The 144,179-nt window shown below is 33.0% G+C and overlaps 9 protein-coding genes, 3 long non-coding RNA genes and 2 pseudogenes across 46 annotated transcripts in view; 4 read left to right on the top strand and 10 right to left on the bottom strand.

The window, feature by feature from the left end:
• LOC142636559 (uncharacterized) overlaps nt 1-3,270 on the top strand; it is a 7,248-nt gene extending 3,978 nt beyond the window's left edge. For 4 of the 6 annotated variants that reach the window (XR_012844360.1, XR_012844358.1, XR_012844361.1 and 1 more), the window contains 3 exons: nt 72-135; nt 1,780-1,847; nt 2,028-3,270. This is a non-coding gene — a long non-coding RNA (uncharacterized LOC142636559). The remainder of the gene's footprint in view (nt 1-71; nt 136-1,779; nt 1,848-2,027) is intronic. The other 2 variants (XR_012844357.1, XR_012844359.1) reach the window with 2 other exon arrangements.
• Nucleotides 3,271-4,608: 1,338 nt separating this feature from the next.
• Nucleotides 4,609-8,041, bottom strand: LOC142633618 (GDSL esterase/lipase 1-like). Its single transcript, XM_075807860.1, has 5 exons — nt 7,687-8,041; nt 7,470-7,591; nt 5,494-5,724; nt 5,111-5,366; nt 4,609-5,003 (listed from the first exon to the last, which is right to left on the bottom strand). The coding sequence occupies exons 1-5, from the start codon at nt 7,946-7,948 to the stop codon at nt 4,765-4,767; spliced, it is 1,110 nt and encodes a 369-aa protein (XP_075663975.1). The 5' UTR covers nt 7,949-8,041; the 3' UTR covers nt 4,609-4,764.
• Nucleotides 8,042-11,887: 3,846 nt separating this feature from the next.
• On the bottom strand, nt 11,888-14,030 carry LOC142637478 (GDSL esterase/lipase 1-like; annotated as a pseudogene).
• Nucleotides 14,031-20,952: 6,922 nt separating this feature from the next.
• On the bottom strand, nt 20,953-23,132 carry LOC142634058 (GDSL esterase/lipase 2-like). Its single transcript, XM_075808327.1, has 5 exons — nt 22,829-23,132; nt 22,621-22,742; nt 21,933-22,163; nt 21,568-21,823; nt 20,953-21,457 (listed from the first exon to the last, which is right to left on the bottom strand). The coding sequence occupies exons 1-5, from the start codon at nt 23,088-23,090 to the stop codon at nt 21,213-21,215; spliced, it is 1,116 nt and encodes a 371-aa protein (XP_075664442.1). The 5' UTR covers nt 23,091-23,132; the 3' UTR covers nt 20,953-21,212.
• A 4,873-nt stretch (nt 23,133-28,005) lies between these two features.
• On the bottom strand, nt 28,006-34,316 carry LOC142637021 (uncharacterized). Of its 27 annotated transcripts, none has more exons than XR_012844479.1 (12): nt 34,147-34,316; nt 33,681-33,796; nt 33,466-33,552; nt 32,950-33,068; nt 32,545-32,718; nt 32,153-32,385; nt 31,818-31,961; nt 31,462-31,674; nt 31,163-31,276; nt 30,068-30,150; nt 29,837-29,934; nt 28,006-28,497 (listed from the first exon to the last, which is right to left on the bottom strand). It is a non-coding gene; the product is annotated as an uncharacterized LOC142637021 (long non-coding RNA). The 27 variants fall into 27 exon arrangements; XR_012844480.1 differs by having other exon boundaries at nt 32,153-32,247; XR_012844492.1 differs by lacking the exon at nt 31,163-31,276.
• A 14,797-nt stretch (nt 34,317-49,113) lies between these two features.
• On the top strand, nt 49,114-51,318 carry LOC142634306 (uncharacterized). Its single transcript, XR_012844108.1, has 2 exons — nt 49,114-49,340; nt 51,026-51,318. It is a non-coding gene; the product is annotated as an uncharacterized LOC142634306 (long non-coding RNA).
• Nucleotides 51,319-51,563: 245 nt separating this feature from the next.
• On the bottom strand, nt 51,564-55,447 carry LOC142634356 (putative wall-associated receptor kinase-like 16). Its single transcript, XM_075808652.1, has 3 exons — nt 54,467-55,447; nt 53,755-53,925; nt 51,564-52,930 (listed from the first exon to the last, which is right to left on the bottom strand). Exons 1-3 carry the CDS (start codon nt 55,350-55,352, stop codon nt 51,732-51,734), a joined length of 2,256 nt encoding a protein of 751 aa, XP_075664767.1. The 5' UTR covers nt 55,353-55,447; the 3' UTR covers nt 51,564-51,731.
• A 3,034-nt stretch (nt 55,448-58,481) lies between these two features.
• On the top strand, nt 58,482-59,012 carry LOC142637470 (uncharacterized). Its single transcript, XM_075811746.1, has one exon. It carries the CDS (start codon nt 58,482-58,484, stop codon nt 59,010-59,012), a length of 531 nt encoding a protein of 176 aa, XP_075667861.1.
• A 5,863-nt stretch (nt 59,013-64,875) lies between these two features.
• Nucleotides 64,876-68,036, bottom strand: LOC142634206 (GDSL esterase/lipase 5-like). Its single transcript, XM_075808499.1, has 5 exons — nt 67,633-68,036; nt 67,353-67,474; nt 66,327-66,557; nt 65,751-66,006; nt 64,876-65,314 (listed from the first exon to the last, which is right to left on the bottom strand). The coding sequence occupies exons 1-5, from the start codon at nt 67,916-67,918 to the stop codon at nt 65,070-65,072; spliced, it is 1,140 nt and encodes a 379-aa protein (XP_075664614.1). The 5' UTR covers nt 67,919-68,036; the 3' UTR covers nt 64,876-65,069.
• Nucleotides 68,037-78,740: 10,704 nt separating this feature from the next.
• LOC142636121 (uncharacterized) lies at nt 78,741-84,689 on the bottom strand. Of its 2 annotated transcripts, none has more exons than XM_075810209.1 (3): nt 80,252-81,231; nt 79,288-79,380; nt 78,741-79,150 (listed from the first exon to the last, which is right to left on the bottom strand). In XM_075810209.1, the coding sequence occupies exons 1-3, from the start codon at nt 80,804-80,806 to the stop codon at nt 79,088-79,090; spliced, it is 711 nt and encodes a 236-aa protein (XP_075666324.1). In that variant the 5' UTR covers nt 80,807-81,231; the 3' UTR covers nt 78,741-79,087. The 2 variants fall into 2 exon arrangements, 1 of the variants encoding a protein (XP_075666324.1); XR_012844258.1 differs by lacking the exon at nt 80,252-81,231 and adding an exon at nt 84,605-84,689 and having other exon boundaries at nt 79,011-79,150.
• A 639-nt stretch (nt 84,690-85,328) lies between these two features.
• On the bottom strand, nt 85,329-88,653 carry LOC142636120 (ethylene-responsive transcription factor RAP2-12-like). Of its 3 annotated transcripts, none has more exons than XR_012844257.1 (3): nt 88,168-88,653; nt 85,695-86,608; nt 85,329-85,573 (listed from the first exon to the last, which is right to left on the bottom strand). XR_012844257.1 is itself a non-coding variant. In XM_075810208.1 (3 exons), the coding sequence occupies exons 1-2, from the start codon at nt 88,418-88,420 to the stop codon at nt 85,746-85,748; spliced, it is 1,116 nt and encodes a 371-aa protein (XP_075666323.1). In that variant the 5' UTR covers nt 88,421-88,653; the 3' UTR covers nt 85,329-85,573; nt 85,698-85,745. The 3 variants fall into 3 exon arrangements, 2 of the variants coding, with proteins under 2 accessions (XP_075666323.1, XP_075666322.1); XM_075810208.1 differs by having other exon boundaries at nt 85,698-86,608; XM_075810207.1 differs by having other exon boundaries at nt 85,329-86,608.
• Nucleotides 88,654-120,372: 31,719 nt separating this feature from the next.
• LOC142636111 (subtilisin-like protease SBT1.5) lies at nt 120,373-123,142 on the bottom strand. Its single transcript, XM_075810190.1, has one exon. It carries the CDS (start codon nt 122,967-122,969, stop codon nt 120,642-120,644), a length of 2,328 nt encoding a protein of 775 aa, XP_075666305.1. The 5' UTR covers nt 122,970-123,142; the 3' UTR covers nt 120,373-120,641.
• An 8,555-nt stretch (nt 123,143-131,697) lies between these two features.
• On the bottom strand, nt 131,698-141,657 carry LOC142637439 (E3 ubiquitin-protein ligase RSL1-like). Its single transcript, XM_075811714.1, has 3 exons — nt 140,840-141,657; nt 140,772-140,793; nt 131,698-131,805 (listed from the first exon to the last, which is right to left on the bottom strand). Exons 1-3 carry the CDS (start codon nt 141,655-141,657, stop codon nt 131,698-131,700), a joined length of 948 nt encoding a protein of 315 aa, XP_075667829.1.
• A 952-nt stretch (nt 141,658-142,609) lies between these two features.
• Nucleotides 142,610-143,837, top strand: LOC142637434 (E3 ubiquitin-protein ligase RSL1-like; annotated as a pseudogene).
• Nucleotides 143,838-144,179: the final 342 nt, after the last annotated feature.

The following is a 144,179-nucleotide window of genomic DNA, read 5'->3' as shown; positions in this document are numbered from 1 at the left end:
TTTAACTTAATTAGTTTATTTAGTTCAACTCAAGTATGGAATAATTTATTATTTATTGTTATTGTTACCAGGATAGATTTTGTAGCTATCTGAATTCTGGGCTGTACATGAACCACTAACAAATGCAGAATCAAGGTTTGATTTGTTGTGGTCCAAACCTTCATTTTTCAGATTTAAATTTTCACTGAACTGCTGCATTACTTTTTACAATTCAACCCATATTTTCAATGTTTTCTTAGGCTTCATTTGCGGTATTTCTTCCATCTTTTTCTGCTGCAATTTAAAATTGCTATGCTTTTTTTTTTTTTTTTTGAGCAATCAGAAATAATGGCTGCAATTATATGGATTGTCCTCTTTGCAGTTTCACTAAGAATAGTTAGGTATACAAAAGTGCTCACCACAGCCAAGAAAGAAAACCAAAAATACATAAACTGATACCAAAGCAGTAGTATATTAAACTTGAAACTAAAATCTTATGAATAGTGGAGCTAAGGAAGATGTTTTGCACAGACCATGCACTTGTAGTTACACATCACACACATGATACAATGCACTTGAAATTCCACTAGACATGAATTGGATCTTACCTTCTGTTGTAGGACTTTAAAAGTAGGAAGTAAGGCTACAGTATTTGATGCAACAAGAAAAATAGTTTGCAATCTCTGCTCTAATGGTTAAGAGATGTCATTTTTTGGTTTCACATGATGTGCAAACCAAAAAACAGCTCATTTAGATGATTTCATTATTTGGTTTCAACTGAAATCTTTGAACAATGGAAGGACATTCTTAAGTACGTAAAAAAAAAAAAAAGTTGTTCCAATAAATCATTGAGGATGACTTTGAGATTAGAAAAGTTGCATAGATCATTATTATCCATAGAAACATCATGTGAAGTTAAATTAAATTAAAGGGAGTAGATATATCATAGTCTCTAAAGAGAATAATTGCACAGAACACTATTTCCCACAGAAATCCTTGGCATGTTAAATCAAATTAAAAGGACAAGAAATATCATAAAACCAAAAAAAAAAAAACCCCTTCCAACAAAAAGATGACTCAATTTTACATTTCTCTGGAGAATTTGAGAAGGGCTACAGTATTTCTAATTGTAACATCTTTAGCGGATGGACGATCCCCATCTCTTCTTCTGCCTAAAAGAAGAAAGAACTTACATAGATATACAAAATTGTCACTACTGTTTCATCTTAGAGGCACCATATCACAATTCATGTAAGCGAGAAGTGAGATCAATGAAGATGTCTTCACTGCAAGGAATTGTGAGACCACCCATTAGATGATCTTACCCTAATTCTTCCTCAGCCTTACTTAGCAATTCCTTCTAATTGCTTTCTGAATGAGTAGGAGTGTCGAAGAAAGTGCTTATTGCAACAGATTAGGCAAACTGATTAGAAAAGCATAGTTAAAAAGAACAAAAAGGAGAGAATCCTAACAGTATATATTATTACTGTAAACTAAGGTATTAAATTGCTTTAGAAAGTGCAGAAATTGACCAAAAACCAAAAGCAGAATCATTATATACAAAATAGAGCATAAAATATTACTTTATGTTGTTAAATTTGAGTTTGGTATTGATTCAAAATTGGTAATGTTTCATTTATATAAAACTGCCATGTTTTCTGAATTTTAGATAATTATAATTAATTATATGACACAATCTCATGTTTTATAGGATCTCAGTTTCTAGCACCTCATTTATATTGACTCTTATCAAGATCTCTGTATTTATATTGACATATTTTCCCTCACATGTTAATTCAGATCAGTCATCCCTGACATATAAGACTTTTGGCTACTATTCGAGAAGAACTACTGAATTAAATTGAAAGGTTAGGAAAGCCTCATTTTCCTTTGTAGCTATTATTTAGTTTATAACTCTTTGTCCTTTGTTAATGCCTGATTAAAAAAAAAAGTAAAACTAAAATAGTTTTAAAATTATCAAATATGGACTCTTTGATTCTAAAAATAAATGCTAAAACTTATTTCTTTCCTTTACCATGATATGATAGGAAAAAAAAGAAGAAAAAAGAAGAAGGGGAAAATGCAAGAGAAGCACACCTAAAAAGATGAATGCTAATGTTTGAGAAACGTTCCAAAAGAAAATGGCATGAAAGAGAAAATAGTTTACAAAATAAACTTACCCAGGCTAGGAAATTCAGGGGAATGGTCATTGCTGAAAAAGAAAAAAGAAAAAAAGGAGGGGGGATAGAATGGCATTAACTCATGACTGCTCTTTGTTGCATTCACCTGGTACAAGTATGAACTTTTATGCGTCAAGAGGTTCACTTCTCTTTTTGCCACTTTGTACTTATTAGTTCTTTAAACATTCTTTTTTAAAAATTTGAAAATATAACTTTCAATTCACATTTGATTATCAAATATCGATGTTGACATGGGCCATTCCTCTGGAGAAACTCGGTTGAATGTAAGTACAGATGATACTTTGGTAGAAGATGGGTCCAATTGTTGTGCTGCTCCTCAAGGAATCCATGGATCATAAAATTCTCTCTTTGTTGTATCTATTTAATTGTTCGTCTCTATCTTTCATACTATTGAATACTTTGTTTTGTAGAGTTATTTTGGAACTGCGTGCATCCATCTTAATTTCATTCATTTTTGAATATAGGCTTGAATATAGGCTCAGGTTGTTGTTTTTCCTATTAAATAAGATAGGTCAAGATCTTTTTTCCATATTTAGGTGTGGGTAGACATTACATGAATTTGAGTGTCTGTGCTGAATTAGCAACATGTGGAGAATTTTTTTTATATTATTTTTAAGATGTATTTGACAATGGTAATTTACCCAATCTGTTTAGTGCACATTTTTTTATAACCTGGATTTTTTTTTTCTTTTCTTACGTGCTTGCTTTTTGTTTCCTTTAAAAGGTTGGATGGAATGCCATGTTGTCTTTTTTTTTTCCCCCCTTTGATGGAATGCCATGTCTTTGGCAAGATGCTACATGGGATGGATGTCGTCTACAAGAGTTACGTAGAAGGATATATTTAGTTATTGTTTTGGGATGTTATTCTATCTGGTCAAAGAGAACTTTTAAATCCTCTATTATTGTTGGGATTTGCAGATTGTACATATTTGTTTTACTGTGGTTAAAAAAAAGGTTAATTGATGCATTTTCTTAGAGATTATTATTATTGTAGATGTTCAAATGAAGCAGAGCATGAACACTAACTGAACCCTATTGAATTGTTATAGAAATGTTAACTATAGTCTATCCAATTTTATACAGTCTCTAATTTCATTGTTTTCTCTATTGTACATTTTTCCTTATATGCGAATCAGATATGCCAATTGAAGAGTGGTTAATAGTATTGCTAACATATAATTTATAAGATTTCCAATCGGAAATCAACATTTAAAGCAAGTTCGACTATGATGAGAACTATTTTGGCACTTATTTTTTCTAGCTATGATCACACATGTTTGGATTGTGGGTCGTCTTTGTTTACAATAGGTTTTGTTCCTCCACAATGCATGTCAGTACCATGTAAAATATTTTTTTACATTATTTTACAGTTGCCAACGATATTGAAATTCTTAAGATATCCTATAATGCCAAAGTAGGTATTTTCATTCTTTAATTTTTAGGTGGTAGTTCTAAATAAGTTGACTTCTTGTCAAAATGATTGGATATGGAATTTTATGGTTTTGCTTTTTCTTTAATTCCTTCATCAAGATAATGTTCAGTTTTATTTTCACTGTCCAAGCATATATACTCTATTTTGTGACTTCATTATTCCACTCTAATATGAATGGGAATATTAAATTAAATAGTTAAAATTGAGTTTGGTGTTAAACAAAGTTCAAAATTGTTTTCACGGTTCATTTGTTTAAACACAAGAAGCTATTTTGGATTTTAGATAATTATAATTGTTAAGTTGGTATACATACAGTAAATGAAATTTAGTTTCTAGAGCCTCATCCATTTTAAATACCTTCTTTTCTTTTTTATTTTTTCACATGTTTTTGTAAAAGTAATAAAGGCAGAGAAGAAAGATTATGATTTCTACAAAACATATAAAAGGTCATTCATTGTAATAGTTATTTAAGCTATTGTGAAAATTTATGAAGGTAATATTTCACAAAAATAGAAGACTTGGAATGGAACTTAGAGACAAAGGTATCAATTGTACTTATACAACTTAAAAAATTTATAATAACCTTTACGTTTCTTTAAAAATTTTCTTTTATAAAACAACACATATTGATGACATGCAAAGTCAAGATTTTTAATGACAACAGCATAAATATAGAGTATTATATTGCATGTCTTATATGAAAGACAAATGCCAAACCTATCAAAGGATTTTTATGAGTGTTGTAAAGCTGACCTTAAATCAAAAAATGATCCCACGTCTTACGCGGGTTAAATGCTAGTATATATAATTGTTAGGATTTTAGACCCACGTTTTTGAATTAGCTAGAAGTGAATTAATCAAGTTGATTAATTAGGCCAATATCCAATTCAAGTGCAAATAATTAGACATTATATGACACGCATGTAAAACAATGTGTTACCAATTGCACAAGATCAATTACAATGGGAAAAATAAATTACAATGGAAACGGCGATATAGTGACAAAGATCCATGCTTAATTACCTTTTATTAATTTAAATTTTAATAATAACATTTATGACGAAAATCCATGCTTAATGATTTTTTTTTTTTTTTATATTTAAATTCTAATAATAACATTTATGAGTCACTCAATTCTTATGAAATCTACATTCATTTCTGTTCAAACAATGCTTTGAGATTATAAGGTCCTGCAACATTGGGAGTTCCACTCCACATTAGCTCTGCGAGTTGTTGGTAGGCCTTTTCTGTGGGGTGAGCAGTGTCAAAGAACACATATTCACTAGCATTCTCACATAATTCGTACTCTTTAACTGATCTCTTCCCTCCACAACTATTAATTCCTCTGTATGGTCCAATTCCACAGCATGCATTATACCCTTCCTTAAAACCTTCATCACAACATATTTACAACCAAAATGTTGGTATCAGTTTATGATAGAAATAAGAATAATTAAGTGAATTCTACACTATGAAAATATTCAGGACATTGACATACCATATTTCAAAGGATTATTTATTCTTTCACTCAGAATAGTGTAGGCATCGGCTATTGAATATCTGAATCCATTGAGCTCGTTCTCTAGATTTTGGAGAACTTCGGAAAGTGCTTTATTATGCAGTTTTGCTAGGGCTGTTAGTTCGTGCTTGCATTCATTTGTCTTTCCTGAATTTAGTGCTCTTCCCAATGGAAGACAACCCAATGGCGCCACGTTTGGAATCCCAAATTTTCTTCCTCCTTCCTTATATATTTCCTAGCAAATCAATATGTAGTTACGGGTATAAGCAACAGTCCGAAAAAGAAGGTAAGGAGATCGAGGGGGGATATATGATAAATATGTAGAATGATTTTGTAATAAATACATAGTTAATTTTTATTACCTTGATCACAAATGTCAAATTGCCGATCACCATGTCTACATATTCTTTTTGGGAATAGGATTGAAAGATGCTGGAATTCCTCGTGAAAGGGACTACATAATCATTAGCTCCAATGTTGATTAAGTATACAGCTCTGGACAATAATGACTTAGCTTCTGCATCATCAAGTTTTTTGCTCAATAACCTCTCGAAGTTCTTGAAATAACTTAATTGAGTTTTTAGGTCGATCACCTATAGATAATTAAAGAAAAATGTATTAAAATATTTGCTTCATGGAGGCATGCATATGCAGTAAAAACACTATCTATTTAAGGAGAAAGTATATCCTGTTAGGAGTATACCGATTTCATACACAAAAGGTGGGTTCCACTCATCAGTTGGATCCATTTGCTATAAGAGAGAAGATATATATACCCGAAAATGCTATACTTTTCCCATTTAAGACAATAAAAAATGCTAAAAATATTAAAAACTTTACAAAATAATTATTTATAAATTGATATGACAATGAATATAAGTTGTACATTTCTATTAGATAATATCAAGATTATAATCCTACTAGATTTTACCTTAACGCGCGCGCGCGCACGCGCGCGCACACACACACACACACACACACACACACACACATATATATATATATATATATATATATATATAAAGTATGCCTACTTAGAGTGAGTTTGTTTCAGCTTTTTGAAACTGAGCTTTTTAAAAAAAATGGAGTTTTCAAAAAGTGCATTATGAAAAAGTACTTTTTGAAAAAGCTGAGTGTTTGGCTAACACTTATAAAAGTGGCAGTTTGAGGGGTAAATTATTAAAAAGAACAATATCTATATAAAAAGAATTTTTTGTTTTTATTATCTCTTTTAATGCAAGTTATGGACATAATATTTTCATAAAAATTTCAAAATAAAGTTTATATAACAAGTTGTTAATGATAGGAAAAAAAAATGTCACTAGTAGGTCTAGATGAGAACTAATAACAACTTACTATATATGTAAACTTTATTATGAAATTGTTATAAAAATATTCTGTCAATAGTATTATTTTTAAAAAAAATAAAATAGTACTAACTTATGAAGTTTAGAGATATAATAAAATGTCACAATATTTTCACAATACTAATTTAAAATTAATCTTTGTAAAATAAAATTTTATTAACACTTATCTTTTAAATGAGTTGTTCTAATACCCACAATTTTTTCTCCACCTCATACTGTATAACATCACAATTATAAAAAAAAAAAAAAAAAAAAAAGTTGTAAAATAATTTGTGTTCTTACTCATTATATTTTCTTCCACGTTGCATAACCAAGCCCAAAAACTCTTTATTTTTTTTCTTTTTTTTTTCTTTCACTTTTTTCTCCTCCACATGTCAGTTCGTCCTTATCTTCTTATCTACCTTTCCTTTTACTTTCCTCCACACACACACACACACACACACACACACCCACCCACCCACACACAAAGAAGTCTAAGCTCTCTCTCAAGCTCCCTCTCTCTACTCCATGTCTCCAAAGGTTCCATTTATCAAAAACTCTACCAAATTCAAAAGTTTTTTTTTTTTTTTTTTTTTTTGAGATTTGATATGTATGTAAAAAGAAAAAAAAAATAGAGAAGAGAAGAGGAAGAAGCAGCACAAAAAAAGAAGAAGAGGAAGAAGAAGATGAGATGCCGCAGCATAGCAGCATAGGGGAGCAGGAAAAAAAACTATGGGCAATTTAAGGAAAAAAAAAAATCCACTAACGGTAATATTATTGTTCTGTAAACGTGTTTGTGCGCATTTTGCAACTGGAGCTCAGAGCTCCATTTTGCAAATGTACGTTTTCTTCACAAACCCAAAACGCAACTTTTAACAAAAAATTGCTTTTTAAACCTAACCAAACGGGCTTTTGGGCTGGACGTTTTAAAAACGCAATTTTTTGACTGGGAAAGTTGAAACAAACAGGCACTTAATATAAAGATTAAATACCATTCCTTGGCGAGTTTCAGCAAGAGCACCGGCTCCAGCGGATGCGAAGTTTGCCCCGTCAGTATATTGATCGTAACCAGGATGTAGATAAGGTGTAATGAATGGCAACTTTGCAAACTCAGCTGAAATAAAACAAACAATTAATATATATAATAAAAATAAAAAACGGAGATTTTTTTATAGAAAACAAGACAGTGCATGTGTAACAATATATTACCAATAAAATCTGGAATTATACGGCCATCGGAATATCTCCCAGTAGAGTACTTGAAAAAGTTCTCCCCATATGGCTCATAATTTGCTTGGTAATCAGTAATGGTGTTGATATAATTATTATTTCCAGCATCAAATACTGAATCTCCAAAGATGAATAAGGCAACATGTTCTTCTGGCAGGCAAAGGTGACCAAGGCCGAGGGTTGAGATAAAAAAGGTTGAAAACAAAGCCAAGAAACACAAGTAGAACCTTAAGCCCATCATGTTCAATCTTTACAACTTTTTTTTTTTTTAACTTCTATTTATTAGTTGCAATTTTCTTTTATAGGCTGCTTGATTTGTGCTTTACAAGAGGAAAAAGGAAGTTTTGCTTCAGTTGATCTTTCATAGAAGGTTGATTGGTTCATTGTCTTCATGTTGGCTACGTTCATGATTCGTGTACTCTGACCTTGTGCAGTTATCTTGGACTTTTTATATGCGACAAAGAATATTCTTTGAAAATCCAAATTCAAAGTCAAAATGCTCTAGTTTTAAATGATATAACTCAACCATTTTTTTCTCTCAATTTCAGATTGCGTTAACAAAGATTAACCCGTACTCCGGTCCATTTATCATTATCAAGAGTTTTGTTATATAGACTCAACTACTAAGAAAATTCAAAGATATTTAGTGGCAAGAGAGCCCCGTGATGAACAAGTCCTTTTAGAAATAGGGGAACATATGTTTATATTAAAAGTGTGCTTGGCAGCCAAGTATGAAGAATCGTATATCAACAAATAGGTGAAGGCTTGGGGGCTGTGGCTTATATATAAAGACAACTAGTCACTAAATCTGTGCAATGCATGGGAAAAACTATAAAATGAGTTTAGAAGAGAGTATCATTATATATAAGTTGAAATAGTTAGCATAATAATAACTAAAAAAAATAGAGTTTTATTTAGCATAAATGTATGAAATACTTTTAAATAGGAAATGACATTAATAATACAATGTAAGATGCCATTTGAAAATTATTGATATAAACTATCCAATAGACATTGCATTCATTCTAAAATAAGTTATAGTCATAAATAACATTTTTTTAGAAACAAATCATAATAACATTGTATAACTAAAAAAAGAAAGAAAAAGAAATTGACATAATAAAATGACTTACAAATTAAAACATATATTCATAGATAATTGCATTTTTTATAGTATATTTTCTTAAAAAGAAAACATAATACATAAACCTTTGAATTATTATTTTTAATTTTTTGAGAGTAATGATTTATTATCAAAATCTAGCAAAAATTTATATTTTCCTTAGCATTAATTTTTGTTCTTTATTATCCGTTCCATAGCAATTTTTGTTTTAGAAACAAATTCATACCAATTATTTTAATAAGACTAATGGCAGATTGTTAGAAACGAACAGAAAATACATGTGAAAGATGAAATAATAATAATATTAACACTAAATGTAACACATTTAGTATATATTTTTTCTTTTTAAATAAGTAAGTGATTTATATAACATGTACCTTTTAAAAAGGTTCATTTTAATGTTATGAATGCAGTTTTGATGCCCATTTCAATTTGTCTATTAGAATAGAATATGGGCAATGCTAAGGATACTAAAAATCCCACAACGCCACAACACAAAAGTTGTGTCCTTACCATTTTCTATAGAATATTTTAGCGCTGACTTATTTTGGGTTATTGCTAATATATATAAATTAGTTCTATAATAATAATAATAATAATAATAATAATAATACAGAGAAAGAAAACCTCTAACATATCCCACAGTTCCTTCTTTGAGTGGACAACGGCTTGGGGAAAAATTCTTACGCTTTGAGAACCTTTTCAAGAGGGGTTATTTTATTTTGAGTTGGTACTGTATGTGCCGAAATAGTGGGGAAACAATTAAAGAGTAAAAAAGTAAAAAACCTCAACTTGCAAGGCACAATTCTAAGATGTAATATGCAAGAAACAATGTGCAATCAACACAATAATTCCCATCAAAGGTAGAAAGAAAAGTGATATACACTAGTAATAAAGGTGAATATCAAAGAAACATCTGTACCTCCTATATATATATATATAAAAGAAAAAATTGATTAGTCTCAACCTTTGCCATACTGTTTTCCACAGTCTTATCAAATATGAGTTTATTAAGACAATCATCATTGAAGTTTCAATGAGATATTGGGTAAAGTACCATCACACATTCAATGCCAGACATGAGACACCTGATATGAACTGTTGGGGTACGAAATACTATGTAAATAAAATATTGATGTTTGACCTATAGCAACGTTTTAAAAACGCTGTTATAGACCCCTTAGTACCAAAAATAAGAGATGAAAAAAAAAAAAAAAGACAAAATTTAGTTACAAAATTCGTTAAAAACTAAGGCTATAACCTTACTCAATATCTTTTTATTGGAGATGAATTTTAATAGATCCACCGTCGAATTATATCTTCTTCTTATATTTTCCATACTTACAAAATTTCTAAAAAAAATTAAAGATCAATATTTATGTCATTAATAAATTGTTTAAATTGCAAGTTTTTGTAATTTAAAATTATGCATAAAATATAAGCTTATAAATCATATAATAAATAATATCTGATTGACACAAAATTTGACATGTATATTAAGAGCATACAGAACATGTGATTCAACATTTAGATTTTCAAATTATGTAGTAATATTTATTTTATTAAATGAATTTGTAGTTTAATGCTACAACCAATTTTGTACCTAAACTGTATCCCAAAAAAAAAAACACACATTCACACAATAGCAAAAATAACCAAGCCAAAATTTAAGAGTAAAAGCAGCAAAACCCAATTTAAAATCCAAACTTTAAGCATAACCACAGCAAAATAACACAATAGCTTTATTTTAAAAAAATATGACATTGAAACTATTAAACATAAAATAAAAAATAAAACAAACAAACTTAGCTAGTGAAAGAGAGAAATACCTTGAAGAGTGAGGCATCGGCTAGAGGACGGGCTTTGTTGACAACAACACGTTGAAGAGGATCGGCGGTGGCATGGTGAGGAGGATCAGCTAGAGAGAGAGAGTGTGAGTGAAAGAAGAACTTATAGAGGCTACAAAAAACTGAGGTGGCTGGAGGCCAGTTAGCTCAATGGCGGCACATTGAGGTGGTAAAGGGCAACACATTGAAGATGGATGAGAGAGAGAGAGAGAGAGAGAGAGAGAGAGAGAGAGAGAGAGAGAGAGAGAGAGAGAGAGAGAGAGATGTATGTGGAGAAGAAAATAGAGAGGAGAGAGAAAATTGTTGCCACCTTCGAAATAAATAATTAGTGTATGTGAGATTAAAAAAAGAAAAAGAAGATATTTTATAACCATGAGACATACACAAGAGGACTTATTATTGCATTTGGTAAATCTCAAGTTAGGCATAAACTTGAAAATTATTGTAATTAATTAAATAATAGTGAATTCATTCAAAGTTTATCTTGTGGTTTTTCTCTTTAATAAGAAATGGTTTTTTCATGTAAATATTTGTGTTATTGTGTGTGATTATTATTTTAAATTGATAATATTGATAATAATATTATTTAGGACCCAACAGTTTACCATTGGACCTTTTACATTTTACAATAATATTCTTTGAAAAATCCAACTTCAGTTGCCTTTAGTTTTGAACACATGCTGCTAATATGCCTCTCTTTGTGGTCATGATGCTCTGGTATCTAATGATAAAATTAAGGGTAGAATATTATTTGTCTCTAAACTTTCATCAAAGTTTGTTTTTCATCCCTAAGCATTCAAATGTTTGTCTTTAGTCCCTAAACTTTCTAAAATGTTATACTGTTCGTCCTTTTATTTAAATCTTTTAGTATTTGCCCTATGTGGTCTTATGAAGTGCTAACATGGTATATAACTTGGATTGAATCATTTTACTTTTTGAAAAAAATAAAAATAAACATATGACTCAATGATTTGCCCACACATGAAAATTATTTTTTAAATAGACCAAATTACCCCTCACTCCCTCTATTGACACACTTGATAGAAATTACATAGATGATTAGTAAAACTCTTTTAAGTGTTGAGAGTATGATCATACAACTTGAAATATTGAATATGTTTATTAATTCGGTATGAAAAATACAATTCTTATTTAGATTTTAATTATAACATAACCTGATTCACTTATTTTAAAAACGAATCTACATTTACTAGTTTTCAAACAATGCTATAAGATTGTAAGGTCCTGTGATATTACGAGTTCCACTCCACATTAGCTCAGCAATTTGTTGGTTGACCTTTTCGGTGGGATGAATACTGTCAAAGAACACATATTCACTAACATTCTCACATAATTCGTATTCTTTGACAGATCTCTTCCCTCAACAACTAAAAGTTCCTCTATATGGAACAGTTCCACAACATGCGATCTTGCTTTCCTTGAAACCTTCACAATAAAATAAAAACAGAGACACTTTCAGTTAGTGATCGAACTTAAATACATTATGCACTATGAAAATGATTGGCATACCATATTTTGAAGGGTTATTTATGGTTTCACCTAGAGAAATGTATTTATCGGTTATTGAATATTTGAATCCATCGAGTTGATTTTCTAGCTCCTGCAAGGATTTAGAAAGTGCTTCATTGTGCAATTTCGCTAGTGCTGAAAGTCCCTAAATGCATGCACCTGTGTTATTTGTATTTAGTGCTCTTGTAATTGGCAAACAGCCCAATGGTGCCAAGTTTGGCATCGCAACTTTCCTTCCACCTTTCTTTTATATTCCCTAGCACATCAAGATATGGTTATTTTAGTATAACAAATTTTTGCGAATGTAAAAAAACAAGAATTGAATAGAATGACAATTTATATTGAATATTGAATGTTATTACTTTTGTCACACTTGTTAAGTTGCCGATCACTATATCTACGTATTCTCCCGGAGAGTAGGTTTGAAGAGCACTGGAATTTGAGGTGAAAAGGGCAAAATAATCATTGCTGCCAATGCTAATTAAAGTAAACTGCTCTCGCCAATAATTTCTTGGCTTCTTCATGTCCTAGATTTTTCCTCAACTGATTTGCCAATTTCTCAAAATAATGTAGTTGAGTTTTTAGGTCTATCACCTGCCCCAAAAATTAAAGGAAAAGAAGATTAGAAAAATATGGTCTACTCAGGCATTTGAAATTTGGGTAATATATTATTGCAAGCACACTATTTTAACACGAGTTATTGCTAGATGGTGCAGTCTCTATCCAATATATAAGAGCATTGGAAAGGAGTCGACGTGTGACCATTTTAAGACACGTGTCATGTTAGTGTCATCTAATGTTTTGAATTCCATTTTAGAGTGTTCCGGATTTATTATTGGAATAGAATATATCCATTCCAATATGAACCGGTGTACCGTTCTGAAATTATGCATTAGATACATATATTTAATAATAAATATAAATAATACTATAAATAAATATATTTTATATAGTGTATTTTTAAAAAGTCCTAATAAAATGAATCAGATTGGCCACTTCTTATTTAGGCTCTGAACCCACTTTTTTCTTCTTCTTCTTCTTCTTCTTCTTCTTGATTTCACTGCGACTCTTTCTTGCTTCATTTTCTTCATCATTTTTTTTTTCACATCCATTTTTCGTATACCAGTCCAGAGATAAGTGGGTAGAACTTAAAGATTTCTAGAAGGAAGCCAAAAACCTCTAGTTCGCTACCTATGATTTGCATATATACCTCACCGTTAATCAATCAGATAATTTAGTTAAAGCTCTATTGGCAATGCAAATTTCAAGCCTATCTATCATTTATATATTTATTTTTTTTATTCAGCATGATATGATCAATTACACTGAGCATTTAATTAAGCTGCCAAATTTCTTCTTTATTAAAAAGCTGCCTAATTTCTTCTTTATAAAAAAGCTGCCTACTTAATACTGATAGTCATTGAACAAAAGGAGATCTCCTTGTCCTATCAATAAGGATTGGAGAGTGAAATTTCAATGTCAGTATTGTACATGTGTGTATATATATACACACACTTAATGTAAAAGATACATACCAATCCTTTGTTAGTTTCAACAAGAGCCCCAGCTCCGCCAGAAGCAAAGTTTGACCCAGTCAGTATATTGATGATAACCGGAATATAGAAGTGGCGTAATGAATGGCAACTTTGCAAACTCAGCTGTAATAAAATGTCAACAATCAATGTACTAACAATTCAAATTCTTAAAAAAAAAAAGAAAGACAGTAAGATCAATAGCATTTTACCAATAAAATCTGGGACTAGACGGCCATTAGAAAATCTTCCAGTGGGGTAGTTGAAGAAGGTCTCCCCATACGGTCCATAATTTGGTTAAAAAAAAGCAGAATGCTTTGTTTATCATACGGAAGAGATGACGCTTCCTTATTTCTTGGTAGCCGTCGGTGACAAATATTTTTTTTTATATGCTAGAATAGATGTAAGACAAAGATTATTAGTAGACTAGTAGTCGTCGTCTTTATCATATACATTAAACATTCAACAACTTTTAAAATTTTAATTTGTGAAGGTTTCTTTCATACTACTCTTTAGCGTTCACATTTGCAATTTCGACTTTTAATATAACTAGGGAAGGTCTCGTCAGATGCATGGATTTAGTCGTGAATTATATATATATATATATATATATATATATATATATATATATATATATATATCTTTGAGAAAATAATAACTAAATAAGTTATTATTACTTAAGGTCTGTTTGGATGGAGTTGAAAATTAAAAACTGAAACGGAAAACTGAAAAATACTATTCATGGCAAATGAACAGTGAACAGTGCATGTTCCAGCAAAAAAAAAAAAAACCTAAAACACAAACGTGTGCATTTCAATTGTGTCCAAACCCTGTCTTAATTTTAGAGAACTTTGCGTCTACGTTTGCTTTTTTTGTTATTTAGAAATTAGAATCAACTTTATGTGAGCCAAAAGAAACATCACATAGCTTTGTTTAACTTAAGGAGGAAATAGAGCTACCTCATTCCAAGGTCCAGAGCTTTAACGATTATTAACTGAATCAATAATTACGAGGAATGAACTAATTAAGAAGGCATACGAGGAATTTCTGAACTCAAATAAATGACAATTCTGATATATATTTATAGGCACTCTTCGTTCCTAGAGATAAGAACAACAATTTTTTTTTATGCTAGAATAGATATAAAACAAAGATTAGTATTAGTAGTCTTTATCCTCCACATTCAACATTCAACAACTTGTAAAATTTTAAACCATTTTTCGTAGTGATAGTCAACAGAAAAAAAAAAAAAAAAAAATCAAAACACTCACAAACTAAATACATAGAAAATAACCAAAACCTAAATCACACAAAATATTTCAAAAGTTGAGAATTTAAAATATAAAATAAAAAAGTTACCTATGAGAAACCAAAAACTTAAATGAATGTCCTTTGTTTTGCTTTTATATTAGACTTCCCTTGACATAATATCTATATATGAAAATTTAGAAAAAAAAAAAAAATATATATATATATATATATATAAAACAATAAGTAACATGAATTTATTTAAACAAAACTATCATATAGAAATACAAATGCGTAAGTTGCAACTAGAAAAAGAAAAAAAAAAAAAAAAAAAAAACAAAGCAAAACAAAACAAAACAAAACAAAAAAATAGACATTGATGAATATATATATAATTTTTGAAATTTGGATAATAGAATTTTAGTTGGAGTAGAATTTAAATTTCTAAAACTTAGATGATAAAATTTTAGCTAAATTAAATTATAATTAAATATTATCCTTTGAGTTGAGGAAATATATCATAACAATTAATAACATTTTTAAATAATTAATAAAAACTTAAGATGCAAATTGAGGGGAAACAAAGCGTGGGATACTGTGCGGGATTTTGGATTTCAATTTAGAATTTATTTATTTGTTATTATTTCTTTCTAGGGAAGGAAGATAAAAAGAATTAATAATAGACTTTTAGTTTGGATAAAATTTAAATTTGTTAAAATTTAAATGATAAATTTTATGTAAATTAAAATATCGTTATTTTAATAAAAATTAATTTAATAATTAATAAAAATATATATGCGTAAGCTGCAACTTGGAAAAAAAAATTGTGAGAAAGACAGTATCATATATATTTATCAACTCCTACAAATCTATACAACTTGTATATCCTTCCAATACAAATACATATGCATAAGCTGCAACTTGGAAAAAAAAAACGTGGGGTGCAAGAGAGATTTTATGAAAAGACCATATTAGTGAATAAATATCAATTTTAAAATTTTGATAATTGATTTTTAGTTGGAGGAGGATTTGAATTTCTGAAACTTAGATTCTTGTTGCATATTTAATTTTAAAAACTTATTGTTACTTTATCTAAAGAAATTTATAATAACAATAAATTGTTGTCTCTATCAACTAAAAGTTAGATGCATGTTAACGTTACATGGTTTGTTAAAACACTTATTGTTACTTTATTTAAAGGAATTGATAAGAACAAGTTGTTGTCTTTATCAATTGAAACATAAATGCATATTGCTTGTTTTGTTAAAAAAACTTATTATTATTTTATCTAAAATGCATGGTGCATGTTTTGTTAAAACACTTAATGTTACTTTATTTAAAGAAATTGATAAGAATAAATAAATGATTGTCTCCATCAACTGAAACTTAGATGCATGTTACATGCTTTATTAAAAAAAATTATTATTGTTTTTATCTAAAATGCATGTTGCATGCTTTATTAAAACACTTATTGTTACTTTATCTAAAGAAATTGATAAGAACAAATAAGTTGTTGTCTCTCTCAACTAAAATTTAGATGCATGCTGCATGTTTTGTAAAAAACACTTATTGTCATTTTATCTAAAGAAATTGATATGAAAAAATAAGTTATTGTCTCTATCTAAAAAAAATTGTATCTAAAATATTATTTTAATTTGGTGAAGTTATTTGGCACAACCACGACTTCTAATTAAGCTCAATGTTTATTATATAGTATATGTGATATAACTCAACCATATTTCAAATTGCGTTAACAAAGATTACCCCATACTCCGGTCCATTTCTCATTATCAAGAGTTTTGTTACACACACTCAACTACTAAGACAATTCAAAGATGTTTATACTATGGTCTAGTCCACTTTAGTGGCAATAGGAGAACACATGTTTATATTAGAAGTGTGCTCGGCAACCAAGTATGAAGAATCCTATTTCAACTTGAAAGAGGAGAAGGCTTGGGGATTGTGTCGTATATATAAAAAAAATTATTTGGTTCTAAAGATTTAAGATTAAATGTTTAGATCCCTATTTTGTGTATGTTGGCAAACCGAGAACAAAAACATGTATGTTGAAGAAAGGAGAGTTCAAGTTTGTGAAGCTTGACTGATTGAAAATTAGATCCAGCCGATCAAAAATAGCAAAAAATAAAATTCTATAGAATTTAAATTAGGCCCATGCTTGCAAAAACATTTAGGATTTTAGTCCAACACTACGTTTTAAAGATTCTTAGAAGACTTGTGAGTTACTCCTATGAGATCTGTGAGATTCTATAACCTTCTAACTCTACAAGTGTTTACCAGAACGAGTTCTATAATCAAGTGTTGATGGAATCTAGTTGCTGCTACAAGATCAACAATTGGTGATCTAAACCTTTGAGTGGGATCTCAAAGTCATAAGCGTGGGAGCTTGTGTTTAACAAATCTAAGAGAGAAGAGTCCATGGAATCAAAGCTACATATGGTCATTTTAGTAAGTTCTACTAGAGGTAGCATTAGATTTAGGATTAAATCTTTTGTAAACTTAAATTCTATCTAGTGGATATGTTTACCTTAAGGATAACTAGGTCAAATCTTCCTCAAGTTTTTATCTTGTAATGATTTGTTTCATTGGTTTTCCTAAGTAATCATATCGTTATGTCTCTTTCTTTTTCCGTATGCATGATATGATATTTTGTTGTTTAACCTAGATCTCATAATTAAATTAAGTAACTACTTGGCTAATTCACTAGTGCTGATATCGTCTTTTGTTCACCCTCGATATGCGTACCAGACCCGAAAAATCCAAAAATTTTATTTTCTTTCCATAGGGCCATGAGAACATCCAAAATGACGCGTAATCCTTTCGGACACTGGAGCACCCAGAGTGCCTTTTCCATCCAAAAAATTCCTTGGTGGCCCTAGAAACCCTAATTTCAATCTAGCCGTTAGAGTGAGTTGAAATCAACGCCACTGTGAAAATTATCAAATTCTCATTCCAACATTATTCACAAGTCGAAATCGAAGCTAGAAATGCCAAGATATCATGAAAACTGGGATAACGCATTGATCAATGCATCACTATCTTCCCAGAGCTATAACTTTTTATCCAACTGTTGGATATTCAAGTTCCATACATTTTCAAAATCAGGAAGTCAAGATTTTTCCAAGGGTGTCAAGATCAACTCAATCAAGGGAGCTTTCAAGGCGGCAGCCCTACAAGGGCCGTTTCCTCGAAAAGCGCACTTAGGGCTATAAATAGCCCCAAGCACCCCCCCAAACCAAAAAAAGAGAAGATTTTTTTAGTTTTCTCTCTGCTTGGACATTGTCTGCACATTTTTCCTCTCTTCCACACACAAAAACACATCAAAGTCTCTTAATTCTTTCATCTTCACAAAAAACACAAGGTATTGTTCTTAAACCCAATCTTCTTCTCCTTGGTTCTACACTTTGGATTTGGGGTTTAGGGGTGTGGATGTAGCTTTTTAGCTACTATCCATACCCCTAACCCTCTAAATTTTTTTTCTAGCATTTATCTTGCTTTTTTTTTAATAACATGATTTATTGCTTTTCTTAGCATGATTCTTGCTTTATCTTGCTTCTAGCATATTCTTATCTTAGATCCATGTTCTTTTAGGCTTGTTCGCATGTTATTTGTCTCGATCTACGTGCTTTATGTTTTATGCCATGTGTTTGTGCCTAGATCTATCTTTCTCATGTGTTGCTTAGCTAGATCCACATGTTTCTATGCATCTTTACACGCTTACTTACATGTCCATGCATGGGTCTTTCTTGCTAGTGTGTCGTCCATGCTTCAACACAATGAAGTTATGGACATTTAATCCAAACCTACATTTGTCTCTCACGGACACCACCTTTTGTTTGCTTTCTTGCATGTTTGCTTGTTTTCTTGTTTCTTTGCTTGCCATGTTTATTATGCTTATTTGCTTTATGCCCCTTTCATATATCTATGCATCTTTTCCTTCCATTGCTTGTCTATTGGTTTCTTGCCTTTGCCTTTGCCTTTGCATGTACACACATGGAGCGAGAACGCATGGAGCTAGGGTACGGTCTCTCAAGCGCAAGCAAAAAAAGCACAAATGCAAGCATGTAAATATGAGCTGAGTGGCTATATTTAGTAGGTTTAGGAGTCTAGCCTCTCCCATTTGGTTATGTACTCTTTTAAATCCCTTTCCTTCCTCCCTCCTTCCTCTCTTAGATGGGTTGTATTAGGTATATCATGTTGTGTACCATTCATCATCGTCTCTAGAGTATGGCAACCCTTGTTTACTTTCCTACACCTATATATCGGGTCGTGCTCTAGGGATGTAGGCATTTACTTTCCTGATCTATAGGCCAACATTATGCATGATGTATGTATATGTATTCCTGCTCCTCTCCTTCCAGTGTGATTGTCACAATCCATGTCACTTAAGGCAAAGCAATGTCTATTTTCTGCCACGGATTTTTGCCGTGGAAATTCGGTACTTTGCCCGAATGCCTTAAGAAAGCATAGATTGGGACCACACCCTTTCAAAAGCCAAACCTCAAAACCCCCATGCATGCAAAGCCCCAAAAGCCAATGCTAAAATCATGTTTTTACTACCAATCTCCGAAAATCTAGGTTTTATCAAAATAAAGGACTATCCTTGAACAGGCATTGTGGGGTGCCTAACACCTTCCCCACACGTAACCAAACTTCCGAACCCAAGAATCAATATTTTTTACCATCCATATTAGATTTGGAAAAATGCTCTTTTTCTTAGCCTAAGATTGGTAATAAAATTAACTAAAAACAAGTAGCCAAATCACACCTTAGAAAAACCCAATAATTGGTGGCGACTTCACTCACCTTTGGTAATCCCTTAAAATCTGGCCAAGATTCCCACCACACCACCAAAGGTAGACACCTACCCTCCTCCACCGAGAAAGAGAGAGCACCCGAAGCTCTGCGCAAACCACACACCATCATTTCGAGAGGGGCCTCCAACGGACCCCGCGCACAGGAGCGTTACCACAGCAGGTGGTCAAACAAAGGCCCGATGACAATTATCCGTCTCGAGGCCAAGCGCCGACAACTAGGTTTAAACAATCTGTTTTAAGGGATCTAAACAAACAAATAAGTGGTATTAGAGCATGTTCACTCTGATAGGATTAACGTCCTAAGTGAGATCCTTAATCCCTTCTGTCATGGATAATTTTAAGTGTCTTTCTTCTCATATTTGAGATAATTTGAATAAAGAAGATGCTAACGTTTTTGTTGATCTTATTGATGCATGTTGAACTCTCCATTGGTAATTAACTAAGTCTATGAAAATTGCTAGAGTGCATAAGAAATCTATTTTTATGCCAACCTGTCACCTTTGTGGTGTTGTTGGTCATATTAGACTAAATTGTTTTTTGCTGAGGCAAAGACCAAAATCTGAGACTAAATTTGCTATTAGGAATACTGATGTTCCTAAATTTGTTCATGTTTGTCACTTTTGTGGTGTTTCCAGTCACATTCATCTTAACTGTCATAAAATGAAATTTAAACATTCTGTGTTTTAGTCTTGGATATGTGATGATATTTGTCCTGCCATTAGTCCTGATAAATTTTTTCATTTGCTTTTGAAATGGGCATCAACAATATTCAAAGCACTTTGATGTATATGTTTCAAACTATTAGTCACTTTTCTCTCCCCTTCTAGAATACGATTAGAATTCCGTCTTTCTTATTCTCAAAACTAATAATAACTTATCAATCATAATATGACCATCACTTTCACTACATACCATGACTTCACATATTCTTGAACCTAAAATGTAACTTATAATAGAAAATACATGTAATTCAAACACCTGGGGTGGAAACACCATTTATTTATAGTTTATACTCACCCAAAAAAATCTCATTCCACTATTGTATTCATATTCATATGATAATGTGTTTACCTCCACTGATGTGGATGTTCTTAGATGCCTCTTGCATGCATGTCCTTAAAAGATTGAAATAAAATAATTGAATTATAAAATATTTATTATAAACCAAAAAATATTGTACATAATACTGCTACACTATAGTCATACTTCACGATGAACTAGCTAGATCACCCTTACAAAAAAAAAAAAAAAAAATTACATTGTCTACACAATATGACGATTTGAACTATTGAACCAATTTATTAAATTTAGTTTGAAAATAAGATCCATACTTACTTTTTTATTTAAATTTTAGTAGTAACATCTATGATTCACTTAAAGCTTATCAAATCTACACCCATTTGTCTTCAAACAATTCTTTAAGATTGTAAGGTCCTGTGACATTGAGAGTTCCACTCCACATTTGCTCTGCGAATTGCTGGTAGGCCTTTTCGGAAAGATGACCAGTGTCAAAGAACAAATATTCACTAGCATTCTCACATAATTCGTACTCTTTAACTGATCTCTTCCCTCCACAACTATTTATTCCTTTGTATGGACCAATTCCACAACATGCAATATTCCCTTCCTTGAAACCTTCACAACATGGTTATAATGCTATCAGTTAATGACATAATATAACTAAAACACAAACTTTAACAATATATAATTAAGTATTCTATACAATGAAAATGGTCATGACATACCATATTTCAAAGGGCTATTTATTCTTTCACTAAGAATAGTGTAGGTATCGGTTATTGAATATTTGAATCCATTGAGCTCATTCTCTAGCTTCTGGAGGACTTCAGAGAGTGCTTTATTGTGCAATATTGCTAGGGCTGTAAGTTCCTGCTTGCATGCACCTGTGTTTCCTGGAATTAGTGCTCTTGCCAATGGTAAACAACCCAATGGCGACAAGTTTGGAAACCCAAATTTCCTTCCTCCTTTCTTATATATTTCCTAGAAAATCAATATGTAGCTATGAGTATAAACAATCTATAAGGTAAAGGAAGACGATAAGTAAAATATACTTGCTTCAATTATTAAATAAACTGTTAATTTTTCTTACTTCGATCACAAATGTTAAATTGCTGATCACCATGTCTACGTATTCTTCTGGAGTGTAGGATTGAAAAATGCTAGAATTCCTAGTGAAAGGGACTGCATAATCATTACTCCCCACGCTAATGATGTATACAGCTCTGAACAATAATTTTTTTGCTTCTGCATCACCGAGTTCTTTGCTCAAAAGACTCTCCAAGTTCTTGAAATTATTCAGTTGAGATTTTAGATCTATCACCTGTTGAGAAATAAAAAGGTATTAAACTATTTCCTTCAAGAAAGCTTATGCCATAAAAACATTAGTAAATTTTAAGTACAATCATATACATTAGGTTCCTTAATTAAATTCAAATAAAAGGTTGTATTGACCAAAAAAAGCACAAACAATAATATATTCTCTAAGAAGAATTAAATTGTATACAACTATATATGTGTATTAAATTTAATTGAAGAACTTAATATAATACTACATTTGTCTTTTACCCAAAACATAATACTCTAATTTTTTTTTTTTTTTTTTTGAGAAACACATAATACTCTATTTAAGAGAATATGATGGAACATATTAGGATTTAGGACACACAATTGCCAATACCAGTAGTATTTGGACAAAAAAGAATTTTTGCAACCAGTAGTAGGAGTTAGAGAGTAAGATCAAGATGTCAATCCTATTAATGTATTTATTTAAATTATACCTTTCCTTGGTGAGTTTCAGCAAGAGCACCAGCTCCTGCAGATGCGAAGTTTACCCCATCAGTATATCGATGATAACCAGGATGTAGATACGGTGTAATGAACGGCAAATTTGCAAACTCAGCTGAAACAAATCAAAAATTGTTAATATATATAGCAAAAATTCAGATTCTATAGTAAAGAAGACACACACATAGCAGCATTTTTTACCAATAAAATCTGGAATTATACGGCCATCAGAAAATCTCCCAGTAGAGTACTTGAAAAAGTTCTCCCCATATGGCTCATAATTTGCTTGGTAATCAGTAATGGTGTTGATATAGTTGTTGTTTCCAGCATCGAATAATGAATCTCCAAAGATGAATAAAGCAACATGTTCCTCTGGCAGGCAAAGGGTACCAAGGCCGTGGGCTGAGATTGAAAGGGTTGAAAACAAAGCCAAGAAACATAAGTGAAGCCTTAAACCCATCATGTTAAATATTTAATACTTTTTTCTTTTTTTATGTGCATAACATTTTAGTTGCAATTTTCATTTATAGGCGGCTTGATGTGTGCTTTACGTGAGGAAAAAGGAACGGTTGCTTCATTTGAATTTTCATAGGATAGAAAGCCAATTGCTATTGGTTTATTTGAATTTTCATAGGATAGGAAGCCAATTGCTATTGGTATATCTGTTTCAAATTGACTACATTCACAATTTGATTAGTCTACCTGCAAGTACCTTGGACTTTTAAAGATGACAAATGATATTTTTTTTTTTAAGGGAAAAGTTAACGGATGCTCTATAGCATTGATTTAGGAAATATATTTTGTAAATTTTTTATGAAAAAAGAAAAAATATATTTTTTTCACAACTTTTTATATTTTCCATTAAAGTAGTATTATATAAAACATTTCTAAAATAATCAATTAATAAATATCCTAAAGACATCAGTTGACTGGATCTTTCTTTGAAAAGTCTAAGTTCAAAGTCTTAATGCTCTAAGTTCTATTTTCTAATGATACAATTCAACCATCTTTTTGTCTCAATTCCATATTCCGTTAATAAAGATTAGGATGACATTGTCTCAATTCAACCATCTTTTTGTCTCAGTCCACCCATCAAGAAATTTGTTTCACATGCTGTTCAACTAGTAAGAGTATAAGACAATTCAAAGATGTTACGTTTACCTTGGAAGTTTTATGTAGATATGGCAAAATGGGTCAGAATTTTCTAACCCGACCCGATCTGAGAATACCTAACCTAAACCTGATTTTTTGACCCAAAGCAAAAACGGGTTGAACCGTGTTTTTGTGGGTCAACCTGACCCTACCCGAACCATTTTTTAAAACTTTTTTTTTAGTAAAAAAAAAAAAGTAAGACAATATTGGTTTAATTGTTTGTTATGAGCTTTAAGGAAACAATTAAGACATTTACATAACTGTATGCAAATTAATTGAAAGATAAATGATTGAGCATTCTATAATGAGTAAAGATTTTTAGATATCAAATAACAATGTGCATGCCAAGATAATCTGGTTACAATATAGTTAAAAACATAGATTTAAAATTGTAGACATGTGTAAGAAACATTCACAAGTGTGAAAATAATAAAGCAAAAGTATTAAATTAACATAAATTATCGATGCTTAGACGTATTTTTTAACAATTTATGTCCAAAATAAACGGTTTTTCAAAATAAATTATGATATTTCCTAGAGTGTATGTTATTTAACAATGATATGATATTCATAAAAAAGACAATGTATAAATAAGTAAACAATCAAACTTTCATATATATCTCAAATTGAAATAAAGTGCCAACCACAGTTGACAATAAATTATAAAATTAATTTTCAAAATTGTAAATTTCTTATATGTTTTTATTATTTGTCAAATGAATTGTCCAATAAGTCATTTCCAATTTTTTTTTTTTTTTTTTTGTAGAGATTTATACTCCTTAACACAGTATGATTAACTTAATATTATCTCAAGTTGATTAACAAGTTTGTTAATTAACATTAGGTTCAATCACAATATGTAAAACAAATATAATACGAAAAAATAAAGAATACAAAGATCTGATGACCTAGGAAAACCAAACCGGTAAAAAACCTGGGGAGGATTTAACCTAGCTATCCTCAAGGTAAAACGAATCCACTATGAAAGAATTGAAGTTTATACAATTAGACTTAGACCACTAACATCCTATTGCTACCTCGAGTAGAAAACTTACTACCACGACCACGTGACAGCTTCGAGTCCACAGACTACTTTTTTCTTTAATTCATTGCAAACACAAGTTCTCCTACTTGTGAATCTTGATCTTCTTGACTGTTCTTTGTGAAACGATCACCAAGCTCTTGACATCAATCAGGATCTTGATAACCCTAAGTGTGTATGAAAGTAAACACCTCTAGATTTCACAAGAGATTCAAACATACAGCATATCAAAAGCCTTTAAAACATAGTTAGGGTTTTTCTTTTTATATGAGACATAAAACATAAAATCCTACACGTCAAACGAACTTGGGCTGAGTTGGAAATTCTGCAGAAAAAAAAAAACTGCACGAATCTCGATCGATCGAATATAATTTTTGATCGATCGAACCTTGCAGAATGTGATCAATAATTTCTGCAATCACTCGATTCCTACTTTACAACAAAACATACTTTGAGCAAGCCTAAACCTAGACTCTATATTTTGATCATGATTTGCTAACACAATACACATTGAAGTTCTAATACATTAGTCCCTAAGGTCTTAGAACCTAACAGTTTTATATTTTGGAATGTTGATATTGTGTAGAAATAAAACTTATGTATTTGTTTTACTTATCTAATTTGTGTTATTTTGTTTTAGATTGCAATATTTTTTTCCCTTCTTTCACTCTTCTTTCACTACAAGCATGGATTTATTGTTTTCTCTTTCTCTCCTATTTGATTTTATTTCCCCTATTTAATTTGTGGTGGTGTTAATGTTAGTGGGTTTTGGATTTGAAGATGGTGTTGTAACTAGTAAATTTTCTTCAAATTTGTAAATGGTCCTACTGTTATGGAATTTGTGATTAAAGAAAGAGTGTTATTGTGTTTGATGCCATTGGTTGTATAGTTTCAAGTAAGTTTTTTTTTTTTTTTAAATTAATGATTGTTTTGGTCTATTCCTTTTTTGATAATAGTTTTGGTCTATTCCTTTGTCTACTGTCAACTTTGCTTCATGGGTTTCTGAGATTTTTGATTAATTTTTGTGAATTCTTTGGCTTTTTATTATTGATAGGTTTAGAAATTTCAAGTGTGATAATATCTTTGGTAATAGAACCAAGAAAGTAGTGAAAAATTCAAAATCTATTTGATGATTTATTTTTGCAGGTTGATCTATGGCGGCTGAATGTGTTTGGGTGGAGTTGCTATTTTTTTTTTTTTAATATTTAGATGTGAGTATGTTTGATTTTGAATTTTTTTTTAGGTGGGTTTGTGTTTCATTTTGAATTTGTTGGGCTAGCTGTAGTATTGTTTGTATTTTGTTTTTTTTTTTATGTTTTTTTTATCTTTTGATTTAATTAAAATTGTAGTTTTAATTTAATTACAATTTTAATTCAATAAAAAAAACTTTTTCCATTTGATTACCAAAAATAAATTTTTTCGTAATTGAATTTTTTTTTTTTTTTTTTGGTTGGTTTTTGGGCTATAGTGGCATTTGCAGAACGCCATTAGAGGGTGAGTCTATATTGGCATTTAAAAAACACCACTATAGGTCTGCCCTATAATGGCATTCTCAAACACCATTATAGCATTTTTAAAAAATAAAAAAAATTGGTCTATAGTGGATCAAACGCCACTATAGCCTTTTTTAAAAATAAAAAAAATTGGTCTATAGTGGCGTTTCAAAATGCCACTATAGGGCAGACCTATAGTGGCGTTTCTCCATAAACACCATTATAGGTCTATAATTGAGGTACAAGAATGGCGTTTACAAACGTCACTATAGCAAACGCCACTATAGGCCCCGTTTTTTGTAGTGTTCGAACCTTTGGTGCACAAACATTGCAGTAAGTTCTCTTTACAAGGTGTTCTTTTTATGTTTATCATAACCTAATATGACTTTAAATACGCCTTGTAAGCCCTAAGCATGGATCGATCCCTAGTCCTCTAAATCATCATGATCCACAAACTGAGAAATCAATTTACTCAGGTTTCAACCAATCAGCTAGAGTCGTGCCAAGAGTCAAGAATTATTGAATCTCAATCATTCAACCTGTAGTTAATGTGTAACAGTCAAGGTAATAGAACATTTATCTTCTAAGCAATTTCTTGAGTAGTTTCTCGTGGTTTTAATGTAGATCTTCACCACTATTCTACAAGGTGTTGGAACGACTTTGCCAACACACTACAAAAAAATAAAATAAAAAACCCATTGCAACGAAAATGAATTTTAGTGGCAATAAAAACTAATTTATTTAGTAAATCTTAAATCCAAGAGGGGTTTCCCTGAAAGAGATAAACTGGAATCCACAAAATAAAATTTTTTGATAAAAGTCTATATTTTTATTGATAACTAGTGTTTAACCCGCGCAATACGCGGGATCGTTTGAAATCTCATAAAGTAGTGTCCAATATCCCCTAAAATTTTTATAAAGTAGTTTCTTCAAATTACTTCATGTGTGTACTTCCCTATTATGAGAGACTACAAAAAAAAAAAAAAAAAAAAAAAAAGAATCTAACTTTAAGCAACTTAAAATTACATGACAATTTCAAATAGCAAATCTACCATTCCTAAGAGCCACAATGAATCACACCGAAGTAAAACTTGCAAGACAATTTCAAATACCAAATCTACCATTCCTAGGTACCACAATGAATTAAACCATGAGATTAGAGAAAGTTTTACAACCAAAAAGTTTAAAAGAGAAAAATGGCTACAGGTTTATGAAATAGAAAGTCAGAAAAATATTAGTCAAATAATAATGCATAATTAATAGTATGGAATCTCAAATTCCAAAACCAAACCAATATATAACCCTTAAAAGGAACATTGAATCCAACCTTTTAATCACAAAAGAAAAAAGAAAAAGCTGTAATGAATAATCAAGCCACAACATATAAAGAAAACAAAATTCCACCTACAACAAATAAAATGCATACTCAATGGTAGATGGGAATCTCAAATTCTAAAACCAAACCAATTCATAAGTCATTACCCATAAAAACGACATTGAGTCTTAATCTTGGCCCTAAATTTCAATTGCAAAACAAAAAAGAAAAATAAAAAGCTCACAATCCCCAATAAGCTGCAATGATACAGAGAAAATCTATTAACAACCCATTATTATGTAATCATCTATTCATAAAATTAATAAATAAAAGTAAATCATCTATAAGTACTCAAATCCAAAAAACTAAGACACAATAAAAACAATCATACCTTATTCTTTTGAAGGTAATCGATTTTTCTCTTATATTTCTCTATTGTGTAATCATATATTTTTTTTTGTTTTATTTCAATAATCTATTGGAAGTGAATCATATGATTCACAGTATTCAGTATCGGGGAATTGACTAATTTGTGTCTTATTTACATTAAATGTATCACTTTTTGAAACCACTCAATCTAAAATTTTATGCTCAATGTTGCTCGATTTGCTTTGCTGGGTGGTTTTATTTCCTTCCTCTGCGTTTGTAAATACAGGACTTTGAGTCCATTTCCTTTTGTAACCTCTCTCAAGCCCATAGATATTACAACCAAGTAGCCTAAAGCCAGAACTGTTTTTGTCAGTCCTACTTAAACTGTGACGCTTTCCCTCCAAAAAGTAGCTAATGTGGAGATTTTGCATCTAGGAACTTGCAAGATGGAAAAGCACATGGAACCTGATTCCACATAACACAATCAATCAGCTTTGACCTGAGGAAGAAAAAACAAATGATAAGAGAAAGATTGGAGGGAGAAATAAAAAGTTATCACAATGAACCAATTGCAAATTATCTACCATCTCAAGCATCAGTGTTGCATAATGAAATATTGCAGATACTTGATTTTTTTTAGTATTCTCCCCAAAAAAAATTCCAAATTTTCATTAAAGCAGAAGAGTACCAATTTGTTGGCATGCCAAAAATAGTGTATACCACCGATACTCAAGACATTGTGAACGCCAATCTAAACCTTGTAAATGGTTTAAGAGGCAGAATCTTGGGAATGGAAAACAGGTGGTGGTTGGGGATGTTGGAGATGCAGAGGAAGGGTCTAAGGAGAGATTTATGAGATTTTGAAGGGTTTATTTAAGAGTTGGGCAATGAAGAAGAAATAGAAGACGGATTGGAGGGTTTTGGGCTACGTTGTTTTGGATAGAAGAAATAGAAGATGGGCACTAATGGTTTTGGGCTGCACTGTTTAAGATTTTGCGTTGTGATTGTTTTTAAATGGTTTTTTCCTACATGGCAGCATCTCCTAAATTGCAGGTATAGAACAATTAATATTTTGTATCTCAATTATAGTTATACTATCTAAAGAACAATAATTCCTACAACATTTATTTATTTATTTACAATATAACCAAGGACAGTATAACGGAAAAAACTTAGTTTAAAAGTAAATAAATTTTAAAATTAAAAAGAATCTTCTAAAACAACATAAACAATGTTCAGACATGTGGATAAGGGTTATTTAATCCAAACCTAATCCACAATGTATATTGTTTGTTCTTAGATAGGAAATATTGGCATGAAAATCTACAAAATCACCTCCGCAAAAACTGAAAATGAGAGTATTTAAAATGAATGGTTATGCAGTAATCATAATTATTCAGTTTAGATGGATGAGAACTTTAAATGCAGTCAGCCTCCTACTTTAAGTCTATAAAAATTACAAAATCATAAGACTCACCAAGAAGTGGAGAATAACAGTAAACCCAATGGAAACCACAACAATAACTACCATATACTATAACATCAGAATTTTCTTTTTCTCAAAATTTAAAGGGCTTGCTTGAGTTGATCATTTTGATTTACTGAGAAATTAATCAATCCCTTCAGACAACAAAAATTTGTCATAAGTAGCATAGTTGGTCTAGAATACTGCAAGATATATTGGTAAACAGCCTATTGGGAAGATTCTAGGGATAACCACTCAAATAACACCATAATTAATGACCCTATGGCACAAAAATAGAGAATTAGGAATCAATAATCATAGAAAGTCATTTTGCAAAAAATAAATTATTTTGCTTACTAAAGAAAAAACTTACTGTAACAACATCCTTTATTGCTTGGACAATTTCTAGAACCATGCATCTAACCTCCTCAATTGTTTTGCCTTGTAACAATGCATAGTTATAATCATTCCCTTCAATTTCTCCAACCATTAGCATAATGTTTTAAGCTTTTCAGCACAATTTATCAAACATTAAAAGAAACCCAAAAAAAAACATAGATACTAAATTTAACTTTGTATTATATGCTTAATTCAAATGACCCACCCCTGCAAAATTCTTCCTAAGTCCACCAAAAACCAGTGCGGCTTGATCCAAGTAGGGAGAGAAAAGGAACTCTTGTGTTAGAGCTGTGAAATTATAGAACGTAACAAACAACTTTCATTATAATATAACTATGTCAATAAAGTTGGTTAATAAGATGGGTCTGAGGATCTGAATTATAACGCATGAAATCAAGTCAAACAAAAAAATTAAATTAACTTGCATTGTGTACATAAAACAGAACAACAAATCATGCACAGTCCTAAAGCACAGAACAAAGGATAAGGATTTTTCTAGACTCAAACATGCATGTGGTATAAACTTATAGTAGGCAATCAGCAAAGAAGAAGCAGCACAATTTAGCCCCCCCCACCCCACTCATATTTTATATGATAATAATATAAATCATATAATAGGTACATTCAAAATAGGATTGACAGGGTAAAAATTCATCAGTTATAGATGTCTCATTCAAACATGGTTTCTTCATGTGGACTTGGCAGCAACAAAAGAAGGAAACCATTTAGGCAATAAACATAAAGATAAAAGAAGTAAAAAAAAAGTAGGGAAACTATGAACATTAATCTCACGATACCTAACATACACTATACAAATCACATGCATGAACTAATTAAAATATCCTTGTCAGTCCCTAGCAAAGATAGGAAAAACCATGGGACTGCAGCATCATTCTTAATGAACAAAACATGCAACCCACATGATTTTTTTAACACATGATTTTTTTTAAATTGTGATGAGTAAAGAATAAAACATGTTAGCTACGCGAGTTCTTCAACACCACATTATCTTAAAAGTTAAGTTTAAATTTGGGTCAATTGATGTTTTATAAAAACAAATAGCCTAGACAAAATTAAATCTAACACAAATACCCAAAATAAAATAAATCTCTTAAAGCAACTATTTGATTCTAACCAAAAGACTTTAGTTCAAATGGATTCTAACCCAAATTCTAGACTTTAAAGCCGAATTTGTTATTTTTTATTTAAAAGCTTTACCTGCCGATGGGTGGGAATACTATGTTTCTTCATATTCTAGACTTTAAAGCCGTATTTGTTATTTTTTATTTAAAAGCTTTACCTGCCAATGGGTGGGAATACTATGTTTCTTCTTTCTCGTTGTCCATCTCTTTTCTCTGTGCGTGACTTACAGTTACCGACTTTCTCTTAATGTTGATTCTAAATGTTGCGGTCTCTTTATATGTAAACAGCGAAAGGTTGTCAGTCATAAGGTTTAAGCAAAAACAATCAAACCAAAATAATCAAAATACCTTAATCTCAGCCAAATATGTATAGCAAAAACAATCTCAGGCCTAAATAATATTTAATGCCAATTTCTTTCTCAAAAAGTAAAAAATGTTTTACAAAATCAAAACTTACTAATAGCAAGTCAGCGAGAGACCAGACGATCGATGGGTTAAGCAATATGTTTTTTTTTTTTTTAAATCTTTTGACTATAGCAGCATTAAAGTATGCATTCCTCACTGTCTGCAGCATTGAACAATGTTTCAAAAAGAAACAATTTTGATCCACCTAGCTGCTCACCTTCTTGGCTTCCTACCAAGCCCACCTATAAGCATATGAACTCCCCATCTAATAAGAAGTGACATCATTCAACTTGTAAATCTAGGATTAAGCGGGATGCTCATTAATAGAAAGTGCAATGTAAGGTGAAAACATTAAACTTTTGGGCTCTATAGATTTAATCGAAAGAGCAAAATCATTTATTATCATACCTTGTATTCTTGTTTTTGTTAACATTGTAGATGTTTGGATGGGTTGTGGTTATGGCTCATGACCAGTTGTTCCTATTATGGCTCTCTCTGGTTCAAGGTTTTTGAGGGTTTGGTTTCGGGGGAAAATAGGCTAAAAGGAGTTTTCTGTTGCAGATCAAGCCAAATGTTACAAATTGAAAAGTCATTTCAGTTTTTGTTACAGAAGATAGTAATAATTTAACCCACATACAACTAAATTTGACACAGATATGAAAAACAGAAGCAACTCTTAACAAAATTAATTCCTATATCATATTTGTCACCTAACTTAAAATAAATAGATAGAACAAAATTACCGGTAATGGTTCTGAAAGTATGACAGTGGCAGAAGACCGAGAAGGCAGTGGCAGGGCCATCAAATTTCTCTCTCATTGCATTACAGGCTCTTTCTCTGTATATCAGTGAAATAGATTTTTGTTTTACTACAGTGAAATGGTGCAATAAACAACCCATGTCATGCCATAATGTTTGTTATCATCCGCAATTATGTATGCAAGCTCATCAACATTAGTCCAATTACAATTTCCACCTAAAAAATAAAATTAAAGGTAGAATGAAAATCAAAGTCAGCTATACCCAAAATTTAAAAAAAAAAAAAAAACTTTAATTTCCAAGCAACCATATTCATTCCAGTGTTGGTACATAGGAAAAGGAAAAACAAAAAGAAACTTTAACTTTTCAGACTTACCGTCTCTCTATCGTCCTCTCTCCTTCTGTATCGGCTTATTCCAAACGGTTAATTTAAAGAATCTTCAAATGATGTAATGATCATTCTCTTGTGACTCTAAACTGACTTGGTGGCAGAAATCTAAGTGGGCAAGTTTGCACTCTGATGCAGAGAAGAAACAGAACATAGTGCAAACTGCAAAGCAGATTGGCAAGTAAGGGTTTTTCTTTTGGCCATTTGTGTTTAACGAATGGAAACAGCGGATGCTTTTGTCTAACGCTTGGTTGAGTCTTTTAATTTTTTTTATTTATAGTAAGAGGCTTTCAAACGGTGTTGTGGAAGTAAAAGTAAAAATTTTAAGATTAATCAACGAATGAGAGTATGAAAAACTAAAAAAAGAGGGATAAAAAATTGAACGAATCACACCTAGATTCTTCAATTGGGATATGATTCCAATATCTTCAATCATCTATCCTAGTGATCGCTAACCCTTTTGAAGCAATGGACAAACAAACACCAGCCGTTATTTTATGCAGCCAAACTCTCTGCATAAAGCAAATTTTTCAACAAATCCATAAGAAACAAATCCATATCAAGTAAATCATATAATATGAATAATCCAAACAGCAAATAAGCCAGAGAACCATATCAGGGAGGAACCAAAACTTTATCATAACAAAACCAAATAATTTTATTCCCCTCTCAATTAATTAAAATAAAATCTAAGATTTCTATATTAAAATTTATTTTCTTTCCCTCATTTTCTCAAAACCCAATAAACGAAAACCCCATCACAGGGTCATATTTATTTCCTAATAAACAAAAACCCCATCACAACCAATGAAAAATCATATCTAAAAACTCGAAACTTTTAATTGTCACACACTGTCTCAGCATCCAAACAGAAAACAAACACACACACACAGATAGAGAGAGCAATACCTTAGTAGAATTATCGAACAGTTTCCGAAGAAGAACTTCATAATTTGAGGGCAACTTCAATTCCCAGAATCAGAGCCACGCAGTCCTCTGGTAAATCACCCAAATTGGAAGAAAATAGAAGAGAAACAGGTGTGAATTGTCAAAGAAGGATCTGCGAATAGTTTTATACAATTTGAAACGGAAATTGAATAATAATAAAAAAAAAGCATGCCTACCTTTTGAAATGTCTGTTGTTGTAGAGAAGGAATGGGATAGCGTCTGAATCGTCTGTTGCGCTTCCTTTTGGATTTTATTTTTTCCTTCGTTTGTTGGTTTGGAATGGAACATGCAACTATGCAAGCAATAAGACACAAAACAAAAAAATCTTTTGATGAGAGGAAGATTATGTTTGTTGGTTGGAAAACGCTGTTATGATCTAACTGTATATGGAGTTTTAAATTTAAATTGGGAGTAAGTAGTTTCCATTAGAATACAAAATCAAACCAAGTGCAATCCATATATAGAAAACATTTTAAAAAATGGCATGTGAAGTAAGCATGTAGTATAAACCCGAAATTATAATTTTTGCATAGAAAAAGGAACCAACCCATCTATTTTTCAAAAGGAGTCAAAGAAGAACCCTAAAAAATTCGAAAGGAATTTTTCATTGAAAACAGATATACAGAAAAGGAAGATGCTGACCTTCAGAAACGTTTTGTTGCAGAAAAGAGATGAAACAGAGCAGAAGATCAAATCGTGATGGCCGGCCGCACGAACGTCCACTGGATCCCAATTTCTTTTTCCCCTTCTTCCCTTTCTCTGTGTCGCAGTATCGGTAGGTCATTTATTTTAGAGAGAGAAGATATTAAACACAATCTGATGAAAACAGACGGGTAGGATTTTTTTAACTGAAATGGTTTTTTTTTTTTTTTTTAAAACAGACTTTATTTTTAACGTAACCCTTCTTTCTTTTTAATGGTCAGACGTGGCAGGGTTAAAAGTCCAACCATTACACCGTACGAATTTTTTTTTTAAAAGTGTACATGTGTCTGAATTTTAAATAGGTAGTTATCTTATTTGTCAGCACGCCCTTAAATGTAGGAACTAACTTTCTCTCAGCTTTGTCTATTATATATATATAGATATAGATAATCTCAAAACTAAATTGCTTTTGGAGGCTATAATGCATTTAAATAGTAAAAAGAAAACCTATGGAGATTAGAAACCCTAAGACAACTACGAAAGTATATAAAACTCTAATTTGATTAAACAAAATTAAAAAAACTAAAACAAGGTAATAAATAGCCTAAACATAAAATAACAAAAATTACATAAAAATACTAAAATTAAAATATTACAAAAATTAAATATTAAAACTTGTCACACACACACACACACACATATATATATAACTTTTTAAGAAAAATAATGTAAGGTCGCAATTCATGCCTAGGCTCAACAAGAAGGAGGGTATAGGCCCAAAGAGCCCAAAACAATAAATTTATAGAGTATGGGTTAGAAATCTTGATTCCAATGAGCCTCAACGGTAACAACAATGACCCAAGATTACAAAACAATGAAGATGAACAAATTTATGAGATGAAACTCATCCTCGGACTCAAGCCAAGAATCAAGTGCTTCTATTTATCTACCCTTAAAGATTAATTAATAATATTCAGTTTACAGTCCTTTTTCTCCTCACCCCCCCCCTTTCTCTAGGGCCTCTTTCCTTCTTATACTCCTCTCCATCTTCATTCTTGCTCTCCACGTGTAAATCCCTGATGCCCTTCTTGATACTTGTCCCATCAACCTCTTCTTGAAATTCTTAGGTAATAGCTGTAAGGTGGAAAATCACTGTTCAGGTATCACTTCCTCATAAATTCGGCCACTTAGGTATAGAGCATTCAATGTGGTGGTAACAACTTTCTCTAAGATATCTTCTTAACCACCCTTGCTCTCTATGCCTTTTATATTACATATCTTCATTCCCAAGACCTTCCAAAATATCATTCTAATTAACATGTCTTACCACTTAACCCCAATCTCTACTAGCCGAGGATGTATTCCTCCTCGAATAGCTTTCACTAGCCTTTTCTGCCACGATTAACTCTTAGGTCTCCAAATCTGACACCCTTATCGTTACTAATCCGTCCTCGGACGGATAATCATCCTTGGACAAAGCCCACGGGCCAAAAGTAGCTTTTGGGCCTTTTATCCTCACAAATAATGTTTTTTTTTTTTTAAATTATCTAACAAGAACATGATAGTAAATATATACAAAAAAATATTTATATAGTCTCATTTTTCTTCTTAACCAAATAAATGAGTTTTTAATCTCTCTACATTTTCATCCTTTCAACCAAACACATATGAGAGATGATGTGCATGAAATATATATAATAAAATACTCTCTTATTTGCTTTTTTTGCCATACTTTTAAGCTATCTTGCTCCTGATTATATATTATCTTTGTTTAATAGGTGATAAAGGCTTTACATGCTAAGTGAGGCTAAGTCAGTTGCTAACGCAACCTGAAGGACCTGGAGGGCATGAAGTAAAGAAAAGAAAAGCAACAAGAGCTAAGCAAGTAGAAATAAAATTAAAGAAAGGAGGTCCAGGCCTATTGATTCAAAGCCAACATGAAAAAGAAGGACCTGCAGATGCGTGAAGGAGCAAAGAAAAGAAATAATTGATAGGGAGCTTATTCACGTGGAAGAGATACATGGGCTTGAGGTTTAAATGAAAATTTGTTAACTTGTGGTGGGCCTCTCTATTTCTTTTTGAAACACAATCACTCTTAGGCTAGTCTTTGGTTTTAGCTGAGCACAAATTGAAGCGTAGCGTGTGGCTTACAATCCTAGTTTCACTTGTATTAGGAATTTTCATAGAGTCGGGCGGCTTCTCTTTGAAGTGCGTGCGTCTTTTTGTGATATAAATAGGAGCAAACAGAAAAGAAATGGGGACGGCTAGGACTGGAGCACAGGCAGCAGAACGTTTTTTTTTTTTTTTTATGGCTTTTCTCTAGCACTGTGACTATTTTTTTCTCTATTTTATTTTTTGCGTTTTTTTTCAATTACTATGAGTAACTAAATTTATAATTAAAGTTGAGGATGAAACCTTGTTAAGATTATCAGTATTGTTTATGTGATTTGATTTTTTCCACAATAGTTGTTCTTTACTGATTTAAATTGCTCTTGCTTTATATCAATTGACTAAGATGAGATTCTAGATATGAGTTTAATCATTTTTTCTCATGATTTAGCATTTATCTTAATTAATTGAATGTTTGGTTTATTATTTCTTGATTATGAAATTAGATATCTCTTGTGATTTGTTTGTCAACGGATACAATTGATTATTTGATTTTATATTTAAGAAGAGAAGAAGAAAATGCTTTAAATATTTAAAGTTTTAATGATAATATTTTCCATGGTTACAAGATTGATTTCTAGATTATCATAAAGTGGTTGGGTGTTGATAATGTATTTTATTCGCCCTCGATTTGTGTGCCAAACCCCTCGAAAATCCAAAAATATTATTTTCTCTCTATGGGGCCATGATAACATCTAGAACAATGTGACGCCACCCATTCAAGCAACGGAGCACCAAAAGTGCATTTTTTCGCTAAAATGACCAAAATGCCCCTAGTCAGCCCTAGGTATGACCAAAGGTCAAACATAGTCCAAACTCTCACAAAACATATTTTTTTTTCACAATTTTTCATCAAACATGAGCTTCTCGGAGATTTTTAACAACTTTGACCAAGTTTGACCCGAAGTCGACCCAAGGTGAGCCCAAAAACCCTAATTTTGATTTGACTATCAGAACAGAATGAAGCCAACGTCATTCTGAAGATTATCAAATTCTCATTCCAATGACTATTCAAGGGTAGAAATCGGAGTTAGAACAGACAAGATATCACGAAAACTGGAATGGTGCATCGATCAATGCACCACGAACTATCGAGAGCCATAACTTTTGATCCAACCATTGGATTTTTGACTTCCATACCTTTTTAGAAACTTAAAATCAAGATCTTTCCAAGGGTTTCAAGATCAACCCAATCGGAAACCTTTTAAGGCTGGCGGCCCTTTAAGGGCTGTCTCCTCGAAATTCGTACTTGAGGCTATAAATAGCCCCAAGCACCCATCAGACAAGAAGACATACATTTTTTTTTTTGATTTTCAACCTCTGCCTGGGTTCTTTACACATTTTGTCTCTCTTTTAAACACCACAAAAACACCACACACACACACACACACAAAAACACGTCAAAACTTCTTGATTCTTCATCTTTACCAACAACACAAGGTAGTGTTCTTGTATCCAATCTTTTTCTCCTTGGTTCTACATCTTGGATTTGGGGTTCACCGGTATGGATATAGCTTTTTAGCTATCATCCACACCCCTAACCTTATAAATCTTTTTCCTAGCATGTTCTTGTTTCCATACCTATTGTGTACCATTCGTCCTCATCTATAGAGCATGGCGACCCCTGTTTATTTTCCTGCACTTATATTTTGGGTCATGCTCTAGGGATGTAGGCATTTACTTTCTCGCTCTGTGTGCTTGCATTGTGCATGATGTATGTATATATATACCTGCTCACCCCCTTCCGATGTGATTGTCATAGTCCATGTCACCGAAGGCCAAGCGATGCCTAATTTCTCCCGTGAAAGTAAGGTGATGTGTCGCCAAATTTTTGCGGTGGAAACCTAGTACTTGGCTTGAATGGCATAGGAAAGCATAGGTTGGGACCACGCCCTTTCAAAAGCCAAATCTCAAAGCCCCTATGCATGCAAAGCCTCGAAAGCCAATGCTCAAATTGTGTTTTTATTGATAATCTCCAAAAATTAAGGTTTTATCAAAACAAAGGACTATCCTTAGATAGGCGTTGTGGGGTGCCTAACACCTTCCTTACAGTAACCAAACTTCCAGACCTAAGAATCAAGATTTTTTGCCATCCATATTAGATTAGGAAAAATGACATTTTTCTTAGCCTAGGATTAGTAATAAAATCAACTAGAAATAGGTGACCAATCACACCTTAGAAAAACCTAATGATTGGTGACGACTCCATTTACCTTTAGTCCCTTAAAATTTGGCCCAGATTCTTGCCATAAAAGCAAAGGTAGACCTACATTCTTCCATCGAGAGAGAGAACTTGAAGCTCCGCGTGAACAACACGCACATGCATCGAGAGGGGCCCTCTAACGGGGCCCCGTGCATGTGGGAGCTATCGCCACGACAGGTGGTCGAACAAGGGCCCGTGACGGTAGCGGCGATTTTTCTGCTGCCATTCCTGATCGAGGCCAGGCATCAGCAGACTGGCAACTCTGCTGGGGATCAATGAGAGTTTAGCCTTTAGAGCTTTTAATATAACCATAATCTTTGGAAATTATCTTTCAAAAACACAGAAATTAGCATTGGCCTCCGAGGATTTCCTTTTGAAAAAAGCTTCTACTATATCCTAGTTGACTGTTTTCAAAAGAGCAAATATCTTTTCCCAAAAATATTTTTTCAGAAGGGAGGCTTTCAGGTATTTTCACATGGGGCTTTACCACTTTCCTCACATGTTTTACCACTTTCCTCACATGTTTTACCACTTTCCTTCAAATGCAAACGTAGGGTAGCAAAATTTATTTCTGCTACACCTTTATCCGCTTTCCATATATATATATATATATAACTGTTGTGCTTTGAAAAAGTTTTTCCCCTTCGTTAAGGATTGCATGACATATACACCCTTTTTGAGCCAAACCCAGGCTCCGCATTGCTGGCATAGTCACATCTATTTGGGGATTTCATCACCCCATTTGCAGATGCCCAGACAAAAACTGAAGGAAAAAATTCTGGTTTTGCATCTCATACAAAACCCACAGCGGAAGCAAAGAACAAGGATCTATTTCATTCATGATTGATAACGTGCACAATATAAATTTCAGAATTTAAGAACAAGATAGCGTACCTTGGTATGGAGAAATTCAAAACAAAGATTAGAAGCACTTGGGAACACTTTTAATCTTCACTCCAATTCCACTTTACGCCCAAGATGTGTGGTCTCTCAATCAGTTTTTCAAAGGGAGAATGAAAGTGTGTCTCACACTCTCTCACACACCATTTCTTTTTCTTTTCTAATTTTTTTCTTATAAAAATTCTGTATGTTTCTCCCTTTATAACTAACTGATTATCTAATTGGGCTGGCCTATTGGGCATTTCCAATTGGGCTTTAGTGTGTGGCTTGGAGTGGGACCAAAAGGGACCAATAAGACACTAGCTCCAATGGGCCTTGGGCTTTTCCGTCAACTCTTGACAAGTCCAAAGTTACCATTAATTATATTTAATACCACTATATAAATATAATTGCACTCTAGGCCTTATTAATAAATTATATCCCAAGACTTTATTATACACGTAACCCCTTCATAAAATATTCGTAGTAACACAAAGTCATAAACGTAGACTGCCACTTTGTAAATTACTACATCTTATCCTTGAGTACCCGGTTTAATTCTTTAAAATTATTCATTATATATTTATGAAATCCAATTTCATAAATATATACTTTAGTAATTTCTTACTAAAGTGGTTAGGCCTAACTCTCTGAATAACTGAACCCATTAAACTTATCTCAAGGGAATATTTTATATCTCCATCAAGAGACTATGAATTCCATCTTGAGAATATATGTTCCATCAACACTAAATGTGGCTGCCCAACATACTGAGGTTTTGACCGTTATTTCAGATCTCACTCCTGATATATCAAAGCAACCTACACTTCATGATCAGGTCCATTATTCTCTCAAGATTAAGAGTTCATGCAAATAGAAGTCGTGAGATTTATTATTCATTCGACAGCTGTTAAGAGAATAATAAATCTCACAGTGACCTAGTTCAATATGTTTTAACTCTTAAAACATATCAACATATCAACTAGAAGCTTCCACTTCCATGATCAAGACAAATCATCTTAGTTGACACGTTATAGTCTTCGCAGATGAAATGCCCAATTTCATCACCGGCTACGAACTATTAATTCTGAGTTTACAAAGAACTTGTGATTTACATCTTCTGTGACTTTTCACATAAATCACATACAATGCATCTCATGGACTATATGATAATGTCTCATATTCACGTAACCACTATTTTAGATAATAATAAAATAACTTTATCAAACATAATATTAAGTCATACATCATGTCATACATAATTTCATACATAATATCATACATAGCATCATACAATAGGATTTAAGGGCACTAATCCTAACAAAAACATCAGCAGTGTTACCTATAGTTAGATTCGAGGCTGATGTTGTAGGCGCTTTTGGGTCCATGGGTGGATAGGAGTAGCTGAAAAGGCCCCCTCAATCCTTTTTTCCCATAACTTCCATGAAGGGAAGGGTATAGCAATTGAGTACCCTAGGATAGGAACCACCTACTAGCTAAGCCTTTACATACAGTTGGCCTAGTTATGTCAAACCCGTGAGGACTAGATCAAGCCCAGAGCCCATCAGGACTAGGTGAAACCCAAAAAGTAAACATCAAAGCTTAAGAAAGGATACCCTTCTAGGACTAGAGGTCAGGGGAAAGCGTCTTGTAACAAGTGCGCCCTTTTTGCTTGTGCCAAAGAAATTGTGCTCTACTTTAGGTTCGTTCTATCCTGCTTACACAGCATCCATGATTAAAACCCTAGGAAAAGCAACCCCATTGCTTGCACATGATAGACCATACCCTATCCCTAAGGATTACAACCCTACAAGGGCGCTCATGCAAACACTAATTAGTTTTGTCACCTAATTATGCAATGATAAAATTTGTGGCAAATAACCAAAACTCCGTTCAAAATAGGAAATGCAGTCGAAAAGCTGTCAAGAATCCCAAAGCATCAAGAGTTCAAGAGCTCTCCTAGAAAAGATCCAAAAAGATTACCTAGAAGCTTAAATCACCAAAGAGATCACAAGATGTCAAAGTAGCCAAGAAGGTCCAAAATCCAAATTACCAAGAGATCCATGCTGTCCAAATTGCCAAGAGATCCAAATTACTTAGACATCAAAATGGCCAGAAGGTCCTAGAGGTCAAGAATCCAAAGGCTCCCCCAAGAGATCCAAAGGTTTGAGAGACCCATGCTGTCTAAGTTACCAAGAAATCCAAGTGTCCAAGAGCTTTCCCAAAAATTCCACATTATCAGAAGCTGAGCTTTTCCTCGCAGTTGCATTTCTTTTATTGTAAAAGGCCCACTATTGGAGCCGATGAACTCGACATTGTAAAGGCAACTTTTGTACAAGCATGTAGTCAAAGGATGAGTCCTTCCCGCATCATTGAGCATATCATGAAATTTTCGATTACTTGCCAGTCTTGTGCATTAATCTTGCATCATAGTAGAAACTCACCATAATAAATACCCGATCTAGGGTGTAGAGCCAAATTATTATGAAAATGGTAGGTGCATGTTAAAGAGCAAAAACATAAACTAACTTGATTTTGGTGTTGTGTTTCCACTTTGCCAAACGCACCCCGTTTCTTTCACCTCCCACTATTTCTCATGATTAAAAAATTGCTAAAAAGAAATAGTTTAAGCTACCACCACGCCATGATCCCATTGTCACTAGGTCTTGCTCGGGAGAGATGTCTACTAGTGGTACTTTCCTCTTGAGAAAAATGTGTAGGAAGTTGCTCTTCTGAAGGAGCAAATGGCAGAAATGATGCGTATGATGCAACAACTAGTTATAGGAGGAGGACTAAACTCTTCTAGTCATAGTCAAGGGGGGCCCCAAACCGAGAATGAAAATCAGCCTCCGCCAGTACATGAACAGGGCCACCATGCACCACCCCAAGGCAATGACTAGGAAACGGATCCTTCTAAGGACAAGAACCCTGAATCTGGGTATGGCCAAATGTTGATACTGTATTTTGTCCACCCTTGATTTGCGTGCTAGACCTCGAAAATCCAAAACTATCATTTTCACTCTACAGGGCCATGAGAACATCTAGAATGACGTGGCGCAACCTATTCAAGCATCGAAGCACCCAAAGTGCCTTTTTCAGCCAAAATGACCAAAATGCCCATGGCCGGCCCTAGGGTTGACAAAAGATCAAACGAGGTCCAAACTCCCGTAAAACCACATTTTTTTTAAAAAAAATTACATCAAACTCGAGCTTCTTGGAGATTTTTAGCAATTTTTACTGAGTTTGACCAAGTTTGAACCAAAGTCAGTCTCAAGTGGGCCCAAAAACTCTAATTTTCATCCGGCTACCAGAACAGGTTGAAACCAATGCCATTGCAAATATTATCCAATCCTTATTCCAACAACTATTTATGGGTCGAAATCAGAGTTAGAACGGCCAAGATATCATAAAAACCGGGATGGCGCACCAATCGATGCACCACAAACTTCCGAGAGCCATAACTTTTTATCTAACCATTGGATTTTCAAGTTCGACACCTTTTCAAAATTAGGAAGTCAAAACCTTTCCAAAAAAGTTAAGTGCAACCCAATCAGAGGAAATTGAGGCTAGCAGCCCTTGAAGGGCCCCCACCTCGAAATTCATGCCTAGGACTATAAATAGCCTCAGGCACCCATCAGACAGGGAGGACACACATTTTTCTCTCTACTTTTTTCCTCTCTTCCAAACACCCAAAAACACTCAAAAAATACACATAAAAGTCTCTTGATTCTCCTCTCTTCACTGAGAACACAAGGTATTGCTTTTGAACCCAATCTCCCTTTCCTTGATTCTTCACTTTGGATTTGGGGTTTAGGGGTGTGGATGTAGCTTTTTTTAGCTATCATCCACACCCCTAACCTTCTAAATTTTTTTTCTTGCATTTATCTTGCTATTTTTGCTTGAATAGCATGATTTATTGCTTTCTTTAGTATGTTTCTTGCTTTATGTGTGTTTCTAGCTTACATTTCTTGGTTGCTATGTGTTTTTCCATGTTTCCTTTGTTTCATTCCTCTTTTTGCCTTATGTTGATGTTAGGGTTATGTGCTCACATGCTTGATATCATGTCTATGGTTATGCTTCGCTCGGATCTATGTGTTCGTATGCTTTTTGCCATGTTTTGTGCTTAGATCTACACCCGTACACACTTATATGCTTGGATCCATGTTCTACCATGTTCATGTGCTAGCTTTCACATGTTCACACACGTGTTGCCATGCCTATGCTTCGATCTATGTTTTCACATGCTTACATGTCTAGATCTAGGTTTTCACATGCTTGTTCGCTTGGATCTATAACTTACTCGCTTTATGCTATCTTCCATGTGCTTGTGCGGTCCATGCCATGTTTGTGTGCTTAGACCTAGGCTATGTTTGTCGCGCCATGTGCTATTGTAACCCTTTTGTCGCTTTGTCTTTCTTTCTTATGTTTTGGCCTATTGGTTCGGATTCAATCTAGACCCTATGGTCTTTGTCATCATCCATACACCTTGGCCCATATCAAAGGGTTTGGATCACCCATTTTGCATGTCTATGCTTTCTTGCTTCTATGCTTTATGCTTGTGCTGGCCTCTCTCGTTCTAGGCCTTGCCATGTTTGATGCCCTCTGTGGGCTTGATCTTGTTTGGTTACACCCGACACCCATGTGGCCTTGTTCAGATGTAACCACTTGGGATGCGTCTTTGGATGCCAGTTGCTTCGTGCAAACCCTTCCCTTTTTTCTGCTCCATGCGATAATATGCTTACCATGCTTGCTTGTGCCACCCATTGGCTTTATGTGCATCTTTACACGCTTGCTTACATGTCCATGCATGAGTCTTGTTTGCTAATGCGTCTTCCATGATTCAACACAATGAAGTTATGGACATTCGATCCAAACCTACATTGTCCTTCACGGACACCACCTTCTTCTTCTTTTTTCTTGCCTATTTATGCTTTTGCTGATTTGTTTGCTGTCTTGCTTTGTTTCCCTTCTTGCTTATTTTCTCGCATCCTGGTTCTTGTGCCTTCCATATCTATCTTGTTTGCTCGCTTTGCGTCCTCTTGTTATTATCAACGCATTTTCCTTCCATTGCTTGTCTGCTGGTTTTTTTTGTCTTTGCTTTTACATGTACACACATGGAGTGTGGACACATAGAGCTAGGGCGCTATCTCCTAGGCACAAGCAAAAAGGGCACAGATGCAAGCATGTTGTCGAGCCCGGCAACTGCAGTTAGTAGGTTTAGGGTTTAGATTTTTCCCTTTGGTTATGTACTCTTCTATACCCCCTCCATCCTCCTCCCTTTCTCTCTTAGATGGTCTGTATTAGGTATATCATGTCATATACCATTCGTCCTCATATCTAGAGTATGGCGACCCCTGTTTACTTTCCTGCACTTATATTTTGAGCCATGCTCTAGGGATGTAGGCATTTACTTTCCTGCTCTGTGTGCTTGCATTGTACATCATGTATGTATATATATACCTGCTCTCCTCCCTTTGGTGTGATTGTCACAGTCTGTGTTACCTAAGGCAAGTGATGCCTAATTTTCTCCGTGAAAGTAAGGTGACACGTCAACAGATTATCACCATAGAAATCTGGTACTCAGCTCAAATGTCATAGGAAAGCATAGATTGGGACCACACCCTTTCAAACCAAGCCTCAAAGCCCCCATGCATGCAAAACCCCAAAAGCCAATGCCAAAATCACATTTTTGCTACTAATCTCCAAAAATTAAGGTTTTATCAAAACGAAGGACTGTCCTTAGACAGGCGTTGTGGGGTGCCTAACACCTCCCCCACATATAACCAAACTTCCAGACCTAAGAATCAAAAAAAATTTCCATCCATATTAGATTAGGAAAATGTCATTTTTCTTAACCTACGATCGGTAATAAAATCAAAGAGAAATAGGTGACCAATCACACCTTAGAAAAATCCAGTGATTGGTGGCAACTTCACTTATCTTTGGTAATCCCTTAAAATGTGCCTCGGATTCCTGCCATAACACCAGAGGTAGACATACCTTCCTCCACCGAGAGAGAGAGAGAGAGAGAGAGAGAGAGAGAGAGAGAGCACCCAAAGCTCCATGCGAACAACACACACATCATTCAAAAGGGGGCCCTCTAACGAGGCCCCGTGCGCACTGGAGCTGTCACCACTGCGGGTGGTCGAACGAAGGCTCGCAACAGCGGCAGCAGTCTTTTCCGTTGCCATTCCTGATCAAGGCTGGGCGTCGACACCAAGTCAAGAGCCAAGTGGAAACTCTAACTGAGAAGCTTTGTATCATAGAGGGCTCTAGCGTCCATGGAAGTGTTGATTTAGGCAGCCTGACCAAATTCCCTCAAGTTATTATGCCTCCCAAGTTCAAGGCACCAAAGTTCATCAAGTACGACGATAAGGAAGACCCTTACGCACATTTGCGCGTGTTCTGTAGGAAGATGGCTCCTTATGGGGATAATCACCCTCTGCTTTGCCAAATTTTCCCTGATAGTCTGACCGATCTCACAGCCACATGGTATGTGAGATTGGAAAAGATATCTAGCTAGAGGGAAATGGCCAACTCTTTCTTAGAGTACTATAGGTTCAACATCGAGATAGCCCCTGCTCGCACAGTTCTTCAGAGGACAGAAAAGAAGAGTGGGGAATCCTTCCATGAGTATGCCTAGAGGTGGCATGAGCTAGCCACTCAAGTGCAACCCCCCATGATGGAAAATGAGATGATCAAGTGGTTCATTGACAACCTCAAGCCTTTTTACTATGAGAAGATGATCAGTACCCAAGTCACTCATTTCGCTAGCCTCATCCTTATTGGGGAGCGCATTAACGAGGGTATTAGGAGCAAGAAGATCATGGATGCCGAGTCTTTGAGTTCCATGGTTGAACAACAATTCAAGAGAATGACTGGTCACAAGATTAAGGAAGCCGATGTTCATATGGTTGATAATGCATCAAAAAGGCCTAGGGGTGTTGCTTTTACCTATGCTCCCCTGGCTGCTAGGCCTTATCAACAATAGAATCGGTCTACTCAAGCACCTAATCGAGCTTTTAATTAGAGAAGGAGGTTGGACCCACCTCATCCCATTAGGAGGGAAAATTGGAAGTACACTCCGTTGCCCATGCCCATGGCAAATCTCTATGCTTACCTATTGGAAAGGAAGTTAGTGACCCCATAGTTTCAAAGGCCCAGAAAAGGTCCTCCTCCACCAGGATTTGATCCGTCCAAGAAGTGCAAACACTATTTAAGGGCTGAAGGGCATACCTTGGAAGAATGTTTCCAGTTGAGAGACTGTGTTCAGGACCTCATTGATAATAAGCTGATACAGTTCGACAACACAGCCGCTCTAAATATTATCACCAAACCTTTGCCTCCCCATTAAAAGGGGAATGTGAATGCTATCATCATAGTAGATGAAAGGGTTCCAGATTTCTCCTCGTCGTCTTTCCCATGGAAGGCTATGCTTCAAGCCTTAGTCCAAGAGAGCCACCTTTATCTTAAAGGTATGGGAACCCCGGGATTTGATTAGGGAATCTACTCATTCTGCGACAGTGAAGATAGTCATGCCCTATTTGATTGCAAAGCACTCTGAGCACAAGTGCAAAGTCTAGCCGAACGCAGTATCATCTGGATTGAAAGGGAGATTATGCAAAGAGGTGATTGTATGGCAGCCAACTCATGTCCCCTAACTGCCTAGACAGAAGCTAGCTGTAATCTATATCAGTTGGGTCAAAGAAGGATTAGGATGAGTATTTTTGAAATGCCTTGGCAAGGTTGCTCTAGCACCATCCTCTTCAGTAGTCATTGAAGAGATCATGGAAATGCCCGCAAGTCTGGGATCGTCAGATTCAGGGAAAGGGCATGTCCTGCCAGCCATCGAGGGATTCACTCCTCTAGTTCTTGCATTGCATGTAGTCGCAGGACTAGCTTCACCATCAGTTCAAGAGGGAACCGCCATCGTTCCCACTGTCCAAGGTTTCAATCCTCTTATTTTGCCAAAACCTGCTTTAGGAATCTTAAAGGTATTCGGCTCGATGGCCCTTGAAGCTATTCTGCCAAGTTTGGTGGTCATTAATCCGAAGACATACTCTATAGCGCCCAATCTGCAAACTCAAGAGGGTGTCATCGTTCGCATGTCAAAGCCGATCCCTTATGAAGATAGTCATCGTGTCCCCTAGAAATACGATGTGTCTTTGATCTCCACTCAAAACGTAAAAGAGGAAGTTTGTTCCAACAGTTCTACCACTATTTGTAAAAAATTTAGCAACCTATCATTTTTTTTTAAACATGAGTTTGCCATGTAAATTGAGTTTCACAATATCGAGTTCCATAAAATAATGTGAAACTCGATTTCATTGAAATCAAGTTCCTTCTTAGGAATATAGCAATGTAGGCAACCTTTTGTATAAATAACTCTCAATCACAGTAGCCTCTCTCTCTCTCTCTCAGTTTTCTTTTTCATTTTGTTAGGCAACCTTTTGTATAAATTTCAAGTTCACTGATGATGAAATTTTTTGATTTTGGGACACCATTTTAAGTTTTTATTTTTGTCCATTTTTTGATCTGGATCAAAACAAAACAAGATGAAGCAATGGCAGTTTTACTTGTAAAAAAATAAAATAAATAAATAAATAAATAAAAGAGGAAAAAAAACCAGTGAGACCCACGCAGCTATTGCTGAGGAACTGAGGAAGAAAGACTCTAGAGCTAGAAGTAAAAGAAAGAGAATTGGTTAAAAGTAGTTGAGGATGTGACTTATGAGTGCTTTCACGTGGATACATACAGGAATTGTGGAAAACGTGATTAGATGTAACTTAAGAAATACCCAAAATGTTAGTGTTATTTACAAAAGAATTAAATGATTTTTTTTTTTAATAACATTCTTTTTAAAGAGCTCGAGCTTCAAGAGTTTGAGTTATGCGTGGGAACTTAAGTTTCAAAATAGTGGTACATTGTTAAAAATTTTGCAAACAGTGGTAGAACACTATACATTCTGGCCAATGATAGTATTCGGCCCTTTTGGCCAAAATTGGAGTCCACTCTACTTTAGCAGAGGTGACAGTAAAACTAACCTTAATACAAAGAGACTATATGCTTCAAATAATTTTTAATTTTTTTGTATCATACTGTTCTCCACAAGCTAAACAGGTGTTTATCCTAATGCTAGTATTTCAAGCCTGGTTTGGCTACAATTAAAAATTGCATGTTTTTACAAGTTGCTAAAAAAAGAAAATGGAATTTCAACTTTCAATCTCAACTACCATTCTCTTTTGTCTAGATACTTGATAGCGTAAAGCTTGTCTTCCATTTCCAAATATTCGACGTCATTAGGAATGACTTAATCAGTAGATACTTGATAGCGTAAAATTTCAAAGCATAAGTGATTCGTAATCCATGACGTTTATGTCCAACTACAGTCTACAGCATGCCCAACCAACAAGCTTTTAACTCCCACATATTACTTTCATAGCAATAAAGAGCTAAATAATACATATCCGATGTCTCTACTTCATGTCCAATTATGGTTTCTATTTCAGCATCTGTTCTAAAATGGTCAATCAAGCCTATAAATAGGCAACATTAAGAGAGTGAAATAATTATATTATGCCTTTAGAATATGCATTATCTCTCTTTCATAAGATTTCTCAAAATCAGGAGACCTATTGTAACGTCCCAGTCAGCCAAAAAAAAAAATATCAGATTTGTTTTGAGATACACCTGCCTCCCAAGTCCCAACTACCCCACCCATTCCCGCCACACATTTCACTCCACCTTATCTCCCCTCTTTGGCCAGGCTCACTCACTTCCCTTTTTTTCTTTTTTTCTTTTTCTCTCATACATTCCTCTCTACTCTTACATCCTCTCTCACCGGTACTTTCACACCACCACCATTTCCACCACCATTTTCCGGCAAGATCATCGGAAAACTCCATAGGAAAACGATAAGGCTCACTCACCTCTACTATTTGAAGTAAAAATTTCTAATCTTTTTGTGGGTTTATATGCTTTTGCTTGAGGTTATGTTTATCTAAGCTTTAATAATAATACCCATATGATTTATGGGCATTAGAAGTGATATTTATGTGTTTTTATGTATGGGTTTTGGTCTTGGTAGATGTATTTGATAAGTGAGTTTATGATTTTTGTAATGGTGGTTAGCTAAGTGGTGAGATTTGGGAGTTTTGGCTTTCTAATTTGGAATGGTTGATGAATCTAATTTTTATTGTGTATTTGGAGCTAGTGGAGGATTTACATTTGGGGTTTGTAATGGTGGGTATTGTTATATATGTTGTTGTTTTGTGGGTCTCTTGAAAATGACACATATTGAGGAAGAAATTCGTAAAATGTTGGGATCTCTTATAGTAAAGAAGAGGCTTTGAATGACATGATTATAAATTGGAGTCTAAGCCTTGAAAATGAAATTGTTGATAAACTTTGGACATGAAATACATTATTTGTGAGGTTAAGTACTTAGGCCTGCCCAATTAATTTCTTATCTAGCGATTTATAGTTCGTAGCTAGATAAAATGTCAAGCCTTATGCTTATCGTGATAGGTTTGTTTGGTATTGTTTAGGTTCTAGCTAATTTTATTTAGAGCTTGGAAAATTAGGTTTTTGCGGGTTGCAAGGTAAATAGTTTTTTAATGGGATATTTTTAGAAAATAACCATATTGCATAAAGCATTATTTTTGGGTTAAACACATTTTGGGAAATTGTTTATGGAAACTATATTCTCCTAGAAAGCTTTATGTTGTAACTTTAATATATGTGATTATTTGTGAAAATGGCATCATAATTTGGCAATGCATATGGGGAAATGTATGATTTATTAGCATGGAAAAGATTAGCATCTTTGACTAAATTCTTGAGAATGGATTTTATTTCTTATGGCATTATTTGCAAAATTAAAGATGCTTTGATATTTGGGAAAATTGATACAAAATCTTTTTGACAAGAAATGAGTTTGAAGGCTTTGAGAACTTTGTGAATATTTTGGATATTTCAAAGGTTTTTGTGAAACTACTTGAAATTGAACTATGTTTTAATTTCATGTAAACTGTGTGAGCTTTTCATATTTTTACCCTTGGGTTGTGACATGTGATTACCCGGTGATTACCTAGCTAGATGCTATGGTCTCTGTGACATTGGTATCTTAGCACCCGTCTTTGTAATGGTTATGAGTTTCGACTTTGTGTTGGCAAATGAGTTCTGGCTTTGTGTCGGCGATGAGTTCCAGTTTTGTGTTGGAAGATTAGTTCTGGCTTTATGTCGGCGATGAGTTCCGACTTTGTGCTAGCAGATTAGTTTCTGCTTTGTGTCGGCGATTGTCATGTGGCCTTGAGTTAAATTTTCTGGTTTGGAATGGTGTTGTTATTGCTCACAGTGTATAGTATGTAGTTTCATGTTGAGATATTTTGAGGAATATATAGTATGTAAGTTCAGGATAACATCTTGAGAAGTTTTGTGCTATGTCAATTTATTCATTCTTGTCAAATCATTTTTGGAAATGGTTTCATAGAATTTACCTGAAAATTCCCAAATTATAACATGCTTTGTAAACTGTTCATCATTATGAAAGTTGCATTTTCCCCACCCCCATTAATTATGCTACTTACTAGGCTCTATCTCATTCCATTATTTTACAAATTTTTTCAGAGTAGACAACTATCGTTTTGAGATAGCTTTTTGGTGGCTTGCAGGAGTTAGACTAACTGTTGATGGAGGCTAATTTTTGTGATGGAGATAATTGATGATGTATAACTTAGAGTAGGCTAGACTCAATTCTTTTGTATCTAATAGTGGTTATGACTTTATTTCCACTAATGAGACAAGTTATTGGTATGTAATTATATTTATTCAGACATTCTTTTGTGGCCAATGGTCATTGTAATTGTTACATAAAGCTCCGACTTACTTTGAGAGTATATCTAATAGAATTATTATGATAATCCTTGATGTTGGTACTTGATATGATTTATTTGGATTGAATTGCTCAAAAGGGAAAAATCTACAGGTAACTTTGAGATGTTTCTCATGCTATGGATCCTTTTAGGTTTGGGGTGTGACACCTATATATTGTGAGAGAGATGATACACACAACGGATGGACTAGATACATTCTACTTAGTACCTAATCTATATTTATTGGGAAGCAAAAAAAAACTATTAAAGTATAATATTAATAAAGGAAGAAATGAAAGAAAATCAATATGATATTCATTTGCAAGTTCATTATTCTTCTCACCAGTCTTAGTGTAGAATAAAGCCCCAAAGAAATAAAAGGAAAGGAAAATGTACATGATGTTTGTAAATACGGTAAACTAAAAAATTAGCACTATTAAAAGTATGCAATCAAGCTAAGATCATCTCCCATCATCAAAGTCCAATAATACATGGTCTCTCACGCTATCGTACACCTCAATACTTTTACTCCTAACATCATATTTGCTAGAATCTGACGTCTCGGCAATCAAGTGTTCAGTCTCTTCGAAGTTGGAGTTAATATTGACCCACGAATGTTTCTCCATCTTTCTTAAACCCTCCAATTCCATTGCTACATCCTTCATAGTAGGCCTATCCTCCCCTTTCAAACTTAAGCACTTCTTTGCAAGATTTGCCACTTCCTTCAACTGCTCAGCATTGCCTTCATTTGCTATATATTTCTCAAGAATTTCAAACAATCTATTTTCTTTAAAAGAAAGGAGAAAATATGTTACCAAACTTCTCTCCACCTCAGGTTTATCAAATGAAAGTGCCTTTCTCCCCGTCAATAGCTCAACAAGAACCACTCCAAAGCTATAAACATCACTTTTCTCAGTCAATTGACTTGTGTGCAAGTATTCAGGGTCTAAGTATCCAATAGTTCCTTGCACCATTGTCGCTACTTCTGCTTGATCTAGTGGAACCAATCTCGAGGCTCCAAAATCTGAGACCTTTGCTGTGTAACTGCTATCTAGCAATATGTTTGAAGACTTCACATCTCTATGGATTATAGGTGTAGAAGCTGCAGAATGCAAATATGAAAGTGCTTCTGCTGTTTCCGTAGCTATTCTAAGACAAATTTCCCATGATATAGTGGACACCTTGCTTTCACTATGTATGTACTCAAAAAGGGTACCATTAGGTATGAATTCATAAACTAGTAGAGGAACTGATGTCTCCAAACAACAACCCAATAGTTTAACCACATTCCTATGATTAATTTGGGAAAGTACAATTACCTCGTTGATGAACTGCTCCATTTGACTTTGATCCACTATTTTGGATTTCTTGATGGCCACCATCTTGTTATCCGGTAAAAATCCTTTATAAACAATACCAAACCCTCCTCGACCAATTATTAGAGTTTCATCGTAGTTGTTGGTAGCCTTCTTGAGCTCTTCTGTGGTGAAGATTTTGACAGTTTCAGTTGAATTTTCTTGTCTAGAGTGTTGCTGTTGTAAAATAAAACCACCATTTTGCTTAAAGAACTTTTCTTTAACTTTGGTCAGATTTCTTTGCTTGACTATCAAGTACAGCCAAGAGCAACAGACCAGCATGACTATCAAGCCTATGCCAGCACCTACAATCGAAAGAAATAGAATATTATTAATATTGGACTTAATACTATTTTCAAAGCTAAGAGATGGACTCAGAACTCTATCCCACAAGGACAATCACGTTGTTAAAGAGTTATTTTTTTTACATTTCATACCCTCAGAAAAACAAACAAGTTTCAGAAATTTTGTTGCTAGATTTAGTCAATGGATTTTTTGTAGCACTTGTTCAAAAGTCTCAACTATCCCTGGAAAAAGGTAACTAAAGAAAGAGCTTTAACAAATTCAAATTTCCTTTCTTTTCCGTAGGCGCCCAACCATGGCTTTTTTCTTCTTCTTCTTTTTTATACAGAAAAACAAACCCCCTTTTCTCTTTTAATCAACAGTTAAAATTCATTTTGTGATCCTACATCCAAAACTCAATCTTTAGTCTCAATGGAAAAGCAATATTATGAGATATGATAACTGTACTAATTTTCAAATATAAATTATTTTAAAGATATACAAATTTTACTATATAATCTTTATAAATTAATGTTACAGTAAATATAATTGACAATTACCAAAACATATATATATATATATATATATATATATATATATATATATATATATGACAAGTAGATATCAAAATTACTTATTTATGATTGTGACACTTGTGGATGGAATTTAAAAGTTTATAATATTCCTGCACCAGTCTTCAAACATCAATAATGATAGATATTTTTCCCTCAAAAAAAAAATAATGATAGATATTTTTTCTAAGGAAAAAAAAAGGGGGGGGGGGGGGGTTTAACAACAGATACTGACGCAACTTTATGATACAGACACAATCCTTAAATAAACATACCAAACCCGAGGTCAATTGCTCGTAAAGAGTGACCAGAAGTTTGATGGACACATTTCACTCCGTCCAAATGGTAACCCTCCTTGCACTCGCAGCGAAAACTTCCAGGTTGATTAACACAAAATTGTGTGTCGGTCGTGCAATTATGTTTCAGCTCTTCACATTCGTCCACGTCTGTAGTTATTAAGCTCATTTTTAAGTAACTGAGAAGAATTAAGTATAATCAAATGCAATTTCATACTATTGAAACGAAAATGAAAGGTATTGGCAGGCTATAGTAATTTTAGAGACAAAAAAAATTTAAAATAATTTTAAGACGAAAATGATAAGTTGTGATTACTATAACATTTTTACATAAATCCTATACTTTTATAATACACAACATGCAGCTCCATCATTGGAAAAAAATTTGTAAATTTCTTGTGTAACTGAAATTGGGCCACAATATTTTAGAAATTCTTCAAAAAAAATTTCTTTTTTTAAAATTATCATTCCATGCAAATTTTTGTGAATATTTATATATAGGAAAAAATTAACTAATGTAGAAACTATTTTAAAAACTTTTTATGAAATAATAAAAAGGTAATTGAGTTTTTTGACAGTTTTTTTTTTTTTCTTATTGAAAATTATATCAAAATTTTTGTAAAATAATCTATTAAAAAATGTCTTATGAGTACCCATTAACCAGAACCCTATAAAAATATAAATTGAATACCTTTGCAGCCGTCTTTGAGGTAAGGATTCCCACTGTAACCGTTTGTGCAATTGCAACGGTACCCAGACCCGTTGTTGGGGTCTTCACATCTGGTATTCCATCCACATACGTAATTCGCTTTGTTCTGAGCAACTTCACACGTCTCGTTACCAATTGCCCAATCAAGAACCATCGGAAAGGTTTCATTTCTTCGTAGACTGTAAAGATAATCTGAAGAGAAATTGAACTTTTTTCCTTGAATAACAAAGGCAAAGCTGCATGGATTGAAATCCCAGACTTCTGTATGGTTCTTAAAGCTATATGCTTCCAAAGTAATATTTTTCAATCCTTTGGGAATATCCATCTCGCAACACCCAATCCCAGAGCAAGACCCGCTGACTACGTTACTTTTGTCTTGACATACGGAAAGGCAGCCCATGGAGAACAGTTTATCGTTCTTGTAACCACGAAGGTATGCATAAGTGTCACAGCCAATGGCCACGAACTTGTTTTGGGTGTCAGAAATTGTGTAATTCCCTGACCTGAGACGTTTTTGCCATTCTAATTGCTCACGCGGCTGATCGTAACAGTCAACGGCGTTATACATCAAGATTTCCATCTCGCCATGGATGGAAATGTTTGTAACTTCAGCATTTCCGGAGAATGGTTTAAGTTGTCCGGACGTGCTGTTACAAGTGAGTAAAAATTTTCTACCACTAGTGTCTTTCAGGCGACACTCTTCAGTTAAGCCAAAGGGGTATGGAATTTTTACGTCTCCACATTTTTTGGGACAGCCAGGCAGGGCTAATGGATATTCTGTTGCTGCGGCCGCCATTGCTGATAATAATGATAATATGACCCCAACCCAGGTGACTTGGATAAGCATCCTTTGGTATTGAAAATCCATAGCCCCACTATTTTCCCACAAGGGTGTTTAAGTGTGTGGAGAACTTCATGCATGCTCCACTTTTTTTATAGGCCGGCGGAAAGAAGAATTGTTCAACATTTTCTTTTCTTTTTTAGCTGAGAGAAGAATTGTTCAACATTAGACTTTTCGTTTATGTACTTTTACATTAATTACACATCTATGAGTGGATGTTGCATAACGTAGACTTTGGTAAAATAACTGAAGTCTTAGTCTTTTTGTTTTTGTTTTAGTAATAATAAATAATACTCTAGATTGTTTATAGTTAAATCTGCAAATAACTCCAAATTCTCGAGTGAATTTTTTAGAGTTTTAATTTATAATATTCACTTATGATGGTAACTATTTATTATTAAACTATTTATTATCAGTTGAGATAATTAGAATTCACTTCTCAAATAAATTTTAAATTTCTCTAAAAGAAAAGGGGAAAAAAAAAATAACTGAAATGAAAGCCTAACAACACCTGCTGTGTGACATGAGGATCAAGGTTGTCCTTATTATTTTTTGTAACGCCAGCAACAGTACATTGGGTTGAACTATCCCAAAATTACGAAACTCAATAAAAAAAATACTTGCAATTTTGTATAATTCACAATCCCCAAAAAGCAAAATATATTCTCAGAATACTAAGTCAAATTGGAACTTTGCAACACGCTTTGGAGACTAATCTTAAGTGTTCATATGATGGTGGAGAAAAATTTTCCCTTCTGCAGGAAGAGTCCTCTCTCCACTTGCAATAAGTAGTGAGCCCAACCATGGGTCCCACATCTCTTATGAGAGTAGGGTCCTCCAAGTGGATAAATCATAAATTCTGGTGGTGGTGTTCAAACACCTGTTTCCCCCCTTATTTGATTTAAGAGTAATGCTGGACACTAATTTTGACATAATTTTGCACCAAAGTTCTGTGGCAATAGGTCATATGAGGACACACTCTTATCAATCACAACTTGTTATATAGTAAGTTATGGCACAAAGTTATGACAAAGTTAATGTCCCCATCATTACTCTTTGATTTATATATACAATTAGAAAGGAATAGTAGGACGGGTCACTTCAAAGTTGACCGAGCCATAACATCTTTTAGGAAAAGTTACACTCTACCCCTAAATTTATCTCATTTTACGCTTACTTTTTAAACTTTTTGAATGCTCACTTAATCCCCTTAAATAATTACTCATGTAACACTTGCCTCCTATAAATTATGAGAATGCACACTTACCTGCCTAAAGTATAATCCGTGTAACACTTTGCACCCCATCCCATGGGGTAATTACTTATGGAAGTGTATATTCTTATAGTTTAGGGAGGCAAATGTAAAAGATTTATAGTTTAGGAGGTAAGTGTAAAAAAGGGTATGGTTTAGAGGAGTAAGTGTAAAACATGGTATATAATAGTGAACCAAAAATTGGACTATCTCCAGTTCGTTCATCGTGTCATCCAAGCCCAGAAAGGTTATCCCACCATAAGGCAAGTCGTATGAGGGTAAGAAGGTCGTTCAAAATGAATTTATGTTCAAAATCTTATAATTCTGGCCATGTTCTACTATTTTGAAGTACAAGCAAAATCTTTGTTCATCGCTATAATTTCTCACTAAGTTCTTAACTTCTAATGGCAGTTGTAGAAGATAAGATTGAACTTTCTAACTTCTATAGCAGTTGTAGAAGTTAAGTCTGTACCTTCTAACTTCTATACACGTTGAAGAAGTTATTAAACATGTAACTACTCCAATTCTCACTATATAAGAACTCATCTACATCAAATGAAGGTAAGTTTCCACTACTCCTAAAGTTGGAATTCTTCAGTTCTAGAGAGAAAACTAACTTAAGCATCGGAGGGCTCTTGGCCGGTTCACCTCGGTCACCTTTGATCTTGTTTTTCTTTCTTTTCAGACCTTCCAAGCAACCACCAGCCCATTGAAGCTCGGAGCATTCAACCTACTGATTTTTTGTGCATTATCAGTTGGCGTCGTCTGTAGGGAAGATTAAATTTTTGTTTTGAAAGTTATCTTTCTTTTACAAAAGGCTGTATGGTCCGGACAAGGTCAATGGCCACTAGTCCAAGCCACTAGGAGAGTGCGAACGCTTCCAGCCACCCCAACCGTGCTCACAAGTCAACACCTGTTATGCAACCGCCTTCCGTCAAACAAATCCAGTCTATGGCAGCCGCCATGGCAGAGCTAACCCATTAGAATTAGGAGTTGACTCAAGAGATCAACCAAAGAAGGCAACGTCATGAAAGGTGTGTGGAAGGGCAGGCTCAAAGTCAAGAAGTTAGAGAAGGAGAAAATGTTGAACGCGAGAATCACTAAAGGGGGACAGCATTGAGTAGGGTGCCACACTTGGAAAGGGAAATGGATCAAATGAGAAGGGTTTTGGATGAGATGAGGGAGAATATAAGAAGGACGAATCACGTAGATGATTTAGTTCATCGAACCGATTCCCCTTTCATAACTTCCATCAATAGTTATCCTTTACCTTCCAAGTTTAAGATGCCTTCATTGGATTTGTATGATGAAACACGAGACCCATGTGACCACATTGCAACCTTCAAGACCACATGCACCTTCAAGGAATTCCAGATGAAATAATGTGTAGGGCCTTCCTAACCACCTTTAAGGGGCTAGCACGAGTGTGTTTTAGTAAAATACCTTTGAACACTGTTGATCTTTCAAGGCCTAAACGCTCCTCGTCCAGCTTACTGACTATAGAGCAAGGAGATAATGAGAGCTTGCAGTCCTTCATCACTCGCTTCAACAAGGAAGCCCTGACAGTAGACGAGATAAATGATAAGCTACTATTAGCAGCCTTCCACAATAGAGTTAGTTCAGATTTATTCATCCACAAGCTCTATGATCAAGAACCATAGACCATGGCCGAACTCGTCCATTCAACCTAAAGCTTCATGAATGCGGAAGATGCGATCATTGCCAAGAAGAGGAAAAGAGCAGAGCGAATGGAAGCAGACCTCCCACATCATCCTAAGTAAGGCCCTTGTCCAAAGAAGGCCTGAACAGGAGAGAAGAAGGATAGAGAGAATAGGAAGGCAAGTTTGTCTTTAGGAAGAGGTCAGCATTACACACCCTTGAACGTTCCACTCAATTAAGTGCTAATGCAGATTAAAGATGTCCCATCCTTGAAATGGCTAGAGAAGATGAAGGGAGATCCTAACAAGCGCAATAAGAATAAGTATTGCCGCTTCCATAAAGATCATGGGCATGACACTGACGAGTGTTATGACTTGAAGCAGCAGATAGAGAATCTCTTTAAACAGGAAAAGTTGAGAAATTTTCTTGGGCGAGATCATAAGGACGAGAAGTTAAAAGGAAAGATAGAAGAGTCATCACAGCCCCCACTTGGAGAAACAAGAGTTATTGTAGAAGGAACTTCAGCAGGACAATTTTCCAAGTCAATGAAGACCTATCTAAAGGTGGTGCAAAACATCCAACTCTCTGGACGACCACCAAGGATAAAAGGGGCAGATGAGCAGGCCATTACTTTCACAGACGAAGATGCTGGAAGGGTTTATCATCCACATGATGATGGGATCGTCATAACTTTGCTCATTGTAGACTACACAACTAGAAGGGTGTTTATAGATAATGGGAGTTCAGCAAACATCCTATATTACCCTACCTTCTAGCAAATGAGGCTCGGAGGAGATCAATTTCGTCCAGTGAACTCGCCCTTAGTAGGATTTGGAGGAATGAAGATACAACCGGTGGACACTATAGCTCTACCCGTCGTGGTAGGAGCGTATCCATAGCAAATAGCCAAAGAAGTAAATTTTCTCGTCGTAGATTGTTCATCTTCCTACAACGCTATCATTGGACGACCAACTTTGAATAATTGGAAGGCAATAACATCTACCTACTACCTATCTGTCAACTTTGAATAATTCTTACATAGTATTCTTTTCTAGGGGCAGAAAACTGAAAATATCATTTGAGTGAAAATAAAAGGGTAATGAGAATTAGTAACTAGGCATTGGCCTTTTAATTATAAACATAGTGGGGCAAACACAAAGTAAAGACTAAGAATTTTAAAAATCAACAATACGTAAATGGGTCCCAATTGCCAAAACTTGTAAAGAATTCCATTAACAAACCAATACAATTATCTTGTTTCTCTGCTCTGTTTCTTATCTTGAACAATTATCAAACAACTTGTAGGCAAAGGGTAGCACAAAAAAAAACACAACCTTTCTTGAACAATTATTAAAAAAATTTGTAGTAGTGAAATTGCAAAACAACAAAAAATCTAATATCAAGCATAGGTATGAAATAAAGAAACGGAAAAAAAAAAAAAAAAAAACGACAAAAACATGAAGAAGAAGAAGAAGAAGAAGAAGAAAAAAGGAAGAAACTAGTAGACAATAGACAAAGAACAAAGGCTAGAGAGAGAGTAAGATAGCTGATATACCTGGCCTCCATTGGGCTTTCAATGGTCATCCATGGACGATTTGAAGGGATTGAGCTGGATGGATCCATCAGTTGTGATTGAAAATATTGAAAATTTCAAGGATGGAGGGGAGTTGTAAAAGAAAGTCCAAATTTCTTCTTGAACTGTTTTGTTCAGGAGTGTGTTTTTGGATTCTGAGGGGAAAAATGGCGGGAGTAATTTGCGGGTTGAGGGTAGTTCTAGAAACTTACACCTTTTTATACAGGAAACAAGACAATAAATAATACTCTCTTAAAAAGTTTGATTTTTAAAACAGGACAAATAAATTAAGACAAGGGAGTATTAAAAAAATGTGACATTATATTATTATATTTCCAAATAAGATTCTTATCCAAGATATAACTTTAAATAATGATTGTTAATTACTAATTAGTCCCTATGATGAACTCATCCTTAAAGAAGATATATCATGACCCTTGGCCTTAAAGTCTTTGCTCATTTTCTAGTGCCTTTTGAGAAGCAAAAACACTAATGGCAAGTTTTAGTCATCTGAAAGCATCTCCAATAGGCTCTCTAAAGCCAATTATGGAGAGCAAACACACAAAAAAAAACCCCTCCAACCGCCTCTCCATCTCCTTTTTTTTTTTTTAGATTAGCTACAGTAGCTCTCTTAACATGGAGAGTACTGTAGCAAATATTGTAGCACATCTAAACAATATTCACGCTTAAAATAATACCCGGTTGAATAAAAAAATAATTCTTTCTCTCTCATCCCTTTTCTCTTTCGTTCTTCACTCTCTCGTGCTTCTCTATCTCAACGGTTACAATCTAAAACATACCACAATCAAAACAAAAACCCAATCGAAAGATTTGAAACACAAAACAATCTTTCTCATAAGCCTAATGAAATCTGAACAATAAAATAAAACTAATCATACCAGAACCAAAACAAAACAAAACAAAAAAAAAACATGTAGAGGGAGAGAAATTTGTGTATGTGTGTGTGTGTAAGAGAAAGAGAACGAAAGAGAGAGGGAGAAGTGGAGATATGTTCTTGAGATAACTAGAAAAACAAAAAGTTAAACACAGAGTGAAGATAGATTTAGGGTAGGTGTGTGTGTGTGTGTGTGTGTGTGTGTGTGGAGGAGCAAAAACAAGAAGAAAAAAAAACGTATGGATGAAAAAAAAAAAAAACTAAAGAAAGAAAGGAAAAATAATATAAGGAATAAGAAATCAAAATTGAGTAACATTACTACGATATTCTCACAATACTTTCACAATAAATTTTAAGTAACAGATTGTTATTAGTTGATATTGGTGAGTAAAAAAATAATTTAAATGGTGAGTTCAAATTAGAACTAGTTACACAACTTACCATATAAGATTTTGTTGTGAAAGTCTTGTGAAAAAATGTTATAGACGCAACATTTCTCATTAAAAGAAATATAATTGTTAATATTGTTTGGAATTTAAAAAATATAGATGAATGAAGAAATATTAAAAAAAGAATAAAGAAATAATATTTTAATAGAATAGAGAAAAAGATGAAGAGTCTGTTGAAAAGTATATTTGAAAAAGTGAATAAGTAAAAGAAAAAAAATCATTATTCATTCTCCAAACAATACAAAAATTTAGAAAGACTATTGGAGGTGCTCTAAAAAGGTATTCACCATTCATATATTTTCTTAAATACTATTTTTAAAATCAATTAATTTGGTATCGGTGGGAACAATAAGCAGTCTCATGGAACGGAGTATTCTTATTTTTTTTATACATTTCTTAGTAGTATTAAGATAAATGGTATATTTAACCCCCAAAAAAAAAGATAAATAGTATAAATTAGTGATATAAAGTATAAAGTAATAAAGTCATCTAATTTGTCGTTTAAAAAAATTCAGTTCTGGTTTTATTTTAAATAAACAAACATGTTAGGGTACTTTTAAAGTTTAAAATTGAAAATTCTGTAGTTCTATTAACTAAGTATCTTCTCAAAAAAAAAAAAAAAAACTAAAAAGGGACAAAAAAAACGCTGTTATACTATTTGAGAATTCTAAAACTATATATTAATCAATTATTTAGTTTTTGTCACCAAAACTTTTACAATAAAATTATGAAAAGGAGACAAAGATATGGCCTTGGTGGCATGCATTGTCGCATTATCTCCATCAATGGAAAAGGAACAGCGGTCTTCGAGGCTCTTGAGTCTTGGCTTTGGGAAAAGAGAAAATTTGGGCAAGCTAGACTTGACATTTTTGGTTTTTTTTTTTTTTTAGAAAGTTTCATTAAGTGGCATAATAACTTTTTATCATCAAAATAAGAATTCAATCAGTTTTTGGTATAGGCGGAGATTGAACCTCAAATTTCTTATACAACTATTAAAAAGTTTACCAGTTGAGTTAACTGATACTCACATTTGATTCTTACTTCTAAGAGAAATAAGAGAAAGGGAGAGAGAACTATATACATATATATATATATATAGAGAGAGAGAGAGAGAGAGAGAGAGAGAGAGAGAGAGAGTTAGATTTAAGTTACATCTCTAAACAATATTAAACCACCTAATAACTTGTTATTAAATTCATATTTTAAGAATCACACCATTGAATTACATGTTCTATATGTGCTTAACATACATGCTAATTTTCATGTCAATCGGATGTTATTTACCATGTGATCCATAAACTCATCTCTTATGAATCATTTTAAACTTCAATAACATAAATTTAAACAATTGATTGATCATATGACTATTAATCTTTGATCACTGTGAAATTTTGCAAGCATAGAGATTATATGAATATAATATTATCCAACGGTAGATTTGTCAAAATTCACAACTAATAATAAGCTATTCAGTGGTGTAATATCGTTTAAAGTTACACCATATTAGGCAAGTCCGATTAATAGTGAGATGCTTTTAATTGTGATTTTGTTGACATTATGCCTAAAACATAAATGAAAAGTCGGCAATTTTGCTAACCAGTAAATTGAGAGAGAAATAAAAAGTGCTTATTACTTATTATATCAATTATTTTAATTTATGTTAGTGTTCCTTCCTCATAAGCAAAAATCAAATTATCTTTCCTTATTTTATAGTGCCTTTTGAGAAAAAAAAAATACACTAATGGCAAGTTTGAAAAATTAAATACTAGAGGCAAAAAGAATAGGAGTAACTTCTTTGTCATTTAGACTCCGTTTAGTTAGAATGATTATTGGAGGTATGAAAAATAGAGGAGAGAAAAGTAGGGAGAAAATGGAGTTTGTGGTTATTTAGTTGAGGGTGGAAAATGGAGAAAATTTTGGTGGAGTTTAGGAGTTTTCTTCTTGAGCCATCAAAACATAATCTCCCCAAATTCAAGAGAAAATGAGAAAGAAAAGTATGCAAAAATATTAGGACAAAAACCCTCATGTCAAGCTTCTTCTATCTCTAGTTTTTTAACTTTTTTTACCTTTTTGTTACATGCTGACTGTAAGTGCACAATTGCACCTTGACCCAAAGAAGATTATGGGCTCAGGCCCAATGAGCATTGAACAATAAAATTTGTAGAGCGTGGGCTTAGAACCTAGGTTAGAAGTACTGGGAGCTTGATAACAGGCTTTTAGAAGTAAATACAGGTGAAAAACAAATGATAGTTGCAAATGAATCTCCTCGGATCTGAGCCGAGGACTACTTCTTTATTATTTCTCTTTCTTCTTTCAAGATTACAATTTCTTAATTTCTTTCTTTGTTTTTCGATCCCCCCTTTTTCTTTTGCCTTTACCCCCTTTTTATACTTCCTTCCCTGATACTTTTTGAACAGTGACCAGAAGTTTCCACCTCACTGTTCAGGGGTCACCTCCCCATTAATGCGGCCAGGGAGGTAGGTGCAGAGCCTTTAATGCGGAGGTGGCAGCCTTTATTCTTGATATTTTCTTTAACACTGGTGCGTCTAGAAGATTCAGGATATCCCCTTTTAACCACTGGTCTTTCCAAAGTTGTGCTTTGACCTTCATAATGAAACTTCGAATTCTCTAGAGCCTTTCCGAGGAGAAGCTCGTCCTCGGCTGTATCCTCTGACCCTTGGCGTATGGGCCGACTCATAGAGTTTAATCCTAGAGCAGGTCGGCCCTCCATGTTCCAGCCCAAAGGCCCATATGCCCATTTGGGCCCTTTTACTCCCCACACTGACTATGTTAGTTGCTACCTTTGTGCCATTTTTGGGTTTTCTGTTTTATTTTAGTTTATACATAAATGCTACCTTTCCGTTTATTTGTTTTTTTAAAATAAAAAAGAAAACAGGGCATAATTTTTTTTTAATAAACTTGGTGTGATTTTTTTTTAATTGAAATAATTTTTTAATAAGGATGTATGAGTTAATTTATATGAATTATTATTTTAATTTTTTTCACTTTTCCCTTCCATTGAAATAATAATTTTTGATTTGATGGCAATGTCATATTATTGCCGACGTAAAAGGAAAATTTGGGCTTGGTGGCATTGTGACATATGCCATTCTGAGGAAAAATTATTGGGTACTCTCAGAGTACCATAAATGCGTACTCTCTCCTCTCACATAAATGGTGGGTTCCATTAATTAAATTTATGGTGGAACCCACCATTTATGTGAGAGAGGGGAATACGCATTGATGGTACTCCGGAAGTTATGACTTGTTGGGTCTGGTTAATTGGGTCTCTAAATAGCCATACTTGTGAGTTGTGACTTGTTGACATTATGGACAAAAATCACAAAACACAATCCAAAAGTTTACAACTTGAGGACTTTGTAGACTTAGAAAAAGTAGATAACTAGAGACTCATACCAATTATTTTATAGCAAATGTTAATAAGCACCGCATAGGTGCTTGTTAAGGTAGTAGAAAAGTAAGTCACATTTAATAAAAAAATTAAATAAATAAATGAAAAGGACATAAAACAAATCTTTTTGGTTAAATTAATATTTTTTTTTCCTCTTTATAAAGTTGACCCAACACTGAAAAATATGACATAGAGCTGCAGAAAAAGACAAAATTATACCCAAAAAAAAAAGTCAAGTTTCTGTTAACGGGCACCGCAAAGTGCTCGTTGCCCGTTAACACAACCCTAAGATGTCAATTTTCCCAAAAGCAAAATTCAAATTGTCTTTTCTTCTATATTAACACCTTTTGAGAAGCAAAAGTATTAAAAGTAAGTTTGATAAATTAAATATTACTAAGAAAAAAAAAAGAAAAAAAGAAAAAGAGGAATAGCTTCTTTGCCTTTTACTCTAATAGAAGCTATGTACTACTATATAGGGCACATCAAATTGATAAGTAAGAATAATTAGAAAGCTTGGAACAGGTCCCTAAGATTGTAGGGCCATACACTATTGGGTTTTCTTGCCCCATTCCACATTTGATCTGCTAATTGTTTGTACACCCTTTGTGTGAGATGGTATGAGTCCCAAAACACATATTCATTGGGATTCTTACAGAGTTGGAATTCCTTCCCTAGTCTTTTTCCTCCACAGCTAAACACTCCTCTGAACTGCCCAGACCCACAGCATGCTCCTTTACCTTCCTCGAAACCTTCATTAAAAAAATATATATATAAATAAATCTCTGTTCAATAATTTACAAGTTTATTTAAAAGAAAACAACAAATTCCCTTCTTTTTTGTTTTGCGTTTCTTTGGTAGCAACGTGATATAAATTGTATTGGCAATGTCTAAACATGAGATTATTTCGGCCACTTTCTTATTGGGTATCCAAGTTCTTTAAGGACCAGATTGTTTGGGATTCTTTTTGCTCAAACTAGAATTAGATGTCTGTCACACAATTACATAAGGGCTGGCCAGTTTCACTTGGGCCCATAAAAATCTATTTGTGCTAAAAAGAAAGTTCCATCATTTGTTTCTGATATACCATGGGCCTGACTATTTTCCACATTAGATTAAAGAGCAATGATAGGTAGGCCCACTTTTGATGAACCCAAAGGAAAGAGATTATGTGCCTGAAAGACATACCATATTTTGAGGGATGACTCATTCTTTTTCTGAGATTGATGTTGAAGTTGTACAATGAATACTTGAACCCCTTTAGCTGCTTCTCTAATTTCCGGAGGAGCTTGGACAAAGCTTTATTGTGCAATTTCACAAGCGATGAAGCTTCTTCTAAGCAGCTACCATTGTTTTCTGCTTTGATGATTCTGATGCCTGGAGCACAGCCCAAGGGTGGCAAATTGATGAACCCAAATTTCCTACCACCTCTTTTATATATATCCTGCAATAACCCAAAATAGTTCTCTCACTACATGAAATGATTGACACCACAAAATTTATTTTTTTTCAAATAAATTTTGGAGACAACTTTTCATCTTTTTCACTACTAGTAATAATGTATGACCTATCGTTATTGGTGTATAATAATACTGATGTCAATAATAGACCTAAATAGAGAATAATGGTACTCTAATCACAACAAACCATATTAACAAACTTTATAATAAAAAAATTTAGAAAAATTTCTTCTATCTCCATTATTAATTTTTTTTTTTTTCCTATGAAGAAAAAAAAGAGAAATAGAGAGTAGCTACAACTTACTTTGACAATGGTTGTTAAGTTGCCAATCACAATCCCCACGTATTCTGATTTGGAATAAGAGTTCAATACAGTGGAATTGGTTACGAAAACACTCATGTAATCATTGGTTCCAATGCTAAACAAGTACACAGCTTTTGATAATGTTCTTTCGGCTTCAACTTTGCCTAAATTGCTTCTCAACCAAGTCCCTACCTTCTTATAGTACTTTAGCTGGGTTTTAAGATCAATCACCTAACACCAAAAAAAAAAAAAAAAAATGCACATAATTACTGAGATGCTTTTAACGAGTACAAACATATATCATATATGAATTCTCTGATTGTCATGTCTATGTTAATTTGTGGACTCAGTTTGTTTTTCTTGACTTTAGTACTTTAGATTGTATTATTATGGGTCCACACGTGTATTTTTCACATAGATGTTGTCAAACTGAAATTATGTATCACCTTTTGGGCCTTACTTGACGTTTGACAAATCAAGTACTGCATTTACAACTTGTGGCCCAAACATACTTGGTGCCAAAAAAAGTAAAAATGGTAATTGGCATAAACAAAAAGCTTACGTTGCCACAGATTTAGGTCAACATCTATGCCCCATGAAACGTTTGGCTTCAAGTGCTTGACTACACATATGTATCAAAAGCTAGCTAGCTTGTCGTATTTGTGAAACACATTACCATTTTAAATCAACTGGACTAAAATGGGCAAAATAGGGATATATCCTTTCGGCAAAAAATTTCAGCAAAATGTTTTCTTTTTGAAACTATTTAGAAATATGCTCCTATTTTGAAACTCAATTTTCTAAAAATTTAGTTTTATATTGAAATTTGATTATGAGAAAATCAAGTTTCAAAATATAGTTTCAGAAATAGAGTATTTTATTGAAATTTTTCGCTGAAAATGGTATATCTCCATTTTTACCGGCTAAAATGTTATGTAAACTATCATCATAATTTGCAAATGCTATTGACAAAGAAAGCATACATAGCATGTTTCTTAATTTCTCTGTGATGTGAAATGCACGTACCGCCCCTTGAAAGGTTTCAACTAGAGCACCAGCACCAGCAGACGCAAAATTCACTCCATAATAGTATTGATTAAAACCAGGTTGTAAAAATGGTGTAATCAATGGCAACTTTGCATATTCAGCTACAATGAAATTAATATATTTATATGTCACTCACATATATACAAGACAAGGAATTAAGCAGACAGAATCTTTGTTTGTTAACCAAAACAGATTCGAACATAAAAGATAAAGACAAATATATATAGCTAAACAAAGATTTGCAAATCTTACGACTTACCAATAAAATCTGAAATCAAACGCCCATCAGAGAACCTCCCAGTTGGGAACTTGAAATAAGTTTCCCCATAAGGCCAGAAATTTGCTTGGTCGAGGGTTGTGGTGTTGATGTAATTGTTGTTGCCAGCATCAAAGAAAGAGTCTCCGAAAATGAACAAAGCAACATGATTTCTTGAATGCTCGGATCTAATCTCAGTAGAAGTAGTACAGCTTGAGACGAGGACTACATGAAGAAAGAAGACAAGGAAGAGAGAGCTTGGCCTTGCCATGACTGATTTCCTTACCATAGTTATATTTATACTGCAACCTGATGATTCTCAAAAAAGAAAAAAGAAAAAAAAAAGTATTCTTACCTATAGGCTATAGAGAACAAAGATTGTGGCTTTTAGTGCAATGCCAAGTTTAGAGTCTTTAGACCAGTCGGCGCCATTCAAAATATAGATGCGTGGAACAAGCTGAATGAAAACGTGCATTCCTTAAAGAATTGGACAGTAAAGTCAAATCCAATCAAAGAAATCGAAAAGGCCAAGTTGCACATTTCTTTTAGTTTGAAATAGGACAATAAAAATTTCGGCTTGAAATTCATGAAAAATCGTGACTTAAAATATAGGTTCATGCTAATGGGTGCTTTTAGGGTAATGGTTAACAATTTATTTTAGAAAAGTTTTGACACCACTTTTATGGGAATAAAAAAAACTGTCTAAACATTAATCGTTTTTTTTTTCCCAAAAAAAATTCTTTAAATGGATTATTAACCATTGTCCTAGAGCATCCATTAGCATTTCCCTAAAATATATGCATGAGAAAGAAACTTTTTTTGTTTTTTTAGTCCAAGCAATACTTGAAGTTGCCAATTTGGGATCAGCTAACCAAATTAAATAAAATAGGAGAAAAGAGAAGAAGAAGAAGAAAGAGGAGGAAATATCGTCTTACGTTCGTTCACCTCCACTATTTTACTTTGATATCTATAATTGAAACGTATCACATTCTAACCCATAAAAAAAATAAAAATAAAAACAAGTATAAGAAATAGTATTAAAACCCTTTAAAATTTTGCATATAAAATTTAAGTTGGTGTAACTAACTATTTATGTTTAGGACATCAATCAAAATCCACTTTCTATCGTATTGGTTATGTTGGAGAAAATATGAATAATACACTTGAATAAAGATTTTGTAAATTATTTCGAAAACAATTTGAACTAAGACAAAAAAAAAATATCTTTTTTCAAAAAGATTCAAGTCCTTTGCAGTTGACTCCTATCGCCACCCGATGCATGTGTTCCGGGCCCATTTTCTCATACTTTATACTTAAGTGCAATAACTTATAACACTTCACTTTATCAATGTGGGATTCTTGTTTGTTTATACAAAAACACTAACTCCTCACTTTACACTTATTGACCATATGAAACTCCCATATTTTCTCATTTAATTTTTCAAATTAATTTAGTTTAAATTACATTTTAATAAAATGTATCAACATTCTCTCACTCATTCTAATATTAAATTTTAGTAAATAGAAAAAGCTAACTCCAAAGTTAGAGTGGTTTCAAACTTGAACTGTTACTTTAAGGGAAATTAAGTGTCATTGATTACACTTAATAACCAAGTGTTAACATGAGCTTTATTAGCTAGCTCGTTGTAGCTTTATACCAATCCTAATTTTTATTAAGTCCAAATCTCATAGGGAGCGGCTCCACTTTCGCACTAAAATAAGCAAAACCCATCAAGAGGGCTCTTGTAATTTTGACACTCCACTCATTAGAGCTATTATTAAGAGTTCTTTTAGGTATACTCAACCTCCTAAACATTATGCGAAAAATGTACTTATACTATATGGAAGGGCAAACAACAAAAAGAAATAGTATTCTAGACTCTATATGATTCATTTGAATTATCTTGCCCCATCTCCTTTCATGTATTCTAGACTCTTTCTCTTGCCAAGCCCTTGGTATATAGATTTGCAAGATTGTCACAAAATTTAACATAATCCCCATTAGTGATGCCACTACTTAAATAAGATCTCACGGTACTAAGTTTTCTTTTTATGGGTCTAAATTATCCGTTATAATATTGATTTCTTACTCTACCAATTATAGTGATGCCATCACAATGTATTAAGATATGTGAAATTGGATTTTCCTAATTTGGAATTTCATACAATAAATATCTTAACCTATTTACTTCTTCACTCACTAAAGCAAAAGCAATAAGCTTAGCTTCCATAGTTGAATTAACAAAAATGGACTTTTTTTTTGCCAAAGTAAAAGACCACTACCTAGAGTGAAAATATAACCAATAGTAATGAGAAAATCACCTAACATAGTGTTCCAATTTGGCATCACTAAAACCTTCAACCACAACATGATACTTTATGTAAAGCAAAACATGACTTTTATACAAGATAAATACTTCATTACATGTTCAATGGCATGTGAATGATCTCTACTTGTCTTGCTAGTAAATTTACCAAGTACTCCAATTGCACATGCAATATGAGGTCTAGTGCAATTAGTAGCATAGCACAAACAACCAATTATGCTAGCATATTCCTGTTGACTAACTGCCCCATTGTCATTACTCATAGAAAATAAATAAACACTAGAATCAAAAGGCGTAGCAACATGTTTGCAATCAACAATATTATATTTTCTCACTATAATGCAACTAATCAAGAAAAATATCATCATATGTTTTTGTAATTTCATGCCCCCCCCCCCCCCAAAGAAAAAAAATTAACCTCACCAAAATCTTTTACAAAAAAATGGCTTCTAAGCATATTTTTTGTCTCATTTATAATGTAAAAAATTAGAACCAAAGATGTGAGTTTTTCCAAGATTTAGAGTAGATGAACTTGTGACATTCATTTGACTCATACACATTTTCAATCATGTAGGAATCAAATTTTCCAAGCCAATATAGGGGCTTGTTTTAAGCCATATAGGATCTAATTAAAGCCTTCAGATTAATCCATATAATTTTCCTCTTCTAGGTCCCCATTTAGAAATTTAGAAACTAGAAAAAAAAATGGTCAAAGAAATCAAGATCAAGTCTAGCTTCAAACTTATCTTATGTACTATCTGACTTAAGTTTCTTTCCACTAACCTATTTACAACCCATGGTTTTACAACCTGATAGTAAGTTTACTAATTTCCAAGTTTTGTTAGAAATTAAAGAATTCATCTCATCATTTATAGCCTCTTCCCAAAATACAGAATCAGATGATTCTAAGCTTCTTTTAAATTTGAATGATTTCATCACTATTGGAAACATAATAATTTAGCCTAAAATCATTTTCAACTCTAGCTATTTTATTTCTTCTAGGGTTTTAATTCGAAATTTTCTGGTGTTTGTGAAGGAGAAATCATATAACTCAGTTGTGATAATATTGTCTCTAATATTTTTCCCCCACTCTTTTTCAATTTAAAAATAAAATTTCATGATGAAAAATCGCATCACTTGAGTAGAAAATTATATTATTTCCAATGTAAAAAGGAATATAGGTTGCATTATTAATTTCATAATCTAGAAAAGTACAAATAGTAACTCATACCTATTTTTTATCAAATTAATTTCTTAACATTACATTTTAATATTAAAATATTCCAAGTTCCAACAGTTTAAAAACCCACAAATAATTTCTCACAATCCCTATCAATTGCACACCAAAAACTCAAACTCTCAATCCTAACTCACAAACTTGACATCCCACAAAACGACTACCGAGTAATGCTTCATTCTTGCAATTGCACCCAACATGTGATTAAAATCGTCAATGGAAGGCAAAGGGCGCATGTGAAGCATTGTATCAAACAAGGTTAAGGCATGATTGAGATTCCCAAAGGCTCGAGATTTGCACTGATGTCTCACAGATTTCAGGAACTGATTCTGATTCTGATTATGGGTACTATCCACATTTTCTCTACCACTACTACTGTAACAACTACTACTAGTTTGAGCATGAGCAAGAGTGGAATAGTAATAACAATAATAAATTAGAGCATGAAATGGAACAGTTACTCTAATAATCAAGCGATTGAATATAAATACAAGAGCTTTTCTTGATTTAGCAGAAGCCGTACCCTTTTTTTTTGCAGAAGAAGAAGAAGAAGAAGAAGAAGAAGGAGAAGAAGAAGCAAACAATTCGGGTCGGGTTTAGATTTCAGTGTGGGTCGAGTACTTCAAAGGAACCACACTAAATCAATAAGGTTTTAAAGTTGGAAAATTTTGCGTGACAAATTCAGTGTCAAAAGGGATACAATAGGAAAAAATTATGTCAAAGAACTACTCGAAGACATTGAATAATTGAAGTTTTGGTTGAGCGAGTCAATGGAAAGTTCACAAGCTAGGTTTGGTACTGCAGTGGGAGGCAAACTGGTTGTTTTTTGAGGTTGTTTAGAGTTTAGTTACAAAGGTCATGTATGAATTTTTCAAAGGTTTTCCACTTCATTGCCAAAGTATATGTTCTGTTATTGCTTTTAGATTGTATGATATATTTGAGTGCTTTAATAAGGGTTGCGCAAATTGATATTTGTTAACTTCAGTGCTTAACCAGAAATTTAGTCACCGTTAATCAATTAATCCCCTGATTACGTTATAGAGGTCAATATTTCCTTTCCAAAAATAAAATTTATTGAGGACTAAATCAGTTTTTTTTTTTTCTTCCAACACCAAATAATGTAGTGTTACACTCACACTACTCTTCATGATCACCTTGGATAAAAGCTTCAACATGGACCAAAGTCACCAAATCTGAATTTTTTTTTTTTTATACAATATAGAAATCATACTCCAGCCTAATTTAAGTGTGTATGTGTGTATATATATATATATATATATATATATATATATATATATATATATATATATATATATATATGTCTCTGTGTGTGCGCGCGCGTGTGCACGTGCGTGTGTGAACTTCTTTTCTAGAAACTTGAATTCCGGTCCTAACCTCCCACACTCTACAAGCACCATGGGTGCGCGGTGTTGAAGTCACCAAATCCTAAACACAAATACTCATAAGTAAGACTCTAATTCTTCTATAAAAAAAAAATGGTAAGACTCTAATTACAACTAATTCTTTATCTTATTTCTCATAGATATGAACCATCAAACTGCTCTATTTATCTTCTTATCGATTTGGAATTTCTACCCCTACATATATAAATTGTCATATTTCTTTATTTCTCTATTTTTCGATGTGTTCACTCGGTTTTTTTTTTTTTTCCTAGGTGATATAATTAGGAATCGAATCCTTAGTCATTAAACCACCACATGCGGCTCCCCTAACATTTAGGCTGGTCAAATGCACATAAAGATCTATTTGACGTTAGGAAAAGGTGATTATTCTTGTATTCTTAAAAATAATAATTAAGTGACTTAGGTTTTTATTTATTTATTTATAATTTAATTGTTGGAGATGATGTATACTCTGCACTTTTTTGTCTGAAACATCAGATAGTATTAATTGTGTTGGGTGCATGGCACCAAGTTTAGCCACAATAGTTTAATTGGTGGCAAGAAAGTAGAGACGAACTCAAAATTTTAAAATAGTGAGGGCCGGAGTATAAAAAATTAAAAAATTAAAAAAGAAATTTTAAATAGGCATCCGTATAGTATAAAAAAATTAAAGATACACAATATTTTTGTTTCTAAATATATTAAAATGTAATTATTTACCAACAAAGATAAAAACAAAAAACAAATTTTTTTTAATAAGTGGTTGGTTAGATTTTTTTTTTTTTTTTTTATTGAAGTAAAAGCATTCATAGTAGTATTGCTAAAAATTTTAGCTTTTAGTACTTCAAAAAGTTATTTTATCTATTTTACTACCCCACTTTACAATATACCCAATATCAAAAGATCTTTTTTTTTTTTATCACTTCATTTAAAATAACATAAACGACTCATTAAAATAATAAAGAAAGAGAGAGAATTTGAGTTTTTTAATTAAAGGAAGAGATATAATCTTAATAAAATATTGTATTTTGTTTTTAACAATTTGCTACAGTCAACTCATTAAATAATATACCAGTTTACTGTAGTTGAAAAAAATTTAGCTCTAATTTCTCCAATAACACATGATTTTTTGGTTCTTTGGTGGTAAAATAGCTTTTTTTTATTAAAATACAATCACCATTGTGAATATTTTTATTATTTTTTGTTAAATTTTGAGCTGAGTAGTTGTTATTTGGATGAGGCTAACTAAACTTATTAAGGAAATTGAGGGCTAAGGTTTTAAAAGGGGTGCTTAACTATGAAAATGAAATATAATAATAACTTAAAAAAATGGACCCGGGGGGGAGGGGGGGCCCACGTGGGTCCGTCCCTGAAAGAGAGCAACGTAATATATACTAATCCTGTTACAAATAGGAGACTGCATGTGAATGCTCATTTAGTAAGCGTGTTGGCCAAAAGAGTCCTAACTCAAGTCATGTTAGGAATTCATATTCTACTGGGAAAAGAAAACTAAAGCAACGGAAGCTTTTTTGTATATAAAAAGCATGTGGGTGCCGCATATTGAACAACCACACAAGAGAAAAAGAGATAGATTGTGCCACATAAGGATAGCAGAAAAAGGTGCAGGACAAGAGAATTGAGAGAGTAGCCAAGAGGGAGCCGCTTAGAGAAAGAAGACAACCCAAAGAGAGAGAGTTGTGCATGAAGAAGAAAATAAAGATGAGAGAACAAAGTGTTGCTACCTTTGAGAGAGATAATTAGTGTGTATGAGAGCAAAGAAAAATAAAAGATATTTTTCTTTAACCTTGAGATTTTTCTTGTGAGACATACACAAGAGATATTATAATTGATTTGATAATAGTGAAATTATTTAAAGTTTATCCTGTGATTTTTCCCTTCAAGAAGAAATGATTTTCTACGTAAATATCTACGTTTTGTGTGTGATTGTTATTTTGGGTTGATAATATTATTGATAATATTATTTGGGACCCAACAAGTGGTATCAGAGTTAAGGTTGGAGTAGAAGCAATGGCCCGAGAAAAAGGTAAGGTTTTAGGAATTGAGAAATTTGATGGAACAAACTTTGGGTACTAAAGGATGCAGATAGAAGATTATCTCTATAGGAAGAAATTGCATCTGCCTCTTTTGGGGAAGAAGCCTGCAACTGTGAAGGATGAAGATTAGAACCTTCTTGATAGATATGTATGGGGAGTTATTTGATTAACACTATCAAGATCAGTTACACACAATGTTATAAAAGAAAATACCATAATGGATCTGATGAAAGCTTTGTCTGGCATGTATGAAAAGTTGTTGGCTAACAATAAGGTGCATCTGATGAAGAAGTTGTTCAATCTGAAGAAGGCAGAAGGCACTCCTGTAGCGCAGCATCTGAATGAGTTTAATACGATCATAAATCAATTATCCTTAGTAGAAATTAAATTTGATGATGAGGTTTGTGCATTAATTCTTTTGGCTTCTTTACCAAACAATTAGGAAGCCATGAGAATGGCAGTGAGTAATTTTGCAGGGAAAAACAAACTCAAACATGATGATATACGAGATTTGATTTTAAGTGAAGAGGTTTGCAGGAGAGATGCAAATATAGACAATGCACAAGATCAAGCTTTTATCACGGAGAACAAGAGCAGAGGTAGAAGCAGAGGTGGAAGTAGAGGAGCTAATGATCGAAAATTCAATGATAGGTCACAATCAATAGATAAATCTCAATTTAAGGAAACTAGAGGATGCTTCCATTGTGGGGAAAAGGGGTTACATAAGAGGCGAATGTTGGCATTGGAATAAAGAACAAATTGAAGACAAAGATAAAAAAGAATGATAGTGAGAAAAATACTATAGCTACCGTGATTGCTGAGGATGTTATGGTGCTCTCAGTTGAAGAGCAAAAGTGTGAGGATGTTGCTAAATGATGTTGAGTGGGTTGTTGATTCGGCAGCCTCTCACCATATTGTCCCTAAGAAATGGTTGTTTACCATGTACAAAGCAGGAGACTTTGATACAATAAATATGGATAATTCTAGTTACTCAAAAATTGTGAGAGTTGGTGATGTGTGCATCGAAACCAATGTTGGTAGCACTGTGATGTTGAAAGATGTGCGACATTTTTTAGATTTAAAGATGAATGTGTTTTCTACATTGGCTATGAATCGAGCTGGCTATTGTAACCGCCTTGGCAATGGAAGATGAAAACTTACTAAATGATCAATGATTGTTGCAAAAGGACATGCTTGCTGCAGTTTGAACAAGACTCATGTGAAGACTTGTAAGAAGAAGTTCAATGAGATTAAATATTTTGAGAAAACTCCACAAATGAGAGTTGGGATTAACAATGTTGATACTAAGAGAGTAAAATTCTCTTTGCTTAATAATGCTTCAAATCAAGAAGTAATAGGTGATGAAGAATATAAAAATGCTAAGGCTATATGGGATGATAATAAAGTGAAAGATCCTAGAAGTCTTGAGCAGGGGGAGAAATATTCTCCAATAGAGATGGTTGAACCTCATAAGAAGAGGACTATTGGAGAACATCGAACCATTAGCTTCGAGAATAATGGAGTTTCTGATGAGGGGGAGCCAAGGGATTTGATTAAGGAAATCCAAGATGAAATGAATTCTTTGAAAATGAAAGGTTTTGACATTGATGAGGTGCTCTCGGTGCTAGTAAAGATAATGAAGAAGGTTAAGCCTTGTGTTGGCTTGACTAGGATGGAATTAAATTGAAGAGCTAGATTGAAGATCTCCTCCCATTGGTGGGCTGGAGGGAGAGATTGTTAGGTGCATGGCACCAAAGTCCAGTCCACAATAATTTAATTGGTGGCAAGAGAGCCACCTGATGAATACTAATCTTATTACAAATAGGAGACTACATGTGAAAGCTCGTTTAATGAGTGTGTTGGCCAAAAGAGTCCTAACTCAAGTCATGTTAGCAATTCATATTCTACTAGGAAAAGAAGACTAAAGCGGTAGAAGATTTTTTGTATATAAAAAGCATGTGGGTGCTACACATTGAACAGCCACACAAGAGAAAAAGAGATAAATTGTGCCGCATAAGAATAGCAGAAAAAGGTGTGGCACAAGAGAACTGAGAGAGCAGCCAAGAAGGAGCCGCTTAGAGAAAGAAGACAGCCCAGAGAGAAAGTTGTGCGTGGTGAAAAAAAATAAAGAAGAGAGAGCTAAGTGTTGCCGTCTTTAAGAGAGATAATTAGTATGTGAAAGAGCAAAGAAAAATAAGAGAGATTTTTTTTTAGTCGTGAGATTTTTCTTGTGAGACATACACAAGAGATATTATAATTGATTTGATAATAGTGAAATTATTCGGAGTTTGTCTCATGATTTTTCCCTTCATGGAGATAAAGTTTTTCACATAAATATTTGCATTTTTGTGTATGATTGTTATTTTGAATTGCTAATATTGTTAATAATATTATTTAGGACCCAACAAATTGAACTACCAGATATTGGTTTAAGTAACTTAAATTTGTTTCTAATTACACGGACACTCCATGAAACTTCCTGTGGTTTTTAATTAGTAGGGCATTTCCATCAATCATCATAGTTAACTATTGACTCATTTGATTCTGATCGCATAATTCGAAGCACATGTAATATATTTCGAATATGGCACCAGTTACTCATCAAAAAGAATATGGCACCAGTTGATTGGACTTAGCTTGTAGGTAATGATTCAACTTTCAGCAAAACCATTATTGTTTGAACATGAAAGAGCTAGCCACGGATTTATTTAATAACTTGAGTTCCTTCTTGAACAAATGGGGAAAGTGGAACAGTGAAAGAAAATATCTAATTGGCTAATCAAGAATAATTGTCCTTTACATTATCAACAATTGCATGATTGTAAAAGGAAGCTGATAAGATGGCTTACAGTGTTGGCAGTGTCTTCATAGTTTATATGAGGAAAAGTTTGGGATAGGAAAGACTTAGTTTTTCCTTATACATTTGATTGAGGGTGAAAAAGTTAAAAGGTTCAAAATTTTTTTGTTTGGCTAAAAAAAAAAATGAAAAGATAGAAAATGGTTTGTATAAATTTATTCTTATGCCCCTATTACATAAAAAATAGAAATAAAAAATTAAGTTTATAAGAAAACAAAAAAATCTAATGTTTAGAGCATTAACATTGACAGGTGTAAACAGCCACTTCCCCTCCAAATTGTTATTTTAAAACCACACACGCCTAAAATCAACTTTATTGGAGTGTGCATTGCTAAAAAAATCTTAACATTTTGTGGCTAAAGTAAGTTGTTACTTACTTTTACAACTAACTATAGTTGGGTATTAAACTTAAAATCTATTATTTGATTGGAAGAAAGAGAAATGATTATGTTTATAGTTTATATTATTTTAATGAGTATTATATTAATAAAAAAATAAGATGTTAGGTGAGTTGTGAAATAATATGGTAATATAGATAACGTAACTTTTTAGGGTATAAAATGACAATTTTTTTTTTAAGAACTTGGATGCTAATGCTCTTAGACGAAGATGAAAGATAAAACATGGGAAGAGGAGAGGGGCAAATGGGTAACTTCCTATCTAAGCCCACTTTCTTCCTCATAGTAAATTGACTTTTCTATTTAGATATTTAAATTTTATTTAATTTTTAACCAAATGTGAGATACATCTCTCTCTCTCTCTCAAATTGGTATCTTAGCCAAACAAAAAATTAAATGTGAGCGTAAGTTATGGTATGTTTGATAATGAGGGGAGATGGGAAGCTAGTCGAAATGTACTACTTTTTACTACTATATTTCAACCATCTGCACTTATTATTTCATTTTTCTTCCTCCATCTAGACATAGGATAAGGCAACAAAGGAACTTCCTCTTGTAGATCTTTATCGACATAAAATGGCAATTTCGCAAGCCATATATGCTAGTGAGATTAAATTACTATAATTTAGGGACGGAGTCACACTAAGGCCCTGGCCACCTCGAGTTGCGGATTTTTTTATTAAAAAGAAAAAAGATATTAGGGCTTTATTTGAATTGAGTCCAAGAAAAATAAAATTTTGACCCGTCCCTCCAAAATCTCAAACAACATCACAAATCAACCCAAGCACCCTCATATCAGGTCATATGTTATCCCGAAATTAACAACAAAAAAAGAAAAAAAATTACACATCAGCCCATATTTGGTAGTACCAAATATGTGTTTAGTTGGATTTTCATGATTCTTTGTTCCAGCCCTAATTAATATAAGTACAGATAATAATGAATACCCCATGTATAGTTTGAACTTCAAATCCAATGGCAAGCAAACCCATGAAGATATGTAGGAAGCTGCCGTATTGACTTTTCATTCCAACATTCTATTACAGTGCAACAACAAGCTCAGTGGAAAATACATGAAGATGAGTCAGGAAAGTGGTATCCATAGTTGGATTTGACAATGTTTAGGAGCCATCATAACATTTGGCATCAAAACTGACTCGCAAGATAGACATATAGCCATCTTTATGCGTAGAAAGATAATGCGCACTTCATGGAAATGAATTCAGAGATGTTTGGGAAAGAAGCCTGAAAAAGTAAATGGTTTATGTATCATATATCTATATTTTGATAATAGTACTTGGTGATGTGTACAGATCTAAATATGGAAGTAAAGAAATATAGAAATATGTAGGGGACCCTGAATGGGGGACAGTAATACTTACGAAGTGATTGTTAACAACCCTTGTGATGTTAACTTCATTTCTAATGGTAATGAACTCTCTGTAGTCAACATTTATATCACAATCTAGGGCAATCTACAAGACATAGGAACTATATTAAACTATCATAGAGAAATATATAATATTAGAGTTTCAATATTGCCATAATGGTGAAGTGATTAAATTTATAATTTTGGAACAAAGTGGCTTTATCATCTAGGAAGGAAATGTTATCTATACAAATCATACTTTTTTTTTAATAGTGTATTGGACTAACGTGGCAAGGCACTTCCTCTTTCATTTCAAAAACAGTGATGTGCATTTTCATTAAGGTTTTTACATATATCACCCTTTAACCTTTGATATAAGTGTGTCGATATTGGATCCTTATCATTTCAATTTGAATATTTAACCCCCTACACATTAGGTCTGTGGAAAACTAAACTTTGTGTTAGTATTTTTCATTAATTCTAACAAATTAAAACGTGTAATGTGTCCATGATCAAAATATTGATATCTTAAAATCATCAATGATGTGTACTTTATATGATTAAATAAATTATCTTTTAACGTAAAAAAGTAATATAATGTTTGATCAATTACAGAACTAATTTATAAGGATTAATTAATTAATATTGTTCAAATTCAAAGTACAAGCAACAAATTGACACTCACATTCTAAAAGAAATATTTCGAAAAATCATTAAAGAAATGGCATGTCAATAAAATTGATAGAAGTCCACATCATATCACGCTATTCTGAGTGGGAATCCAAAAAAGAACACCAACTTCTTTACTAGTCTATGTTAGCCCAAAAATAAAAACGACAACAACTTCTTTACAAGCCTACTTCCGCTTTGCATTATAAGTGATTTTAATTTGTACTATGATAGCATGAAAGTAAAAAAAATATAAGGTGGCCAAAAGAGTAAAGCTTTCTTTTGGTAAAATGAGATGCACTACAAACCTTAATCTTTAAGAAAGCCATATGATGCACCGACAGTTGAGCTCTAACATCACCTAATATATTCATCTGAATCATGTCTTTCCTTGAGCCATCATGCAATGAAGCCCCATCAACAATTTGGCTGACATTCACACAATCAAACAATACACGGGTTGGCACACTGACATTATTGCTGTGAGCAGGTTGAATGAACCCTGGAACTCGAATTACTCCTATTGGCAATCCTTCATAATATAGACCAAGCCGTGTAGAACTATACCTTAGGCCAAACTTGTTAGGATTTTGAGCATTCAGGGTTAAAGTGATGACAGATGAAACAAACAGGAATGAGTCAGAATAGGTATCTAGGTTATACCAATCCAAACTTACTGTTTGGAAAGCGAAAACAGGCTTTTGTGGCTTCAAAAGGAAGATCACAAGAATTGTAGCAACCCCAAGTGTGAGAACTAAAAATAGAAGGAAGATGACAAGAAATAAGCAGCATCTCTTGAAAGAAAATGCATGCCATAGTATTTGGAAATGTAAGCAATCTAAATGTTGCCTTGGACCATCCATGGCTGGTCACCATGGTTTTTTTAGCTGATTTAACATAAAAACAGTAACATGAGAAAAATTCTAATTGTTTAATTAGTTATACTTCTATGGGAAGGAGGAATGTGATGTCTTTCTTTTGAAGGTAGCATTCTATTATTCCTTCCAAAGGGTGATTCCAAAACCTTTCAAATAGCAACCTGTACCCAAAAGAATTAGCTTTCTTCAAACTAATTCTATGCTTTTAGAGTTTAAATTAAAACAATGATGCGAGATGGTATAAAAATTTTGAAGATCAGCAAATAGCTCGAGTTAGATGGCCAACAAATGTGTGTGGGATTAAGTATCTGATTAGCAAAACATAAGATCCTTGCTCTATATTCCTTCCCCCCCTTTTTGTTTTCGCTTTTGACGAATGACATCTCTTATAGTCTTTTCTTAAGTTTATCTCCTCACGAGAATGCTGTTTTCTTAATCTATTACTAGTCCTTAACATGTGGCAAAAGCTTTCTCTCATATATCTATAGGTAGTTTAAGCTCCTACATCATTGCCAAAGCTTGTAAATGGTAAAAACAAATCCCTACCTTTAATCAAAAGTGATCGGTCATTTTGAAATAAGGGATAAGAAGTATTAGTATAGGTCGGCAGCCAAAATTTGCAGTCCTTAAGCAGAAATACCATCAATCAAAATAGAGAAAGTTTGTAACACAAAAAATTTCACAATTATTAATGTGACAGATTATTAGTAGTAGGTAAAAATTGGTCAACGCAACAGTTTGTGAGAAGTGTTACGAAATTTATTGTATCTATAGCATTGCTTGTCAAATTATTTGGTCCCCATCTTTTTGAGCGTTTTCTCAGCCAAAAAGCATTGCTATAATCACATTCAGACAGAATTTTTTATGATCTGGTCATCCCTACCCTAAAAATATATCTCCATGATACAAAATAAAATTTCCAGAGGGGAGCTAATATTCATGTGAGGCTTTACGTTTTTTTCTGCTTCTCTGAGGCCGAGCATATGGGCTCAATCAACTACCGCACAATTTTTTCCATAAAATTGATGGTAACCCTATCATCCCATCCCAACTAATTTGTTTCATTTGGGGCAAGTTGCAAAAAGGCATAAAGGCTGGTTCTATGGCAATGGGAAAATTCATGTGAACAATCATCATCACAGGCTAGCATTGCCATCTTAGCCACCAAAACCACAAACATCTTTACCCACTATAGACGTTACAGTTGAAAAAACTGAACGTAAAACCTGCGTCCTATATTCCCTTGCTGGGCACGGGACAAGAACTCAAACTTATCATGTGTACCTGTGCGCAGCTTGCGTTTTGTGTCTGTCCTTTGCGTGGCACAGAACAAAAAAACCAAGACTCAAATTATACTACATCCCTCGCCCATATAGCATGTCCAAGAAGGGCCCATCTACAAGGAGCCCATCTGGAATCACTAACTTCAAGGAAACAACATTCTTTTTTTAAACAACTTTTTTCTAGCGTGAATATAATGTTACTACAATCACAGCACGTTATGTTAATAGTTTTTTTTTTTTAATCATAAAATATATTATTGTCAACATGACTTGTATGAAATTGTCCTACCAATAAGTCTAAGGACACAATTTTTTATGACTTTTTCACAACTACATAAGAGGCATGTTGTTATTTAGACTAATAAAAGTAATATCAATGAATTTTTTTTTTTTTTTAGAAAGGATAATTCGATGATTGGGGAGGAGAGACTTGAACCCTATATGTCTTTATTCATTTGTAGGGTTGTAAATGAACCTAGTCTTTCATAAATAACTTAGGTTTCTCTTGATAAAAAGCTTGTTAATATTTGTTTATTTATAAACAAGCTAATTTTGAGCTTTAGTTTTAAGCTTGATTAGTAAACAAGTCGAGTCCCAAAAAATAAAATGTTATGAACATCTCGTGAATATTAGGGCTTGAAACAAAACAAGCAAAGACTTTAATTACTTGATATGTGCATGAAATATAAACTCATCTTACTAAGACTTTAATTACTTGGGAGTTTGGACCACTTATCCAAACCAAACAGGCTTTATAATAAGTTTTATATAGGCTTGATAGTGTACTATTGTTGAATCTCAAGCTAAAAAACCATATTAAACTCGACCTAACTAATAAATCAAAACGAGCCAAGCCGAGCTCAAGCCTTAAAAAAAATTTAACGAGCTCGAGCTAAAGCATTATTTGTAGGCTTGTTTGAGCTTAAACATTTTAGTTTTGTTATCAAACCAAGCTCGAACATTCATTACTCCACAAAACTCAGCTCATCTACAACTCTATCAGTTAAAAACACAAAGAAATGTCTGTCAATTAATCTGTGAGATTTTTGGCAACAGTAATATCAATAAGGGTCCAATTAATGTGTGCCCTTAGGTCATCCATTTTTAGAAATATGTTCTTGAGAATTGAAAAAACTGTCAATACTTTTTCAATTCTCAAAACAATATTTTCAAAAACAATTAATTATTGTGTGCCCTTAGGGCACACATTAGCAATATACTATCAACAATTAGTCCCTACAACATGAAATTTGTGTCCCAAACCTTCCTATTTTCCTACAAGTCCCAATTAAGTTAGGTATGAAGTGTCATATTAATTCCCTATCAAAGCTGGAAGCAAAAGTGGAATGTTAGGTACAACTCACAAGGTGTTGTTGTTATAGGTTTAATGGTCGACATCTACATCCCTAGCACAGCAGAATCAAACAAGTGAATTTGGTAAGGATTTTTTTTTTTTTTTGATGGTTGCACCACATGCAGTCCACCAATGAAAGAGTACACATCCCAAATTATTTTTGTTCACCCTTTCTCGGTCCATGTGATATGATAGATGTAAACCCTTGCACGAAATACATGGATAGGAACTTAGTAGACCCACAGTCACCACCCACCACCCCTTAAAATGCACTCTGGCCAGCTTCTGTGTTGCCAACAGTCACGAGTAGTCCTTTTAGGCACCACCCCCCATATGTATCTATGTCGTCATTTCATTACTACCACTGCAGCCTGCAGGTGCACATGTGGCTCCATCTTCCTAGGTCTTAGTATTACTTACTGTACATTTGTGATCCCCAAAGATTCCCATATTGGCCGGACTATATGGCACAACACAACCACCTCAAGTTTTGGAGGCCAGTAGAGAATTTACTTTTATAAAAATTTGAGAAAATTTACTTCATTAACTTTTGCAAGATATGTGAAAAAAAAAATGTACATTTACTATGCATATGTAAAGATAATACTTAGTCAATTTCAATCCGTCACTTGAAATAATGTAAAAAAGTTATGATCGTAACATAACAAAAAATCAATAAGCCTATCTACAGCACCTTGTTTTTTAAACATAATTTCTTCTTTTTTTCACATAATTTCACCTTTTCTTTACATAATTTCTTATGGCTAGTGAGTTGACAATTGAGCTGATTGATTATTAAAATGTGTTTGGCAAAAATTATTTTTACCAACTTATTACTATTATTTATAAGCTCCACTATATTAAATAAACCCTTAGTGTAAAATATACAACTAAAGAAATTGTGTATACAAAATTAATATAAAAATTTTGGACTTCCATCAATTTTTTTTTAAAAAAAATGGGCTTACTTCTTTGAGTAATGATAAGAATATTTTTAAAAAATTAAAATTTTAACATTATTAATACGAATTGTTGTGAAAACATTTTGCAGCCTAGACTTACTGATTTCCTTTGACAAAAAAATAAATAAATAAAAATAAAAATCAGGCACCCAGTAAGTTTTGCCAAATGGCAGTGAGATCCCACCTCGCAAATTGTGAGTAACATTAAGATTGATTGATTACGTAGCGGCACATGGCTGGAAGGAAGACTAGACCCAGTCTTACATGCTGCATGCATCATAATGAGGATAGGTTAGGTTTATGCCTCCATGTGCAGCTTTAATTAACTATAACATAATTTATGACAAAAATCAATAATAAGTGAGTGCTTGGTGACACAAAACCCAATTTCGTGGCCTAAAGTCAATAGAATCACATATATTTTGGGCAATATAATTAGTGAGAAATCCTAACAAATGTCTTTAAAATAATAATTCACAATCCATTTAAAAATATATATATATAATTTAATTTTTCGTAAAACTGATGGCAAAAATTTTTTAAAATACATTGTTAACCATTACACCACTCATTAGCATAACCCATAATTATTTTGGAGTAGTTTATGTGCAAACCGAAATTTCATTAGTCTCTCACATGAGGATTATAGGCTCAATTGGGCTACACAAATAGTTCTCTTTTTAAGTTGGGATACACAATATCATTTTAATGGAATACGAAGAATAGTTAGCAGATTAGCTAAGTATCATAATATAAAAAGGCTCAAATAACACCATAGAGTTTTAAACCCCTAACAATTGCGCGGAAGCAATCTAACCATTTGGCTTACGACTATTCTATGCAGTAGGTAATCAAAATACAAATAAACAAATCCAAAAATCGATGACCCTATTGTAAAAGAACCAAGATGCAAACACACACCAAAGTTGACATTCATCAGGTTTTAGTAATTTTTATAACAGATTACACATCACGATTAATACAAAAAGATAAAATTCAAAATCCCAAATTCAAGGTCTTCAAGGTAGAAAGTAACCTAAAATACCTATGTACTCTCCATACAACAGTAGCTACTTCAGTACAATCTCCATGAAAGCCTTAAGCAAGTTCATGTTGCTTGTAATCCCATGTCCATCAACGATTACAACCATTCCTGTAAGCAGTAAAATCGAGAGCAACAACTCTTTTCAGAAAGACAATAATAAAAACAAGCAACAAATGAGAGGGAACAAGAAAACAAGTCAATAAAGAAGCTTGCAAAAGGATAAACTCACTACATGTAGCCTTATTTACATAAAACTAGCAAGCATGGGAGAATAGCATGTTCAGAAATCTCCCCCAACAATAACGGAGAGGTCATCAAAGCTCCAAAGATCCATCTGGTTACCATCCTGAGTGGTGTCCCCGCTGAACAATGCCTCTATGGATTCATCCCAGCTTCCATCAAGATATGGCATCTGGAAGTTTGAGTTCTCAAAAGCTGATAGCTCCTCAGACAGTGTCTTTGCAGAGTTATCTTCAACAAAAACTGCATTCCCAGAGTCAGATTTCAGTTTCTTTGGGGGGTTAGCATCCTCCAGAAACTGAGTATTATCCCCTTCTACAGGGGCTGAAAAAACAGATGAGATTTCTGGAGTCTTAGAACCCTGTTCTCCCCATCCATAGTCAGAACAATCAACTGAGTTGCTCCCCTGATCTGAACTAAAGTACACCGGGCCTGTATGAGGGGAAGCAAATCGCTTGAGTCCAACATCTGCATTGACGGGGATGGAATCCATATACCCATACTGGTTGGTAAAAGGTTTCTCTTCCATCAAACCCATGGTAAAGTCCTGATCAGAGTTGTTCGCAAGACTGAAATTTTGGTTCAGGTTTGCCTTGGCAAGTGGTTTCTGCAGATTTGCCTTAACTGAACGCTTTGGAGAGGCACGAGGAGGCTCATCGGGGAAATTCACCTTAGCTTTCTTGCCACGAATTCTCCTTGCCTCTGCATCATAAGCTCTTGCAGCTTCTTCTGCAGTGTTAAAAGTTCCAAGCCAGACACGAACCCCTTTCCTTGGGTCTCGAATCTCAGCAGCCCACTTACCCCATGGGCGCTGCCGGATTCCTCGATACTGATTTTTCCTCTTTCTCTTTGCAGATTTTTCAGCTTGCCCATTGAATTCCACAGATTTTACAGGCTTAGATCCTTCAATAAGAAGAAAAGAAACAGACAAATTATATCCAGATTCATGAATCACAAGATGAGTACATAATTTAGGAATATATAAATTATGTGCAACAACTCCATAAGAGATTGAGATCTCACACACACATGCTAGGATATCTTTCAAAATACCCAACGAATTTCACAAATTTAATCATTGCAACAAAACAAGGATCAATAAAGGAAGAGATTATAAAATTGCATGAGTGCTTATTCAGAAAAAATCTACTCAGGTAAAATGATAATTAACCAATCAGTGAAACTCAAAACAATACTTCAGTTTCAAAGCAATTTCCAAATCAAAAATACACATGAGACCCTAAACTATTTTAAGCAGACACCATTTAAAAGAAAAATAAATTGAAACAAAACCATCTCTGATTCAATTATAAATAACTTGAGATCGAATCAAATTATAAAGCCACAATTTCCATTTCGTCACATATAGATGATCAATAAAAATAGAAATACTTGACTCTCCTAATATCAAGATAAACAGATCCATGTAATAGAGCAGTTAAAACAGAAGAAAAAGAAAAAGAAACAGGTAAATAATGACAGAAATGTTAGAAATAAATATACAATTAATTCATTGAATAATAATCATAGAACAGAAAGAGCATGACCTTCTATAGGACCAAGCAAACTCAAGAAAAAAAATCAGCTACCTTTGAGTAAATTATTATCTTCTTCTATTGTTTACCCTAAATCTTTGAACAGGAAAGATTCAATATTTTCTACCATTTTTTTGGGTTTGGAGGGGGGGGGGGGTCTCCAACCTTACAAAGCAGAACATTATAGTTTTAAAGAAATAAAATCAGAGAGATTTTCGATCATAAAGCATGATTATCACTGACAAAAAGGCAAAGTTAATTTCCACAACTGAGACAAAATCTAGAAACTGAGTTGCCCAAAAAATTGACATATCAAAAGACAAAAGCTTTATGTAAAGTTAAGCACTGATTCCAAAAAATTAAATACATACCACATATTTGATGCTCAATTATTCTGATTAAGAAAAAGTAAAAGGAATTAACAGATCATACACGGATCAACCCCTTTTTCTCTCAACAATGAAACAAATTTATACAGATGATCCAAAGCCACCATGATAAACCACCAAAAAAAGTTGCCATATTTTTTTAATTGATCTTTGAAAAGATCATAAACCCCCAGAGGCTATACTTCAACACCCACAAAAATATTTGGAATACAAAACATTTTTAAAAAAAAATTACCAGCAAAATCAGAAACCCAATATCATATATATAAAAATAATAATAATAATAAAACAAAGTTTGCCCAGAAAATTTTACTTCTACCACATAAAATCACAAACATATAGCACTAAGAAAACAAAAAGTTTCAATTTTGATTAGGAAAAAAATCGATTAAACAACGTTGATATCATCCAAAATGAAACACAGCAAACCAAAAAAATTCAAACTTTGATCAACAAAATCAACAAAACCCCACATCTATATTAACCAAAATATGAACTTTCAACCCCCCAACAATACATAAAGCGAAGTGGGGTTTACCAGAGGAACGAGGAGCAGAGAAAGCAAAGGGCTTGACATCTTGCACGAGGACCTCTTCCTCATCGATATCCGACTCATCATCGTCCTTGAAGCCCTGAAAATCGAGCTCGAAATCGTCGTCAATGTCAACCACAGGCTTCGAGAACTTCCTTCCCGATGTGGGTTTTTTCCGATCTCCCCAGAGATAGTCCGCCGTGAGCCGCCGAGGCCCCGCCGGAGCTATGAAATCGGAAATTATAGCTCCTCCACACATGATGATGTGTTTGGTTTTTTTTTTTTTCTTCTTCTAAATTTTTTGGTCTTTGTGTGTTGTGTTTTTTTCTTTCTCAGATGGGTTAAAGTGAAAAGGTCTTCTTTTTTTTTTTTGTGGGGTTTAGATTTTGTGAGAGAAAAATTTGTATGCGTTTGAGTGAGAGTTGGAGTGTTTTGAGGGTTTAAATATGAGTTGGTGATCAAAGTTTTTCTTTCTTTTTCACTTTTTATTATGTTTTTGTAGCAAATGGTTGGGGTCGGCGATTTTGAGGCTTCGGTGGAGGATTTTTTTTTTTGACATTTTTACCCTTTTTTTATAGGACATTTTTACCCTTTGTTTAGATGGTATTTTACTCAATATTGTTTTGGGTTTTTTTGGTAGTACAAATCACCCTAGAGTTTTGCCGTGTGAGTACTACACTACTAGGGTCTAGGGGTGTACTTTTCACGTGTGTGTGTGAGGGACAGAGTATTGATCACGCAAGAAGTGTAGAACACTTTATTTTTATTTTTATTTTTTTAAACCTTATAACATAAATGGACAAATAGAAATAGAGAGAAAGAGAAGTGATTGCATTTAATGTTGTATTAGCTAAATCAGCATGTCCACCATTTCTGCTCATTTGTTGGCAAATCTTGTAGATGGTGACTTGGAGTTGGTGAGGGATCCCCTCCCTCTTTTGTTTCAATAAATTTTCAAGCATTACTCAAAAAAGAAGGGGAAAAAAACCATAGGTTGGTGTTTTACTTTTCGTGAAATTATTAATAGTCAATCTAAATGGTAGGATTTGGGCAGTCAAAGTTAAAAAATATCTTATTTGAATAGTCTAAAAGAGTTTAAGAATTTGGATTTGATAAATCCATATTTTTAAAACCTTGAATTTTCTAGGTTTGAAGTAATTTCTAAACATGTTGAATTTTAAAAATGCTTGAGACATACTTTAATAAATTTTATAATTTTACAATTTTAAATCATCATGGTTATAAAACACATCCAAACAAAAAATTTTAAGATTTATAGATTTGGAATCAATACATTTTAAATCCATTATTTTAAAATTCAAATTTAAATATATAAACAGAATAATTTACCTCGCTTTTGTTTTATCATAAATTTTTGTGTGAGGCCTATGAGGAGGATTATTCATTGTGCTTAACTACCACAAATGGGGCTTGTTGATAGAAGCTTTAAATTGAAGGTAGTGGTTTTAACAAAAAGTGGTGTGCATCAATTTTGAAAATAGTTGTATGTGTATTTTCAATTTAGGGATGGTAACGAGATGGAATGGGGTACTCGGATAAGGGTGTCTTGCCCCTATCCCTCTTCAAGAGAGGGAAAATCTTATTAGGGTAGGTTGGTTATGAGAATCGAGTTTGAGCTATTTTATTATCCCTAATGAGATGTTTTCTTATTTTTGATACAAGATAAAAATTATACTCTAGCCTAATCTATATATATATATATATGTGTGTGTGTGTGTGTGTGTGTGTGTGTGTGTGTGTGTATGTGTGAAGCTCCCTTCTAGAAACTTGAACTCCGACCCTTACCCCCTACATCCCACAATTATAAGCACTCATACTTGTAGAGTAACCATCGCATCAAAGGTGCGCAGTGGTCTAATAAGATGTTTTCAATATTTATAAGATGGAGATGAAACTAAAATGAGAGGAGATAATAATGAGAGTGCTAAAAGAGGAAGAAAGCCACTACATTAGCTACCTCCTTTGCTAGTAGAGTAGTAGAAGGTGGGTATAAATCTTCTAGCAAGCATTTTAAGGATAGTAATAATATATATATATATATATATATATATATATATATATATATATATATATATATATTATAAGTAGGATATGTATAGAATAATTAAATTTTAGATATAGTTGAGAGTAGAGTAAAGAAGATGAGGTTGGGTAAGTAAAACCCACCCCAATCCCGTCACCTCTTTACAATAAGAAAAACTCAAGCAAGGTAAGACGAGTTAAGCAAGATGCAAAATTTTTGTCATCCTTAATTATCATTTCTTTTATTATAATTTTCATCATCATCATCATTATCATCATTATTATTATTATAAAAAGATCTTAATTTTATTAAAGCGAAGATAAAAATAATACAATTCGAGTTAAAGCAAACTCAATCATACTTACATTTTCCTCTATCCAAGTTACATAGGTAAAAATATTATTGGCATACTGAGCGAAGACATGTGCTAGAGAGTCACCTTGCCTTCTGAAATGGTAAATTTGTACTTGCCTAAAATCCTACATTTTATCATTATTTTATTTGCTATGAATTGTGATAATATGTTTCAACTTGAGATGTAGAGTAGAGTAGGTTTCAACTTTGGATTTGAACCCAAAGAAACTAAAGTACAAATTAAATAATATAACCATTTTGGAGTTATCGACAATATGTGACATGTTATAAGATAGGACTGCAATCGTTGTTTGTTCCTTCTTGTAGGACTTCAAATGCATTTGTGTAGTGTTTTCCCATCTTGTGTAATTTTATTATTTAGATGTATTCAACTATACTTATAATTAAGGAAAAATATTATTACGTTCTAAATTACTCTAGTACATGCTAATGGAAAGTGCTAGCTCACTCGTTGTCCAGTAGTCCAACAAGGCAATAGATATGATTAAAGTTTAGAAGGCTGTAATTCAACAAATGAAGTGACGTTAAATTTTATTTGATGAGATGAAGTGACGTTAAAATATTGGTGTGTCATGGGTCGCTTTTATTTTTATTTTACCCATGACCCATGAACATTTTTTTTCGAACGAAGAAACTCACTAGGACCCATGAACATTTTTATGTCACTTCATTGTGTGGATAATGTTTCCAATAAATTTTATTTACAAACAAAAACTTTTACTAACACTGCAGTAATTGTGATGATCACTGGTATTAAATTTAGAATAATGCTAAAGATATAAAAAAGTTTACAAATTATTGATGTAATGAATGATTATTAATAAATAAAAAAGTGATATTAATAATAAGCGTAAATAAAAATCAATAAGAACTTGGTTATACCAATATTTTATAAAAATATTATAAAAGAATTTGTGTATGTAATATTACTTTTTAATTTAATTAACTAAAACATGGATCTAAATTAGATGAAACGTATAGCCATCGGCTATGGAATCACTGGCAAGCAACAATTATTATTATTATTATTATTTTCTTTTGTCTTTTGGAGTGTGGGTTTACCAAATTAGCAGCAGACTTTCTGGTGAAAAGCTTAAAATACATAAAGAATTAGTTTTTTAATTTACAAGTTTTGAATTGTTTTTTTTTCAACGTTCAAGGTCTATTCGTATCATACAACGGGTAAAAGTAGTAAGTGAATAAACTTTCAAGGTTAGGTTTGAAAAATCCGTAAAAGATTTCATAATGTTTCACATGTGATCCTTCATGGTCCTCAAACGCACCCTTCCTTTCTAGAGGCTGGCTCACCTAATTTTAGAGAAGGGGTGGTTTCAGTTGATTTGACTGAATAAACAGTCTCTGCTTGGATCGCCTAACTTTTCTTGAATTCTTGAGTTACATCGATTGCCATTTATGCCTTACTTCTTACTCCATTTACACCATTAATAATGGATTAGTAATTAATTAGTATCAATTAAAATTTTGTTAATCGCAACAACTTTTTGGTACACCGTGGAAAGATCTGGAATTCAAATTTCTTCTCCTTGGTCGTAATTATTAAATTATTAATAAATGAATAAATAAAAATTTGTTAATCAATCCAAAAACACAGGACAATAATTAGCTCATAAATTGGATTCTACATCTCATAGTATGTAGGCTTCATTATCGGGTGAGACTCCCACATTGTACGAGAGAAAGATGCATTAATCCAAATACATCAAATACCTTCGCCCAAAAATAGGACACAACATTGGAGTAGTTTATAACTAGCAAAACAATTCCTAACTAACGTACAAAGTCAAATCCGTTTATAACTAGCAAAACACCTTCTGGTTCTAACTAATGTATATGGTAAAATCTAACTAATATTGTAACTTAGCAAATAATTTTCTCTCTTAATGGTGTAGTCATCCTCATTGACCGGGAGGAACTCGAGGCAGTGGGTGATTGTTGAGAAACTCGACTCAATCTCATGTCTGTTGGTGGTGGCTATCTGTAAGAAAGGGAGAGAGAGGTAAGAGAACTAGTCAAGGGAAAAATAAATTAAAATATAGAGAGTGTTGAGTGTTGGCCCAAGTGAAACTACTTGTTAGAAACTACCTCCCACCCCCTTAATTTTGTAACCCTAAATATAGATGGTGATTCGAGACTCGGTAGGTAAATGCGTATGGGGTTGTTCATTAAATTTGGATAATATTGCGGATTAAGGTAGCTCATCATTATGGATTAAACTTGGAATGGAATTTAAGGTACCATAATGTAATTTTATAGATAGATTTGATTTTATCATATCGTTACTAACAACCCATGGTGCTAATCATACGACCTAGGGATTGTCTTCTATTATGTTGGATTACACTGCCCTTTCAAGTGGACAATAAACAATTCATTCATGTTACATATACTATAAAGCAAATAGATGCCTTGATATTTTGGCAAAGACATATACAGTCCAATTTATCTAGTTCCTCTTTTATATATCGGACTATAATTAAAGATATAATGTGTCACAGTTCTCTTTAACTTGAAGAGAATGTCCGACAAACGAGGTACTAACTTGTACTAATAAATAAGTTTATTTCTATCTAAATAAAAAGAATAAATATATATAGCTTTCGGATTAAATTGAGCTAAAAGTTTCCCTATTTCAACGAAAATACTGTTAAATTGTGGCTTTTCTAATTCTAACTAGTTTTCCAATTCCATGCCAACCCAAAATTTACCCTTCAAACACTGCCATCTTCTTGGCATTAGGTCAACTTATAAATTTTTTATGTTTATTTTTTAAATTTTGACTGGACAAAAGTTTCTTGAATCACCTTCAAATATTTATATAGGTGCACCAAAGGCAACATTTGTGGCCACTACTTTTTTCCCCTTTACGCACGAAAGTCCTACTTGGGCATAATGATTGATTAACTTCAAAGAAGTTGTTCTATTTGAATTGCTGACGAACACAATTATGTGTCAAATATTATAGTACTGTATCACATGTCAAACATGTACCAAATGTATAAGTAGAACTAGAAATTCTGCCGACATTACCTACAGAGCTTGAAACTTATTGAATCTTTGTCAAACGCATTCACCATGAAGCTTCCCACTTTAGAAAAAGTAGTGGAAAATGTAACATCATGCATCTTACATCCACTAATCTTTACGGAATATTTTTAAATATTTTTATATATTGTTTAAACTAATAATTGCTTCTTCTTTTTTTCATCATACGAGCATAATATGCAGATAGAAAAAATTTATGAACACGCAATCCTGATCCGACATTGTGGTGAACTATATGAGATTATTTAGGACCCGTTTGGATTGAAGAGGGAGGGAGGGAGAAGAAGTGAAAAGGAGTAGAGTAGAATAGAATTGGCTAAAAATAAGCTAATTTTACATCAATTCTACTCTACTCAACTCTATTTTTCTCCTTCTCAATCTAAACGAACCATTAAAGAATTAATTAAGAGGTTTTTCAATCAAGTTAGGCCAGACAAAGAGTGTCACAAACGAATTTGTAGACAATGATAGTAGGATTGATATTTACGTATGTCAAAGGATCTATAGGACACATTATTTCTCGATGTGAATTCTCTTTTGGTCCATAGGTACTTACTATTTATACTTATTTCTAATCAAATGGATCTAAATATTTGTGCTTGTTTCTGATTGTAGAAACCTACTCATTACTCGTTAGAGACTAACGAGTAACGAGTCAGAGGTTAATCAAGCATGTTTATCTATAACCTGACTTTCATGTACAGATCAACTAGCTTCAATATCTATATTATAATGATCAGCTTCCAAGTTTTGTTGTATTGTGTATTTTTTTGGGGATGTCATATGTATGAAACATCCTTAAAACACATATAAAGGATTTGTAAATAATATTAGCTTTCCAATTTAGAGAAGAAAAAAGAATTGAACAAGAATGATAATTAATGCATGATTCCTACAAATGATATAAAGATAGCTGTTAATTTAATAGAGAAAACAGCAAATAACCCCCCCCCCCCCCCCAAAAATCAACACTTTTTTTTTTAAGGGGTCTCAACATTTATAATAGTTCCCTTGAGGGGATTATTGGGCTTTTGCCCTTATTTTGTAAAAATAATAGTAATATGTTTCTATTTTGAAATTATTTAAATTTGTGTCCCTGTTTTAGCAATGTCGACATTAGCAATATCGAGTTTCAATCAAAAATTTATATATAACTTGATTTTGAAAATATTGAATTTTATACCAAACTCGATTTTGTTAAAATTGAGTTTCAAAAATAGAAACACGGACTTAAATAATTTCAAAATAAAAATATATTGCTGTTATTTTTACAAAATAAAGGCAAAAGTCCAATTTCACTTTCACTTAAGAACATAATATCTTTGGGAAACTTCGTAATCACAGATTATCTGAGTTGATACGCAAAAAGGTTAATCCTTATAAGAGATGCTTTCCCACAAGACATAAATGATAAAACGTGTTGAATTTCTAAGTCGTTGCTCGTAGCAAACTTTTGACTCTAAGCAATTTCTGTCATTCATGATGTGTCCATATAAGCTTAGCAATTGTCATGGTCTCATGGGCGCAGCTTTTTTCACAAATCATTAAAAGGTAAAAATACAAATCAAATATAAAAATTTTAAAAAAAATTAGGGTAATAATAATTGTAGTGATAGACGATTTTTTTAAAAAAATAAAATAAAATAAATTGTTGTGATTGATGGCCAATCATTTGTATGAACCTACTACTAATATTATGTTTACTTTTTATTATTCACAACTTACCATGTTTAAAAATTATTTAAAAATTTGTGTAACTGATTGTAATCCTAGGACCTATTAAGAAAAATTAACCAGCAATGTGTTTCTCTCCCTCTGCCAAGTTGTATGCATGTTGTTATGTATTATCATAAGAACCAAGTTGTTTATGAATAGTTTGAGCTCAATTTGGAAAACAACTTGTTTTATTTTCATTTGTTTAGCAAACAATTGAAACAAATCAAGTTCAAGACCAAGTTTAGGTCCGACTATCAAACGAGCTAAGTTCAAATATTATAATATGTTTGTAAATAAGCTCATGGAGGAGGACCTTTATTTAATTATATATAATATTATATTTTTATATATATAATTGTCTTAAATATACTCTATAAATTTGAGATTAGTTGTATAACTTTGTAAATAGGTTTATATGATATTAAATTATTATTTTCAATTTATTTTTAATATAAATAGTCTAGTCGTGGTAAAAATTCATAGATTTGTAAATGGGTATAATTTTAGTCATGATTTTGTTATATATGGAAAAAGAATAAATTTAACAAATTGCTCTTGAACAAGCATAAGTTTTTCTATAAGAAAGTGAACCAATTTTGAACAATTCATCTCATTTAGTAACAGTTCACTTTCAAAATAAAACTAAATGAACAAATTTGAATTTTTAAAACACAACTTTTCTTGGCTGAATTTTTAATACACAACTTGACTTGACTCATTTATAGTACCAAATAAAAAATTGATAATATACCAATTTTATTTGATATTTTAATAATACCCTAGTCACCCTACCACTCTAATTGCAGATTGATAGCTCAGAAATTTGGTGACACAACAACACACGTAAAGGGTAGGTAGAGAGAGATAAACAAATTGCTAGGTTAATTTTTGTTGTTAAGGGTCTATTTGGGATTCATTTATTTTGTTAAAACTGAAATTTTTTTGCTAAAAGTACTGTAGATAAAGGTAAAAGATAGCTAAAATAGTATAATAGGACCTATGAATAGTATCAAAAAGTACAATAAGGCCATGAATAGTAACAACAATAAGCTAAATAGTAAAATATACTAGAAAAAATAAGGGTTTGTTTGGATACTACCTATTTTGCTGAAATCTGAAAACAATAAAAAAAATTACTGTTCATGCACATGACACTATTCATAAGCCTAAATGCATTGTTCATGGACAATGAACAGTGAAAGAGGTGCTCTCTATGGAAAAAAAAAAAAAAAAAAAAAAAGAGGAAACGCAAACACGTCGCTTTTTAGCTATCCAAACCACACCTAAGTTATCCAAATGTACACTAAAGCTCCATTTGTATTGGGCGTATGTGTTTGTATCATCTGCATTTTTGAACAGTGCAAACAAGCATTTGAACAGTGATTTCATTAATGAACGGTAACCGAAATATTTTTTTTTTATTGTTTTCAATTTTCAGCAAAATAAGCGGTATCCAAACGCACGCTAAGCCTCCTTTTGGATACCAATGAAAAATGAAAATTACTTCATTATTTAGCTTATTTTATCTATTATTCATGGGCCTCATTGCACTTTTTGGTACTATTCATGGGCTCCACTGTACAATTTCAGCTAACTTTTATCTTTATCTATAGTACTTTCAGGTTTCAGCAATAAATTTTCAATTTCAATAAAATAAGCGATATTTAAACTGACCCTAAGTGCTTACATACTAGGATTAGAATAAGTCAAAGTAATACAACTTGTTACATAAATTTTTAAATAATTTTATGAAGATGGCATGCTGTGATTAATAATAAATAAACATGATATTAGTGGTGGTCCATATTATTGACAGCTCATCGATCACAATTAGGATTTTAAACGAGTCAAGTCAAGTTGTGTATTAAAAATTCAGCCAAGCAAAGTTGTGTTTTAAAAATTCAATTTTGTTGAATAGTTTTATTCTCTCTTTGGTAAATAAAAATACCAAATAAAATTCTTTTATTCATGGCATACATTAGTAAACTATTTTAAAGAAAATTTTATGAAAATAAGAAAAAGTTATCAACTTTTTTTACAATTTTTTCAATTTTTTATAAAATATTTCTAAAAATTGATAATTAATGCATGTCTTAAGTACATTAATTGGATTATATATATGCCAAATTTCCTGAAAGGAAGGCAGTGTAACTGTAAACTAAAGTACTAAACTAACCGAGGGCATTGCCAATGAAGCTTGAATAATAATATGGCAAATTTGTTAATAAATGGATAATAGAAGGGTAACCTGGGGAAGAAAAAGATCTGACAAAGTTTAGGAATCTTCCACATTTTTTACTGCCGACTATGGTGTAGATAGAAAAAGGCATTCCCAAAACCAAAAAGTAAAAAAGAATGGTCAATTTGAGGATAGGGAGAGAGGTGGGGTAAAAAAGGTTAAAAGAGGGTTAAAAAGGCAGGTTCATGCATCAGAACATGCCGTAAATTCGGACTGAGAGAGAGAGAATACAAAACGACAAAGCTAAAAAGTTAAAAATAAAGGAGGAGGGAAAGGGACCCAGAGAGATAGGTGTGGGACCAACCACACACATGATGATATGAATATTTTGAGCTGGTCCGAACTCCAAGGCTTTTTTAAAATTTTTTAGGGACTTTTTTTTTTTTAATATTTTTATTCGTATAAGCAAGAAGGCGGTGCACACAGGTATAGTTTTGTTGATTGGTTTGTCTTGTTTCTATTCTTTTATTTATTTATTTATTTATGGGATTTTAATTCTGATTTTTCTTGGCAACTTGCTTGCACCCTTTTAACACTGATAATAAACAAGGCAAGTGGCTGTGGCACCTATTCCTATCCAGGTAACGCTTAGGTTCAGCGTATGTAGTACACTGGATTCATTAAAATTGTGATATATATTTAAAAATGAATATGTATTATAATTTTAATGGTTCAATGCAACTGAATATTAGATTTATAATTCACCTTTCTATCTTATATAGATAGTGTCCATTTCCACATTGCTACTGTCTGCAATGGATGACATACGATGCTTCAATCTTTCATAACAACAAAGGAATTTAAACTCTTTATGGATAAGCACCCTACAATCTGCCACACAAATTTGAGATATGTTTTAGGATTCAATTGTATTAACTAGACACCTTTGGACTTTGAGTGAGAGGATAGAGTAAATTGGAGGTTATTGCAAGGAAAAAATATTAATAATAATCTTAGAGATTATTTAAATTGTTCAAAATCATTTTTTCTATGTTAATAATAGTTTGGATATTATAAATTATAAGTTGGTAGATGGTCAACATCTTCTTGCCTAAAAACTAGCTTAGCCCAAAAGCATTAGAAACAAAGTTTCCAAAAATTAAGACGTAAAAAAATATTTAAGCTAAGTAATTTTTTTTTATTGAACTGCAAGTTAAATGCAATATTGTTATGTCTTATATGTAAAAGAATATTTGCTGATTACTAGCACATATTGAATAATTTTCTCCTATTATCCCTAATAATTGATATGGTATATGATTCTCAAAGAAGAAACAAAAAAAGAAAAGAAAAGAAAAAAAACAATGCTCAATTATTCATATTGTATATTGCATAACTTTCTCTTATTTACTGTTAATCTAGCATAGCTAATCTCACAATATACTCCACAATACCAACTTCTAGCATAGTATAACCTCACAAAATCAAACATATTGGCCACAAAATACACAGCGGCAACATCTAATCTTACAACAATGCAATTAAAACCATATCCAATAGATCACAATAGGTGAAAAATTGTTCTAATAATTTCAACGCAACAAATTCTAAGCCAATATGAAAATTTTACCACCAATATGATTTTTAAGTCTTAAAAAAATGCAAAAAATACTAAGAGAGAGAGAGAGGGGATGGAGAAGCATATCACTATAACATGAGAGAGAAAACATACATGATAGGTTTTGGGCGGCAATGGGGGTGGGTGAGTCAACAATGGGTGATGATCATGATAATCAAGAGACGATCATGGGTAGTTATGGCTAGGTGGAACTCTCACGTCGATTTGGGTTGGGGGAGAGGGGGGAGGAATGACACGCAAGCCTTCTTTCCATAGTCAAACCAAAAATAATTTTGGCTTGACCAATACATTTTACTAGGTTAAACACTTGAAAATTTATTAAATGTTTTATATCAAGAACATCTATTCCTCATTTTCTTGGTGTTCTTTTCAGCATTTGAAAAGAAGTGGCAACAGAGTAGCCCATGAATTTGCAAGGGCAGCTAGACTCTCAAGTACTTCTCAAGTTTGGAAAGGTGTGTGTCCAAGCTTTGTGGAGCATATAATAGTTGAAGATAGTGGCTTGTAGCTGTTTGTTGCTTGTTCTCACTGCTATTGTTTCTCTCTATTGTAGTTCAATTTCAATGAATGAAAATTTCATATGTTTCTCATAAAAAACAAAAACACAACCTTATTTCAATTTTGTAGATGGGTTGGGCCAAATCTTCATTATTCTAGCTTGTCTATTTTTATTTTTAAATAAACTATTCCTTACCTATTCAAAAAAAAAAAAAAATCCTTTAATGAGAGAATTGATTAGACAGTAATAAGTAACAAAGGTAATCCTCATAGACCATAAGATAATTAGAACATGACAAGATTGGGAGAGCCAATTTTAATTTCAAGTAATCATTTTCCTAATAAAATTACTCTTTCTCTCTCTCCAGTGTCTTGTAACCAAGTCTTATTTATGGAAGGCTAACAAGTTATAACTTACTTTTAGGGTCTATTTAGATACTGATTATGGCTGAAAATTGAAAATAATGTAGCAAAATAAATTTTAAATGTGTGAATAGTGCTGTGGGACTCAGTTTTAAAGTTGTTTTTGTTGAAAAAAATACTTGTGAGTTACGGCGATAGTGTACGGAATCCACAAAAAAACGTCAATCTTTAAAAAATGCGCAAAACGTGCTTCTCAAACGTACGCGTAGTTGCATTAGTGTCCGCCAACTTTATGGTGGCCCTATGGCCTCTGGCCTCTTTCATACATATAGCAATTAAATTTTACAAGTTCTTGTGGTGGACTATTTTCATTTTTTTATTTTGATACTCTTTTTTAATTATTATTATTATTATTATTAATTAATACCTGATGTTCAAATTCGGCCAATGAATCTTCTACCTTTGTCTTGATGGAAGATAGAACTCCACCAAACAAGTTGTAGATAAACTTAAGGAAAACACAATTACTATTAATTATAATTTAATCAAAGTGATGTTTACTTCGTTGTCAATGAAGAATCGAAGATTGCTCTATTAAAAAAAAATCAAAGACTATATTTAAAGAAAAACTTTGAAGATCCTAGGATGGTATTGAAGTAAAAGCCGCCCGTGGTATCCACACTTAAAAATTAGCAAAAAGAAGGTACCACCAAGTGGGCAATTGTAGATGCTACAGTATTTTTTTTGTTCTGGCCTCATCAATCATGTGCTATGAATTATGAAGTGGATATGTAGGGTTGCACACTGACCAAAAGTATGGGAACCCTTGACTGTCTCAACGGCTGTGATTTGCTGATCATGGTTATGAATCATAAGAAGATTGTGTGGCATCTGATGATTTTTAGGAAGTAGAGCCACCATCCAACAAATTATGGCCCCCATTTAGTAGTTGTCCTCAGATGACAGACACGATCATTTTCAATTGGCCCTGGACGGTTGGGCTAAAATCCAAACTTATTCAACTCAATCCCAATTTTATTTTTATATAAGGATTTACTAACGTGTGCGTTTAATGTATATATTAGTAATTTATTTTAAAATTTTTTTATGAAAAATAAAAAAGTAATTTATTGTTTTGACAATTTTTTTTAATTTTTCATAAAACTTTTCGAAAATAAATGGCTAATAGGATACACATTAACCAGACCTTTTTATGTATTGGTCAAACCTAGCTCCTACCCTCATATGTCATGCATTAAGTAAATGAGATTTTTAATAGAATAGGGACCTCCAAATAATGATTTTCTATAAATTTTTCAAAAAATGAAATTAATTGTACATTCAAGTGATTAATTTTATGTGATTGCCAAGTAAAATTTATTGATTTTGTATTAGGGATTTAAGAGAAGGTAGACTATCCCCACTATATGGCCTTGCTATTTTGAGGATATTAAAGACTTGGCCTCTCTCTTTGTTAGAACATAGTTTTTGATCAAATTGGTTTTATATGAATTGTCAATGAAATGGCTCACTGATTAACTAAGTTAGCCATCTCTTAATTTGTAGGGTTCTTATGCCCTCTAAGGGTTTCCTTCATTCTGTTACAATGACTCTTGTACATGATTCTTTTTCTTCTCTATAATGCTATGTGTTTACTGTTGCTCTTGTATGATTTTATTTGCAAAGTTTGGATGTATGTGATCAAGATATAAAATAGATTACATAAATTATACATTGATAATTGTTCCATATGTTTGCAAAGGTTGAAATATTCACATATGAGTTATATTGTTAGTTAAGTAATAAAATCTCACGTTGGATTATAATGACAAGAGTGAGTGGTTAATAACATATTGCGCCCAAATTCATAAGCTTAACCTTATGATTAAGTGGTGCCCCAACATGTTATAAAAAATAAAATAAAAAACTCATAGATACACTCTTCAAGGTGTTAGCGTTTTAACCCTCACAATTGAGAAAAGTAATATGAGAGATCATGGTTTCACATGGTAAATGTTCATCAATGAGCCACACTAAGTAAAAAGAGGATGGATCAAATGCCAATGTCATTCAGGATTGAATGGAGTAAAGTCACTCTACTAGTGAGTATTAAAATTAATGGTAATATGTGACATTTGGATTGCTAAGAAAAATACTTATATTCAAGGGGGAGACTTACTCGAAGTCCTACTTTAGATGATAATGAAAACTTGATAGGGATGAATAATTAATACAACATAATTTGGCTCAAACTTATATACTTAAGTTTTTGAGTTAAATAACATTCCAATGTCTTAAATCAAAAAAAATATATATAATAAAAGATGCTAGTGTTTAACTCTGAGAAACTCAAAATTTCAATAGCAAATTCTTCTCCAAAATTAAAAGGAATTGATTACTTTGCCGTAGCTACATGAAAGTGCATAATTTTGGTTACATAATGCTGATTGAAAAAAAGGAAATTCAACCCTTTCCATTTGGGCCCCAACAACGAAGGTACTAGGTAGTAGGTAAGCATTAGATATTCTACAGATCGAAAGTTAAAGAAACATTTATATTAAAAATACTATCATTTGGTATATAATTAATTTTAACAGGCTAATCTCATCACTTGTTGATTGCTAAATCGACATACTGTCTTTTCTTTTCTTTTCTCTTCTAATCTTTAGTTATTTTATCTTTGGCGCATTAGAGGACAACTTCCCCTCCTAGTTGAAGTATTATATTTCATAGTAATCCAAAAAAATAAGGGCAAGTGCATTCATGTTTCACGTCACACTCGTACATTAACAGTAAATCCAAGTGGTTATTAAAAACGTCTAGGGGGGCGTATTGTATCAGAAATCCACGTAAGCCGGCATTTATAAGATTCTTAAGAACGTGATATCTTGTAAAATTTTTATGTTTAGTTTATTTCTAAGTATTTTATAGGAATTATTTAATTTTTTTATAATATCTTTATATTTGTAAATTTAATATCAAATTATTATTATTATTATTATTATTATTATTATTATTATTATTCAAATAAATAATGGCATACAAAAGAATGGCAAAACTTATATACAGTAGCTTAAATGCTAATTTTTAGGTTTTCCTTTTAAGATTTTGTCATGTGACTATTTAACTAAAAAATACACTTCTATCATATGAGAAAAATGCCACATGACAAAATTTTAAGAGGGAAACCTAAGAAACAACATCTTAATACTGTATCTAAGTCTTGTCTAATATAAACTATAAATTATGTGTTAAGAATATGAAATAATTGTTGTAATCACTTTAGTTAGATAGTTAGCTAGTTGGATGAGATTAGGATTATGATGAGTTAGTTAGAATTTGAGTACATGTATCTCATTTAACACATAGCTTAATTCATAGAGCATATGTTGAATTAACTAGCCAATTACCTTGAGCCATGTGGGCCAATAACATTAGAGTTAGTCCCCTATAAATACATGATTGTAATTTAACATTAGATATGAATTGAAGAATAAACTAATTTCTTAGTGTATTAGTGCATCTCTCTCTCTCTCTCTCTCTCTCTCTCTCTCTCTCTCTCTTTTAATCTCTCTTTCTCTATGGAGGGTGACTATCTCAAATTAAGTCAATTTCCCTACAATTCCCACCAATCCCCCTACAATTCATACCCAACTCCATACAATTTATACTCAACCCCATTAGGAATCTTTAGGTTCTAACAAGTGGTATCAGAGCCGTTGATCTTAAGACCAGCAATTGTGACCAAAGAAAACTTTTGAAAGAAATACAGCAAGTGTTCAACAAAGCCTTAGAGGATGTCAAAGATATTTCAAAGATGGTCAAGACTTTGGCTGAATCTAAAAACGCCATGAAAGAAGATCTCTCAAGATTGCAAGATGATCTTGAGAACATGATGGAAAACGACTTACAATCTCTTGATTAAATGGAATTCGAAGAACAAATCAAGTTCCAAGAATCTGCTGCTATTGTTGCAAGCCGGGATGTTGATTTTTGTGCCAAAGTGGATGATGTTATACATGAAGACGCAGCCCTTGAAGTTCAGTCCAAAGAACCAACAAAGAAGGAGATGATGATTTTCCAAGAACCAATTCTTAATGCACCAATGGAGGCTTCCATTCAAGAGTCTATAATTCAAGAATTGATAATCCAAGTGTTGGTGATCCAAGAATCCAAGATGTAAGTGCCAACAATTTTAATGATTCTAAAATCAAATGAGGTCTTGAGGATACAATTCATACCCAACCCCATTAGGAACCTCTAGGTTCCTAATAATATGATGAATTCATTAAAATTATAGTCTAACATTTCAAAATGACATGTATAATCCAAAAATAACTATTGAAATTCTTGTTCTTTGTTGAAATTACAACATCATGTCTTGTTAATAACAATAAGGATAAAGGGGTAAAATTGTCAATTTATAAAAAAATGTAATTTCTTTCAAACTTGGGAATCTAAATACCCACTTGTTTAAAAAAGAATCCACATTTTTACAAGAAGGGGGTTGAATAGGAATCCAAATATCCCTAATATTTAATTTCCTGTGTGATTTGCAACCAAACATAAGAATCTTTCAACATTTCTAAAAATCATAAAACATTACCTTTATAATTCAATCAACACTTCATAGTACAAATGACTAAAGAGTTACATTCCCATTGTAACTGTTGAATTTATCCCAAAAAAAGAAAAAGAAATGTTGCATAAGCTGAATTAATGATAGTCTTATATATCGACTAGGAAAGACAAAGTATCTTTTGAGCGTAGGTGTTTTTAACTCAAATATGATTGGGATAAAAAACAATTATCACGGAACAAACGTAATTTTACCAACCAATAATTAATTTCTATTTTTTAAAAAGAGAGTTTCAACCTATGGTATCCAATTGTTAGAATCTTTAAGGGTTTGCTTGGTAGGAGTATTTAAATATATATATATATATATATATATTTTTTTTGTTTTGCGATTGACAAAATTGTAGATTCTACACTTGAATTTATTATAAATAAATTTTTTAGAAAACTGTATCCTATTTTCCTGGTTTAGAATAGGATTTTGAAAACGGCTAAGGGGGCATTTTCACTTTTTAGGATATAGAAAATGTTTTTAATGACATAGTTGTAAATAAATTAAAAACAGTGGACCCTACATATTTTTCCAAACTCTTTTGTCTCTTAAATTGATGAGCTTATCCTTACCACAAAAAGAATTCTCACCCTTCAAATTTAAAACTTATCATTATATATATATAAGGTACATGATGAGCTCTATTCATTTATCATTATCCACAAAAAAGAGTAATCGATAGATTTTACATGTTACTTTTTGTAAATATATTTTTTTAAATCTCAAAAATAGAAATGGTCTCCGAAATAATTATTTTTTGTTTTTAATATTTTGAAAATTGTTCTTAAAAGTGAGAGGTAAACACGTAAAATATAAAAATTATTATTAGAAAACTAGTTTCAAATTCATTTTTTTGAAAATTGTTTTTATATTGTTTTGAAAACAAAAGCAAAAATCCTCCTACCAATCAGGCCTTAAAGTGTACTAATTTTGTTCTAAAAAAATATCAATAACTAATCTTAAATCTCCTTCAATATAAATTGTATGCATATTTTTATTATGAGTACAGATAAAAATCTTGTCATACTCTTAATATTCTACTTTATGCTCCATTAAATGTAGCATACCATGTGTCTAATTTTATTTTATTTATTTCATTTTAAACTTTGGTTGTTTTCTAAGGAAGAAAAAATGAATATAAGACAATTCATAATTGATGGAAAATAAAGTACAATATTCAAAGAAGACCTAATATCAACAAAAGATGAATACCGTTGATAAGCTTTAGACTTTCAAAGAGGAACGTTTTGGGACATCTTGAAATGGAATAGAAAATCAACAATTGGGCCGGATTATCTCCTTTTTTTCTAAATAATTTTTTTTCCCCATAAAATCATGTTATAAAAGAAACGGCATATTAGGAAGTGTTGGATATAAGGGAGAGAGATTGGATTGCCCTTTCATATCTTGCATTGTACTATGTAATTCAAGCTTAGGACCACATAGATTCCTCTCTCTCTATATGTGTGTCTTATTGAATTTTCATGCAGAATGCATTTCATCAAACGGTTAGGTCACTTTCTTTGGTCATCTGCTAGAATGATGTCAAAATTTACAGGTTGGTAGCTTGGTGATGAAATCATGAAAATGATGGTACCTTTGTTGCTAAGAGATTGTAGTGTCATCCTCTCTTAATTGTATATACCTACTCGGGCAGCTGGACTCCTATGTGCACTAAATCTATTTGGCAAAGGAAGGATGCAACCGTCTCTCTTGTCTTTCGCTATTCATCATTTTCCTCCTAATTGTATTCTAAGCTAACTTTCCATATATTTATTAATTAATCCGTGCAATGCATGTGATAGTTAAATAAAAATTAAAAGTACTTATTTTGCTTAAAGGTTTATGACTTAACTTTAAAAAATGTATAACTTGAAAATGAATAAAAACTAGTCACTAATAAAGCATGCATATATTAAAAGACAATTTAAGTTCATGTATGCTTGCAAGGGATACATACCTAGATAGTTCTTGTCGTAGCAATAGAAGCCTTATCTTTAAGATAAAGAACCAATGTAATGCTAGTGAGATCCACTCTATGGCCAAACCTATAATCCAAAACAAAGAAATGGCTAAAATTGAGACCAAAAGTTCATATAAAAAAGAAGAAGAAAAAGTTGAGACAAATCCCAGTTCTTTCAAAAGTGATTTAAGATCTACTATTGAGTATATAGAATATTATTGAAGTTGTGATCTCACAGCTCATAGTATCCGTATCAATAAGCTCTTGATTATTTATTACTAACATGGTCATGATCATGATCCTAACCACTTAATCTAAGGCCTTTTTGGATTTGCTTTTATGGAAAAATCTGTTAACACTAGTACATTTTCTAAAATAAGAGTCGCAATATCTATGAGTTTTATTGTTGAATTTTAGTTGTTTAGTACTTGATAATTGATATCCAAACCTCAAGAATAAATAAGAAAGATGCAATTGAAACATACAAATTTGTGAATCCATCCAAATCAAAAAAACAAAAGATATACAAATTGAATTACCATATACATAATAATTGATGACTTGCCATCACATACTCCCACAGTCAAAGCTCAATGCTCTTCTCAAATTCTCTCTTCTATTTTCTACTTCAGATGATGTTTTTTTTTGTTGGGCTTTGTGGAGCCTAGTTTGTGTTTGATCCAATTGACGATTCAACCCGACTTTAATAATGTTGCGTGGTTTTTAATGAGAGATTTTCTGAGACTTAGTCCATGGAGCAGAGGCTTGGGCTGACAGGCCTAAGCCGGAGCGCAGGAGGTAAAAGACGCAATTTTTTTGTCATTAGGATTTCGTGGTTGTTGTAGTCAGTTTTGAGAGAGAAAAAGGAATTGTAGCCGCATTTTGTATTTTTTCCTGATAATAGTGAAATCCCTGCAACTCCGTGGATGTAAGCAAATTACCGAATTACGTAAATATTGTCTTGTGCATGTGATTATTTTTCTTTGGCGTGTGTTTTTTTTTTTTTTTTTTTTTGTTTCTCACAAATTTAGGAATTCGTGGAAATTCCCTACAACTGGTATCAGAGCCTAAGGTTAGGTTTGAGTGGGAGCAATGGCAAAGGAAGCTGGAAAGGTTTCTGGAATAGAAAAGTTTGATGGCACAAATTTTGCGTATTGGAGGATGTAGATTGAAGATTATCTCTATGGGAGGAAATTGCATCTGCCTCTTTTAGGGACAAAACCTGCGACTATGAAGGATGAGGAATAAGCTCTTCTTGACAGACACGTACTGGGAGTTATCAGGTTAACGCTGTCTAGGTCAGTTGCATACAATGTTGTAAAGGAGAAGATTACAGTAGATATAATGAAGGCTTTGTCTGGTATGTATGAAAAGCCGTCAGCAAACAACAAGGTGCATTTGATGAAGAAATTGTTCAATTTGAAGATGGCAGAGAACGCATCAGTAGCACAACATTTGAATGAATTCGACACTATCACAAATCAATCATCGTCTGTAGAAATTGATTTTGATGATGAGATCCGTGCACTGATCGTTTTGGCTTCTTTGCCAAACATTTGGGAGGCAATGAGGATGACAGTAAGCAATTCCACAGGAAAATAAAAGCTGAAGTACAACGACATACGAGATTTAATTCTGGCTGAGGAGGTTCGCAGAAGAGATGCAGGTGAAACCTCAAGATCTAGTTCTGCCCTAAACCTTGAGACAAGAGATAGAGGTAATGATAGAAATTCAAACCGAGGCAGATCAAAATCCAGAAATTCTAACCAGAACAAAAGTAAATCTAGATCAGGCCAACAAGTACAATGTTGGAATTGTAGGAAAACAAGTCACTTTAGGAGGCAATGCAGAAATCCTAAGAGGAAGAATGTAGATGACTCTGCTAATGCTGTAATAAAAGAGGTACAGGATGCATTACTTCTTGCAGTAGACAGTCCACTTAATGATTGGGTTCTGGACTCAGGAGTTTCGTTTCATACCACTCCACACCGAGAAATCATACAGAATTATGTTGTAGGTGATTTTGGTAAGGTGTATTGGGCTGATGGTTCAATCTTGGATGTTGTGGGTATGGGAGGCGTCCGGATATTGTTGTTCGATGGGTCTGTTTGGTTACTGGAAAAGGTTCGACATATTCCTGACCTAAGGAGGAATCTGATTTCTGTTAGACAACTTAATGATGAAGGGCATGCAATACTAATGTGATATATTTGAAACTTTTAAGAAGTTGAAGGCTATGGTTGAGACAGAAATAGATTTGAAAGTAAAATGTTTGAGGTCAGATAATGGAGCAGAGTACATAGATAAAGGGTTCAATGAATATTGTGCTGCACAAGGAATTATGATGGAGAAGATCATTCCTGGGACACTATAACAGAATGGTGTGGCTGAGCATATGAACAGAATTATCAATGAGCGTGCTAGGAGTATGAGGTTGCATGTTGGATTGTTACAAACTTTCTGAGTTGATGCTGTTAGCACTGTAGCTTACTTGATAAACTGAGGACCATCAGTTCCTATGGAATTCAGACTTCCTGAAGAGGTTTGGAGCGGTAAAGAGGTAAAGTTGTCCCACTTAAAAGTTTTTGGTTGTGTTTCTTATGTTCATGTTGATTCTGATGCTCGTAGTAAACTTGATGCAAAGTTTAAAATATGTTTTTTTATTGGCTATGGTGATGAGAAATTTGGCTATAGGTTTTAGGATGAACAAAAAAGGAAAATCATCAGAAGTAGAAATGTGATATTTAATGAACAGGTTATGTATAAGGACAGGTCAACTGTAGTGCCAGATGTTACAGGGATAGATCAAGATAAATCTGAGTTTGTCAACTTAGATGAATTGATTGAAAGCATTATCCAGAAAATGGGTGAAGAAGATAAGAAGAATGTAGATTCACAGGTAGATCAAAATACACTTATAGCTGAAGTCCGCAGATCTGCCAGGACAATTAGACCTCCACAGTGTTATTCACTCGCTCTAAATTATCTCCTGTTGACTGATGGTGGTGAGCCTGAATGCTATGATGAAGCCTTGCAAGATGAGAATTCAAGCAAGTGGGAGTTAGCCATAAAGGATGAGATGGATTCCTTGCTAGGGAATCAGACATGGGAACTAACTGAACTGCCAGTAGGAAAGAAGGCTTTGCACAACAAGTGGGTATACAGAATAAAGAACGAGCATGATGGTAGCAAACGTTACAAGGTCATATTAGTTGTTAAAGGGTTTCAGCAGAAGCAAGGCATTGACTATATAGAGATATTTTCTCCAGTTGTGAAGATGTCAATAATTAGACTGGTACTGGGAATAGTGGCTGCATAAAATTTACATCTTGAGCAGTTAGATGTGAAGACAGCTTTCCTTCATGATGACTTGGAGGAAGACATTTACATGATTCAGCTAGAAGGGTTCATTGTTCAAGGACAAGAGAAATTAGTCTGCAAACTGAGAAAGAGCTTGTATGGCCTAAAACAAGCTCCTCGACAATGGTACAAGAAGTTTGACGGTTTTATGCATAGAATTGAGTTCAAAAGATGTGAAGCTGATCACTGTTGTTATGTTAAGTTTTATGACAATTCTTACATCATTTTACTGTTGTATGTGGATGATATGCTCATTGCAGGGTCTAGCATTGAGGAGATTAATAATCTGAAGAAGCAATTGTCAAAACAGTTTGCAATAAAGGATTTGGGAGCTTCAAAGCAAATCCTTGGTATGAGAATCATTAGAGACAAGGCTAATGGTACATTGAAGCTTTTTTAGTCAGAGTATGAGAAGAAAATTCTTAGCAGATTCAACATGAATGAAGCTAAAACAGTGAGCACACCCTTGGGTAGTTATTTCAAACTTAGCAAAGAACAGTCACCAAAGACAGAAGAAGAAAGGGACCATTTGAGCAAGGTGTCCTATGCCTCAACTATTAGCAGCTTGATGTATGCTATGGTGTGTACAAGGCCAGATATTGCACATGTAGTGGGAGTTATGGGCAGATTCATGAGTAGGCCAGGAAAGCAGCATTAGGTTGCAGTCAAGTGGATTCTAAGATATGTAAGGAGTTCATCAGATACATGTCTTTGTTTCACAGGTGCAAATTTGAAACTATAGGGTTATGTAGATGTTGATTTTGCTGGTGATATTAATAGTAGAAAGAGCACTACTGCGTTTGTATTTACTTTGGGTGGTACAGCTATTTCTTGGGCCTCAAATTTGCAAAAGATTGTTACTCTGTTTACTACAGAAACTGAGTATGTTGCAGCAACTGAAGCTGGAAAGGAGATGATTTGGCTACATGGCTTCTTGGATGAATTGGGTAAGAAGCAAGAGATGGGCATTCTACATAGTGATAGTTAGAGTGCAATTTTTCTTTCTAAGAATTTAGCTTTTCATTCAAAGTCGAAGCATATACAGACAAAATACCATTTTATTCGGTGCCTTGTTGAAGATAAGCTGGTAATACTTGAGAAGATTTGTGGATTTAAAAACTCGGCAGACATGTGGACTAAGGGTGTTGCTATTGAGAAGCTGAAGCTGTGTGCAGCTTCAGTTGGCCTTCTAGCTTGAGGACATGAGGATGAGTTGCAAGGATGATGGATTGCTTTTTGAAGATAGTGGCTGATGTTGGTGATTGAACTAGTCTCCAAGTGGGAGATTTGTTGGGCTTTGTGAAGCCTAGTTTGTGTTTGATCCGGTTGACGATCCAACCTGACCCGAATAATATTGCGTGGTTTTTAATGGAAGATTTTCTGAGGCTTAGTCCATGGAGCGGAGGTAAAAGACGCAGTTTTTTTGCCATTAGGGTTTCGTGGTTGTTGTAGTTGGTTTTGAGAGAGACAAATGAACTGTAGCCGCACTTTATATTTTTCCTTGATAATAGTAAAATCCCTGCAACTCCGTGGATGTAGGCAAATTGCCAAACCACGTAAATACTGTCTTGTGTTTGTGATTTTTTTTTCTTTGGCGTGTGTTTTTTTTTTCTCTCTCTCTCTCTCTCTCTCTCTCTCCCTCTCTCTCTCTATATATATATATATATATATATATTTTTTTTTCTCACAGATTTAGGAATTCATGGAAATTCTCTACATTTTTATCCGAAGCATTGATGTAACATATTTATAGGTCTAAATTTAGATGCAATATAGACTAGAGTTTTATTGGATCCAAACCTCTCTAACTGGAGTGTAGCATTTGTTATGAGTCAAACTTCTCTAACCAAGAAAACAAACTAAATGGCATTTTATCAAGAACTTTAAATGTGCTTATCTCTTTTTTTCTTTTTTCAAGATAGAAAACGTGCTTATCCTTTATATTGTGAAGCAAAACAATAGATTTTGAGTGGAGAGGAAAGGATGTGTGTGTTTAAAATAAATGATAATGATGAGTTTGAGTTTAAGTTGGATTTGTTAGAGAGATAGAATTTCACTCCTTGTTAAGTTTGAACTAAACAAAAATAATTTTATTTAAAAAAACAAAATAATGATTTATTTTTTATTTTTTAAATATTATGCTGACGTGAAAAATTGTAGGAGCTTTAGAGGTTTCGGTTATATATATATATATATATATATATATATATATATATATATATATATATATAAAAAAGTAATTTTTTGTTCAATGTTTAGAAAAATTCTTTTTCTATCATATCATCGATTCCACATAACATATTTTGGTGTGGGCTATTCTATGGTGATGACTTCACATACTACTCAATTGCAATTAAATCTACTATCCACCACCAATCTAATTTATGTTATCTTGATAGTTTGCTACATCATTATTATTATCTATATATAATATAAAACTGAAAATTTTGACTTTTTGAGAGACTTACGTTAGAATTAAGATTAAAAAATAATTATAATAATTTTTAATTAGACCTCACGTTAGAATTTTTTTTTTTTTTTTTTATAAAAAGGTCTCACTCTAGGTTTCAAAAAAAGAAAAAAGAAAAGAAAGACTCATGTAAAAAAAAAAAAACGGTAAGATTAAGGAAAAAAGAAAGAGAGACTCTTGTTAAGACTTTCTTATTATTTAGTTTTAAAAAAGAATACATGTTAGAATTTTTTTATAAGGACTTAAGGTATCAAAAAAAAAAAAAAAAAGAAAAAGAAAGACTCAAGTTAAAAAAAAAAAAAAAAAAAAACTTTAGGAATAAGGAAAAAAGAGAGAGACTCCTGTTAGGACTCTTTTATTATTTAGTTTAAAAAATTAAAAAAATTTATAAATTAAAATGATGATATGAAAAATTGTGGGAGTTTAAGATGTTTTGGTTTATATATATATATATATTGAAAACAACTTAAGATTAATGCTATAAACACAATATTTTTCAGAACTTATTAAGGATTTAAGGTGATTCATTATTATTGATTTTCCTTATTATTGAGTCATTCACAACCCCTTTTTTTTTTTTGTATATTATTAACAACATATCATTTGAACGGCCGTGAAAAAATTGTGTTTAGTAAATTAGTTGTTAATGAACACCCAAAAAGATGGGACAAAAGTGTGATCAATATTAGTATTTGGAAGTATATGGGAGTATAAGACAAACATAGGCGTTGTCTCGGAGGTTTAGGTGGCCTATATGTGTGGAAATTAATCTAAACACAATTTGTTGCCACCTATATATTGATTCGTATCTGCATAATTATAATCAATAAACAGTGCAGCAATCTGTCGTTTCAGACATGTTAAATATACAACTATTAGAAGCTCCGTGAAGCTTTATTGGGGATTTGATTGATATTTGATAGTACTAGTAGTAGACTAGTAGCTTTAATTTGGGAATGGAAAGTCTAGCATTGTTGAACTTTGAAATGACATGATAAGATTCTGAAGATAAATCTTGCTGAAATTTAGCTCTTAAAGTGGCCTGCACAAAATTGAGATTGGGATAGGATGTCAATTTAGATTAGTGTGTTAAATTCATGTTATATCAAGATAGGTGTATTTGACTAAATTATTTAGTTCGAATCTGATCTATTTAATAATTGTATTATGATCTTTCAACCCACTTGACACACTAAATAAACAAGTTGTGTTAGGTTGACGCGAATGTGGCACAACTCATTTCAACGTACTTAATATTCAATATAACATTCATCTAAAAATAAATTTTTTTTTTCCATATCCCAAAAGTAGTGCATACACTTCAAGTCTTCAACACATTTCAATTTTTAATTATATCCCTTATAAGTTTTTGTAATTACTCACTTTTCTTTTTAAGTTTAAAATATAGGTTGGATATAAAAGTTATTTGACAAATTTAAAATAAAATAAATATTTATTTGTTATATGAGTTAAATGGGTTGTATTAAATGTGTCATTCTGGATTTACACGAATAAATTAATGTGTTAAATGTGTCTATTGTAAGTCACGCGGGTTGATTCGTTTATGACATATTTTTTATCGTGTTGTGTTCGCAGGTTGGGTGGAACATTGACACCCCCTTACATTAGAACCATATTATAATTATTTTGGGTGAGAATATGAATATGTATATCTTTGTCATTTATTTTGAGATAATGCTCCTGTTGCTCAACTGTTCTGAAAAATAACTGACCACGTTTAAAACCTAGGCTGGCCCATTTTTTGTTAATAAGCTTTGGAAAACCCTGTTTGCTAACCCACATTAAATTGGGGCACTAAACTTGAAACTTCTGAGCAAGTTGTAGTAGGTGTTTCAACTTGTAAGGCCTGTTGTTACTGCAATTGGGCCTATGGTCCTGGTTGCAAAGCTTTGGAGAGTGCACGGATCTGGACTATTGTACCCATAACAAACATCCAAATGATCCAATGCTCTATATCCAGAGGTTATCAGGTTGGGCCACCAAATATAGAAGTTCCAAATAAATTCACTGTTGGTTATAAAAAAGTTGACGTTAGTATTGCTAGTAGGTGAAAGCAAATACATAATTGCCAACTCACTTGTTATAAAAAAAAGTCAAAAAAATTATTATGTTTGTAGCATTACTCAATAAATAAAAACTTGAAAAAAATTTCAAGAACCATATTTAAAACTTGCTAAAATGTAAGGGTATGTTTGGTGACTGTTTTTCCTTCTTATTTTCTATTTTTAAAAACAAATTTCTATTTTTGAAATTAAAAACCTTGTTTGGCAACTCAAAACGGATAGAAAACAAAAACTGTTTTCTAAAACTCAATTTGTAAAAGAAACTAAAAACATGCAAAAAGCTGTTTTCAGTTTCTAATTTTCAAAAGTGAATGAAAATACACATTTAATTTAATGAATATGTCTCATTTAATGAGTTAGTTTTAAAGTTCAAATCCTATTAACAAAATATTTTAATATTTTCTATTTTTTTATAAAAAACTATTTTTTTTTAATTTCAACTAACTAAACATGTTTTTGATTTCAAAAATACAAAAAAATTGTTTTTCTTTATATTCCCAAAAACAAGTTTTTGAAAATAGAAAATAAAAAACAAAAACTATTACCAAACATAACCTAAGCTTTTGATTGAAAAAACGTTAATTTGATATAAATTCATCTATGATACTATTTTTGTGGGGAGTAAAAGAACCCGAGCAGATATATGGGCCTTTGGGCTCTAACAAGAAGGGCCAATCCGCTCTTGATTAAAAACCTGTTAGTATTGCAAATCGGCCCATACGCCGAGGGTCTGAGGATACATCCAAGAATGAATTTCTTCTCGGATAGACCCGAGAGAACTCGGAGATTCGCTATAAAGATCAAGACAGAGTTCCAGAAAGACTGTTGGTTAAAAGGGGGATCCCTGAACCCTCTAGATGCACTGGTGTTAGAGAAATATCTTAGGCGAAGGCTGCCACCTTCACATTAAAGACCCTGTACCTACCTCCCTGGCCGCATTAATGGGGAAGTGACCCCTGAACAGTAGAACTGAAACTTCTAATTACTATTTAAAGCACTAAGAGAAGAAGTATCTCCTGGGAGAATATTTGAGCAACACGTGGATAAAGTACCAAGAGAAAAAGTATTTAAGGGGAGTAAAGGCCAAAGGAAAGGGGGATCGATCAATCACCAAGAAAGAAACTAAGAATTGTAACCTTCAAGAAAGAAAGAGAAATAATACAGAGATTGTCCTCGGCTTATGTCTGAGGAAGCTCCTTTGCAATAATCAGTTACTATTTGCAAGTATTTTTACACCTTAGCCTGTTTATTAAATTTTCAGTACCCCTAGCTAGATTTCAGATCCACACTCTATAAATCTCATTGTTTAAGGCTCATAGGGCCTGAGTCCACAGTTGTCTTTGGGTCCAGGTGCAATTGTGCCCTTACAATTTTTATTATTCACCAATTACAATAAATCACATCAATAACAATAACAATAGATCACATCAATAGTTGTGACAAAGTCTATGGCATTATAATTACAAAGTCTATGGCATTAGAATTATTGAATGAGTAATAATAAAGCAGTGTGAGGAACCATGAATTAGCTTGAATGTATACTCTTATTATGTGGGGCTATGACCTATCACTCTATAACTTATGTTATTGTACTCATTTGCACCGTGTGGATCTAGTATTGACAATTTGACGCACTAAAAAACCTACTTTCTATCTATTTTACACGAAAAAACCTATTTTCTCTACTTTATACATTCACTTTTACAAAACACTCATATCAGTTTATCTATTCTACATATTTATTCAATAAAATATTCATTCTTTTTACATTTTTTATTATTTCCTTCCCTCTCCTCCTCTTTGAACCCTCTCACAAACCCAACACATACCCAGCCACCACCATCAAACCCACCTAGCCACCACCATCAACCCACAATCATCAACCACCATCACCCCACAGAAAATCCAAACAGAAATTCCAAACAGTAAATCCAAACCTCACAGAAAATCAAGACCCCTAAACCCATCATCAACGACTCATCGTCTCGATCTTCGACGGTGCTAGAGTTCAAGACCTCGACCCCACACAAAAACCTCATGGCACCAGAGGAGGCGCTGGAGTTGTCCAGGTAGTAACGAGCTTCGCCCTCCATGTTTGATCGATTCTCCGTCACCGTCTCCGTTTCCAAATAGATTGTTGGATCAGAGAGGTTGATCGGCATTCCCAACTCACTCGCCGCCCAAACTCAACGATCGGACAGTCCATGGCGCGCGAGATCTCCGCTGAGATTAGCCTGAGATTTTGAAGAAGAAGGAGAAGCTGATCGGCTTTGCAAAGTTGAGATGAGAGAAAGAGAGAGCTGTGATGAATGGGAAAGAGAGAGTTGAGATGAGAGAGTCAGGCGTAGTAGGAGAGAGAAAAAATTATTAAAATACTCTATACACGAGTTACAGTAACCGTGTATATATGCACGTTCACTGTAGTATTTTCATATTTTTGCACAATTTTAGACAACTTTACACCTATTGATGTGGGTGTTTTTTTTGACAAAAATGTGTAAAATGAAAAAAATTATGTATTATAGAAGATTTTCCACCATCCGGTGTGAATGCTTTAATAAAGTAATAATATAGTGCATATTTAGTACGTAGGACTTTTTGAATGCACAATTGATCGTTTATAGCACGAATTTTAATACAAAGTAATAATTTTTCAACTCATAGTCAATATTAATGGCATTTTCTACTCTGAAAAAAAAAAAAAAAATTTCAACTCATAGTCAATATTAATGGCATTTTTTACTCTAAAAAAAAAATAATAATAATAACCGCATTTAGGGTTTATAAATAAAATGAAAAAAAAAAAAGCATTTCATTTCATAAAATATTTATACATGTATATAGCAATTAGATATAATATTTAAGTTTGCCTTTTGGTTTGATAGGCCCCTTGACTTGGCCAAGTTAGTTTAATTTATTAACTTTAGTTTTTATATTTTTGGTTTTAGCTGCTATGTGCTATTTTTGGATCAGGATCTCATCCAGTTATTCTCATTCCTTTCACATTTTTTTTAGCTTCTTCACTTCTTCACTTCTTCACTTTGATTTTGTTTTTGTTTTTGTTTTTATAAAATTCAAAAGCTAGATTGTAAGTTTCTTTTTTAACTGTTAATCTCAACCATAAAGAATAATTGCACACGATACACTAGATCTCAATCCATGTTTGTTATCCTCTTTAATTTGTTTAGTTACAAGAATTGGAAAATCTTGATAATTCAATTCAAACAGTGCTTCTTCATATATAGTAATATATAGAATCTAGTTTTTTTTTTTTTTCCATTTGTATGGGTTTTAGAATTAGGGTTTCATTATTTATTTAATGATCTTTACTTTAAAAATGAGAAACATGGGCATACAGGATTTTTAATATATATATATATATATATATATATATATATATATATATATATATATATATATATTTTATGTAAGGATATACTAGAACTAAAATTAAAAAAAAAAAAAAAGAGCCCTAACTTTGCATTTGAGTTGAAAATTTTCATTACTATTCTTTTATAGATTGGCCCATCAATTTTCAAAATTAGGGACTCTTGTGTATGTGAGCTTGTGAAATGTCTACTTGATCCCACAGAGTTTCTAAAGATTCTAGAGGATGACTCCCACAAATTCACTTTATTCTCCTTCATTCTCTTTGATAGTATATGGAGAATCCGAAATCTAACCATTTTTGTAGGTCACATACCTAATCCAAAAAGGGCAATAGAATTTGCAACATTCTTCTTTAGCTCCTCCAGAATCCAGATAGTATAGTAATTATAATGTCTATTATTAGATCTATTTTGAGATCCCTTTCTTGTTGGGATTTAGGCCCATAATATTACCAGCTAGGCTGCTCATTGTATCTGGGATGGGCCTTGACCATAACACTTATTAATTAAATTTTTTGTCCTAAAGATAGAGATGAGTTTGGGCTTTCTTGAATGCAATTATTCTTAATTATTATAAATAAAAAAGTTGAAAATATTCATTTTTATACTATAATTTATTGAGCTCTAGATGATGTCAAACGTTGAAGACACTCCACTTTATTGACATTGTAGCGAAAGACATAAATTTATATAGGGTTGTGTTAATAGGCACTGTAAGATGCCCATTTATAACTTTTTTGAAATTTTTGTGGCAATTTTTTTTTACAACTTTTTTTTTCAACTTTATAATTATTGTTTGGTGTCTTTTTTGACTTTTTTCTGATATTTTTTGTTGTTGTTGTCTTTTTTGCACCTTAACCCGCATTGATGGGTGCTTGTTTCCCATTTATTTAATGGACCATCCTTTTAACATAATGCATTAGATAATGCCTGAATGGCTGAACTTTTATGGTAAGAAACATTAAATGTTTATTGGCATACTAATTATATCTATAAAATGTGATAGATTTGAATTCAAATTTCCAGCATACTAATTATATCTAATGTGGAATAAGATGGAATAGATTTGAATTTAAATTGCCAACTCTAAACTTCACATCAACATCAAAACTCAAAGGTTTTGTCCACTTATTTTGTTTCTTTTGAGTGAACATAATTCTTTGGCAAAAATGCTCAACTAGTCAAATTACAGCTATAAGGGTAGCTTTCAAATTTGAGAGAAAAAACAGTGGCTTTGCATGATCTATTATTAGGCTAAGTTTGGGTTCTGACCAATCACTCCAAAGAGCTTGAGCAGAGCTGTGAGCACCATAGGTCTAGGCAGACCTTGGATACATAATGTAATTAGAAAAATACAATTATATATAAAGAAAAGTGAGACTTTAAAAAGGGAAAAAAACTAATCCAAACGCACTTAGTGTTCAAATATTAGATTGCCATTGAATCAAAATTCAAAGCATGAGGTCTTCCTGCCCTATAGAGTTTAAGCAAAAAGAAAAAGGACTTTTCTCGTACAGCATAAGAAGGAGACACCATGATTGACGAAGCAAATAGAACAACAAAAGCCAGCTGAAACCGTGTTAACATGGCCCATAATTGTAAAGTAATTTCTCTACAAGGGGTCCTTTCCAGCTAAGTTTGCTTTATTTAACGGATGAATAACAAACATCATTGATTAAGTTCCCACTTAAAAGCAGACAGTCCAATGAAGTGAAGCCATTGATTGTGCTCCACTCGGGTTTTACTCAATCGCATTTATTATGCAGCATGTTTTAGTTCTAGAATCAAAAAACTGGTTAGGATAAACATGCGCATATTAAGTAAATTCAAACGAGTAATAAGCTCATTTCGTGTCCCAAGAGAGTTGGGGTTCAATGTGACCACACACACACACATACATGCACAATGTAGTTGATGGCTCCAGCCTACAGCTATGTTCACTGCAGCTTCTTACAAAGCCCATCTCCATTCTCTTCTATCTCTCCGCTCAAATTTGCAAATGTGATTATCCCAAGTGGGATTTGAAGCTCGATTCAATGAACTGAAAGTTCTTTAAATATCCTATTGTCCTGAGAAAAAAGTAATGATTTCTTGACCATCCGGTTGTTGAGTGTAAATATATCTGTTCTGAGTCAAAAGCAGCACACATGCGAAATACTACCAAATAAACAATTGCTATGGCCATTTATAATTGCCATCAGGTAAACCCCACCTGATTTTTGTCCGAATGATTGTCATTATCATGTCTTTGTTGTTAGGCTGTGTGAGCTTCTATGCTAGATACCTTGACTTTAAAATTACACCTACAAGGGGTCCGGCTTTCTCTGTTGCACATGCAATTACCAAAATCTTTGACTAAAAAGACAAGAGAACAAGTTATGAGATCCCAGCAATATATGCTTTGAAAGGAAAAGAGATCTTTCGATTATCACACAGCATTTTACATTCATTCAATTTTTTTTTTTGATGGAAAGCATTTTACATTCATTCTTGACTGTTAATCTTACAGAAACAAGGATACAAATCTATTGTGCATTACAAGACCAACCCACCAGTTTTCTGAAATGGAAAACATTACAAAAGAGGGAAAAAAAAAAAAACAAAAAAATAACACATCTTCATGATACATATGGAGATAATTTATATAAAAATTCTATAAGGAGAGCAAAATTCCTAAACCCAAAACTCCAAAAATATATAAACACTCCTAGAGAGGTTGCTGCAGTGTCACAAGCAAGGGACTGGTGACAGTGTGCTTCCCATCAGACCATACAATAGAACCATCTTTCATTGTAGAGCTTCCAGGGGAGAGCTTAATTTCCCTAGCTTGCACCCTTACAAGGAAGCTCAACTTCTGACCCACCCTCCTAAACGCAAGCTTCTCCGGCTGCACCGTCACCACCATTCCCCTCGGCGGCCTAATTGTAACTTGGTAAACCGAATTCGGATCCCCAACATTCGTCACTGTCCTAATAAAATGAGTAGACATCTTATGCTTCCCATATTGTTGAAACACTGCAGACAATGAAGGGTAATTCAAATTCCCAGCATGACCAGCTCTCTTTGCCCCACTACAATCTGCATTCTTCCTAGTAATCACTTGAATATTCTTAGTAGTATAATTCAAATTGCACAGAAAATCCACATAATCATATGAACTTATATCATAAACTAGTCCAGGATCCATAGCCTTCTCAGGGTGTACATGACCAGCACCATAATCCAACACACTCGAAACATTTCCAGTAGACTCATCAATCATAGTCTGACCCCTATTATCCACAGTATAAGCAGTGGTCATAAGAGCCGACCTAATTGAAGCTGGAGTCCATTCTGGGTGAGCTGCTTTCAACAGTGCTGCTAAACCAGACACATGAGGACAAGCCATTGAAGTCCCAGACAGTATGTTAAACTCAGTCTTCCGCTTATCCGATGGAACCCCAGATGGACCAACACTATCAGGCCAAGCTGCAAGAATGTTCAACCCCGGAGCAATCACATCCGGCTTCACAATCTCCGGGGTCTCCGGATTAGTCCCTCGAGCCGAAAACGATGCCACCACAGGTGCAGGCCTAACTCCAAGCCTAGTTCCTTTGAATTCAATAGTCGCCACCGGCTTCTTTGCCTCTGTAAGGTACTTCCTAATTGCATCACCGCCAGCTGCACCGACTGCGGTCGCGGGCAACACGTGGCAATCAGCCACCAATCCTTCACCATCAAATACCGCATTTGCTAAAACCATTCCAGCCCCTCCAGCTTTTTTCACAACCTCGCCTTTTGCAGTCCTAGAATTGATGCCTCTATCACATAACACAATTTTTCCTTTCACGAAATTGGGGTCTAGTGAACCTTCCAAACACAAAGACGACGAGTACCCATCACCGCCATTACTCGCCTGAGAACTCCCGCCGTACACTAACGGGTACATCCGACCCGGAACCAAATTCGGCCCGCCGTAAATACTCATACCCGGAATGATTTTCTTGTTCCCAAGCTTCACATCCGCCGGAAAATCTCTATCAATGGTTCCAGCACCGACTGTGGTAACCCACGGAGCCACATTCGTCACCGTGAGAGCTCCGGGGCCGCCATTTCCGGCGGAAGCAGATACAAAGATCCCTGCATCGGAAGCAGCAAAAGCTCCGATAGCTATTGCGTCGAGATGGTAGGGCACAACAACGCCACCAACGCTAAGCGAGATGACGTCGACGCCGTCGGCAACGGCGGCGTCGAAGGCAGCGAGAATGTCGGAATCGTAACAGCCGGAGTTCCAGCAAACTTTGTACGCGGCTAAACGAGCCTTCGGAGCCATCCCGGCGGCGACGCCACGAGCATAGCCTAAAGTGGACGCCTGAAAAACGTACCTTCCGGCGGCGATGGAGGCGGTGTGGGTCCCATGACCGTCAGTGTCTTTAGGAGACTTGGTTTCGACGGTCTCGTTGATTTTACCGTTGGTGGCTTCGTAGCCTTGAGAAAAAAACTTAGCTCCGATCAGCTTTTTGTTGCAAGAAGAAGGTGGGAAGTCTGAGGTGGCGACGCAGTGGCCTTTCCATTTGGTGGGTATGGGACCGAGGTCTTCATCGTTGAAGCTCTTGTGGTTGGGAGTAATGCCGGTGTCGATGACGGCGATGACGAGGTCGGAGCCGAAGTCGGACTCTTTGAGGAGGCCGGAGTTGCCGGAGGTTTTGAGGCCGAGGAATTGAGGGGAGCGAGTGGTGTGGAGGTAGCGGAGAGTGTCGGGGAAGAGAGAGAGGATGTCGGGGTGGGAGCTGAGGGAGGCGGCTTGGGATGGAGAGAGTGTGGCGGAGAAGCCGTTGAAGATGGTGGAGTAGGTGTGGAGAATGGTGGAGCTTGTGGTGGTGGTGTTGGTGGAGAGGAGAGAGGTGTACCAGTTAGTGTGAGTGGGGAAGATGGTGGGTTTGGAGTCTGGGTTTACTAGGATAATGAAGGTTTTGGGTTTGGAAGTGGGTGTGGAGGTTGTGATGGTAAGGGTAAGGGTGAGGAGGAGGAGAAAGAAGGTGAGAGAAGATGCCATTTTTGGCTGTGTGTGTGTGTGTGTGTGAGAGTGTGAATGGTTTGGTTTGGCAGTGAAGCCAAGTTTAAAAAGAATAGAGAGAGTGAGAGAGGGAGAGTGTGTGATAGTATGGGAATAGTATGGTTGTAGAGAGCGGAGAATCTAGAGATTTTGTGAGAGAGACAGACAGAGAGAGAGAGAGAGAGAGAGAGAGGGTGTGTGTGGCTATGTGGGTGAAGGGAGTGTAAAAATGATGGTACTATCAACTATGGTACTAGCAGTATTCAGCATAGATTAAAGACCAAAGATAGAAATTAGGATTTTTTTTTTAAATAGTTTCAATTTATATGAAAGCTTAATATTATCGAACTAAGACATTAAGCAATTTTTAGTATAGACTATAAAAAACTTTATTAGTAGCTAATCAAAATCCACTAATTAGTATAAATTTTATTATTATTATAAAAATGACTTTTCCTTTTTTGTTGAGAATCATAAAAATGACTTATAAATTATAATGAGTGTGATTAGGGGTAATAAATAAACTAACCCTAGGTGTCAGTTAGTTATAAGTCGTTGTCCAACTCATCATAATTGATTTTGGGTTCAAGTCACTGTTAGTAATATAACTATCTTGTCGAGTGAGAAATGACTGAATTAGAAACTAAATAAACATTGTAATTAGTATTTCTTTTTTTCATAAGTGACACATAAGTTATTTTTTTGGATTGTTGAGTGAAAATTAAGTTTATAAGCTTATATGATATATAATTAAAATTTGTAATATTCTTATATATATAAGGATATAATATTTTTCACCATATGCAGTAATTAGTAAATATTGATTTACAAGATTTCTGTCAAAATATTTTCTCCATAATATTTTCTTCTAATGTGTAAAGTGTGGGCAGAGATAGAGACAAGTGAGGTATATTGACAGTGATACAAGTGGGCTAGTGAGGTGTGAGTGTGAGATGGGGTGGGGTTTGTCTGTGTTGTGCTAGACGAAGAGTGTTGCTGATTTGGGAGGAATCTATGTGAATTATATTGTTCTATCAATTAGAGTTCTGAGATTTCTCTTCTTTGGGCAATGGAAATTTTAATTCGTGGGGTTGGGTATTTTGTATCTTTTGTTAGTTTCTTCATTAAATTGATAATAATTCTGCTTTTGTCGCATAGTGTTTGATAGGAATGTTGCTGATATAAACAGTATTTTTTATTTTCCTTTTTCTAAAAAGGAGATAAAAGCCTGGCTCTATTTGCTTTGATCCTTTTCATTTGATTAGATTTTTTTCTCTTCTTTTTAGCTTTATCTTGTAATAATTGGAAAAATCCAAATTATACGGGGATAAGTGTCATTGAATCACTTTGATTAACACCCTAATATAAGCTTGTAAGAAAAAGTTTAGTTTCAAGTGGTAATTGCATTAAAATTGTAGGTTTGTTGATTAGTTCATGTTAATTGGCTTCTTATCACACTATTTATCATTCAGCTCACAGTAATCATGATACACCAAATTTATAATGATATTATCAATATTTGTTAATAATTTTTCATCATGTAAATACATGAACACCATCATAAGGAAATGTTTGTATTGAAGTATTATTCTAAAGAACCACTGATCATATGTATGATCATCTCCTTTTCTATTGTGGGTTTCTTTTTCTATTTTTCAAAATATAATGTAAAGCTAGAATTTTTTTATAATATTTTCAATATTTAACCAAGTTTATTATACAATGTATTTTAAAATTTTAAATAACATAACACTAATTATATTTTTATGTTTGTAATTCAAACACTAATTACATTTTTATGTTTGTAATATTTAAATGGAATAATAAAATGTAACTATTTTGAATAAATAAAATTATTTTCCAAATAAATTATGTAACTCTCTCTCCAAAAAAAAAAAAAAAATTATGTAACTTTTAACTAAGGTTCCAATTCATATTTCTAAAATAAATAAAATATGTTTATTTAATGACCGTTGAATTTATTTAGACTTGGTTACGTTGATTCAAAAGGTCATAAATTCAGTTTCTGAAGAAAAAAAAAAAAGGTCATAAATTCCTTGACCATCTCACCAGGGGATCCTTGGTTTGACCCATGGCTCATAATGGCGAGAAAAGAAACATTTGAGAAATGAGTACACAATATTGACTTTCTTCTTACCTTTTATTTTTTGGATGTAATCTTTTCTTATTTCAAAGAAAAAAATAGCTTCCAATAAGCATATAATATTATATAGTTGAGAAAAACTCCTCTCACAAGTCACAACAGGAGATACAATGAATCGAGTCTCTGAGACCAAAGACAAAATGGTATCTATCTATGTGTAGACAATCATCCAAACTAATTAACATGCACTATAAAATATTTTTGTACTGTATAGGAACCGAAGAGAGAGAGAGACAGAGAGAGAAAATCATTTATGTATCTTGGTCTCTTGGGCCTAATACCCTGGTTGGATGGGATTCTTTCTTCCTCATGGGCATTTGGAGTATATGGCTTCAAAGAAATAGGTTTTGCTTCCAAGATGCAAATATCAACCCAAACCTTCTTAAGAACGTCGAACAGAAAGCGATTGTATTTTCCTTTTGTGTTTCAAATTAACAAGTTTCTAGAGCTCTCATCTTTCTTGTGAGGTGGGAGGTTCCTCCCCCAAATTGGTATTAGTTAAACATTGATAGTCTTGTCCAGGGCTGCCCAAGACCAGTGGGAGGTGGGGGTCTAATCAGGAATCACCATGGATCTTAAGAGTGTGTTTGGTCGGGGTGAAAATATAGAGGATGAAAAATAGGGTGAAAAATGTTATTTTTCACAGTTTGGTTGAAAAAGGAAAATAGGAGAGACAGAAAATAGGGGAGAAAGTTTTCCCTCCTGAATCCATGTTTTTTATCCTCCAAAATTGAGAGGAAATTGAGGAGGGAAAAGTGATGAGAAATCCATTTTACAGAAATACCCTATCATTTAACCCTCACATATTATGTAACAAGGGTATAATAGTTAATTTATATAAATTATATTTTCCATACTTCCCTTATTCTCTCCAACCAAATAAAAGAGTTTTCCACCCTTTTACTTTTCCACCCTTTTACTTTTCCACCCCTCCAACCAAACACACAAGAGGAAAAACTAAATATTTTCTATTCTCCCACTTTTCCATCTTCCCACAATTTTCCATCTTTTCACTTTTCCACTCCTCCAACCAAACAGATCCTAAGTCAAATGATTCATTAGATCTATTGGCTGAGCCAATGGTCTGAAGGTCGAGCTTTGGGCAGTCATGGATGGCTTAGCTTTATTCTCATCTCTTGGGTTTCCTACGGTTGAATTAGATGTTGGTGCAACAGTAGTTGTTTATTTACTTTCTAACAATGATAGTTCATCTGCTAACTTTGCGCCAATCCTTGATGATTGCAAACAATTCATGAACCAAATCCCACCCTTGAAGATCAGCCCTTGCTTTAGGGAAGCAAATGCATGTGATGATGTGCTTGCCAAGAAACGATCCTTTCTTTTAGCATGATTTTGTTATTTAGGAAACTCTGCTTGTGGAGATTGACCCTATTTTGATTAGAGACTCTTCGGGGTCCTTTTTGTAACAAACTATGTATAGACCTAACTGCCTTGTCTGTTGGGTAGTTTGCTATTTATTTTTTTCCCTATAACCAATGTGTGTGTGTGTGTATACACACACACCGGATCAATGAGGAATTATTTTGTATATTCAATGCATTTTATCTTTATTCTGAGTTTTATGTATGGGACTCACACATAAAACCCACTTCAATTATGATTGTATTATACCCAATACAAGAACAAAACTTATGAGAGAAATCTTAGAAACTTCTTATCTTAATATTGAGTGTGCATTTTGAAAATTTAACCTTTAGGCTGTATGTTCTCATTATATCCTTCATGTTTGCAAAATTTTAAGAAGATTAAAGATTCATTACTATGTCATCAAATAAATGTTAAAATTTCAAGTTTTGTGATCTAAAATTGTGTATAAAAAATAAGTTTATTGATCAAATAGTAAATAATATCTGATTTGAACGAAATTTAATATGCATATTAAGAACATAAAAATATGAAATTCAACAATTAAAATTTTAAAATTCACATTGAAAAAAAAATACATGCTAAAAATTTGAAGAGTTTAACTTTGTTTCCAAAACAATAAACAATTTGACCGGATATATAACACCCTAAAATTTAATGAATTTTTTTTTTTTTTAATTATAAATTGTCTCGAACGTTCATGCGGATTGACTTCAGTTGGCACATAAGTTTTCTTTGACCAATTTAACCTTTTGGGTAATACTAAAAAGTGAAAACTATGACTATATATAGCCTAATCTACAACAAAAACTAGAGTGGTATGTAAGAATTAGCCAAATTAACTGGTCAATGTCGACATGGACGGTGGTAAAAACAAAAAAGAAGAAAGTGATACTAGTAGTAAAAAATTCAAAGTGGGATTTGGTTTTGAAAATTGTAATAGTTTTTTTAATCCTTTTTCTAAAGAGAAATTTGATGTTAATGTGTGTCGGGGACTTGTCATCATCGTCTGCAGCTCTCTCTCAAGTAGTTAAAGGCTGAATTTGCACACACGTGTCAACATGTTTTTACAGCCTTTTTAATTTGCTAAAAAATAAAGCTAGTGGGCTTGCTTTCTTTCTTTTTTTTTTTTTCTTTTTTTTTTTTTTGCTGAATAGTGGGTTTTGCTTTCTGATTTGATTTGTACATGGCTTTTTCATACACATAATATATATTGTCGAGGTAGGTACATGGACAATTTATATGTAAGACACGTGGGGTTGCATAACTTTGTTCTTTGTATATCAAATTTTTTTAAATAAAACACTGTTTTTCATGCACATTATCCCACCGTAAAAGTCAGGGACATTCCCATATTCTAATGTAGCTATCACTATTAGTCTCATTTTAATTATCTGTTTAGATACTATTTATTTTGGTAAAAATTAAAAATTTATAATTAAAAATACTGTAATAAAATAATTTTTTAAAAGTAAAATATTGTAACAAAACTCATAGTTGTGTTTTTCAATTCTTGGTGGTCTGTGTACAGTACTTATAGGACCCACTAAAAAAATGCAAACGCAAAAACATAGATACACACGCTAGATATGTCATTTTGGTGCAGCTTATGCGTCTCGAAAATAAAATTAGTACCATATATATGTACACAGAACTTGAAGCAAATTTTAAAATAAAGTTGCTTTGGAACTTTAAATAGTTTTTTAGAGAGTGTTTTAAATTTAAGAGTACTACTTAATATTTAAACAATATTTGTGTCATGGGGACTCATACAGTCCTACGTAATACTCGTCTCAATTTTCGTTGCTCTAGGCCACCAGATTATAATAAAATAAGGTGATTTATTCTGCTTACAAGTTGATAAGATTGTGATTTTGAATGTGTGTGTTGCTTGATCCATGTTATCTAAGAATTAATATACTAATATAATAGGATGTGGCCACAATTATATCTTTTTCACATTATAGTATGGCACACCCTTTCATGCTGTAATTACTCACCAACTCCTTGTCATCTCTCCCTCCAAAAAAAAAAAAAAAAAACCCGTATCATCTAAATTGAAGAAGCATATGGACTACAATTTGCAAACACCAATGATAGACACAATCTTGTTTACACTAACAATAATATAAAGGTAATTTGCAATGTGTTATACCATATTGTATATGCTAGAATGAATAATCTGTATTACAATGAACCATAACATGAACATATACAAGCGACTAAATCCTAGACTACTAGTACAAAATACAAATAGAAGTGAGCTTGGACCTATTACATTAGGTTAATATATCTAATATATCTCCAACATATCTTTCTCAGATTATACTATGCCACACCCTTCCCTACTGTTACTACTCATCAACTCCTTGCCATCTAAGTTTAAGAAGCATATGTACTACAATTTGCCGACACCAATGTTAGACACAATCTTGCTTTCACTGCTAACATTGCTTTATTATTATTATTATTTATCATTAACAACAATTTGTGAGATATTCTGTGATAATTATCGTGACCTTAAGTGTTTTGTTTTGTTTTGTTTTTGGGTAGAGAATTATGAACCTAAAGAAAGTGATTGATTTGGTAATGACTTTGGGTTGAGTACACGTCTAGTTCCTTGAGGCTGTAAACTAAGTGAGTGTACAACTTGGGTAAAGTAATAGGACCATACTACCATACCATTTCACCTAGCTATGGTATAATATGCATGAGGATGAGGTTGATTTTGGTCTAATAAAAGGAGTCTGAATTTGGGACCCATGATCCATAGGTACTACTGCAGCTAGTACGCATGGTTAAGAAGACAGTTGTCGATCATCTTGAATCATCATTGACATTTTGGAAGAAAAAAATATGGAGGGTGGGCCATTCAAATTGAAACTAACCCCATGATTTTCTTTTTTTTTTGGATGAATAAAACTAAAAGATGTACATGCAATCATCTTTTCTTTGAATTTTTCTGATGATGACATTCTGGGTAAATTGTCGGCCCTCTTCAGTTTCACATATTGCAGGTCTCAACAATAACATGGAATGGTGGGGGACCTTACTCCATAGTGAGGACAAAGTTGCATTTCTGATGGATCTTCTAGCTTTGAATTTGAAGATGGACCATTCTATCACTTATTATTCACCTAGCTATATAGTTTTCTACCTTGCCATTGAGGAAGGTACAGTGAAAAAGGAGCACGAGTATTACTCTATTTGTAGAACTAAAAAGGTAAACCAAAGGAAGAGTCCAAAGATTAGATTGCTAAAAGGATGGGAAATATATAAACAAAGCCAAGTGGAAAAAAATAGTACTGCTAGTGATAATAAAAATTTTCGATTTTAGAAATTGATGTAACAATTATTTTATAAAAAAATAAAAAATTTATCTATAACAATGTTAACCACTTTAGTGTGAGTTTGGGATGCTTATTTCGTTGCTGCGTTTGCCTTTTTTTTTTTTTTTGGGACCAACGCCTCCAGTATTGTTCATGTCCAAAAACAGTATAAATAGACAAATAAACAATAATCGAAAAATTGTTTTTTATTATTTTCAGTTTTCAACAAAATAAGTAAATTTCAAACAGATCCTTAATATAATAGTAATAAATAAGTGAGACAATCGCATTTAATTGTCACTTTCTAAACTTTTTATAGTAAAATTGATATTAATTTTAGTAATTTTTAGCCGAGGATAATTAAGAGAAGCCAATTACATGAGACACGATCCTCTCTATTACACTTCAAACGGAAATAGTCTATTTCATTGTTTAGATTTTATTTCTTAAATTTAACGGTGTACAAAATAACATGTAATAACGTGATATAACCATTTATAATATATATTTAACCGAAAACACATAAAATATAGCCATTTTTATACTGCAAGGATTCTTTTTTCTGGAACAAGAGGCAGTGAAAGCAAGATTAAAAAGAATGGGATACAGAAGGTGGTACAGTTCACATGCAATTATTGGGAGTCTCATTATTAGCAGTAAAGAGGAAGAGATACAGGGTTGGCAGGCCTCTTTGTTGTGGTTTTGAATCAAAGCAAAAGCCACTCAATGAGCCTTTTCCTTTTTTGCCATTGTCTTAATAGTTTGAAGGCAAAGTTATTCAAACTTTAAACAAGTTTATAAAAAATGTTAAAGGGGGGGTATGAAGAAGGTTCTTGCCTCTTCCATCTTAATGATCATCCTCTCGAATTATTGTCAACTAAACTTTACTAGCTTTTGCTAAACACTAGACTTTCGAAAGTGATGGCAATGTGACATGAAACAAACCCATTTTGTCTTCTTCTTTTTTTGTTTTGTTTTAATAATTGAATCGGAATTGGTTTTGAAGCATATTGTATGATGTATTATATTTATTTAATTTTTTTGGTAGAAAGGGGATGCATTAAAAACTAGAGAACCAAACTAGTTTAAAGACAAAGCGTGTTTAATTAACACACTCCATTCAAATTCGAATGATAAAATCTTAACAAGTTCACAAACGGACTATCATACAATACAAAATAAGAGGTTTGATTAACCCCCAACCTCACCAAAACCGTTGACACATCTGGTAGCTTTGCAATAGCAATGCCTAACATGCATCTAGAGAAGTTGGGAAACTTGTTGCATAGAACACCTTTTATTAGATCGTTTGAATTGTCTGTAAGACACTTTAATCTCTAGCAAACACCTACAGGAAAATGGTTTTATATTCAAGAGTTCGACATCTTTTTTTATTTTTTTAGAAGGAAGAGTTTGCCATCTATGTCAATTTAAAAATTTGTCAAGAATATTGCTTTGTAGTAAGAAAATTTAATGATCTAATTATACTTTATAAAAATTGGATCCCAAAACTGGTTGATACGTGCATTGTCTTCTTGAATCTTCTTTACCATATCATTTACTGGTTAATAGGAACTAGGTTCGAATTGTTCTCTATGTTCAAATCAGCTAGAATTTTGAGTCTTATGTTTGCAGTGTTAGGAGAATTTGAGTGGTTGTGATTTATTGGATCCCCAATAATTAAAATTTCAGGCTTGAATTGATTTTTTTTTTTAACCTTTTCTTTTGGGCTTAATTCACTTTACTTAAAATTTGAGATCAATTTAAATGATTCTAAAAATGATAAAGAGATTGGCATTGTCTTCTTGAATCTTATTTACCATATCCTAAACTTTGAACAGCAAATTTACTATGACAATACCCAAAAACTCCTGGGCAAAACACCTGGATTGGCAATAGTGAGTGTTCCTATAAGCTTGTTCAACTCCTCATCATTGTGGACAGCAATTGTATGGACCTGAAAATGAATTGGCACATCAACGTCATGTTGAAAAACCAGGTGCATAATGCCCCACTTATTTGCAACATTTCTATAACTGGCCTCGGTTATAAGAGAGAATGAAAGGTACCGACATCGCTTAAAATAGCTCTAACTCTCTAACGTATTAATCTATTGAAATATTCTTGACCTGTTCCGTAAATCTAAATAATCAGATCCATCATCCATGGTAAGAAAAAACAAGGACATGGAGGAAAGAAAAGAATAATGTTACAGTCACAAATTATTTTACAACATTTTTACAAACAGTTGATGTGTCCAACTTTTACTGATTTTCATTTGGGTTAATCGTTAACATAACCTTTTCAATTACTAATAATTACTTACCACATCAACAGTTCATAAAAAAATATTGTAAAATACTTTGCAACTTAGCATTTTTCGGAAAAATCAACAGGTCTTGAACTTACTTGTAGTAAATTCCACTTATAGTACTTATATATATATAGAAGTTACATTTAAGCCATTGTGAATGTTTTAAAATTTTGAATTTAAAATAAAAGGTGATAATTCTTTTTTTGAGAGATAGTTTCAACCTATGACTAGCCTACTCTTTATGGTAACTCAGATAGTGAAAAGAAAAAAAGAGCCTAAAAATTAGGATTTATTTTTATTCTCTCCCTTGAGACTTGAATTCAAAATGATAGTAGTGTATGAGTGTTAGTTTTTTTTATTTGTTGACAAAGTTGGTTAGATTTAAAAATAGTAAAACGTATTTGTGACTTTTTTATTTCAAATAATTTAACTAAAAGATAAGGGGTGTTTTGAGTTTAGTAAGTTGTGTGAAGTATTTTAGAAGAGAAATGATATGTCTACAGTATTTTGAAAAAAAATTCTAGCTGGTAGGTTGTTATTAGCTGTTACTAATGGACAAAAAAATAATTTTAGTGGTAAGTTCAAATTAGAATCAATAACAACTATCAACTTATGATTTGTTGTAAAAGTGTTGTGAATGTAGCATTTCTCATTTTAGAGCAACTAAATTTTCCTGTTTAGTTGCTCTAAAATAAGAGAGAGAGAGAGAGAGAGAGAGAGAGAGAGAGAGCTACTTACCAAATCTATAATTGGGGTATCCATTTTACTCTATCTCATAGATTGACTTACATAAGAAGATACCAAAGTGCTTCCAAAATCATGGTCATCTCTATCTTTTTGAGGCAACCAATTATGCACTTTATAGCAACGAGACGTTTTGGATAACTTAAATAGACCAAGTCACGAATGCAGTGTTAGAAACCCCGTAGAATACAAATTCCACATTCATTAGAGTAATCTAGACAAGATTCATGTTTTTCTAAAAATGCAATCATTAATAATGCCATGATCATGATCAAGCTTAGAGAGATGAGAAAGCGGATTAGGAAGTGAAGATGGATTGGAAAATTTAGAGGCAGAGACACTAGCTTGTAGATCAATAAGAATAAGGATAACAAGCTCCATCATCCCCACCACAAGTTTTGTCATAAAATTTTCATCAATTGATTTTACCTAATGTTCGAAAATTTCTTGTTTTAAAGTATAATTTAGGAGAACGATAAAGGCTTAAAACTTTATTCCTTATTTATAACTAAATTACTAGACTCCTTTAAAATATTATTAATAGAATTATAATTAATTTAGTGTTATCGTTTTAGAATTGTATCTTTTCGAAGTATGATAATTTGTATGATATTTGTCTAGGAATTAGAGTAATGTCTTTTGATTATGACCATAGGGTCTCAAAGTAACTATTAATGCAACCATATGATTTGAATAAAGACAAGTATGGTTATAAGAGTGTAATTAGTTTCAAGTAAACTTGTAAGGAGGGATGATCAAATAATTATCACATATTTTATCAAATTCATCCATAGTAATGGGTTTTCAAAGGAGACATTGGTTCAAAAAAAAAAAAGTGTTAAACAAGTTATATTACAATATACGGACGCACAGAACAAAAATTTAACAAGTTATGATGGGCAGTTTAATTTGAGCCAATAAAATAAATTAATTCAAACATATGAATCAATGATATAAGTATTGATTCATTGCTTATTTGTTAATGAAGAGACAGAAAAGTTGTGTCTCTTGAATAGAGCTTATTTGTTATTAAAGCGACATATCTCTTACCAAGAGACATAGTGAAATAAGGATCGTTTGTTTCAAAGTATTATTAGAGACGAGTGAAATAAGGATTGTTTGTTTCAAAGTACTATTAATTTCTTTTTATTGATATGTTGGTGATTCTCACTCTAATGGAATTATCGTCCACACACCATTGTAACCAACAAAACCTCATTTGAAATAAATTTCAAATTTTCTATATAAACTTCATGAAAAATATATATTGTTCTAAAAAAAAAGTCATACCCATTAAATAGATTTTCATAACTAATTGAAAAAAATGTAATAACATTAACAAAATTTCTTATATCACAATAACAAAAATTACGTTATAAGAAATAAAACTAAGTACAAAAATAGCTCAATTTTTTTTCAGAGAAATTACATTTTACCAGCTACCACCTTAAACTATATTCTAGATTACATTTTGTACCTTAAAATTTTTGAATGCACGTTTTACACCATAAACTATGATTTTTGTTACACTTTGCATCATGATGTTAAGTTTTCCGTTAACTTGGATGGAAATCCAAAGTTAAGAGTGCAAAGTGTAATCAATAGTATAGTTTAAGGTAATAAAGTGTAATTTCTTCTTTATTTTTAGGGATTAAGAAGAGGATCAATTGAGACTTTTCACGAGATGTCATATTTTTTCATCTAAGTTAACGGCAAATTTAATGTTGGGTGCAAAGTGTAACAATAGTTATAGTTTAAGGTGCAAAATGTGCGCTAAAAAAATTTAAAGTGCAAAGTATAATTTGGAGTATAGTTTAGGGTAATAAAGTGTAATTCTCCAATTTTTTTTTCCATAGTTTTGTATTTGATTGTCTGTCTAAGAATTTCTATTTATTTTTTTAATTTTTAAGTAGAAAAGGAACAATATTACATTAAAGAATAGCTGATCCAAGTACAAGCCAAAAACTTTTAAATTTAACAGAAGTACTATAACTTATAAAAGGAAGATTAGAATAAAATTTTGTTTAAAAAGAAAATCCTGAATCAGATGACAACCACGTTTAGTAAGGGAATCACTGATGGTTAGCTTCGGGGAAGATTTGCTTCTATTGAGGATAAGTTGAAATGTAGAATTATGAGGTTGAGCCCAAAGAAATGAATAAGTTAGCCCGAAACTCAAAGCCTAATTTTAATACAATACACTTTCATGTATGAATATGATTATTTCCAGATGCGGTCCATAAACAAATGGGCCGAAAAGATAAGCAATTACCTCAGCCACCAGAACAGGTAGAATTGCCTCCCAAATCCTCATATTTGGGCAGTTCATAAGTGCCTTTCAGATCGTAATTACCATCAACAATAATATATATGTTTTCACAGCCGGTTCTAAGCATTAAAGCGAAATTTTTTAAAAATAATCTATATATATAACTGAAACCTCTGAAACTCCTACAATTTTTCACATTATTATAATATTTAAATAAAATTATTATTTTATTTAAATAAAATTATTTTTGTTTAGTCCAAACTTAATAAGTAGTGAAACTCTATTTCTCTAACAAGTCCAACTTAAACTCAAACTCATAATTTTTTTTTTAAAATATTTTTTTTTAATCCGAACTTAACCAAGAGTGAAATTCTCTCTCTCTAACAAGTCCAACTTAAACTCAAACTCAAACTCAAACGTTGATATTATTATTATTATTATTATCTCTCTACTTCACTAATATAATATTTCATGACAGGGTGCAAATTTATAGTCATGGATTATTCTTTTGAATGTAATCCAATCTTTTTCTTATATTTTTCTATTTTTAGTCATATATATTTTGTTTTGTTTCAATAATTTTTTAGCCGTGAATCATTTGATTTTTTAATATTTTTTGGTCTTTCAGAAGTTTTAATATCTGAATTTTTAAGTTATTTTTTGCAGTTACTAAAATTGTCTAACAATTTTTTTTTAAGTCATTGCACATTCAAGAAATGACTTTTTCATCAAATTGTAACACAAATTGAAATCATACAAGAGCAAATCATGTAATGGTGTAGTTTCTTAATCAATTTAAAAAACTTTTTAGCACGGGTTAGCAAAAAAAAAAAAAAAACTTTTTTCCACAACTTTTTAAAGTGGGTGTTGAAAAAAAAAAAAGTATTTGGGGAGGGGGGCTTGTTTCCCCTGCAAACTAAAACTGAGTCACCTTTGCAAATTTGCAATGGTGCAAAGTCACGTGAGAAGGCACTTTGTTTAGCTATTTAATTCCCACCTATTTGCTATATAGAATCTAACATAAAATCTAAACTTTGATTTGTCTTTTCATACCTAACTTAATTTACTCAATTGCCCTTGACGATTTTTTATAGGCGAAAATATACTTTTGGTCTATACATTTTGGGTCAATTACCATTTTAGTCTCAAAATTGATTTTGTTACTAATGTAGTCCCTAAAAAAAGAAAATTGTTTTTGAAATGGTCCATGCCATCAACCCACTAACGGAAACCTCCTACGTGGTAGATGGAGTGTCCTGCTTGCTGACTTGACGCTGACGAGACCATTAAAATATTATTAAAAATAATTATTTGGCATTTTTAAATGCCATGTTAGCATTTAAATTAATAAAAAAAGCCACATCAGAGTATTTAAACTAAATTAAAAAAAAAAACCTTAAACCTAATTAAAAAACAAACCTTTAATTTCTTAATTTTAAATTAAACTGAAAATACAAATTTGATTTAAACTGAAATTTTAATTTCTCAATTCTCAGTTTTAAATTATTTTATCACAATCCTCTCTAGCAAAGCCCAATCCCAACCCCACAAACCCAAGTTATCCAACCCAACATCAAATTTCTTAACCACCAACATCATAGCATCAATTTAACCCCACGAACCCAAATTTCATCCCTCTCTTTTAAATTTAATTTCTTTTTTTTTAATATAAATTTGCTGATGTGGCCTTCGTTTAAAAAAATTAAAATGCTAATGTGATATTTAAAAATGCCAATTAATTATTTTTAATAATATTTTAATGGTCACATCAGCGTCACGTTAGCAAGTAGGGCACTCCGTCTGTTATGTAGGAGGCTTCCGTTAGTGGGTTGATGGCATTGACCATTTTAAAAACGATTTTCTTCTTTTAGGGACTACATTAATAATGAAATCAATTTTGGGACCAAAATAGGAATTGACTCAAAATGTAGAGACTAAAAGTGCATTTTCATCTTTTTTATATTTTGAAACCGCTGCATGATATACTCAATAATCTTGAATATATCTTTCTTATTTCATTTTGCTCTAGGATTTTTTTAATCATTATTAAGTGGGTCCCATTCCCACATGATTTCCTATTTCCTTATGGTAGTAGGATGACGTTGTGTGATTCCTATTTCATTTTGCTGTAGAATCTTATTTATTTATTTTTTTAAATCATTATTAGGTGGGTCTCCCACATGATTTCCTATAGTAGTAGAATCTGCTTTTTATGCACAACTACACCTAGTGTCTTCTTTTGTCAGGGAGGGCATAATGATAAATGTACTATATTAGCAGTGAAAAAAATTTGGAAGTTCAAGGGGCACCTGCCTCCCCTTCCCCCCCCCCTCCCTCCCTCAAATGTGTGTGTGTGTCTGCACTCACTCATTCTTATATCTACTTATTTTTTAGTTCTCTCATGGTAATCATTTTTCTCTATATTTTATCTTTATCTTCTCAATATTTGAACAATCTCATTAGTATTAGTAAGACATCTCCAACTCGCCTCAAACTCAACCTGCCCCACTACTTTCCTTCACTAGTTTTCCCTGCTCCAAAGAGGTAACAGGATGGGGATGGCTACCTGCATCCATGATCCCACCTCATTGCCATCCCTATATCTTACTCTAACTGCTATGGTGCTCAAGCTTCATTTTTTTTTACTCCCTTTTTATTCAACCTATTCCTTGTGAGTAATGATCATTCAATGCCAAAATAAGCAAAACCCAAAATAGAAAGCTCTCAATTCCTTTTAAAAACTCACCACTACGCATTATTGGTGTAGTGGTCACTTCATAAGTATAAATACTTGTGGGGCGTGGGGGGCAAGGGTCGAGGTTCAAGTCTCTAGGAGAGAGCTTCATACACATATATACTTAGATTAGGTTAGAGTAGAAATTCTATCTTGTATCAAAAAAATTCCTTTTAAAAACTCACATATCTTTCTCAATGGGCCTTTTTCTATTTGGTTATCATTGTTGATTTTTTTATATAAGAAATATACTTATTTTTTTTCACAATCATAATAAAACTTAAAATTACTGGATTACTTAAACCATCTCAATGAAAATTCTTACACTCAAAAGCAAAATATTTTTTACACAAAGCATCCAAAAACATTCATAATTTTATTCAATGAGTCTCATATTTTCAATTTAGTAAAGAGAAAGATGGAACCAATGGAATTTTTCTAACACACCCTAATTATGCTACCTACCTTATTCACAACCTCATGGAATTTTGCAAACACACCCTGATTATGCTACATATTCCCACATTATGGCATGATTTTAAAGACAAAGACAGAAGGAATATCTATATCTTAAGAACTACTTACCAAAACTACAATTAGGGGCTATCCTTTGGATTCTGCATAACATGACATCTCATAGTACGACATAGATAACAATTTAGAAAAATCCTTGCAAATTCATAGTCACATTTCTCTAGCTTTGTGATGCAATCAATTGTGCACTTTACAGCAACAGGATGTTTTAGATCACTTAGATAAACCAGGTCACGAATGCAGTGTTAGAAACCTGTAGAATACATATTGCATATTCGTCAAACTTAGAGAGATTGGAATGTGGGATTGGAAGTTAAGATGGATTGAAAATTTTAGAGGCCTTTAGAGGTAGAGACATTAGCTTGTAGATCAATAAGAATGTCATCCTCATCACAAGTTTTGTCAAAAAAATTTCATCCATTGATTTTCCCTAAGTAAGATAAATTGTATGCTATTTGTCTCAGACTTGGTGTAATGTCTTTTGATTATGACCATAGTATGGGTCTCAAAATAACTACTAACGTAATCAAGGTAAAAACAAGTATGGTTATAAGAGTGTAATTAGTTTTAAGTGAACTTGTAAGGAGGGATGATCTAATAATTATAATATATTAGCTCAAATTCATCCATATTAATAGTGTTTTAAGGAGATATATATTGTTCACCAATTCTTTCCCTCTCTATTTACTCTCTTTGAGTAGTAAACCCAAGTTGCAATCTCAACCCAAAATGCACAGCCCATGAGGAGAGAGATTATTATTATTTATTATATAAAAATTATTTTTCAAATGTTGGCTAATTAATATTTGGGATTTGGGGAGAGATTGACTTCTATATAGAAAGAAAAATAGATTATGAATTCAGTTGGCCTTCTTCTATTTGGGGGCTTTAGACCCATGCCTAAATGGCTTGCAAGGAATCACACAGGATATGACTTGATGGTAGAAGTTCTCGTTCTGCACCTAGAGAGGAGCGGTTCGAGCGATAGTCTTAGTAAGACCCGTGTGGTACACGTGGTATTATCTATTACCGTCACGTGGCTTGCAAGGAGAACCGGCCCACTTTTCATTATATAAATAGAATGCATCATGTTGTTTATAAGCTTTTTCTAAAACAACTTGTTCCATTAACCTCACACTTGTTTTATAAATTAAAAAAAAATTATAATTTAGGGCAAATAATGCTCTTAATATAGAATTTCATGGATAAAAATACTCTATGGCGCATTATCCTAAATCAAAATTTATATATTTCTAACCCGAACGACATTCAAATTTGAATCACATTCCTAATGCATTCTTTGGACTTCGACGTTCTTAATAAGTACGTCCACATTGATGAACTTCAGTCCAATTAGATCCGCAGCCATAGCAAAAATGAAATCCACACCTGTAAAAAATAAAGTAAAAATACAATAAAAATGTAAAAAAGTAGACGACAGTGAAGGAAATTAAAACTGATTCCTAATATGCATCAAAAGATCTTGTTTGGCAAAGTTATAACAAATTTAAGCATTAACGTCCCGATTTGTAAAACAAATATCTACTTTACAAAAAAAAAAAATTACTTTATATATTTTACCAACTCATTTTACAACTCACATGTTAAAATTGTGTGGTTAAATGATTAAATTTATTATAACTCAACAGTTTAAACTTTTGAGATAATCGGTAATTTAACATCGCACAACATCTCAGTTTTTATTTTTACATACAACCCATTAAAATAATATAAACTACCCTATCAACCCATTCTCTCTCTTTTCTCCCATCTCTCTCTTCCCTCTATTGTGTACTTTTATATACTTTTATTGTTAGCAACCATGAATAGTAGGTTGTATATATACAAATTTATTCATGGTTGTTAAAATTTTTTAGTAACACACACTCAGGTAAGCCTCAATTAAGCGGGTGTATTGTTAAAATAGTAATTTAGGGAGTTTTACACCTCCAATGCTAATGCTCTAAAGTATGATTTTCTAAAATCATGTCAATGTACTTGATTGAGATTAAAACTGCATTATGATTATCTATAAAAAGAATTTGAAAAAAAAAAAAACCCTCTCTAAAGTGATTAATTAAGTTATAACAATAATCATGAAAAAGAAATTTGAATCATAAATATCTCTAAAGAAAATACTTAAAAAGTGTCAATTGAATTATAAAATTCTTAATTTTTACTATTACATGTTTAAACATGAGAAAAGTATGTTTTTTATTATTATTTTATTTTATTTATTAATTTCAAATGCATCTATATCAGGATTATGTTATAAATTATTAGGTCTATCATCACCACATTATCTCAATTTTAAGTGACGTGACATACCTTTTGAATCTTTTGGACTAAACTACAAATGAGTACCATAAGTAGGATATAGGATATAATATACTAACCTGCATGTAATGTGCAAGCAGCCTGCAACCTTGTCCACATAGAACTTGCAATGAGGACATCTCCTCCAATTCTTTTTCTTGGCAAGCTCCGTCACCATTATATCTTCCCTCTCTCTTTCATCTTTGTTTAAATTTTGAAATTCCCTGCATTCAATACCTGCATGCCATGAAACCCTGCACTGTGCACAGAATAGTCTTCGACAATTTGGACACTCAGATGCAGTCACTATCTCCCCTCCATCATCTACTAACATAGCCGAGCAGTCCTTGTAGGGGCAGTAAAACTTTTGAGACCCAAGAAGCAATGATTCACAAAGGGCATTTTCCCATCTATCAAACACTTCTTGTGGAATAATGTCACGGCAACACTGAGGCTCCAAGAGACCTCTACATTTTGGATCAGGGCATTTCACTGATGATATATTTTCTTGTAACTTTGTTGCAACATATTGGCTAATACAGTCAGCACAAAATGAGTGAGTGCAGCTATTGTTTGTGAACATTTCACTGGTTAGTTTCCCATCCATGCAAATCATGCACAAGGTTTGAGAGAAGGGTTGAGAAGATTGACCAGTTTCTTTACCCTTTCCCTTGTGATTTTTCATGGAAGAGGAACACTCTTCCTCCACCAAAAGAGTTGGTGATTCCCTATTTATTCTTGAAGAGATTAATGAGGACATGAGAGCCTCTTGAAGCTGTAATTCTTGGGCATATTTCTCATCTGAGATGGGGAGTAGTTCTTCGTCATCATGGAGAGCTGAGAAGTAGAAGTCATCAACCAAGAGATGATTGTTAGAGCTTGATGTTCCAGCTGCCATATTTGATATTTCATTTAAGGAAGTATCTCATTCTGTTCGTATTTATATACGTGAACCTCTAATCAGGGGATTTAGAGGCCCTGCTTAGTATTCTGCATAGATTGGTATTGGTGTTAATAAACAGCTTCCCCATGCATGCATGTATATCTAGGAATATAAAAAGACTCTTGACCCGGCTCTACAGTCTACTGCTTAGATTTTTATTTTTATTTTTTTCTCCAAATTACTTTCTTTCTTTTCCTCTTCCATTTCTTTTTAGTCATTTTGTTGAAGAATATATTTAGAAATATTGGGGCATGGTGTTGCCGAAATGGGGGATGATTTAATAGAAATTTTGGCAACCAAATTGCCGAAAATGGGAGAAAAAAAAGAATTATGGCAACTAAGTTGCCGAAATGGTAAGGGAGGAGAGAGAAATATTTAATAGGAATTTTGGTATGCCAAAAAAAAAATAAAATTGTGGCACTGAAAATTGGAAGAGTCAATTACCTATTTTTCCTGATTCTTATTCTCCAAAGTACTTAGAATATATTCTTTATTCATTCCCAATAAAACCTAATCTACTGATATCACACATAGAATCTATGTTATTAATTCTTTTTTGTCTTTTTATTTCTTCTCCTCGTTATAAAAGGCAGCATGCACCATCACTTTCTGTTTTGCATCTTTGCATTGCATTTCTTCACGAAAAGTTACATTTTTCATATTGTTTCACTTACTTCTGATTGTTCATTGTTATATTACTCTTTTACTTTGCTTCAGTGTGCATAACTAAGGATTGTAAGTTTTGGGTTAATGTGAGTTTTTTGCTTTGCTTTGCTTTATTAACTTACCGCTCTAAAAATTAACAGATTTATTATTATTGTGTAAATATATGATTTGTAAATATTAGAAGCTAATACATTGTAAAATATTGTCTATTGCCTAAGAGTTACAGCTTCAAGAGGTTCTCATGTCCTCAGTAATCTCTTCAAGAATAAATAGGGAATCACCAACTCCTTTGGTGGAGGAAGAGTACTGTTCCTCTTCTATGAAAAATCACAATGGAAAGGGTAAAGAAACTGGTCAATCTTCTCATTCCTCTCAAACCTTGTGCATGATTTGCATGGATGGGAAACTAACCAGTGAAATGTTCACAAACAATAGCTGCACTCACTCATTTTGTGCTGACGGTATTAGCCAATATTTTGCAACAAAGTTACAAGAAAATATATCATCAGTGAAATGCCCTGATCCAAACTGTAGAGGTCTCTTGGAGCCTCAGTGTTGCCGTGACATTATTCCACAAGTAGTGTTTGATAGATGGGGAGATGCCCTTTGTTAATCATTGCTTCTTGGGTCTCAAAAGTTTTACTGCCTCTACAAGGACTGCTCGGCTATGTTAGTAGATGATGGAGGGGAGGTAGTGACTGCATCTGAGCGTCCAAATTGTCGAAGACTCTTCTGTGCACAGTGCAGGGTTTCATGGCATGCAGGTATTGAATGCAGGGAATTTCAAAATTTAAACAAAGATGAAAGAGAGAGGGAAGATATAATGGTGACGGAGCTTGCCAAGAAAAAGAATTGGAGGAGATGTCCTCATTGCAAGTTCTATGTGGACAAGGTTGAAGGCTGCTTGCACATTACATGCTGGTTAGTATATTATATCCTATTTATGGTACTCATTTGTAGTTTAGTCTAAAAGATTTAGAAGGTATGTCACAGTCACTTAAATTTTTTTAATAATGTGTAAGTATAGGCCTAAATATAGCAATCATTAACTGCAACAATACATAATATTTTACGATGTATTAGCTTCTAATATTTACAAAGCATATATTTATACAATAAAATAAATATGTTAATTTTTAGAGCTGTAAGTTAATAAAGCAAAGCAAAGCAAAAAAAAAAAAAAAAACTCACATTAACCCAAAACTTATAATCTTTAGTTGTGCATACTGAAGTAAAGCGGAAGAGTAATATAGAAATGAACAATTGGAAGTAAGTGAAACAATATGAAAAATGTAACTTTCTGTGAGGAGATACAATGCAAAAAGTGATGGTGCATGCTGCCTTTTATAATGAAGAAGAGAAATAAAAAGACAAAAAAGAATCCATGACAGATGTGATATCAGTAGGTTAGGTTTTATTGAAAATGAATAAAGAATATATTCCAACTTTCTAGGTATTTTGGAGAATAAGAATAAGGAAGAAGAGGTGATTGACTCCTCCAATTTTCAGTGATAACTCGGGATTTAATCCAATAGAGTTGATAAACCTTTCGCCTGTAAATGCAATATTCAATGGTATGAATTACCCTCCATGGATTCGCCTATATAAGCCGTAGCTAAAGGAAATTCTCGATAAATTATCGTGCTTCAATTTTCCATTTGGAAGAAATGATGGAAGCAGGAGTTCATTTTGGTCAATTTTTTTTTTTTTTTTTTTTGCATACCAAAATTCCTATTAAATATTTCTCTCTCCTCCCCTACAATTTCGACAACTTGGTTGCCATAATTTTTTTTTTTCTCCCACTTTCAGCA

The sequence above is a fragment of the Castanea sativa genome, chromosome 5 (genome assembly GCF_040712315.1).
Source record: "Castanea sativa cultivar Marrone di Chiusa Pesio chromosome 5, ASM4071231v1".
Classification (NCBI taxonomy): domain Eukaryota; kingdom Viridiplantae; phylum Streptophyta; class Magnoliopsida; order Fagales; family Fagaceae; genus Castanea; species Castanea sativa.
The sequence above is the reverse complement of the archived record's forward strand: the minus strand, read 5'-3'. Positions and strand labels throughout refer to the sequence as shown.

Coding starts and splice junctions, on each gene's coding strand:
- LOC142636121 (XM_075810209.1), bottom strand. CDS start 80,806: ATGGATGGTCCAAGGCAACATTTAGATTGCTTACATTTCCAAATACTA. Junction 79,381..80,251: donor TGGCTTTCTTAAAGATTAAG/GTTTGTAGTGCA, acceptor TATGTCTTGTAG/ATTGCCCTAGATTGTGATAT. Junction 79,151..79,287: donor GGGTTGTTAACAATCACTTC/GTAAGTATTACT, acceptor TTACTTTTTCAG/GCTTCTTTCCCAAACATCTC.
- LOC142634058 (XM_075808327.1), bottom strand. CDS start 23,090: ATGATGGGTTTAAGGCTTCACTTATGTTTCTTGGCTTTGTTTTCAACC. Junction 22,164..22,620: donor CTGAAACTCACCAAGGAAAG/GTATAATTTAAA, acceptor ATTTCTCAACAG/GTGATAGATCTAAAATCTCA. Junction 21,824..21,932: donor ATTTAACATTTGTGATCGAA/GTAAGAAAAATT, acceptor TTGATTTTCTAG/GAAATATATAAGAAAGGAGG.
- LOC142634206 (XM_075808499.1), bottom strand. CDS start 67,918: ATGGTAAGGAAATCAGTCATGGCAAGGCCAAGCTCTCTCTTCCTTGTC. Junction 66,558..67,352: donor TTGAAACCTTTCAAGGGGCG/GTACGTGCATTT, acceptor TTTTGGTGTTAG/GTGATTGATCTTAAAACCCA. Junction 66,007..66,326: donor ACTTAACAACCATTGTCAAA/GTAAGTTGTAGC, acceptor GGGTTATTGCAG/GATATATATAAAAGAGGTGG.
- LOC142633618 (XM_075807860.1), bottom strand. CDS start 7,948: ATGATGGGCTTAAGGTTCTACTTGTGTTTCTTGGCTTTGTTTTCAACC. Junction 5,725..7,469: donor CTGAAACTCGCCAAGGAATG/GTATTTAATCTT, acceptor AATTATCTATAG/GTGATCGACCTAAAAACTCA. Junction 5,004..5,110: donor AAATAATCCTTTGAAATATG/GTATGTCAATGT, acceptor GTTGTGATGAAG/GTTTTAAGGAAGGGTATAAT.
- LOC142636120 (XM_075810207.1), bottom strand. CDS start 88,420: ATGTGTGGAGGAGCTATAATTTCCGATTTCATAGCTCCGGCGGGGCCT. Junction 86,609..88,167: donor CTCTGCTCCTCGTTCCTCTG/GTAAACCCCACT, acceptor TTCTTATTGAAG/GATCTAAGCCTGTAAAATCT.
- LOC142637439 (XM_075811714.1), bottom strand. CDS start 141,657: ATGGCAGCTGGAACATCAAGCTCTAACAATCATCTCTTGGTTGATGAC. Junction 140,794..140,839: donor TGCTTGCACATTACATGCAG/GTTAGTATATTA, acceptor ACTCATTTGTAG/TTTAGTCCAAAAGATTCAAA. Junction 131,806..140,771: donor TAGTCCAAAAGATTCAAAAG/GTATGTCACGTC, acceptor ATTCATTTTCAG/GTCCATACAATTGCTGTCCA.
- LOC142636111 (XM_075810190.1), bottom strand. CDS start 122,969: ATGGCATCTTCTCTCACCTTCTTTCTCCTCCTCCTCACCCTTACCCTT.
- LOC142634356 (XM_075808652.1), bottom strand. CDS start 55,352: ATGGATTTTCAATACCAAAGGATGCTTATCCAAGTCACCTGGGTTGGG. Junction 53,926..54,466: donor CCTCAAAGACGGCTGCAAAG/GTATTCAATTTA, acceptor TAATAACTACAG/ACGTGGACGAATGTGAAGAG. Junction 52,931..53,754: donor AGCAATTGACCTCGGGTTTG/GTATGTTTATTT, acceptor TTTCGATTGTAG/GTGCTGGCATAGGCTTGATA.
- LOC142637470 (XM_075811746.1), top strand. CDS start 58,482: ATGCAGATTAAAGATGTCCCATCCTTGAAATGGCTAGAGAAGATGAAG.